The 144,179-nt window shown below is 38.9% G+C and overlaps 4 protein-coding genes across 11 annotated transcripts; 2 read left to right on the top strand and 2 right to left on the bottom strand.

Moving 5' to 3' along the window:
* The first annotated feature begins 27,523 nt into the window (after positions 1-27,523).
* Positions 27,524-34,219, top strand: ATP4B (ATPase H+/K+ transporting subunit beta). 2 transcript variants are annotated; one of them, XM_051772793.1, is made up of 7 exons: positions 27,524-27,635; positions 29,044-29,172; positions 30,400-30,513; positions 31,306-31,505; positions 32,825-32,881; positions 33,423-33,515; positions 33,684-34,219. In XM_051772793.1, the coding sequence occupies exons 1-7, from the start codon at positions 27,524-27,526 to the stop codon at positions 33,843-33,845; spliced, it is 867 nt and encodes a 288-aa protein (XP_051628753.1). In that variant the 3' UTR covers positions 33,846-34,219. The 2 variants fall into 2 exon arrangements, with proteins under 2 accessions (XP_051628753.1, XP_051628752.1); XM_051772792.1 differs by having other exon boundaries at positions 32,825-32,887.
* Positions 34,220-42,953: 8,734 nt separating this feature from the next.
* On the bottom strand, positions 42,954-82,401 carry TFDP1 (transcription factor Dp-1). 5 transcript variants are annotated; one of them, XM_051772775.1, is made up of 12 exons: positions 82,302-82,401; positions 80,835-80,919; positions 68,027-68,093; positions 56,937-57,043; positions 52,646-52,767; positions 50,920-51,085; positions 50,580-50,726; positions 48,281-48,349; positions 46,810-46,961; positions 46,083-46,249; positions 45,398-45,476; positions 42,954-44,290 (listed from the first exon to the last, which is right to left on the bottom strand). In XM_051772775.1, the coding sequence occupies exons 2-12, from the start codon at positions 80,844-80,846 to the stop codon at positions 44,143-44,145; spliced, it is 1,236 nt and encodes a 411-aa protein (XP_051628735.1). In that variant the 5' UTR covers positions 80,847-80,919; positions 82,302-82,401; the 3' UTR covers positions 42,954-44,142. The 5 variants fall into 5 exon arrangements, with proteins under 5 accessions (XP_051628735.1, XP_051628733.1, XP_051628734.1 ...); XM_051772773.1 differs by having other exon boundaries at positions 80,835-80,946; positions 82,302-82,395; XM_051772774.1 differs by lacking the exon at positions 82,302-82,401 and adding an exon at positions 81,686-81,823.
* Positions 82,402-83,764: 1,363 nt separating this feature from the next.
* Positions 83,765-119,722, bottom strand: TMCO3 (transmembrane and coiled-coil domains 3). Of its 3 annotated transcripts, none has more exons than XM_051772742.1 (13): positions 119,527-119,716; positions 116,412-116,954; positions 111,660-111,839; positions 109,850-110,041; positions 108,933-109,061; positions 106,229-106,321; positions 104,856-105,042; positions 103,802-103,919; positions 103,045-103,240; positions 97,066-97,216; positions 90,456-90,535; positions 89,791-89,940; positions 83,765-88,200 (listed from the first exon to the last, which is right to left on the bottom strand). In XM_051772742.1, exons 2-13 carry the CDS (start codon positions 116,856-116,858, stop codon positions 88,087-88,089), a joined length of 2,037 nt encoding a protein of 678 aa, XP_051628702.1. In that variant the 5' UTR covers positions 116,859-116,954; positions 119,527-119,716; the 3' UTR covers positions 83,765-88,086. The 3 variants fall into 3 exon arrangements, with proteins under 3 accessions (XP_051628702.1, XP_051628703.1, XP_051628705.1); XM_051772743.1 differs by having other exon boundaries at positions 88,062-88,200; positions 89,791-89,977; positions 119,527-119,718; XM_051772745.1 differs by lacking the exons at positions 83,765-88,200; positions 89,791-89,940; positions 90,456-90,535; positions 97,066-97,216 and adding an exon at positions 97,224-102,497 and having other exon boundaries at positions 119,527-119,722.
* A 137-nt stretch (positions 119,723-119,859) lies between these two features.
* DCUN1D2 (defective in cullin neddylation 1 domain containing 2) lies at positions 119,860-143,255 on the top strand. The gene is made up of 7 exons (XM_051772790.1): positions 119,860-120,012; positions 122,430-122,646; positions 125,374-125,542; positions 128,170-128,300; positions 137,898-137,980; positions 139,288-139,384; positions 140,034-143,255. The coding sequence occupies exons 1-7, from the start codon at positions 120,010-120,012 to the stop codon at positions 140,111-140,113; spliced, it is 780 nt and encodes a 259-aa protein (XP_051628750.1). The 5' UTR covers positions 119,860-120,009; the 3' UTR covers positions 140,114-143,255.
* The last annotated feature ends 924 nt before the right edge of the window (positions 143,256-144,179 follow it).

Raw genomic sequence — 144,179 nt, 5'->3', positions numbered from 1 at the left:
ATTCTTCAACTAAGAGTTAAAATGTCAGCACTCAGTCTTCCCAAAGCCTAACTTGGTTCATTATGGCAGCATAAAGGAAGGGCTACAGCCTAGTTTATTTCTTCTGCTTGATTTGAAAGTACCAGAATTAATGATGCATATGGTGACATGGGCTTCTTGTGGAGATAAAGCGGAAATGTAGGGTTGAAATTCAGAAAGGTGACAGGTTTTAAAATACATTCCCTATCCTCAGGGGCAAGACACTTTCAGTGGCAGCTGAGAGTCTTCCAGGCACTTTGTTTGGTAAAATACTAAGTTATCAATAAAGAAAAAGTAGTTAAAAGTAGCTGGTGGACCATGACTTGCGGCCAGGGAAGTTTAGTGGCCCAGGAGATGGACTATGGCTTGCTGCCATGGATATTTAGACATCCAAGTAGAGGACAAAAGATGCAGAGCCACTGCAGTCCAAAGTGTTTAACAAAGAAAAAAAATGCCTAAAAGAAAATTACATTTGGAGATTTTTAGTAGTGTTTTTCTTTCCTTCCCCTCCCTCTTTTTTCAGCTCTGAGGCCCTCATATCTGAATATGATTAAGGGGAACATGTTACGTCTTCCTCTATTTCCTTTCAACCTCATTGTCCAAACAAAGTGTTCTGTGAAATCATCATATTCTGATACTAATAATAGCAATAAACTCAGTCTAGAAAAAACCTATCACTTCTTGGGTTTTTTTTCCTTCAGGTGTGTCAGTCATAGACATTTCTCCTGACCTCAGAGCTGTCACTCAAGCAGCAGAGTCCCTATGCATTATGCAGTTAGATCACAAGAACGATATTTTCCACAGTGTAGGTCTGCACCCATGAGAACCCAAAAGAAACCTCTCTAGGCTGAAAGAAACTAAACCATGAATAAATATTGACACTGGATTAAACCAACCATGAGTCAGGCTGGTAATTCTCCTTTCCTGTCTGTGGAGCTCCACAGATGGAGCCCTTAAATTGCCAGATGCATTTTGTGCAGAGGTGAAGAGGGTGCTACTAAAGGAGTAGGACAAAATCAAAGCCTTTCAGTCTTGTTTGCTCTTCATGCAGAACTTCCTGCTACCCTGGAAGAAAGCCCTGCCAACGGTGGCAGTGGTACAGGATGGACAGTGACAGGCCAGCTCAAAATGTGACAAAATGCAATTGCTCAGGAGGAGTTGCGGACTCTCCAAGTGCAGCCACTGAATACAGCCCCCTTTTAATGAGCTACTGTATTCCTCCTCAGCAAACAAACTACAGCATTGGGTAGCAAAACAAGAGACATATTCCTTGCCCGTGCACAGAGAAAAGCAGATAGATAAGACAACTAGAACAAGAGCAGGAAACTAGTCTCCCTATTGTACTTTTTCAGTGCCAATAAAAATATTGTCACTGAAATGCAGGTGGGCAAAAATAGAGAGAAAGGTGAAATCCTTCAGCTCTCGTGTGGGCTGGATGTACCGAAACACCTGTGGAGTTAAACGCACAAATGGAGCCCAGCATTACGCTTGATTTCATAAACTTTTAAAGGAAAAAATAGATTGTGTTTGGAGCTGACTATGAGCTGACTGCTCATAGTAAACAGATACCACAATAAATGCAACCATCTTTTTGTCTCAGGCTATGTATGATGGTTTTCATCTGATATTACATTAACTTTGTCCTCTCACATTACTGTTCATTTGAACAAGTGTAAACTTAAGGTGGTAAGTAGCCATAACAGGTTTTCCTTCAAAGTCACTTCCAATTCCTTCCCAGATTTTGATCAAGACATCATTTCTCAGGTTGTTACTCTTAGCCACTGCATACGCTTTGTTTCAGCATAAATCCATCAGCAACAGATGGTTCACAGATTTCTGGCCCTTTTTCCTGAGGATCTACAAGACTATGATAATTTATCTGCTAATTGAGTTTCTGTTTATATTGATAAGGTAAAAAAAGCTGCAATAAACCTATTTTTTTTCCAAAGTTATCTTCAAATATCTTTTTTTTTTCCCCCAGTGGATCTCTTGTATAAATAATGCAAGGAACTTTTGGAAGAAGATGTTGGTCACTTACAACAAGAATATAATATTGAACACTTATTTATGCTATTAGTCACATCTCTTTCCCTTTCGAAGAACAACCTGGATATTATCCAGTTTTTATAAATATGTTATGCCATGTCAATGACATGTTTTTATTATTATGTTTTGCTGTATATTCCCGTCTCATGTGAAATTTGGAGTTGACTAAACAGAGAATATCTCTTATCACACAGTTCTGTAACACTTTGATTTCCTATATATATTTTTCAGGTCACATCTGAAAGGGTTATTTTTTAAATTATTTTTGTTACCAATGAAGCCATTGAAATAGATACTGAAAACCCTTGATTCAGCAACCTAATAGGCATCCTGCCCTACAATTCATCCCTTTGACTTTCATGGACACCACCCCCCCAGCAGCTCTACTGTAGCCCTACATGAAGAAGGCAGATCCTGCAAAACCAGAGCCAAATTCTTTTGACTCCCACCAGGCCGATGGGCTTCAGAGGGTGTCTAAAATATATAAATGCCCTTTACACACAACTCAGTGCAGGATTGGGTCCTCTAATCTTACAAGCTTTTATTTTTTAAATACATACAGAAAGAACTGATTGAAGCACAGTAATAAAGATTTATTAACGTGACTGGGCAAATGCCTGAGCTACTGGTATATGGGAAAGGCCTGAAGACATCCAGACGGGTCATCCAGAACATGTACTATCTCCAAGCAGTATCTAAATGGTATGGAATGTACACCAGGCGGTGGTAAAAAAACTGCTGGAGATAATTCTTTGCAAAGATACTTAAGAAACTGTGCTACTGTCAGTTTTCACTGCCTTATTGCAGAGCCATCTGCCTTGCTACAGAGGTACCAGGCTCAAGACACAGTGAGAAGCTAACCGGTAGGATTCTGAATCCTCTGACAGTTATTTATAACTGCCTTTCCATGGGCAGTAATACCTCATGTACCTCCTAATACTCAGTGTTAGGAGCTGGACCATCTGTCAGAAGATCAGCTTTAAAGGTGGAAATCTCTGTTTTCATTTGCACAAAGCCTTCAGTCCTGGCTTTGTTACGTGTTGTGATTTCAAGTGCTAAGCCTGACTATTTCAGAAAAGGATGCTTTGCAGCACTGCCTTGCTGCCGGAGTCACTGGGAGGGATGGGGAAGGGCGTGAGGACAGGCAGAAAAGCATTGTGGAGATGGAGTCAGTGAAAATCTGGTTTTGGAAAGGCAACATTTGCTGAGAGCTCACGCTAGTTGGAGGGCTTCACTTGTTCATCTTCTGTGGTAGCAGTAGTTTGAAAGTATCGGGAATTTATAATGTGCAAACTGGGTCCAGAGGACACCAATGATTTGGGACAGGGTGCAGATGAGGTTTTAAAAATGCCTGGTGAATGAAATGTAATTGTACAAAGATAAAACTCTCACTGCCACAACTCCTTTACATAGGCATATCTATTTCTATTTAAATATGTATACAGGCATGCTCATAGGTCCCATTAAAACATGTTGTTGGATTCATAAAAGTATGAGCCATACTGTAAGTCTTCAGCTGGGCTCAGAGCCAATACATTTTGGTTTTGCACCTAATTGTAAAACTTTGAATTTACTTCAACTTTTTCTTCATTAATTGATCCCAAGCTCTACACATGCATTGGTTACTATAATTAACCTAAAGGATACATATGACAAATAAGCCATTCACTTAATCTGTTTGTTGTTTTTCTCTTCTTGTTTGTGATCAGTCATCTACCCTCCAAGGTTTTCCTATGGTCACAGCATGCCCCAGAAGGAAAGAGTGAAAGATTTCCTCTCAGAATTCTCCCTTGGTGGTGTTGTACACCCTCAGCCTTCTGTTATGCCTGCCAAGGTACAAGGAGACACAAGACTTCCTTACCATGCTGGAGAGAGATCTGGTGGCTCCCCAACCCAAGGTTTCAGCATTCCACAAGCATACCTCTTCCTGCCCCTGTGCCTCTCCACCTTGCCTAAGAAAACAAAACTTTTAAGACAAACTCGAATAACAATTGGATATATCCCATATACTACTGTTTGCTCATCAATATATGAGTTTATACAGACAATAGCCATTTCTTCAGCATCTGTGCAAACAAAAAAAATCTCACCCACACAAAGGTTATGAACAACATGTAACAAAATTATACATTTAGCGATTACAAAGAACAAACCAGCAGACCTTGAAACTGGGACTTCGCAGTAATCCTGAACTAGAATCATAGAATCAGTTATGTTGGAAAAGACCCCTACAATCATCGAGTCCAACTGAATTGCATCAATAGTCACAAAAGAGAGCTGTGGCTTTGGGGAAGGGTGCAGTTTCGTGGTTCATTGTATCTGTTGGGCTGCATAAGATAGGAAGGGAACAGAGGACCTAGTTAAAAATAGCTGATTTCTGCATTTGAATAACCAGCTCTCCACATGCTTTTTTTGTCCTTCATTTTAAATAATACTTACACAAAGATCCAAATGAATCAGGAGATGTGATCACATCTGCTACTATATAGCAGCTTATTTCGAGTACTAAAGGTACTTACTGCTTTCTCCTTTCATAAACCTTTAAAATGGGTCTTTATTTGGCTGTTAGTTTTTGATTTAGGTCCTTTCAAGTAAAGGCATTCTTCTCTCAACATAAATCCTTTAGTAATAACTAAGTTTTCTGATCCACTTGGCTTTTGTCCCTGGAGGGCTTCCTGAGCATAGCTTGAAAATTCACGTTTCTAATGTCACTTTTTAGTGACTTAAGAGCCTTTACGTCCTAAACTAACTTTGCTTTTATTTTGTATTTCCTCTGCCTCCGAACTCCTGCTAAGCATGATGGCATGCACAAGGGAAGTGGCATCCGATCCAAGGGCTCTCTGCCCTGACAGTACCCTTAGGATAATTCAAGATTTAGATTCTGGCCCTTCCTTTAAATTGAAGCTTTTATACATGATGTCAGAATTTGGTATACTTCAGGTTAGTAAAGTGAAATGAGGTAAGCCTAAAGCTTTGGAAACCAGAACTTTGCACAGGTCAGAACAAAACAAGGGAGGTATTGATGGTGTTCAGGGTTCAAACTGAACACAGGTTTCCTGAACACATTCAGAGACAACCAAGCTGGAACACAAACAGAAGTCACTCAGAAATCGTGAAATTAATGTGAAAGTTATTTAATATCAGTACATAGGAAAACCGTTTCTCACAGATAAAATCGCCGTTCTGAGTCGATGGTCTGAACACTTTCAGACTCTTTTCAGTACTAGCCGTGGAGTTCAAGACTCAGCAATTCAGTACATTACACAACAAATGGTGAAGAACGAATTGGATATTGCCCCTACTATGGGAGAAACTCTTAAGGCCATACAGCAGGTGAAAACTGGCAACGGATCTGGGGTTGATGGAATTTCACCTGAAGTATGGAAGCATGGGGGCCATGCACTCCATGCTAAATTTCACGAGTTTGTGGTGCGCTGTTGGGAACAAGGTGTATCCCATCAGACCTTCGTGATGCAGTCATCATCACTTTGTATAAGAAGAAAGGAGATAAATCAGACTGTTCAAATTATCGAGGTATTACTCTGCTCTCCATTGCTGGCAAAATCCTGGCAAGAATACTTTTGAACAGACTAATATCCACTATAGCAGAGGAACTTCTACCTGAAAGCCAATGTGGTTTCAGAGCCAACAGGAGTACCACAGACATGGTATTTGTTCTCAGACAACTGCAAGAGAAGCGTAGGGAACAGAACAAAGATCTCTATGTAACCTTTGTTGACCTCACCAAGGCTTTCGATACTGTGAGCAGAAAAGGTCTGTGGCAGATTTTGGAACATTTAGGATGTCCTCCCAAGTTCCTTAAAATGATCATCTCACTTCATGAGGATCAACACGGCCAAGTCAGATATGGCAATGCACTTTCTGAACCCTTTCTAATAACCAGTGGTGTGAAACAAGGCTGCGTTCTCGCACCAACCCTATTCACAATCTTTTTCAGCATGATGCTCCAAAGGGCCACGGCAGGTCTTGATGATCAGGACGGTATCTACATTCGATACCATACTGATGGAAGCCTTTTCAACCTAAGGTGACTGAAGGCCCACACCAAGGACTTAAATCATCTTGTCTGGGAGTTGCTTTACACTGACGATGCTGCTCTCATCGCCTACACAGAAGCAGCTCTGCAGCGTTTAACATCCTGCTTTGCAGACGCTGCTGAGCTCTTTGGGCTGGAAGTCAGCTTAGAAGCTTAGAAGTCTTCTATCAACCTGCACCTCAGGAAGTCTTCCATCATCCCCATATCACCATTGGGGAATCAGAGCTCAAATCAGTCCAGCAGTTTAATTACCTAGGTAGCCTCATCTCCTCAGATGGTAAGATTGACAGAGAGATAGACAACAGGTTAGCAAAGGCATATAGTGCCTTTGGAAAGCTTCATAAAAGAGTTTGGCAAAATAAACACCTGAAGAAAAGTCCCAAGATCAGTGTTTACAGAGCCATAGTGCTGTCTACTCTTCTATATGGATCCGAATCATGGGTCATCTACCGCCACCACCTGCGTCTCCTAGAACGCTTCCATCAACGCTGCCTCCATACAATCCTAAACATCCACTGGTCAGATTATGTGACCAATACATCTGTTCTAGAACAAGCAGCAGTCACAAGTATTGAGGCCATGTTGCTGAGAACACAGCTACGCTGGGCAGGGCACATCTCAAGGAGGAAGGACCAACACCTCCCTAAGATCGTGCTCTATGGTGAACTTGCCACCGGCTGCCGCATGAGAGGAGTCCCGAAGAGGAGATACAAGGACTCCCTGAAACAACATCTCAGCCCTGGCCATATTGATCTTCATCACTGGTCTACTCTGGCCTCCAACTGGGAGGTCTGGAGACACACCATCTATAACGCTGCTGCTTCTTTTGAGAACGCACGCAGGATCACTCTTGAGGAGAAAGGACAATGCAGAAAGAATCGTGTCTTGTTGATATCACCTAAGGAGTCTTTCTGCTGTGCCTTTTGCAACTGGACTTGTCTATCTCGCATTGGCATTTTTAGGTACCAACGCACTTGCAGCAAATGTGGGTAGAGTCCTTCCTACATCTTCGTTCACGAAGCCATGATGATGATGATGATGATAGGAAAACCTCTCTGCAGGCTGCTGGCAATTATTCCCTCAATACTTACCTTGTTAGTAGCATATAGCTGTGTCACAGGGCAATGGTTTGTACTCACCACTGACAGTGAGTACACTATTAGTCCAGGTCCTCAGTAGCCCTTGACTGCAGTGGGATACAGAAATGCAAGAGCTTCTCTCTCCTGGGTGCCTTTGGAACATGTCTCTGGCCCAAGCAACTCTGGGAAGAAACTCAATCCCATTTTGGTTCATTTGTAGTACAAGAGAGGAGAAATATTAGAATGTGTCCAGAGGAAGATGACAGAGATGGTGAAAGGTCTTGAGTGCCAGACTTAGGAGAAGTGGCTGAGGTCATTTGGTTTGCTCAGCTTGGAGAAAACAAGGCTGAACATCACCCATCATCACTGTGATGAGGGGTGACCTCATCACAGTCTACAACTTCCTCAGGGTCATCAGTGGAGGAGGAGGTGCAGATCTCCTCCCTCTGGTGACCAGCGATAGAACATGAGGAAATAAAATGAAACTGTCAAGGGAAGTTCAGATTGGGCATTAGGAAAAGGTTCTTCACTGAGAGGGTAGTCAGACACTGGAAAAGGCTCCCCAGGACAGCAGTTACAGCACCAAGCCTATCAGAGTTCAAGCAACATCTGGATGATGCTCTTAGTCATATAGTTTATTTTTAAGTAGTTCTGTAAGGAGCAGGGAACTGCAGTCAAGGATCCTTAAGAGTCCCCTTCAGCTTGAGATATTCTATGATTCTACATTACATCTGAGATGGTGACTGCAAAATCCAACCTACAAAGCCAAATTCTTTCTGTTCCTTTGGCCATTTTAGATTGGTCTTGAGTATTTATACTCAGCATGAAATGCCATAATCTTTTAGGGTGAGAAGAACCAGCTTAAGGGTTGAAACTGAAACTACGTTGAGGCCAAAGTTGTGACCTTAAAAGTCCCCAGGCAGCTTCCAGATAATACTGGAGGAACCTCCCTGCTTGACTCCAGCAGCAACATGCTGCCTTTGCTCACCTCTGGGGCCATTCCCAGCTCAGCACTGCTCCTCAGCCCAAGTGCCTTTCAAAAACATGGTGGTGATCACATTTTATTTAATACTTTCATGACAACAGCGTCCTGCTGCAACATTCTCCACCCCCTCCACATGGTTTGCCAGGCCTTTACAGAAAAGCACTAGCTCCACCGATGCTTTAGAAGCAAAGGCAGGGAATTTTTGCCCTATAAAGGAGAATAAGACAGATACATCTGCCTGCAGCCTTTTGGGATATATCTAAATCTTAGAGTATAGAATTGCTATGAACCACTCTTTGTGGTCCCTCCTCAGTGTGCTCAGCATTTGGGATGCCAAGTGAGAAGGCCTAACTCCATATGCTCTGCATAAAAGTCCGTAGGCTGCCTCTGTTTCAGAGGTCTGAATTCAATTTGGGCAGAATCTGAGAGATCATCTTGTGGGCAGACACCCATGTTACTATGGTGTGAACTAGAGATTAAATTTTATATATATCAAATTCCTGCATTGCCCATGTGCATGTTTTTTATCTAAGATAAACACAAGGCCACTTTCCATCTCAATGAGAAAAAAATCATGTAATGTGAAAAATTATATTAAAGCAGTATGAACAATGGGAATAAAACAAGAGTTGAGACCAGGATTGCCACTACAATGCAAGCAACTTTTGAATGAAATCAAATAAAAATAAACAACATTCTACTTTCTTATTTATTTAGGTTAATCTTTCTTAATATAAACATTCAATAAATTAAATTACTACAGAATCCTCATAAATCTAGAGGACTTCCATACAGTTAAACAAAACTGTTTTATCAGTCTGGAAGATTATGGCACCTGTTGACAGCAAATCTTAATCTAACCCAGCCGTGAGAGACTTTTAATTATCAGAAAACTATTCACATGTATGCATGTGGATGTTCAGCTCTGCTTTGGACATTGCCGCCGACCATTTCTTTTCCTCTTTTGACTACAATCACATAAACAAACATGAAGCATTTAGCATGAAACATTTCCTTCCTAGAGCCCTTTGTTCAATTTTTTACTTCTTACTTAGGTTTTTGTTTTTTATGTAAAAGCTTCTCATTAATTTATAAGATGCAATTTTCTTGTGTTAAAAATGTTCTGCTACACAGCATACTACATTTTGCCTACCAAGCAAGGATGTAATCTCTTTAATCCTAATATTACCTCCTCATCTATTTAAATATGACAGCTGTTTGTGGAAACTTCCATTCTTTTCATATTGATGAAGGACCTTTAAGAGAACACGCAAAGTTAGTCTCATGCTTCATGCAGCACCCAACATGTACTGGCTTCTCATTCGAGCATAAAAGAAGGACCAGAGTCTGCTTTAGAAAGCCTAAACCTGAGGAGAAATACAAATGCAAAGAAAGGAAATGGGATATGAAAATCTTAACTGGGTTGGAGATTGGCTATGTGCTGCTTACTCGAGAAGCTTTTATGTTGATTTTCTACTCTGGAAATGTGGCTGAAGCAGTCCTGCTGCCTCCAAGTGTTTTCTGGGAGGTGTTTCACTAAAAAAATTTGAACCCCAGCAAAAGGGGCACACCTGTACTTCAGCTCAAAGCACACAACACAGGTGGCTGGACACTCTCTGAGATGTTTAGGGCGTATAAGCTCAGGGGCAGGCACAGAGGGACATGTCATGAGGGACCAAGGGACAAGAGGCCAAGGCAAGACCTTGGCAGAGGAAGGAGAATGCCAGAGGAATGATTTAGGGAGAGATAGGATGGAGACAGGTAATAAATAGTGACTGTGCTTTCAGCAAGATATAAATTGACTCCAACCTTATGGTGACTTTACAAACAGAAGATAATTTTTAATTAATTGCACAGTGAACAAGAGAGAAATGAACATTTCTTTTCTATAATGACGATGTGCATTTGGTAGTGCTCTTTCTCTGCCTAAATAAATGGAAGGCAGAGTGCTGTGGTGCTCTGGCAGTGCTTCTGGAATTGGATTATCTCCCCTTGTCCACTTGGCATCACAGAACAGTCATTCCTAATTGCACCTTCTATCTGATTATTAACCACTGCTTCTGATCATGCTTCATCTCTTTCCTTATCTGTTTTTCATCTTCTGCATTGCCTCTCTGTAATTGCAACAGACCTGCCTTGAGGCCCTAAATTATTTTCTATCATCTTTGGGTGCAACAGGTTGCTTTGGGGATTTTGATGGCTCCATTTGTCTTTGTGCTGTCCACCTCTTGTCTGAAGCTCTGACTTGTTTGCGATCTGAATCTGGCCAAGAGCAGAAGCAGTTCCTACAGGCACTGGTGATTTGAACTCTGCCTCAGGGGATGAGGTTCCTGAACCAGCATGGCCTGCATGTGGTGGCAATTTTCGAATAGCTGGGCAGGTCCAATAGTGAAGGTACTGTGACCTACAACATGGGAATCAGTTTTGGTACCACGGTGCCCTGCCTGTCTTCAACAGGGCAAATATAAAATGTATTGGTGTCTACCAGACTGTAGATGTTAGATGAAACAATGATTTTGCATCATGGTCTAGAGGCTCTGACAAAGCGTAAGCAGTGCATGCCACAGGTTATGAAAGGCACTCTTAAGAAGTGCTTCATATATGCAGTCATTGCCTTCTAAAATCCCTCACATCAGCCCTCCATGAAGTCACACAGAAATAGCCTTGGAGTCATTGAAGTAAATACATTTATTTTTTTAAAATCCTAGGAGCCTGCCCACCCTCCTTGCCAGGAAGATGATGAGGCCATCATTTGGAGGCTGGAGCAGAGGAAAGAAATAAATGAAAGAGATAATAAATCCGTCTATTCATATTACAGAATCATGAAAGAGGAAAAACTGGCAAGCACTTGCCACGTAAGAAACTGGTCTGGAAGTTGGGAAACAAGCAAGAAACACCTTGGCTGGAACCAGACTTCTCTGGAGGGCAAAAACATCCCAAATCCCTAAGTACTGCAAGTATCCTATCCAATTAGATAGCAAAAACTCAATGAAAAAAAAATTAATATTGGTTATTAGATTGCTGACTACCCAGTGGCAGACAGATCTGAGTTGCAATGCTGAGTACAGCAACACCAGAAATTTAAGACAGAGAAACTGAATACTGCTCTGTATTGCTGCTATCATTTACTTTGCTTTCATTTATAAATAATGTTGGGGTGCTTAAATTGCCAGTTAGGAGCTCTAAGATTATCTAGGATGATATCTCATTCCTTCAGAAAGACTTGGTTTAATACATTATACACTCTAAAGGGCATCGCTGCAGAAAGAGGCACTAAAGCCACAAAGCAAGAATCAGTTGCATGGAAAAAATTAGTTTTCATCAAGTATCAAGAGGATTTTGAAAAGTTCTCTCCTTTTTGCTGTGTGAAAAAGGAGACTACCTACCTCCCAAATAGTCAGTTACCAAAAAGTTGAGCTCACCTACAGAAATGCTCTGGTGTTTTAGACCCTGATTCGAGAGTCACAGTTACTGAACTGAGAAAACTTCCATCCTGAAGAGGCCTGAGATAGGATATCTTCCTGATAGGAGCTAGTACTTCACAGAAGTACACCTCTGTTGTAGGACTACACAGTACATCAGCATCTACACATGCATACCCACATATATGCAGAGTACAAGGACTGGTGAGCTTGGGTTAGGTGAGGTGAATAAAGTACAGGGGTTTGCTTGTGCAGTTACCAATGAAAATCCTCCATGCAACTGATCAGCCTGTTGAAACTTGGGAGAGATTTGGCCCCTTTGAAATTGAGGTCCCATTAAGTGAGGTGTCTACCATTCTTTCACACTCCAAAAATCGACATCAGAGGCACCAAATGCATGGTTTTTTAGAGCCTCTATGCAATGAATAATTGAAGCCCTTTTCTTTTGCACATTAATGTTAGATAGTATGTATATAACATAGTTGTTTATACAACATCTGTAGGTCCAGCCTTGTGTGATAACTGTCTTCAATGCAGGGATGTCCTTCCACTTCTTTACGTGGAGTTTGCCTGGGAAAGTTCTGCTCAAGCCATGTTTTAGCCAATGAATGCATGGAGATTTCTTAAATGAGGTTGTTTTTCTCCTTTTTGTTCTCTCTGGGACTTTTTTATCCTTGTTTCCCCTGAAGCTGAGACTTATGCAATTGTGCTGTCTACCAATGCCCTGTAATAAAATTTGAACCCAGTGGCCAAATGTAACCACACTTAGCAGAGGCCTAGACCTCTCAAGGATAACACACCTGGGGAAAGAGGCAACTAGATAACGAAGGGAGGAGTAAATACTTTCACTGCAGAAGGGTTTCGAGGAGAGATCAACCACATTGGGAGGCACCAAAGAAGTTATACAGAGGAGAGAGAAATGTGAAACAGTCTCTGCTGACTCTGCTTATTACAGGTCTGAGAAGTGTAAGCTTCAAAAATCCAGATGGGCCATTCACACAGACAACATCAACTACACATCTGCACATAGATGAACTTGTTGTTCACCTTTCATCTTCCCAATAGATTCATAAACAAATGGGTGTACTGGAGTAGTTCAGTCCAGCTCAGTTTTCTTTTATCTACAGAATCAGTTTTGTTCTTGTTCTGTGAACAACTTTAATAGTGTTCAGGAGGCATCCCTGGCACTGTTTCCCACAAGAATTAATTGCTCAGGTTTTATAACCAATCCCTTTTCTTTTATAGAAAGGGATATCTAGTAAAATGTAAGTCAACTTCCCTCCTCTCTTGTCATGAACTGTGCTTCTCAGTCTATCCCCTTATACAGAAGAACTTTACAATTTTTAATTAGAATATAGAACTTTTTTCTATTAATCGTACTTTCTGCAAGGTGACCGATAATTAAGGGTCGAACACACCAGTATCAAAAAGCTCTATGTTTTTGCTCCTTACTCTCTACTGAGGACACCCCTATGGGCAGGTCCTCACCCCCAGAAGCAGGTCTGATTTTGCCAGCACAGTAGCTGCTCCCACAGCAGCTATTACTCCTATGTAAAAAAAATGACCCAACAGGTTTCTCCATCTGCTGTTTTTTACAATAAACCTTTTCGCCCATGCTGCTGTTCTGGAACTACTGTACCAAATAACATGTGATCAGTAGATTACAACCTGCTATCTCATCCAATCTCACAGTCAAGGAGGAAGCTATATATTCACCAAATTAGCCTTAATCCTTCAGATCAGTGCAACTGCACATGTGTATCCTTAAAATGTGTAGCTTGAAAGGCAACTTTTAACAGCTACCCCACATACTCAGCTTTTACTCCCTACTGTGCAGGTATGAGTGGGATCAATGTATCACTCATTATAAGGAGTGATAGTGAATATTGATCCTCTTGATTGTCTGGTTGAAACTACATCGATTTATAAATGTATTTGTAGAAACGTTTAGGAGGGACCAGACACATGCACATGCCTTCCTCAGGGACATAGAGAAATGCTGTCAGCCTACATCCACGGTCCCTCTTCCATACCCCTAGCAACATAGGATCCAAACAACTAGACTTTTGGCATTTAAATGGAATGACACCACATAGGAATCAGCAATGAGGGTATACTTACACACACAGCTACCCTGCTTCTGTCCAGTATGTGTGGGGAGCACGGGAGCTCTGGATGAGTGTTGGTATCTGTTAGTGAGTCCTGCAATGCATCGCTGGAGATGTAAATAGATATTCAATCAGGAACACTCTGGACAATCAAAAAAATTTTTTTTACATTACTTTCTAAGACAGAGTTTTAGTGAGCCCATACTTTTCAGGCATTTAGTAGACAGCAAACATTTTTAGCATATGCATCACCTTCAAGCATTTGCTCACTTGCTGAGCACAGGAACATCCTCTAAACAGGGCTTTTGGCTGGCAGCTTATGGGGAATACTGCCTACTGAGCACTTTGCCCTGTAGTCTAAGCTCGAACAGCCCCTCAAGTAGTTAACATTATTGAGATGTAAATCTCCAAAATCACCAAATTTAGTAAAGCTTGTGACATGAAGATAGTTCCTGTGTCCAAGAACAATGCCCAGTGCCCCTACCAGAAGCACCCAGTAGGCAGCAGCACAAGACAAAGCTGAAGGGAGGCAAAGAGCAGTGGGATATGTCCTGGGACAGAAAACTGAGTGAGCAGTAGGATCTCTGAGCAGCTGGAAAAGCGGGGGGGGAGGCAAGTAGAAGGTGAAATGCAGGAGAGAAGAAGAGCAACACTCAGAGAAGGGAGAAAAAAGTATGTGCAACCTCAACAGGAGTGTTCTTTGCTATCTTCAAGGTGCATCAGAAGCTTTCTTTTCTCTCCCAAAGTTCATCTGCCTCATTCATGTCTCAATACCAGAACTCTGAGTCCCTGACCAAATGTGTGTTCCTGTGGAGGGACATGGTAGAATCAGAAATAAACTGCATTTGCCCATTTTTTTGGCTGTGTGGCTGTAGGTGTTCGTTGCAGCCAGTGTGCCTTTTGCTGTGAGGGGCCTGGGGAAGTGCCCCTGTGGCTCTGCACTGCCTGAAGGACAAGGTGGGATAGACAAGGTGATGTGAGGAAATACTGTCAGAGTCAAAGCAGGGGGATCCAGGGCAGCTGCAGTCCCCAGTACTGCCCCCAAAGCTTCAGTCAGGGCTGCAGGCCAGGTTGCTGCCCCAAAGGACAGGGGAACAGTGTCCCACCTACTCAGCAATGGCCAGATACTGCCTCCTCCAGTCCGCCAGCAGAAACACATCTATGGAAATGATCTAAGGTTAAAAAAAAAGGGTAAACTGGGTCACTGGAACATGAGAGTGCTTGGAAACAGTCTCAGGTGCAATTGTTCTGGGTGACAGGAGGGGAGCAGCAAAACATTGTGGAGCTTCAGACTCCAGAAAGGATCCTAGCCGTCCTTTCCAGGAGTAGTTGACAGCCTTTGCACACACTTGGCTGCAACCACACCCAGCTTTGTAGCCCAGCAGGTGACCACACAGACCACAGTGTTACATGCCCCCAAGAGTATCTTGGCCTCAGCTCAGGTCTTGTGACCTCTTACTGAAAGTCTCCATATCATGTTACCCATCCTCAGAGCCTCCCACTAATGATTCATTTATCGATAACTGCATTTTGCAGTATTGGCACTTACAGTGACTTTACTGAGTCAAGAAAAAGCAGTTGTTTACAGTTACAAAGCAGGCAGAAAGAAAAGATCATCAGGGAGCCCTTCTGACCTGTACACTCCCACCTAAGAGGGTGCTGCTGTCCTGGGGCCATGGGAAGGAAAAACCTGCTCAGCTCAGTTGCCCTGGTGCACTGAATGATGCTATTGTTGTCACAGCTGAAGAAGGGAGACTGGGATTGAATTTTAGAATATTATGAAAATCTGGCCAGGGAAGAAAATAAAAATACTAGATGAAGTTTATTTCTGAACATGTGTTTCAGGGCTGGAAAAAGTCTTTCTAGAATTATCAAACATGGTCATGTCCAAAATATGTTTTTGGTACATCTCGTGAATGGTCCCTGTCTCTGTGTCACCCTCTGTAAGCCTACCATAAGGGTTCTGCAGGCCTTATTTTGAGAATGCTTTAGGGTGCTGGGTCAGTAGATGTCTGTTGCTGTGATGAAGCAGTGCTGTTATTCATTAAGAGTGCACAGAGCACGAGGACTAGGAAGCATCATTAATCAAAGAGGTCAAACCGTGCGCCATTTGTGAGGGCAATGGGAGGCTTTGCCCTGGGACCAAAAGCAGATGGCTGACATGGTATGACCATGTCATACTTGTAAGCACAACACTTGTGAAATGCAGGCTCAGCCTCCCTCCCCTGAGCAGTGCATGTCCTCCCTTTGGGCAAAGAAAGCTGGGGGTGCCATGCAAGTGTTCCTGTGCAGGAAGGAAACCAGATCCCCGAGCTGCTCTCCTCAGGCCTCCAAAATGCCTGATTTGCAGGAGACCCCAGCAGGAGGACTCCAATGCAGGCTTCTCACCTTCGGGTGCTGTTGTGCTGCCAGTGCATGCCTGGCATCTCCACAGGTGGCAGCACAGCCCACGACGCTGAGATGGAGGGAGTCCAGCAGGAAAAGGGCAGCACAGAGCTCACCAGCCTTGCAGAAATATGTTGTGTGACCCTGGTATGGACCAGGGTCTTTGTGTGCCTCTGGTTGATCCACAGTTTGTATAACTTCACATGATTGCACAGTTCCTATAAATAAATAATTTTAGCTCCTTTATTTAAAAGATGCCAATGAACAACCCTGTGATCTCTCGCTTTCCCTCCTGAGTCTCTTCATTGCATTTTTTTTTCCTTGATAACAGCAGTTTTCTGAGGATTGTCATTATACAAACATCTCTCACTTCACTAAATACCCTCTGCAAGAACAGCCCTACCCTCTGGGAGTGGGGTTGAGTGGTGGGGGAGCAGGATTTTTACTGAACTCTACATCACGAGTTTCAAACAGGGCCTTTCAAGTCATTGTGGTAGATTGACAGCTGAATTAGACCAGTTGGTTTCTCTCTCTTCAGTTGATGTTCCAGGTTTACAAATTTGGCTTTCTGGTGATGCTGTATATGTGAGATGAGAAACAGGCGCACAGTTTTGTAAGGCGGTCAGCGATCTTTGCCATGGATCCTGACAAATACACTGATATTAATATTTATTTCTAGGAAGGAGTAAATCTAGCTACACATTCACAGCAATCACAGTGATTCATATCATTCACAGTGATAAATGCAACAAATACATCTTTTCACCAGTCTTATAGTTTAGAAACAGAACAAGTTCTGTATAACAACCGGGGTATATTTCAAGAGCCAGACCTGTCATTCACAAGTATCTCCATAACTTCAGCTTACAGCAGTAGTAAATTCTTAATAGTGGTATTTCCTAAGAGTGCCTTGGAATCACAAGCTTCACTATCCATTATGGATGCTGATCCCAGGCACTCAGATCAATATAAAGATGTACTGATACTGAAATTCTAATGCATAGCCATATTCTGAAATGTTATCACCTCAGCAGGATGACAGCTAAACATAAAAGTGCCATAAATACTCCTAACCTCTTTTATTGGAACACTCAGTTTTACAGTATTTTTTTCCCATTCTGGTCTTCCCTTGAAATGTTGATTCATTTGTAATAATGGTATCCTCATTAAAACTTTGTCTCTCTGAAGATTCACCTTGTCTCTACAAAGACTGAGTTTTCTAAGTCTTGTAGACAAATAGCCAAAACTAGAACTGTTTCATCTGTAGCCATGTACCTTTCTAATGCCGGGTTGCTGAACGTAAGATTTTCTCAGAAGATAGTGTAGCTTAGACTGGTGGTTTAATGGCTCCACAAGTAAGTACACAGAGATAATCTGATACTAAAACCTGCTTGTGCTCAGCCCTTGTCCTCAGATTTCTCTCACCTCCTCTTTTCCTGAGGACCCCTCCTCAACACTTACAGTCACACTATCAGGAAAAGTCTCATCATCTTTTCCCATTTACCAACATTCATTGAAACAGGAGGAATAGTTCTACCTCTGGACAAAGACCGAATGCATTATTTTTGCCATTTCCTGAATCATTTAGGCACCATTTTAAAATGCCTCTCAGCATGCATGTTTCAGGAGCTGTGCAAAGTGAGATTTGTCATGGTTTCTAGAGCTGTGCAATCACGTGCAGCTCACAGAGAGGACTCTGGGGCTGATCCCCCTGCACTGCATCCTCGTGGGCAGCCCTGGAGGGATGCTGTGGTGGCCACCTGTGTCAGCACCCTGCTGCCGCTGCGTGTATGAGTGCAGGAGGGCACCCAAACCCACCATCACCCCTACTGCAGTGAGAGGCAGTGAGACTTGAGTCTTCGAGAAAAAAACTGGCCTGAGTTTGGGGTCCCTTGAAGCATAGCACCGTTACATCATGCTTTTTGGTAGTTCAGAACACTTTACTCAATGCAACAGGAATTAATCTATTGTAACAAGGCCAGGAGGACAACTGAGCAGCTCCCGAGGGACAGAGAGTGTAAAAGGGCACCCGCATGCTAAATTAACTGCTGAACAGCCACTGTGGTTTTACTGGAAGATAATTCTACATTTTCTTGCTAGCCTCATTTCCTTGTATTAGCCTGGAAAAAAATACCTTATCTCTCTCTCTGTATATATTTATTATTTTAAAGAAATACTTATTTATAGGTATGTTTGATTGTCTTTAGTAGGGGAAATAAGGCCTAAGGGGACTTAGTTCTTAATGCTGTTACTCACTGACATCAAAGGAGGAACCAGCCATGCATATTTAAGGGAAAATTTCAATGAGAATGTGAGGCATCTGTAAAAGTGGATTTTAACACACACAGCTTGAGATGTCACTTTCCACTCGGTATTGGTTTTTCACGTGGTTGAATCTGACCTTTCCCTGTCCAATCCGTCACAGAGTTAAGGTCATAACCACCACAGCCAAAGGCTGTGTAAACCTGGTCTATGCAGACAAACCCTGATGGCTCCGGGCTTCCTTACCTTAGTTGGGCTCCCTGTGGTGCTGGGCTGGGCAGGAGCTTTCAGTGCCTGCTGAGGACTGGGTTCTGAAGATGTGACAAAGAAAACAATCAACTTGTCACCAAGGTCTGGCAAGGCCCCACCATGGCCAGTGTGTGTCTACCATAGCTGACACCAGGTTATAACCTTTGTGTCTTTTGAGTGGGAGGAAAGGGGAGATAATTCCTTGCTTCATCCACTACCCAGGGGAAAATTCATGTTGCAAATGGCAGACAGCTGTATCCCAGTATCAGACAAAGGTAAGATTGGGTGCAAGCCAGAAAATAAGGGTGCTCAGGTTAAAGAACACGTCGATAAACAAGTGTTTTCCAGCCAGCCAAGAGCAGAGGAATGCAGCAATGAGCCAAAATAATCCCTGAAAATCTTGCCAAGGACCAGCAAAGGTTCAGACTCAGAGGTTCAAAGACAGAGAAACACATGATCTTTACTTAGAAACAGAGAGAAAGGAAGCACCTGGTGAAAAATGTCAGTCCCACTCCAGTGCAAAGGAAGAGGCTAGAAAATGGATTATACCATCCCTTTACAAATTAGGGTGATTTAAGTTATGCTGAAAATGCTGAACCAACATAATTTCTCACTTTGCTTAGGAGAACAGGTGCTAAATTTGGCATATCTTGGTTTGGTGAGGTTTTAGATAGTTTCATGTAGTATTTCTCCAAGCAAACTTTGATAATGTGACTTAAGTGAAATAGCCATTAGGTGAGTTCACAACCATTTAAAAACTTGTTTACAAAGAGGAGTTGCAACAGTTATCTGAACTTATCCATGCTGTCCTGTACACTGTGAGGGTATACTTGAATGAAGAAATCTTTCTCCCTATGCTATAAGTTTAGTAAGGAACTGATACTTCATTACCTCCTTACCAATACATCACTGCCTGGGTTGGTGATGCCTTTATTGAGTAGTATCACTAATTATTTAGAAGAGGCTGAAGAATGTTTTTATGAATTGGAAGGATATCATCTGTAATAGAGACCTGCTGCACCAGAAGAAGGTAGTGATGCAGCAGCATGATGGCAGGTGTGTTGAGTGCTGTTGCATACAGTTTTCCCAATATCTTATCCCTAGTGTGTAAGAGAACTGTTGAGTCTTGGTAAGACATGCTTTGAAGCAGCTGGGTGCAGACTTCATTTCTGAAAACCAGGTCCAGGAATTGAGTTGGGTGTCCTTTAAAAATGAGGTCCTTTTAAAAATGAGCCAGATTCAGTCTGAATGTCTAAACTAAGCAAGGTACATTAAAATTAAGGCAAAGACTCTGCACTGTTACTTCTTCATCTTGGCTAAAAACTAATCTTGGAGTCAACACATATCTGCTATTGAGGCAAGAGAGATGGTCAGCCTGTCTGCAGCAGGTTTTGACAACAGAAACAGGGAGGTCTGACAAGATTAGAAAGCTGGGCAGAAAACAACGTGGATTGCAGTGAGGCAAAGTACAAGATAAAAAGCAAATATCTGAATGGCTAAAATCTGACAGGAGTAGAACTGTGAGAAGTGGCACTCAAAGCAATTTGCTTTGAGTATTTGCTAAATAGTAGATACATGCGAATTTGCAACTTAATAGGGCTGTGTTAAAAAATAAATCCCTATGTAATTTTGAGTGGCTCATGCTGAGATATCATGTTACTGAGCAGAAAAAAAGCAGTATTCTTCTCTTTAGGCCAGATATCAAAGTAAACTGAAGCCAGTGGGCACATTCTCATGGATTTCAGAGGATTTGTGGTTGGTGAGGCCACATCACTTTTGGACATCTTATTACCCCCAAGACACAGACAAGCTGGGAGGCAGTAACAGAGTGCAAGAGAACTGGCTCAGGAAGTACGACTGAAGAGTTATTAAAGTATTAATAGCTTGGTTAAGCAATATCTCAACAGTCTTTGGAGTAAAGAGGCATAAAGGAAGGAGTGAAAGGCGAGGGGGAGCAATATGTCACAAGGTGACAGTGCCACAACACCCATGGTGAGGTCCACAACACTTGGACAGGTTTGAAGGCTCAGCCCTATGTAGCTTAGGTATGGTGGGATTTCCCTCTATCTGAGGGATGCCTCCAGCTGTTCCACCACTCACAGTGCCCAACTAGTGAGACAACACCAACCTCAGGACATCAAGAAGCAGTGGAAGGCAGAATGTAACATCAAGAAAAAGTGTAGAGGCTAAAAAGTGTGTGTATGGTTTTAACTGCAATATTCTTTCCTGTAACAGCTAGATTTGGAGTAATACTGATTAGACTCATAAAATTTCAGTTATGTTATCAATACATTTTTGGCCTTACTTGATGAACATCCCTTTTGTCTGTGAACAAGATTTTGAGTCTAACAAGAGTTAGGATGCAGCTTTGCAGGTGGGCATTCAGCTGGGCATGTGGCTCATGATCTTGCAACACCACATGAAACTCTATGGCCTGCAATAGCCTGTGCAGATGGAGACATCCCTTCAGTGGAATTTGATGAAGCCAGAACTGCTGGAGATGTCTCATGTGATGTTTAATGTTCTCAAGGACCCCATTATTCACCATCATCTGAAAAGCAGTAGTATGTTGCCCCTGAAACAGTATGCTTTGGCATTCTGTCATGTCTGAAAGAAACACTGCTGGGTTTTGCTATGTTTGTTTTTGCATGCAATTTAGCAGTTTTTCATAAAAATAATCTCCTTTAGATTCTCAGGAGGCAGAGGGGAAGTAGAGGGATCTGAATGGGCTCATGGTGGTGTCAGCAGCCTTTGGACAAATGGGAGCAGAACAGAAAAGCGGAGACCAGCTAAGCCCTGAAGAGAGGCTGCTTTGCATTTTCCACAGCCCTGATCATAAACTCAGCACTGCACTTTTGCCAACACCCTCCCTTGCTCTTATCACTTTCTCTGAGGTTGGAAACAGTGGGACAGCAACAACTCCATGTTTTCAACTGTTTTCTTGCCCTGAATTGCTCAGGCTGCCGATTTGATGTCTTTATTTTCAAACACAGAATAACTGTGCTCCCCAAGGTGGAAAAAATTCTAACATGTTTTCTTTTATCAAACTGCAAAATACAGGGGAGAGGCAAATGAGAGGGATTGTTAGTGAAACACAATGCAGTAAAGAAAAAACAAAAATACAAGACCAAAAAAAAAAAATCACACTCCAAACCCTGAAACTACATAGAAAGTTGGACAGGAACAGTGTCACATGGAATCAGAGAATATGTCGAGTTGGAAGGGACCCATGAGGATCATCGAGTCCAGCTCCTGGCCTTGCACAGGATCATCCCTAAGAGTCACACCATGTGCCTGAGAGTATCATCAAAACACTTCTTGAACTTTCTCAGCCTTGGTGCTGTGACCACTTCCCTGGGGAGCCTGTTCCAGTGCCCAACCACCCTCTGGGTGAAGAACCTTATTCTACTATCCAACCTAAACCTCCCCTGACACAACTTTGGGCCATTCCCTCAGTCCTGACACTGGTCACCACAGAGATCAGTGCCTGCCCCTCCTCTTCCCCTCACAAGGAACTTGTATACTGCAATGAGGTCCCCCTTCAGTCTCCTCTTCTCCAGGCTGAACAGACCAAGTGCCCTCAGTCGCTCCTCATATGGTTTTCCCTCAAGGCCCTTCACCATCTTTGTCCCCTCACTGTGCTCCACCATCAGGATCTGATATTCTCTTACATTCTAAATTTTATATTTCAGACATTTTCTGAAAATTTTTTGCCGTCTCCATGAGAAAGGCAGAGCAAGCCTGGCACGTCCAGTCACCTGCTGACTTTTTAATACAGAAGACAGTCATAGGCCAAAGACAAAGGCATAAACCTCATTTCTATCACAGCAGGCGAACTTCAAATGCCAGCCCTAGCACATAACCCCATTGGCAAGCCCCAGGTACACCGGGGATGGAGGCCCATGGGACCCTCCCCCATGTCTTACTAGACCAGGATGGTTTCTCCTCCCAGCTGGCACAGTCCATGTTGTGCTCTGGAAAGTCACCCAGGCAGCACAAGATGAACACCTCCTTCAGGGAGACAGGCTGAAATCATGGTGCTTGGAGAGGCAGTGTCATGGAGCCATCTGAAGCCAGCAGGCTGACGCCCTGTAATGGCTCTGGCAGTGCTCCAATAAGTCAGCAGGCAGCAACCTGTCCCTCCTGGTATTCCCCACCACGACCACCTCTGCACAGCCTCAACAAGAGGATGGAATCAGTGCCCTTATCACGAGCAAACAAAGTTAATGTTTTATTAACATTGACACCAAGTTCCCAGTCAGTGCCAGGTGAACCTAACGCAGGTCAAGTTAGTATGGTGTTTAAGGAGCCTGGTGTAAAGCCAAGCCTGGCCTGCCAAGGTGTACTGGCACAAGGGTCTGCTAAGGGCATCATCTCCAAGGGATACCATCTTAGCCTGGATCTAACCTTTTAGGCATTGTGCTCCAAAAGTAGCCTTCAAGCTTTTTACTCAAGCTTGCTAACTGTGCAAACCACTGGGAGAGGAAGGGGCTTCATCTCCCTCTTTGTACATATAAATCAGCTGCGTCTAGTCTTGCAGGGTGGCTTCTTGTGCCACACCCCAGACTCCTGCACGACCTTCCCTCTTGGCTGTCCTTCCCTTCTGTGGCCAGCCCAAGGTCAGCAATGCAGCCATTAAATACCAGCCAAGGAAAGCAAACATCAGTCCCCCTTTGAGCAGCTCTGGGTAGATTAAATACAGCAAAAGGTTCTGGAAGAAGGGATTGGCACAGCAATGGGACCAGGGCTGGCTGCAATGGCCACAAGGCCAGGGCATCAGGGCAGTGATGGATGCTGATGGGCAGCCCTACATGTGTGGGTGAGGAAAGCAGGCATTGGATGAATCCTGATGGATTGTAAAGCAAGAGGGAGTTTAGACCAAACCCCCCCTGTGGAGCCATGAAGAGTTGTCCACTGGTCAGTAACAAGTGTCCTGACAAATTACTGTGCCGTCCAGGAACCCTTCAACAGAGCCCATAGAATAGCCATTGCTCCATCCTACCTTCAGCTCTGTGCTCCAACATTTTCCCCTCCTGCTCTTCTAGCAGGTTTCTCATCCCTTCTTGCCCCCCATGTTTGCTGCATAACACTCCCCCACCCCAACACACACCAGGCATCAGTGCCCTTTGCTCACAGCTTTTCATCTCCAGTATTTCATTCACCTCACCTTGCAGGAGATGAGCAAGATTCCTCTGGCATCCTGTGCAATTCAGTGAGTAAATAAAGGTGTTTTGTTAGCTCCATGCAGCCAGATTTCACTCTTTGTCCCAGAAGGAAAAAAAAAAAAGAAAAAAAAAGGAAGAAAATCCACCATTACAAATCATTGCTTTTTTTATCCCAAACTTCTCCTCCAGTCTTTCAGAGGAAACACCACGTTCTGAGTCAGTTTGTTTGAAAGGTGGTGGAAAATCCCCATGTTCCCAATGGGAAATTTCTACACTCAGAACTCATGCATATCAGAAGGTGCTGCTCTTGATGGCCCTTCTCTCCTCATGGTCTCTGCTGCTGTGAAGCTGAAGAGGAACAGGAGCCAAGTCCATGGTGACATGGCTGTGCCTGGCTTGGGAGCAGACTGCCCATATACATGGCATGCAGCATGTGTCCCTGTGTCCCCTCTGGGCCCCTTACATTGCCACTTTGGTCTCACCAAAGACATAAACAATATATTTGCATGCTTTTCCAGGCTTGCAGATAGCTTCCAAAAGTAGTTACATACTTACCAAGTAATTACTTATTTCTAACTAATCCCATTTCCTAAATTATATTTAGACATGATGTAAATGAAATTCAGTTTTTAACAAAAATATCCTCTGCAATTATCTGAATAGTGTTGAATAGGATGTGCCTGTTTACAAGCACCAAGCAACTGCCACACACAGTTGGCTGGTGGCAACAATGACACCGCTTCCACAAGTAAGCCTGGTCTTTAAGTTCAGTGCTGGCTCAAAAGTCCTGGTGAGTTCATCAATGAAATGCAAGTTTTTCAGCTCATATGTGCTGATGTATCACACTCTGTCCAAATGCAGAGAGTGATACATCTGACATTTTCATTAACAATTTGCAACACAGGAGGAGAAATCTAAGAGACAAACTATCTTAATATAACCACCCACTGTTATATGACTTTGTTTTTCTTACTTCTGTATTTGATGTAAATGCATTTTTGTAATTTATTTGTTTTAATATATAATAATGTATTTAATTTGTGTAGCAGTTGAAATAATGTATTATACAGTAAGAATATAATAAAGTTATATTATCCTATTTGCACTTTTATATTAATGTGGTTAATGCATTTATCTAATTTGTATTTTTGGAGCTTCTAGTCAGAACATATTTTCAGCTGTAATATTCTCCTGCTTTATTCTTATCTTAAATGTAGATACTGCTGTTAACTTGACATATTTGCATTTTCATTTTTCACTGATCTTTACTAACTCCAGTTTAGAAATAAAGCAAAATAATATAAATAACTCACTTAAATCATCTAGCTTCCCTACTCTTTGCCTAATATAGCTGGCAGGGTTGAATCTAGGTTAGCACATTATGTGCAGGTTACGGCAGCATTAAAAGCAGCCAGGTTCTTCCTCCTTCATTTGAAATCTGGCTTTCCTTTCCTTCATCCAACATTTTCCTGCCTGTTCTGTGATACACAAATCCAGAGATATTTCTTTGACCCTGTTGGGATGAAAGAACTTGTTGCTGCTCCTCTCCCACTGCCCATGTGGTCCCGTTGAGCTGCCCTGTGCCTTTCTCCCCCTCCCGCACATGACTCTGCCCTCCTGGTTTTATGGTCTCCTTCACGCTGTGCAGCCACACCTGGGCGAGTGCTGCTGAACTCAGCAGAGTTTTAGATTCCTCAGTCAATGATAGATGGGAACGAATGGGATATAACATAAGAGAGAAGAGCATGTGAAATCCTTAACCTCAGTTTCACCAGAGGACATTCTCCTATATTTCAAGAAGCTCCACCTCCTGTACAGACACTTGCACCCTGCTGATTTCTACATCATCTTCATTATGTGAAAGCAGAAGCAACAACATTTTCCTTTTGAACATAATTTGGGATTTAATTGCATTATTAATAACTAATTTGTTGTTTAGATTCAGTTGCCTGCTGAAATCTGTGTATGGTCAAATTATCGCCTTTCTGCAAGCTGTGCAGAAAGCACTCTTTCTTCAAAAAGCCTCTAACTTCCCATCTCACCAAGTCCAGTCACTCCCCTCCATCAGATTCACCCAAACAGCTCCTGCTCAGCACAGGAAAAGTTAAATCCTGTTCAAGACCTGCTACGGTCACCTCCCTGCTCTTCTCCCTAATCTTTTCACATCTCTGCATCTCTGTTCCCCTTTCCAAAACTGCTATGTGGGATCCTCCATAAACCTTTTAACCTGTGGGCATCTGTTTCATTTTCATAATTTTCAGGCCACTGCCCAATCTCCCTGTCTTATTTTAACTTTTAAGAAAAACCCCACATTTGTCTTGAATATCGATTAGCTCATGGTGTAATGACTGAAAGTACCTTTATGTTCATCCTCCTTTCTTTTCTGTGGGAAATACAAATTAGTCAACTGTCTGTAAATCTTATTTTTCTTTTACTTGGCCTGACTCCTAATTCATTATCTGAGAATAAATCACTCCAAATTGGTGGCTATCATGCTAAACTATCATGATGCCTAACCTGAGGCAAAAAGCCTACAAAAAAACTCTGTTCAGAAACTCTACATTATTTAGTTGACAGAATAATCTTGCCATATTACTCCAGCTGACAGTTCTATTACAGCTGTTTCAATGTCCAAATAATCCAAAGTTTCTCAGCTAACCTTATATGTGTGCCTATTTCAAAGACTTTGCCCTCATCAAGGGTCCTATGAAGCGAGTATAAGGCAGGGCACACCAATACACCTGGTTAAATAGGGTGAAACCCTGGCCCTGGGGAGTTCACCAGGCAATTTTTGAGGTTTGACATTTTTTGGGATTCAATAAGAAAGTAAGAGCATTAGCAAATGACTTTGACAAGCAGCAAGAACACCAGAGAGCCTGGAAGGGCTTTCTAACACCCAGGCTCCCCTTGCAGCTGTGGCATTTAAGAGTTCATCGCCTCTGTCACTTGCAGGGCACCCTTTGGTTTTCTGTGTATCTGGGGACCTGCTGGGTACACTTTTCAGTCTTGCTCCTCTGTACACAGAGTGAACTCAGGGTTGAGCATCTGCCTCTGAATGCCCCAGAGCCTTTGGTTTAAAGCAGACAGAAAAGGGGTTAAATGGCTCCTGTACATTCTCTGCTCCACCTCATCACATGTCTGTATGGCGATGGCAAAATTATACACCAAAGTTGAGTTAGCATTGTCAGAGATCACCTGAAAACATTCCCCACAGAAAACAGAAAAACATTGATCTTATTTCCCCAGCTGCACAACATGGCAAACACTGGGAAAACCTGGTGCTTTTTGCCCCCCACTAACTCCCACTAAAATACCTTATATCCCAATAAGGGTCTGCAGGTTGTAGTGGGAGAACTCTATCCAGCAATTCCATGTTAATTGGAAAAAAGAAAAAGAAAAGAAAACCCAGGGAGAAACAAGCTCTCATTTACTTTATCTGCTCCGATAACAGCTATCACAACTGACCTGCTAAGGCCATCAACAGAAAGGAGAAGGGCATTTGATTGGAACTAACTTTCCCCTGCTAGCCTCAATTGCAGCATTATCAACACCCTTTATAAAGAATTGTTTCTGCAGCAGGTTGATAGTAGTGAGCAGGGGCTTTCATTGGCACAGGAAACAAACTTGGTGACCTTCAGTGGAGAAGAAGGTATAAAACCCAAAGTTTCTTGGTTGGCTGTCTTCTGGGAACCGGTTGAATTTCTCAGTTTCAAAGGAGGACACATTTTTGGGAACTTCTGCGAGAAAATGGCAACTTTAAATGAAAAGAAGACCTGCAGTGAACGGATGGAAAATTTCCGTCGTTTTGTCTGGAATCCAGAAACAAAGCTCTTCATGGGAAGGTCCTTAATTAACTGGGGTAGGTTTTCACATATAAGGGTCTTCTCTTCCTTGTAGACTATTTAAAAACCATGTAGGGAAGTGTCATCCTAATGAGGGGGGCACAGTGTAGATAAGTTGAAGACATCAGTTGTCACATATAATTTTGAACCACTTTTTGGGTGACCCTATAAGCTGGATCAATTGATAATAATAATAAACTGATCAAAACATTGATCCAAGTAGTTCCTGCAAATATAAGATGACTTGAAAGTGGTTTTAAACCAAGTACTTTGAAAGGAGAAAAATTAACACATTAACAGGTAACTTATTGATAGTTAAGGGTGACGATTATAGTCGGATTCTGATCTGCTAACTAAAAGGGGTTCACATAGTAGTACATGGGGAATTTTGCTTAATTGGTGGAGTTTGTCCAATTCTTTGTAAACAAGCTTTGTTTTTCTAAAATTCCTTTCTGAATTATTGTCTGCTTAGTAGGTCTTGTTTCTTACCACTGTATCTTAGTGTGTATTTCAGATGAGCCTCTCTTCCCATAGCCAAACTCTTCCCATAGTCAAACTGGTATCTACAACGATGATGTATTTTATGATCTACATTCTGAGAAGGGCAGTCTGGACCATTGTAAGGAATATCCCTGCTCTTTCCACAAACTGTAAGAGTAGCTGCAAGTTTCCAGGTGATTTTTTTTCTGCCATGAAATCTGTGAGTGTGGCTTATTGGCCACTCCTAAAACCAGAATTTCACAGAAAATGCAACTGAAGTGTGAGCCCTTCCAGTTGGTAGAGAGGAATGTACTATGAGGCGCCAATGAATGCAGGGGCAGATTTCTAACAGCCCTCCCACAAAACAGCCACTAACTGCCTGTAGAGCATCAGCCATGTGTAAGACACTTCATGCACATACAGTCAGAAATACAACATTATTCTGCATCTCACACCAGAGTAAAATAGCAAGATGACACATTTTGCTGATGGTGATTTCAGCTGTAAAAGGCAGTGAAGTGATATGGGTCTAAAATCAGCACACCCAAAACACTGACATCTGTCATCCAAATAACACAAGGAGCAACTTGGTTTTGACACAGAAATACCTTGGCTGTGTCACCCAGTCCATGTGTAATAAGTAGATAAATGGTCTTAATATGTGAAGTTACTTCAAGAAGCCACATAATATTTTAAGTTTTAAACAATCTGAGCTCAGCACCAACTACTTCAAAAATCTCTTTAAAACTGAACAATTTTTTCCTAGAAAAATATTCTCTTGAGTGTAGAGAAAGTGATCCAAAACACCTGTCCCTTTACAGGGAAAACCTCCCTGAGGCCAAGGGTGGAAAGAAGACAGCTGCTGCTGCCAGGATGCTCCTGGCTGCAGAGGGATCATTGTGCCTTGCTCGAAAAATGAGATTTTGCTTTCATTTTTTAACACAGTCTGGATCAGCCTCTACTACCTGGCTTTCTACGTGGTGATGTCAGGGCTGTTCGCACTCTCCATTTATTCTCTAATGAGGACAATTAATCCATATGAACCGGATTACCAAGACCAGCTGAAATCCCCAGGTATGGCCAGGGTCCCACAATGGCTGGGTGGGGCTGGGCTGGGCTGAGAGGCATTGGCAGAGCCCAGGCATGAGGGGGGACCAATGTCGTATAAATCAGGTCAATTCTGCCCAAATGATTCCTGCAAAGTTTAACCTCTCCCTGAAAACACAATCAGGCTTTAAAAAATATTGGTACATTTATTTAATTTATTAAGTATTAATTTATATATGAATAAATAATATAATATAAATTAGATAATATATAAATATATACCATCAAATAATACAAAATTTCATATATACATTAATTTATTTAATCACACTACTGAGCTAATCAGTGCCTGCCTGTAGCAGTCACCTGCAAGAGGAGGAGTCTTTCATGGGCTGTGGGGCACCTCCTGTCCCCATGGGCAGGGATCAATCCCTGAAGAAAGCCTGGGTTCTGCTCCAACCCCACAAGCACCATGGAGGGTTGTGGGGTGCCTGCAAGATGGAGAGGCACTGGGGCAAGCAACCTGGGGTGGGTATTTCCATACTTGCTGGCACTACAGAAAGTCCCTAGAAGAGCAGGGATACCTTCCCAGCAGGATATGCTGTGCCAGCAGTCAAACAAGTAAAAATAAGACAAAGACTTGTGGCATTAGGAATAAAGATTTGTGGGACATGAAAAGAGACAGGGGAGATGATCAGCAAGAGATCATCAGTGCACACTGCTAAAACTTCACACCCCAATGACTTGTTTTCACAATGGGAGTGAAAAAATTACTTTTTAGAAGTTGTAGCCCTAAGAATTATTCTGTCAGATGATGTATTTTGAAGTTTCCTCTCCTAGTATACAGTAGGCTTGGTGTTTGCTAGCAAAATAATTCCTGTAAAATATTAAGTGAGGCTTTTTCAAAAGCTGTTCCTCATGCTGCCGTATGATCTGTTTCTTTAACCTGATGTGACTGTTATTGTTAAGAAGTCTTGAGGAAATCCAGTGCATTTGCTGGAATAATTTTACAAGCTGTTCTTATAACAGCACGGATATACGTGAAAATAGTTCAGCAGTACAAAGGCTTTAGAGTTTTGGTTGAAAAACTCACAGCTGAGGTGGTTTCTGTACATAGTTAAATCCTCCAACAAAGCCTGAGGATCTACTATACTGAGTCTTGATGTAGCATAATCACTACTGTCAATTTATTTATACAAATCTGTGCCTGGCAACTCTCTTCTGCTTTGTCTTCCCTTTTCTTCCCCCATGAAGGTGTAACATTACGACCTGACGTTTATGGGGATAGAGGACTACAAATTTATTATAATGTATCCGACAACAAAACCTGGGAAGGTTTAGTGACAACTCTTCACACTTTTCTGGCAGGTAAAAATGAGGTTTTCTGCATAATAACAAAGAAATGTGCTGACCCATCTCCCATATTAGGTCTGAGAACCTTATGTTAGTGTCTCCACTTTACATTTGTCCTTGTCAAATCAGAGATTTTGAGTGAAGGTGTATCTTCTAAAAGGGATGAGCAAATCACCTCATGAATCTATAAATGTATAGATATGTAAACATTTCTATTAAAATGAGAGTCCTGCTTCAGAGCTTTTACTTTGTTTCATCCTAAATGGCCTCTACAAAATAGGCCAATAGAAAGTTGGGGGAAGGGGGGGGACAAAAGTTCCTCAAAACTAGTCTCATCTAAATTAATTTAATTAATTCGTCTGTGACTACAAACATCAAAGTGCCATAATAAGTCAGTAAAGCCATTGTATGCTGCCACCAGAGAGAACAGTCAAAGTAGGTTAGGTGCCCCATTTGCCTGTTAATATCTTAGCACATTTATATTCTTTTTGAGTTAATATTAAGTATTGTAATTCTGCATGTTTCTCACGCACATACTGAAAAAAATTATATTTGAAACCGACTTTATATTGCCAGTCAACTCAATTTGATCTCCTTTTTTTTTCTTTTGCTTGGATATTCTAAAAAAAAACCAAACAAACCTGAACCAAACCCCCAAACAGTTTAAAGTTTCTTCATTCTGTCTAATCCCAACTTCACTTGAAGTACATTCTACCATGATAAAACCTCCAGCCTGATGTTGGAATCTCTAATTTGCATATGAAAAACTTCAGAGGGAAATTTTTCTTTCTTCCTTCACACATCTAGCGTACACGCCATCTGCTCAGCACCTGAACATCAACTGTACCAATAACACATACTTCATCCAGGACACCTTTGATGGCCCGAACAAAACAAAACTATCCTGCAAATTTACATCAGATATGCTTCAAAACTGCTCTGGCATCACTGATCCAACTTTTGGATTTCCAGAAGGGAAACCTTGTTTTATTATAAAAATGAACAGGGTAAGTACAAGCTCAGAGTGCCAAGCAGGAAAGAATTCAGAGGGTAACTGGTATCTCCACTGAGGAGCTGCTGTGTCATCTGCTGCCACGGGTTCTAAACTCTGCTTTGTACTGGGAATAAAAAATCATGTGCTTTTCCCTGACAGACCTCAGGAGTTTCCAGAGAAATCCTGAGACTTGTTCGCCACCCAGGAAAGTAACAGGGCAGTGATCTCTGAACTGACTCTCTACATCTTTGGCTTTCATTTTGTTAGTGCTTCTGTAGGGCTCTCCTCCCACAAACTAGCACACAAAACAGTTTCCTCCTGCAATATTACAGTCCTGTGCCTTCAGCTGAGACATTAGGATGTGATGGTAACTGAAGTGGGTTCAGAAAGGTGATACCTTATTTCTCCAGGCTGCAAAGAAAATCTTTAGCAGAACCTATAAAGACAAAATTTAAACCTGGTGGACATTGTTCTCAGGAAAAACCACCAACACATGTTTTTTGGAGAGGAAAAAGGGAATTTTCTATGCATCCTTTTTTCAGGACATAGACAAAGGCATTTGATATTTGTTTTGGGTTAAAATCCTGAACCTTCTAATTCAGTTTCAGTAGAAAGTGAAGAGCTCAGACTCCTCTCCACTTCCTGATAGACAAAATTACTTGATTTTTGGTTTGGCTTCCACCCTAGACATTTTCAAGAATCTGTGCAAGCCCTAACTGTGAGAGAAGAGCTTTGCCCCTGATTTCGGCAGATGAAACACAAGCTTTTGCCCAAAATGTCTCCTTCAGCAAGCCCAGGTGCCAGCCTCGGCAGGGAAAAGATGGATGGATAGTGACCGGGGGGATTTCACCTCCTTTTGCCTTTGTTGCTACAGGATGTGACCCCACTAGTTTTGTAGGATCAAACCAGCACAAGGTTTTTTTGCCAAAACCAAGTTTTTCTAAGAAGGTTAAGATTAAAAGCATGAAGATTCAGCCTTTCCTTTCTTGACACATAATCAGCTGTTTTAAGAGACCCCTGGCTGCCTGGACATCAGCAAGGGCAAGTGGGACCTGTGGGTAAACGAGCTGGACTTGGAGGAGGTGCAGCACTACCTGCCCCAGCCAGGTTGGAGCCCATCTTCAGTGCCCATCCTGAGCAGAACCAAGTCCTGCTTCCTAAGTATCCAACCACAGCAGTTTTTCACCCAGGCATACAAGATGAGATGATCTGTTTGACAGAACCTTATGCAGAAACACATTAAGCATCCTTTGAAGCTCAGTTCTCAATTGTTTGCTCAGTTTTATCTCAAAACAATTTCCAAGATGACCAAATGTGTGTTTTCTATTTCAGATTGTTAAGTTTTTCCCTGGCAATGGCACTGCACCAAGGGTGAACTGCACATATGTGGTAAGGGTATGAAGTTAGTCTCACATATTTCAAGCACTGCAGCTCTGAGAGCAAGAGAACTGCAGTTGTGACCAGAGAGATTACTCTTTCAGCTCTGAAAATCAGATGCCAAATACTGAGAATATTCTCAATTCTGTGCAGTTTCTTGCACCAGCAGACATGCTGGAAAAAAAAAAAGTTTGCTTTATTTTAAATTACCTGAAAAAGTTCTCCTGTGCTGCAGAGAACATGTGCTGTTTGCTTTCAGCTCCCCACAGTGAATTCACACCTCAGCACAGCTCCCTCAGGCTCTACCCCCATTTCAGCAGGTTCAACTTACTGAATTCCCAACTGCTATCAAAGAACACTTGTCTGCTTTTCTTGGCAATAGTAACAGCTGGAGATTCCCACTTTTATTTGAAAAATAAAAATAAGACCAGTGCTAAACAGACTGCTGAACTCAAGCTTTAATACACACTTAGCAGCAGTGAAACACTCACCCAGGGCTGGTTGACAATTTCCTCACCAATGAAGCATCTTCCTTTCTTATTTTACAAAACAGGGTGAGGAGTCTCACACGCTGGAGGTGGACTACTACCCCGTGAATGGTACCTTCAACCTGCACTACTTCCCCTACTATGGGAAAAAGGCTCAGGTGGGTGCTTTATGTATTTAAATATAATTCTCTTCTTTCTCTTTGTATAAGGTGAAACACATGGAACACCTCTGCAATCCTACAAGAACTCAAGAGAAGGTTATTTTTAAGACTTTGTTTTTAAACTGGTAGTGTAAAATTATTTTCTTTTCTTTCCCCCCCTCCTAGCCCAGCTACAGCAATCCTCTGGTAGCTGTGAAATTTCTCAACATCACACGGAATACAGAACTTAAAATAGTGTGCAAAATCATTGGAGCTGGAATTACCTTTGATAATGTTCATGATCCATATGAAGGAAAAGTGGAATTTAAATTGAAAATAGAAGACTGAGCAGCAAGAGAGACACTTCTGGAAAACGTGTTTAGGGCAAACTTAACTATTACCGCATTAATCCATATTTATTTTCTCGCTATGGTTCCCATACAAATTCCAGTGCAAAGAGACATTTTCTACTGCAAGATGACTGTACAGTTAAAAATCAAGATACCACTCTCAGTGTGTGAAGGAGATGAGGATTACCTCTATGTACATGGCTTAATATTCCATGGCTACAGTACGCTACTGCCTTCATGCAAGTATCTGTACAAAGCAAGTTTCCCCCAAAGTGTGCAGCTGTGCCTTCAATGAAAATAAGTACAGAATCAATCATTTTCAATCACTTTTCAAACCATAATAAATAACTGATGCATGATACTAAACCTTGGATACTGAGAAATAATTAAATAGCTAGAAAAAGAAATCAATACTTTGAAATACTAGCAAGTAATAAAATTCTCAATCTTTTATAGGATGTATAAATCATAAAAGTATATTAAAATTATCTGTATCCCAATGCATCGGCTTTTTGTACTGGTCAGCTGAGTCAGATTTTTTTAGTTGACAAATCAATCACTGCAAAAGAAGCAAACGTGAAATCTGTCCTCTAGCTTACAGATTTCATTGTATCACTTACCTCTACGTATATAACCTAATAAAAGTGACTGGTAAGACTCTAACACCTAGTTACATCCAGGAAACAGCTCATCTAACTGTTATAGGTTGTTATTTGTTTGGTGTTTCTGTTCCTTTGGTGTTTTGTTGTTGGTTTTGTGTTTATTGTTTTTGTGGTGGTTTTGTTTGTTTTCTCCAGTAGAACAGCTCCATATTGCATTGAGGAGTTTTGGGTTACTTGCAGTAACACGGAAGATGCTGAAGTAGCACTAAGTTTTTCAGTGAATCTAAAATTTGACAAATCTAACTCTATCACCTGTGATACAAAGACACAAGATTGCTGTGTCTGTGTACTATGTTTATGTTAACTAAGTCCAGGATGCTTCAGCCAGAGAAAAAACACTGTACAGAAAAAATAGATATTCAAGAAATCATTTTGCACTTTCACTGCTTGGACATTTTAGGAAGCAAGAAGGTGTAACAGATCAACCTTCTTTACTACAGCGACATTCAGGCAGTCAGCTTGCAGACAGAATCCGGATGGAGGGGAATATTTCCTCTTCAAAACCACAAATGGCATTTGAGCCTTTCTTAGAAAAATTCTGCATTTCAAAACCACTAGGAAAATCCATCCTCATATACGAACTTTTTTTTCCTCTAGTCTTTCCTGTTTCAATTTTTACTTTGAAGAACTTTGCCTTTCTTCTAAGAGACGATGAAAATCAATTTTATATCCTTGTTGGAATACAGGTCTCCCACTGTGCATCTTTCCAAAATAACATGGAAAACAATAAAACACTTTTGATAACAAAATAGTAACTCATGTTCAAGATTAATGCAAGATTGTCTACAAACAGACCATTTAAATATTATCCAGAAACCCAATCACTCTTCCCTTCATGTTCTAACAGGCAGATTCTCTGCTTGACTGTATTTAGCACCTACGGTTCGCACATCTGAGCCAGGCAATGCAGTGGCACAAGTTCACATTCCAGTTAGCCTTACAACCAGAGCACAGGAAGACACTGAACAACTTCCCATGAACTGTGTGCCTGCAAAGACAAAGCTTCAGAAGGACAGCCTAGACCAGCTTCACAAAAAGACCTTAGATGGGATAAATACCTAAAAAGACTGAAGCGTCCCTGTTTTGACTGAAGGACGATGTATTCTGAGGTTAAAAAAAAAGGGTATGCAGGTCCACCAGATCTGGTTCTCTACGTACAAAGACTGTCATCCTGAATTTAGATGTTTCTTGGACTTTTAACCATCTGAGATTATTCTCTTTCTTTATCAGAACAAGAAATAACAAAAAAGCGCAAGGTTTGAGCTAATGCAGCTGAAGTAGAAAAGCCCTAAGTGTGTTAATCTTTATGTAGTTAGTATGAGTTTGCCCCAACTGCAAATGTAAGCACATTTAAATAGCAGAATGACCATAATGCAAATATTTTGTAATACTGCATGGCACAGCCCAACACTATGTGCAAGCATGTCATGTAATAAGTAATGAAGCCATCAAAGCAGCAAAGACAGGCTTGCACAGTTGCACTTTGGAGACATCCAAGTGACAGAAGTTACAAGATAAAGACCAAAATAAGCCCAGGGGAAGGAAAATGGGCAAGGCATCCTGCCCAAGGCAAAAGAGGCATGACTGGCAAAGGCAAAAAACAAGCCAAAAAGCCGCTGAATCCAGGGGGAGGAGGTAAGAAGCAGAAAACACCAATGAGGAAGAAATGAAGACACTTCCTCTGGTCTAACCTCTCCAGCCTGATGACGTTCACCCTGGAGATTGACAAGGACTTGGCCATCAGTGCCAGCTGCACAGCAGCAGCTAAAAGTTAGAATTAATTTAACCGTTTTGTTTTCCAGTTTAAAACCGGTCACATTTATCAGTCTTTTAAGCGTTCTTATTGCAAGTCTCCAATTCCTTAAAGAGACAGATACACACGTATTGAAGAACATATATATATACACATTTGTATTAGATATATCAGATGTATTAATATACATAGTTTATACATAAATTCAGTTGCAACATTAGCAATAGATCAAATATTAGCAACTAAGACCAAACAATATAAATGGGAAAAAAGTTGGGCTACATGGAAAACTGAAGCAGCAGATTTAAGAATGAAATGCAAGTACAAACAAATTCCTGAGTTTAATGAGATGCTGATCAACTAGGACATCCAAAAGGAATGGGCAGTTAGTCGATGTTTCTGGAGCAGCAAAGGGGCCAGACAGGCATTATCAGGAGACAACAGGGTGTCTGTCGGTGCCAGACTCTACCCGTTGTTCCTATCAGCTGTGCAGCAGTGAGGTTAGCCAGAAGAGGCACAGGGAAGGCAGTAATATGGCATGAAACTAATATTATTAACGTCAGGGTTTTTTTGTATTCAATAAATTTTAGTTTCCAGACTTATCCATTGAAGGTATTAAAACTCTTGAAGATCAGTGCAGAGAGAACAGAAGCACAGCAGTTGCTTTGAGATGTACTCTCCTCTCCATACCTCCGCCTATTCCTATGAATAGTCATGGGACTGGTAAAGCCAATAACTGAAGTGTAAAGTCCTAATGTCTATTATTAAAAATTATGAATAAAAATTAACAGAGTGCAGAAAAACAAAGAATACAAGCTCCTTGAAGCTAAAAGGATTTTGTGCTATGAGGTTACAGCAAGTTCAAACCTTTGCCCTCTACCTTTCAGAATTGTAAAGTAGATATTAATAATTGAGTCTTTGCTTAATGGCCTCACATGATGTCACTGCTATTGCATTTGGGAATTCCTCTCATCATTTCATAGAGCTGTTTTTAATCTCTTACCTGTAATAAAAGTCAGGTAGAGATTGATTCTGCAACAAATAAAGCTGTCTAACCATGTGCTACTTTCAGTAATTGAATGTAGAGTAACAGCTGCATCGATAATGCTTGCAGAAAGTATTTATATATAAACTCCCTTCACGAGCTTTTTCCTTCAGACATAAAAGCTCAAGCTCAAACAGGATTATTTTGTTTAACGTAAAATAAATATGTGCATGACAGGTGTCCTTCAATTTAATTTGAAAAACTTTCTCACTAGGGACAGTGTTCACTCTTCTCCCAATTTTTTTTCCTCTATACCAGAATGGTAAGAATGGAACACAGAACTTCCCATTATATTAACAGCAGAAACTGGGCTGAAAATTCCCTTTTTAGGGAATACCCTCACTTGGTATAAAATGAGAAAGAACTGAATTCTGGAGAGACACTTGGGATAACACCTCCATTCATTAATGCATGCATTTATGTGTAGTCCTACTGTTACCAGTGTGGCAATTCCAGTATTCCAATAAAAATGTTCCAGGGGCTTACTGCTATCATCAATTACATAACCCATCTTAATTATTCTGATTTCAAGTTCTAGTTCTTAAACCTTGTGTCACTCTTCTCTCAGATACTGATGAGCCTGTTGAAATGGTATCTTTTTGCTTGACCTGACACAAATCCATTTATTTCTCCTTTTTTTTCCCCATTAAATAAACCAAAATAGAGTTCCTTAAGTTTCTTATTAATAGAGCTTGACCTTAGGTACCAAATAATAGGGGGAGGGGATTCTTCTGTGTCTTTCCCAATTTTTAGGATCCTACATTTTCAGCGTATAGTCTTTCCTTGCATAAGTGTACCTTGAATTCTTTGTTCTAAAGATGTGCAGTTTAACCATAACATTTTTTGAACACACCCTGCTTGCCAAGCAATCCACCTTAATCTGTCCTCTTCATTGTTTACTTCTTTTCTAAGCAGTATTACTTAAAAACATATTTTTTATTTTCTTCTGGGTTATTGAAGAAATCCTTAAACAAAAGTACAATCTTACTTGACACAGCTGGTGAGGCAGTGATAATGCCAAAATAATGTTTCAGCAGTAAACAGTTCATAACCCTTTAACATACAATCTGTTGGTATTGTAAAACACATATTTAAAATGAGAATGTAACGAAATAAAAAAGGTTTAAAGATGCTGAAACATAACCATCACTTCCTTAATCAGCTAAAAATATGCAACCTCCTCCCATATTCATTTGGTAAGACATGTTCTATACTTCGTCATTAATAATTAACCTTCCACACTTCTAATTTTCTTTTAGCTGTTTCCTTCAACAGCTTTTCTAATATAAGATTCAGGGCTGATCTCAAGCTGTCTAGACCACATTTGGACAGGACTTCCTCACATCTTTGACACTTTTTATTTTTTCACACTTTAAAAAGTGGCACTCTAGCATTATTTTAGTCTGTCAGAAGTAACTATTTCAAGGTTCATTAAAAATCAGCATCAGAAGTGTAGAGACCCACGCTGCGTTCCATAAATTATCATGGTTGCCTGGTTTAAGAGTTAAGTGTTAATTATGTGCTGAAATGTTCTGTTTTACTTTTAATGAATTCTCTCAAGTTTATGTGAATAAAGAACATGAACCTCACCTGAAGTCTGCAACTTTGCTGTCTTTTTAACATGCTACAATGCAGATGCTCTGACCAGCTATCCTGACGGGTTAGGGCTGATGAAACTGCACTATTTAAGATGACGTACCATGACGTGCACACAATGACATAATACAAAATGATCAAACCTTTAAGCCTAAGTTTGGATTTCAAACTGTTCAAACCATCCAAAAATTTAACAAGAAGGTCATAGCAGGACAAGGAAAAGCAGTTGTAATGATATTACATGGACATTACATGATTTTCAATTAACACCAGTCTCTTTTTTCTCTTCCATATCAGAACATTCTGTCTTTATCACAGTAAAGCTGTGCATCAATAATCATTGTGATTTTCTCTGATTGTTTCACTGGTTAGTGCTGATGTACTTTGAATGTCTCCTTGAGGAATGCAGCTACCCAGCTGAGCAAGGCAGACTCAGTTAGGTGACAACCATCATCATGCCAGATGAGACTTACCAGTGTAATCAAATGTTCAAAGCAGAAAACACCCACGCATGCCAGTTGTTGCCTTTCTTCATTCTGCTCTCAGCATCAGCTGAATTTCTGCTTCTTAGAAATCTCATCTTAAAGGAAGACAGTCTTCACTTCTACCTCCTCATCTAACTACCTTTTACATCACAAGAGTTTGGTACCTTCTGATAGCTTCTGAAGATGAGCTGAGCTTCCATTCATTTTCTGCTGAGTCTGGTAAGCCAAATGACCCACTTCTTAGTCTGTTCCTGACACTGGTTATTTTCTAACATATTTTTTGTTTTCTTTCCCTCTCATGAGATCCATATGGCAATCCATGCTGGAAGGCACTCCAGGTTGTTTCCAGTCTAGTCCCTGCTCAAAGTATGCTCAGCTGTGAGGTCAGACTCTACATTGCTCAGGGCTTTTATCACATCTGGTCTTGAAAATTCTAAAGACTGAGTAAGCACAACCTCTCTGGGCAGCCTGTTCCATAGCTTGACCGTTCCAAGTTATTCCTTATATCCATTTGGAAACTTTCTCTTTCAGCTTGTGTGTGTTGTCTCTCATCCTCCCACCATGCACCACTGTGGAGTGACTCCACCTTTGCAACAACCTTCTTGTAGTACTGGAAGTCTGCCATTAGGTCCCTTGAGGCTGCCTCTCTTCTTCAGGCTGAACAAGTCCTTCTCCCTCAGCCTCTCCTCATATGGTAACTGCTCCAGCCCGCTGAGCATCTTTGAATCCATGGAAGCTCAAGGAGAAACCAAAGACCAAGAAAAACCTTGGAAAAATCTTAAATCCCAAATTTAGAAAAAAATTATGTGAGAAGTTGCTGCTTTCAATGTGCTGGCTTGTCTTTTCTTTTCCTGATAAATGAATGACAATTAAGGCTTTAACAATAAAGTGTGTGTGATAATACTCACATATTTCTGGAAGCAAACAGGTCTGAAAAGTGGTGAAAAGTTATTAACTCAGTGGAGTAGTAAAGAAAAATAGCCTACTACTCCTCTCATAAGCAGACAAGAGAAAGGAAACCCCTACAATAAACAATTAACTATCTGGAAAAAAGTGTGTATGCTATCCTTTCTACTGATGATCATTCCAATAGTATTACATCATATTTTCTTTTTTTTCTTTACTTTTGCCCTTTCTGTATTAAAGCAGCATCCAATTTTCATATTTCTCATTAATATCAAGATTTCACAACCTGTGTATTCACTAATAAAAGAAATGCGATTTATCTTGTGACAGTTACCTCCTTGCATGAACAATGTAAAAAATGGTCATCTTCAAGAGTCAGCATCCTATAAGCCACAGTTTTTCTTCTCTTCAACTGTTGCCACCTCTCATTGAAGGAAGATTTTTAAAAAAAAGTTTCCAAGTAATAATTGCTTCTCTTTAGTTAAGAAAAAAAATTCCTAGGGAAAAACAAAACAGCTTATTTGTGAAATAGTTGAAGAAATCCTTGACTTGTTCCACGTGTCAAAACAGTCAGTCTTTCAAAACTCAGTAGCACTTTAGAAAAAAAATGCACATTTCTCCCAAGATTTATTTGCAGGACCATTTAGGAGGCATAAACACACACTTCACAACTTTTCCTCTTCTTCACATCACAAAAGCAATTAAAAGTACTTTCCTTCCCTGTCATGTTTTACCCCAAACTGAGCCCTTATTACCACTCATTACCTTTACCAAAATTTAATCTTTCAACTTAAACTGAATTCTAGTTTCTACCTCCTTACAGTATTTTCTACTTCCACAGATTTTCTCAACAGTTTCCTGTCCACAACTTCCTCTTGCTTTTGATCTTCCATTTTCCATCTGAACATGTGGAACCACCCTTTTGAGATTAGAACCATACAGTCATCTTCCACCTTCCAGTTCCCTTCATGCATGCATGCCTGACATTATTACATCTGTTCTATACACTTCTCTGCCTGTTTGTTTTTAATAACTTTTTTCATACTAGTCTTTTTTGTAGTCTTTGACTCGTCTCTTGTTTTCTCATTCTTTCCAATTTACACCTTCTCTTTTTATGCCCCTCTGTAAAGACCCTAAGTTCCAACCTGTTCTTTATTGGTTCCTTCCTCCTCCTACTTCTTCAAGTCTCCTTTCCTCATTTCAAGTTCCTCCTCCACCATTGGTCTCAATTTTATTAATTTTTTTCCTCTCCTCCTTCACCTGAACGCTATAATGAGGTAACTGCTTGAAATCAAGCAAGTAATTAAAAAGTCTACAGAATTTCTCATTATTGAGTGTTACCTTTACCAGAAAGCTCTCCTAAAACAAAGGTAATAAAGAAGCATAGAATCATTTAGAAAGAAAATCTTTAAGATCATCAAGTGCAACCAGGAATATAGTAAAAATTAATTTCCCCCAAACCATTCCAATGTTAAAACCATCAAATTCCATTTCACAGATTCATCAGCAACCAAAAGCGAGAAAAGTAACATCTTGAAAATGTATATTTTTTCACATTTTCACTCCCACCTTGACCCTTCCTCATCTGAGGACTATTCCACCGATAAAAACCAAAAGGAAACTGTTGGATGCTTTTAGCCTTCCTTACCTAACATCCCTCTACTCACTCTTTGCAGGTAAATCTTGAATCATACACTGGGGATTTAGAATGCAATGGAAAACTGGAATATTTGCCTTGGACTGAAGTTCCCTCTGCAGATAAAACTGCCATTCAACATCGAAGATAATTTGAATTGGCTGACTCAACCACAAGAATCTGTGTCTAGCACTAGCACTGCAGAGAACGACATCCTCAGTGAGAAGCCAAGCACTCAATTAGCCCCCCTCTCCCCAAAATTGTTTTCCCAGGCCCACAAAACTGATTGGCTTGGTTCACTCACCTTTACAAAGCCTGATACAATTAGAAAACCCTCAGTGCGTATCAACTGCTCTATGGTAAGCATCCATATCCTGCCTTTCCACAGGTTTGTCAATGCATAATCCCTTAGAGAAAAAACTATGTAACACACTTCACTTTTACCACAGGGTTGAAGTGCTTCCAGCAGCCCTGACCACAGACAGCACATGTATTAGACAGTGCAGCAACTCCCTGGAGTTTGTGGAAGCAACAAATCCTGACTCCGACAGTAGCCTGCAGTGACTGAGCCAGTTCAATACGCTCTTTCAGGTGGGAGGAGAGGATGTGATCTAACAAAAAGGTTTAAGGAAGAAGTATATGGAATGTAGATTAAAAAATCCGTTTTGAGGACGTAGGAATGTATGACAGAAAGCTAGGGTTGAGAAATATGGGATGAAAAGTTGGAACAGTAAGCATGGGATTTTAAACAGAGAAGCTGGATTGGAGTACTACAATTGACCTGGCATGCTGAGGAGCAACATGACTAAAACAAGGAGGTGTGAAAGGAGAGAGTATACCTGGTAAGTTATTGCTTTTTGCATCAGAAGTTACCAAGAGTTTTAAGGGCAAATTACTAAATCAAAGCAAAAAACTTGGGCCCTCTGTAGCATAGATGCAGTACCCCAGGACAGCTAATTCTATGTCTTGTGACAAGAAGTGAAATGTTCTAAAATAACCCTAGAATTAGAAAAACCACAGAGCTTGTTAAAAATGCCCATGCGCGTTTTATTAATAAAAACTAACAGTGCCAAGGTTAAACAAGTCAAACAATTATAGTCTCTTTATATTCCATAAAATATTACAGAAAAGTTTATTGTGTTTCAACAAAAAGACTACTGTCTTAGAATAGGCAGCTGACAGTATTTGTGCAGTTAATTGTTTGTGAATAAATTTACAAAGACTACCACCTGCCCTGACATTCCTTTTATAAAAATGAACTATTAAAAATGATTGACAAATTTTGAGTTAAAAAACTTAAAACATTCTCTATATTTAATTTCAACTTTATAATAGATTACAGGAAGATGCTTATGAAACAAATACAAACATTTGTTTCAGAACATGTCTTTATATGATAGACTTATAAGTATGTAAACAACTATATAATAAAAAGTCTCCAAAGAATGCCTGTAAGAAATCAGGCAAATTTTACCATAAGCAATAAATCATTCCAAACCTTCAAGACATTTTATATAGCTGCACCAACTGGCAGTAAACATTTGCCAAAAACTTTGTAATTCACATGTCCCAACATACAGTGAGAAGTATATAAACTTGATGGAATCATTATGTTAGATATCATTTAAGGGAAAATAAGTTCACAACAATATTCCTGGAATTTAACATGTAAAAAAGTAGGACGTTTCTTTCTTGTTTGGTTCTTTGGACACTGCATGATTAACAAAAAACACTACTACATTAGCTCACTATCCCTCAAAAAGTGGCATAATCAAAATACACTCCAAATAAATTGCCATTCGGTGTATTCATTTTACATAGAAGGATAGTATTTTATTTCTCAATGATGTGTCTACATTTTCTTTACCAAACTTCGCAAGAACATTTGGGGCAAAATCATTTTCCTTCAAGTAAAAAAGAAAACCCAAACAAAAAAACAGTCAACAAACCAAAAAACCCCTAAAACAAGAGTAAATAAAGGCTCTGCATTAACACACTGGTATCAAAAACACACATCCACACCACATTTAAAAATATCCTACATAAAACAATCCTTGTTTGCTTATCAGAGGTGCAATTTCTAAACTCAGAACTGCTTACCAATATTCTCCTTGGGGGATGGGGCAAAGTAATTTGAGACACTTCTCCCTAGAACAATTTATTCCTGAAGCCTGCTGAATTTTAACAAAAAATAGTCTACAAGCAAAGGGCATCAGTCGTCATCATCATTTTCATTAAAATCGTCATCATCATCATCGTCATCCCCAACATAAGAAACTGGTGTTTCAACTCTGGAGCCACTGTACTGAGATCCATTGGAACTTGTAGCCAACATCCCATCTCCACCATTGGAAAAGTCACTAAAAAAAAAAAATAGCCAGTTGTCACTGCTTAATGATTTCTCCCAGTTTACCGTGCTCTTAAATATAATCATATCTAGTCCATTTTTTTAATGAATCTGCCACTTCATAAACTGTCTTTAATATATGCACAAGCTGTCTCAGAAAAGCAGAAGCAGTTTAAAAGTAATTTTGAAATGGCTCTACCTTTAGGTTTAATATAAAGATTAAACCCTTTCACAGGCATCTTAGAAATATGCTTTTCAGGTTTCTTCTAAAGTACATTTAGTGTTAAGGCCACACAGCTATCTAAGCTCTACAGTATTTTTATGTAGCACTGGTTATTTGCATCACAAGTAATCATGTCTTTCAGAACCACTAATCTTGATTCAAAGACCTGGAAAATCAAGGAATTAATAGCTTCTCCTTAGTTCTGTGATATAACATGGCAAACTGTCATGCGCTGTATTTTTAATTTTAAACTGTTTTCTTCTCATTGTGGTTTTCTTTTTCAGTTTAAAATCAAAGAAAGTACAAACAAGCTCTTTGGCATCTCTTATCTTTCCCTCTATGAGAGTATCCCTGCACTGAAACTCCACCTCCTGGATCAGTGCTATTTTTTCACCAAAATACACACACTTGTTATAGATATGGTCTGAAATGTCTTGTTCCTACAGGAATTAACTGTATCCACAAGTATTTTATTTTAACAGAGCCCAAAAATTCCTGTCTCCACTACTAGTTGCTATTTTGCCAATCTATTTCATAGTTACTTTCTCAATAGTTTGATAAACTATTAAACTTGGACATAAATTTTTGATAAAGTATCTTTTAGTATCGCTACGGAAGTATCTGTTTCTTGTCCAAACTCAAAATTAGGAAAAAAATCCCAACCAAACGAAAAACACATCCAAGATTAACACCAGTCTAACACCTTTCCACTATACAGGAAAAGATTTCATGACACTGGTAAGAACCACTGTAAAAGCAACGCCTGAGAATACACTTAAAGCACATATCCATATCACATTTGATCAGAAAAGAACTTGTTTCATGGAGCATTTAATATCTAATTAAGTTCCTTTGATGATCACAGATTTTAAAAAATAATTGGTAATTTTATCCCACCTGGCTGAAAATCTTGTGCCATTTGATGCAGAACCTGATGATGTGACATATACACTGCTGATTGATCCCTGAGCCATTTCTGTAAAATGAACAATACACATTTCAAGAATACTTCAAAACGCAATCGTCTAATTCAGTGAAAATGCTTAATCCTTTTTAAGTCCAGAAAAGGAGTCTTGCAACCCAAACAACAAAACATATTGATATACTATATCCAAAACAGCATAATTTTAATAAGGGCTAGTGCAACAGCAAAATTTCAAAATACATTAAAAAACCCAAAACATTTATTTTTAAATGAGCAAGTCAGATGTCTTCAGTATTGTTATATAATGAAAACAAAACAATAAAAAATGAAGCTATGACCATATGTTGACACTTACTACCTTTTGCCTTTGCAGGTGAACCAACCATAAATACTGTCCTCTTTAAACAATAACACACTGCAAAGAACTAGCGTGGTATAATGCAAAATGTGGTTCTGTGAAGAGCAAGAGCCCATTCTCTCTCGGTCACTATGTTATCTGTTCCCTAAGGAACACTAAAAAGTACATATATTTGAGAACTTGATAGAAATCTTCACCACAAACCAGTGAAAATAAACTGGTCTAAGGTATTTGCATGCTTTTTCTTAGAGCCCTGTATTAAGGAGGAAAACAGAACAACTCTTCTTGGAGTAACTAACCTGTCACATAGGGTTCCAGAGCTTTAGGAACCAAACTCCTTGCAATTTTTAGGTCCTCTGCTGAACAGCTTCCAGATTCTAGCCCACAAGCCATTCCCATTCGTTTTAGTACTTCTATATCATCATGAATTTCAAAAGTATTGTCAAAATTAAATAGGTATTCAAACCTGGACAGGAAAAAATGTCTCAATTAGCTTCAGTGATTTTAACTACCTTTCCAGTTTCAAGAATTGCAGCATTTCAAAAGCTTAACACACAGTGTTATTGACACATCACATGATGCAACCAAATTTTTCAAGATTTATGTATTTGATCATGACTGCTTACATTCAGCTTTTATTCAGCAGATTAAAAACACAGCTTTTTGAATCAAAAGTAGAGAACAGCAGTCCTGAAAGCAAAATCCATTTTCAATTCTTCTGGTTGCATTTGATCGTGTTAAAGCCAAAGGAAAACACCATTTGGTTAAGTATAACACAAAACTTCAAGGGCTGCCTTACTTGGCTTCTAATATCTCTAGACACAGAGTCTTAAATAAATTACTAAATGTGAACCAACTATTCTATTTATTAAAAAGGTATACAAAATAGCTGTCTAAAATGTGTGTTCTCGATCTACAAAAGGCACCAGTGAATTAATCTGTATTTAATTTTTCATAGATCTTTATGAACATTTATATGAACACAGAGCTGTACCAAAAGCCAGACAGAAAACTTTGTTAACTTACTTGTCGTTTGAAATACTGCAGTCAATCACTGTCTTCTTGCTGGTGTTCACAATGATAAATGGCAAATGGATGACAGAATTGGAAGGTGGCGGTCGATTTGCCTGTTGTTCCGCTTGACGATTTCGCTGAACGAGGTTCTTAAAGGCAATTTGCTAGAAAAAGCAATAGTGATATGAAAGGACGAATTAAACTTCTAAGATCATGGTAACAAAAAAATCTCTCAGAATTCCAGCAATGGTTGCTGCAAGTAAATGCAGAAAAGGACAGAGAGCTTTTACCATAATCCTGCACGTTAAGTTGCAAGAAGAGACAAATCATAGTATTGAAAAATACCACACAGTAAAACTTAATTGAGAAAAGAATGCACATTTTTAATAACTACATCAGGACAGTTCCTTGGACAGATCTTTGACAGAATGAATAGATAATAATGACAGGAAAAATAAGTTTTCAGTTAGCATCCTACTTCCTTTCCCTTGACTCTTCCCTACTAGTTACTGCATTCCAAAAGAACACCTGAATGATTAATACAGTATTTTTGCTGAAATTATATGCTAAAAAAATTAATGTTTGGGATTTGAATGACATTAGGTTTCTGAATTACCCAGCAAAAATTAGTGACTTTTATATCTTACTAAAACTGTTTTTCACAATAGAAAGTTCCTATTTTAAAAATTAGCAATTTGAAGAATTAAAAACTCAAGTGAATCACTGACACTCAAGTTATAAATCTTACAGTAAGTCACCAAACAAAGAAAAAGTATTTTTCCGGTCATGAAACCGAATGAAATCAACAGGAATTAAAACCAAAATCCAAAGCCAACACAGAGACTGATAAAAATCAGATAGCTGTTTCACAGCTGTCTGTACTTTCTGCATCCCAGAGATTTCCATTCCTGTGGAAGGTAATGCAGCTACTAAGGGATATATTTCAGTGAACCAACAGCACAATGACTTAGCGGATTGACCACTGCTTCCCCCAGTGTACCAGGGGAAATCTGGGAAGGAGTTCAGCAACTGTTTCACAGTGCTTCAGCCACTTACAAAGCAGCGTCAGCGACTCCCCAGAAAGTAATGATGCAGAGCATTATGACAGATGACCTCTACAGTCACTTAATTTTATCTATGGAATCTGACACAGAGGAACATTCTAAGTACAAGAACTGAACTGGAAAATTCAGAGTGTACAGTATGAAGTACAACTCCTATCAGCATAAATCCTGCTTAAACATACCTGAAACTCCAAAAGAATTCATCCAAAGTCATGGAAGGCTGTTGGCTTCCCCAACAGCCATAGCCAACAGCATGGTCCCACCTCAACTACAGTGCTACATTACAACTTCATATACCTTATCCTGAAATTTACCTCTAGTTTCTAGAAGTTTCCCATCCCTCATATCCCTTGGGATAAAACAACAGGAATACAAATATAAGTTACCTTGCCCTATAGACAAGAGTACCTTGACTGTACCTGTAGAATGAGTTCTTGTAGTTGAGACTGTTTTTGCTTTATTCTTTCAATTCTTCTCTGTTTCTCCACCTTGAAATGGAAAAAAAGGGTTGAGTAGTTTGTTGGTTTCAAGTAGAACTTTATACTGACATTTTCTCCCTTTTAAAATCATTTCAATACCAGAGAACTGGAGGAAAGAGATATGATATCAATCATTTAGATTCTTCAGATAATTTAGAGAATGATCAAGACTTGCATCAGTACTACTGACAGAAATTGAAACAAAAAGCAGAGTTAGAACACTGGGGAATAAAGTACAACAGACTGGGAAGAAGCTAAAAACATATCTGCAAATAGAAGTTATGCCTCAAAGAATTGTTGGAATTCTCTCAAGGAGGCAAAGATAGACCAGAAGGATCCACTTGACATAGAGTCTAGAAATACTGGAGGTATTGGAGAAGATCCATCAAAGACGCTTAAAAAACTGAAGCTGCTATCACATACATGTAAACTACGCTGCCTTGCAGATTAAAGACACAGACCTTATTAACTGCCCCACACCCTCCCTCTTGCATTATCAGGACATATTTTACCCAATCTAATATTCTAATTTACATACAAAAGACAAGTTTAAAAATACTTAAAATAATAAATACTTGATGGGGAACCCCTCATATTTCTGTGTTACTTATAAACTATTTGGCTTGATATTCAACACTGTAAGGGTGAAGCTAAACAATATCAGACGCAATAGCAAAATAAACTTTATTAGCTGCGACAATTTCACAAATTAAACATTAGCCTCCACAAACTCATTAAAAATCTTACTGCAAAACTTGACAGGTAGTATTACTAACAATTTAAATGTCAAGAGAGCTTGAAGAAACAGGAGCTAGAATACGCATAATGAAGCAATAACAGGGAAGGAAGGAACCTTGCAATTTCCTCAAGCGCAACACATCTTAGGACTTCTGCTGTTTTCAAGACTGGTATTACACTTGTGGCTCAATTATTCAGGTTAACAGAACTCTTTCCTCCGCTTCTGACAGTCAATTAACAAGTTCTCACTTTCTTTTAATCAGAAGTTGTCACTGTTCCCATCTGAAATGCATGAACCTTCACTGTGCATTATTACATTCTAAGTTGCTTTTTTTGCTTCAGTATTAATATTATCCTACTCTTTAGGACATCATCAATCATGACATCACATCCACCTGAATGAGCCATGCTTCTTTTTCTTTTGCTCCAATTTGCTCCAAAGTATGGGCAATGCCATACTTTGTAAGACAGATCCAAGGAGATCTAGTTTTAAAATCCTTCCGGCTTGATGGTTCCCTGTTCAGCATACAGCATTGTTATCTTTGAACCAGTTCACCTTCCATACTCATCCTACTAATTATGCCCCAATTATCACTCTCTTAACAAATAATTTTCACTTGGGATGATATTTATATAAATATCAGGTTCATGATTGGATTCTCTGCATTTACTTCATCTAGACAGCAATTACAGTACTAAACGAAAAATCAAGTATTAGTACCAAACAACAATTAGAATTAGACCTTTGTAGATAAGACTTCAAAACATTTTTGTTCCACTTTCCCCCTCGCTTTGTCTGCTTCTACACTGACTTTTAGTCCTGCTGAAGAAAATTCAGACTTATTAAGAATAAATACAAGGTCTCATTCTATTCTGATAAAGTTAACTTACTTCAGTAAACCTCAGTAACTTTATTATCTGGAAAATCTCAAGATACTAAAAATATGCTGCCAGAACTTATGAACTGCCTCCAGTATAAAACATTTCATTTCTTCCCCAAGACATGCAATAATAAAGTCTGACACATTCATGGAAGACAACTGTCAGAAAAATGCAAGATTTGCAGCAATGGAGCTGCCTGTATGTACTGATCTATACACAACATCCACCATCAGAGATGGTATTATTTGTTTGGTATCTGAAGAAAACAAATCTTCCCAACTCTTGAGCACCACTATTGCAATGTTGGAAATACACATTAATCTCTAAGTTTTACTAACTTCCACTCAGAACCATTTCACATATACTGTAAAAGCTGTGACAAAGCTGTATTTTTGGCACAGAATCAAAAGAAGATACATTTGAACAACCTGGAAGTTGAAGAGTGTGTGTTCAGTATACACAAATAAAATAAAAAAAGAGTTAAATGGGACCACACTGTTCTATGTTGATATCTCAGAAGATTACGTGCACATTACATGCACATACTGTATCAGAACATATTAAAGCTGTAAACATTTACTCAAACACAAAGCCATTGTGAACTTCCTAATGCATATACCTCTAAATTCTGACATTCCTGAGCCGAGTTAGTAGGTAGACCGATCCATTTGATTTCCTTCTTCTCCTTAGAGATAATGTTCATGGCCATAAGGACATTTAAGGCATCATACACACGTCGTCTAATATTCTTCTGGTCGTAAGCCTGCTGTAGGCATAGAATATTAATCAAAAACATACCTGTGTCAAAAATATTGTATATTTTGTATATTACAGTACATGGGTAAACTCAAGTTAGGGTCTGAACTGTTTCATCTAGCAGTAGGAAACATACAAAAATCTCAAAAGAAATGTCTCTTCCCCCATTCAGTTCACATGTAATTGACCTCCCATATACTTACTGATTCATTTGGTGAAATGTGATTATCGGTGGTCGTGAATTCTGCAACCAACTCGTCTGCCACCTCATTGTATGAGGTGGTTCCTTTTCTTTGTACCTTCTCACAAACCTTCATAGAGAAATGACGTAAACCCTTGCCATTCTTCTCGCCCTTTTTGTTCCGCTTCCTAAATATACATATAACATGTATCTTAAGGAGATCTGAACTTCGGAATATTTAATGTCTCTTTTTCAAATACAAGCACACTGCTGTAAAAAAACAAGCCTTGTCTTTTGTTCTCCTGTTCACCCCTTCCCAGCATTCCCTCCTATATTTTTTTCCCCTACGGTTTCAATATTTAACAATTCTATTATCTTGATGCTGAAACACAATACAAATTCATTCTTTTGGCAACTTTGCTAGATCCAATAGAATCACAGAATCATAAAACAGTTTGGGCTGGAAAGGACCTTTAAGGTCATCTAGTCCAACCTCCCTGCAATGAGCAAGGGCATCTTCAACTTAATCAGACTGCTCAAAGCCCCATCCAACCTGGCCTGGAATGTCTCCAATAGCAGATAATGAGTTAAAAATAGAGATATTCTTTTAAGGAGTCAGTAAACAAAACCTTCCAAACTTCAAGACAAGAAGACATAAAGGGATAAACGCTAAAATGTGAAAACTGAATTATGTAAGAGAACTTTTTTGTCCATTTTTAAGATTTTTGTTTTTAATTTATAATAGCCCATCTAGTTTGACCACAAAAAAATTAGATACACTGAGCATTTTCTATGCAAGTCTGATACTGACTGAACAGACGAAGTCTGGTATTGGTTGAACTCACTAAACATTACACTATTACTATAACACAGATCTGAAGTTATACGTATATGAAGTTGCTATTAAAACTTCAAAGTTACAAGATACAAGCAGTATAACAAAGTTCTCTGCTTCTACAAAGTTTTTTAAATAAAATGTTCCTTGTAACTGGAAGAAAATTACAAATATTAACAAAATTAGTATTAGCAATGGAAAGTCACAATTCTCCATATCTCATTTCACTGTATAATTCCAAAGTGGTGGATTCTCTGTCTGTAGAGGTTTTTAAAAGATGAGACTGGATGTGGCACTCAGTGCCATGGTCTAGTAATCGCGGTGGTAGTGGATCAAGGGTTGGACTTGATGATCTCAGAGGTCACTTCCAACCCAGCTGATTCTATGATTCCATTTATGTGTAACAAGCCACTGTTGAGAAATTTAGTCCTAAAGCAACTACATTTAACAAGAGACCCTTAAAAACAAGCTTTCATTAAAAAAAACACACCAAAAGAATGCATTCCTTGTATCTAACACTTTTTCCCAAAAAGGACTACATTGTCATTTCGAATGATACTTTGAGATACCCTTGCTCAATCAAAAACATACTGTATTTTTCTGAAAATATATCAGCAAAAGAGAAATCATAGAATCAAGTCAGACGAATTCCTGTGTCCTTTTAGGAGTTAAATTCTCTAATGTCGGAATATCTACCAGAGCTTACAAAAAGTACTCTGGAATCTTTTACAACAAATGAGGACGTACTCATTCCTGTGTGACTAGACCTTAATGGTGAAGTGCTCTTGATAGTAAGGTAAACAGACTGTCTCTCTCACACTGCTAGCCTGAGGAGTACATACACTATCACAATTAATATTAAAACAAAAGTTCCAACAACTTGTTAATTCTTTGTAACTTTTATTATGCTCACCCAGCAGACCAAGGCGAAGAATCTCCCGTCTGGTTCTGTGACGCAAAATGTGTGTTAGGCGTATGTGGACTTCCTACCAGGATAGTATTTTGCGCTGAAGGTCTCTGAGGTGTACCGATTACCTACAGTAAAGATAAAATAATTTGGAAAATGGTAAGTACTGCAAGATACTTATCAGTGACACAATTCAAATGATGCATTATCCAAACACTAATACTTATTTCTCCATACTTCTATTAGGTGCATCGAATTTCTACACACCAGCATAAAAACCTTCAGACTATAGATTATATAGTGAGGGCACTCCCTAAGTAATACGCTTTTCTGTTTTATCCTTCCTAAATGGGCTGTTCGTGCTTGCTATATTTCTTAGCACTGTTCAACACTAATTTAGACAAGATCAAAACACACACACGCTCTTCTCCCTTCAAGGAAACGACAGAAAAAAATGAGGGAAAAAAACCCCCAACCCTACCAGACTATATGTATGAAGAAGCTGCAGTAAACTACAGTTAAAATACAAACACAGGAAACAAGAGGATCTGAAAATCAGTAAAAGCAGAGACAAACTGCAAGAAAGGCCAAATTCTCTCCTGCTGTCAGCCCCTATCACTAGTCAAAACTACCATGTTAGAGATGAGAGTAGAATAAGGGCGAACTTTCCTTATCACTCCAATGAGTGACGTCAATTCAGGCAAACCCATTCACGTGAACATGTAAAGAGCACACACTCAGCTAATCAGAGTCTTCCAGCTTATAGGTAAATGATCCTGAAGATGTGCTAATTTGCTGATCAGGCAAAGTACCATGCCCTCCTGTCTCTGAAACAAGCTGAAACAGGACTCCTGCTTTTGCAGATGAAGTTTTTTATCTCTGAAATGTTATAAACGTAACATTGTAGAGAATATGGATCTAGGAAAACAAAATGATACCATACAAACTTCTGTTTCATAGAAAGATATGCCTACTTTTTGAGGGCACATTTATCTCCCAGTGGAAACAGCAGATTGCATCCCTGACATCAGGTAAGTGAAGCAAGTACAGAATGAATCTAAACTCACAATCACCTGCTTGCCATAATATCCTACAGCTAAATTCTGTTTCAGCAGCAAAACTTTAGTTTCTTTCTTAGGTCAACTTCAATAATTTACCATCAGCAAGAGTCAAACAGAAAAACTGAAAATGAAACATTTTATGTGTGAAAGTTAAAATGAACAAAAAATTGAATAACCTTAAAATATACAATGCAAAAGGTAGTCTAGTGACTATGAGATGTTCATAATTTCAGCTGCCTGGAACATCAAACAGCTGTATGTTTTCCCAAATACTGTCTCCTTAGATTATGTCACCTCTCTGAGTAGCTGATGTACAAATTTGTCACATCCACGTGTGACAGCTAGAAAATCTTAGGTACTCCCTCCCCTTCCCAGTAGCTTTGATCCATACTTGAAATGTTTCTAATTTTTATGGAACGCCAAGTAATCTCCTCTACAACCTTTCATAACCAAAACTTTGATTGTGGGAAACAAGAGAGTGGGGACTACCAAACAGGCACAGGATACATCTGAACCTGCTCACTTTCTCCCCATGAAAAAAAATACTATCAGATCTGCTGTCGACTGGTCTGGCTCACCCAATATCTCAAAAGACTATGAAAACCACCTGTGTGCTATTAAAGTAATGCAGACTATACAGAGAACCAAGGAAAGCTGTAAGCCAGTTTTTATTGCCTCTGATGCAATGACACAAGACTCCAAGACAAGATTCAACAACACCTTGCTTGCAGAGGCTAAAATTAGAGGGTCCCACTCTATTCTCTAGCTTCCTAATTCCACAAGGAGCCCCACCATCACCCTGGTACCACATCTACAATTTATATCACTGTGCAGTAAGATGAGAGCCAAACGAGTACAGGGGAGGCTGGGAGGAATTACAGCTGGGAGAAAAACAAGCCATTTGGCAGCAGCAAGTCCTGGATCTCTACTGTGCTCAGTAGTGTCCTGAAATACTCAACAGTACAAAGGAAGAAATGAAGTGTGTACAAATTCACAGGCTCATTTTTAGAGTGGAACAGTGAAGTCTGGTTAACACATTCAAAACCTACTCTGCATTCCCATTCTAACTCACAAAAATCTGCAAACTAGCCAGAATTATATGCTTTAATGTATCTCTGTTAAGGAAGACTCTACAGTCCAGTGCTTCAGAATCTTCTAAGGAACTGCTCAGTATTATTGGCTCCTTAATAGAAATACTATTGTTGCTAACTTTTACTCCAAAGTTCATAAACAACAATGACTTTGAAAGAAGAGAGTTTTACAGTATTGAGTCACTGGGAATATCCTAAAATGAAATCTTTAGAGGATGGTTCTGGAGAAAACAGAGGGACTTTGAGAGGGAAGCAAAAGTTGAAAAAGAAATACATGCTGTTTCTCTTAAGTCTCCTTTTTTCAAGAGAACAAGATTACAGTTTAGCTCCTTAATAATTAATAAGATAGAACAACAGGAAAAAACATCAAGACAGACCAAAGACTCCATTGTACTCAAGAGAAAAAATTTATACAAGGACATATTAAGAAAAAGAAATCAGATTACCTGAACAAAGAACAAAAGCTCAAAAATTAAGTACTTTAATATTTAAAACCTGGTTTTGCCACTCAAAGTTAGAAAACTGAGTGGTCACAGGCCAACTCCTCAGCTCTGCTGCCCAAGAACATTTTGTCCATTAATGGAAAATTTATCTCCTCTTAATTTTCAGGGGTTTAGAGGTAATTGTTTTTATAGTTCTTGCTAACCCCTTCAGAACTGTTAAGTCAAGAGAAATGTATCCAAAATTTCTCTCTCTATATATACACAAACCCACCATCTCTTAACAGCATACAACTAAGTGTATGATTTTTCACTGATAACAGTTAATATACTGTTATGGGCCCATTCTTTTACCAAAAAAAAAAAAAAAGCTAGTATTTTCAAAATAAGACAAAGTGCTGAAAAAAAAAAGACTGCAAATGGAATTTCCCCACATTTTTAAAATAATGTTATGATGTGAAATTAATCATAGATAATATAGTTGAGAATTTGTCAATTTAAACTTGTAACAGAAGACACAAGAATGTATAACTTATATATATGTATATATATACACACACAAAAACATTGCAAACAATTTAGTCACTGCTGAAAATTTCAAAAAAGCATCAGATGCTTTCTAATCTCATTATTATCCCATGGTTTTGATACTTTTAAAATAAGATTTTTCTAATCTACCTGAAAGAACATTTCAATTTCAGCATTAAGTCAGCATGCACATAGTCTCACAATAATGCCCAGAAGGGATCCCCTCTTTGCCATTATGGCCTATGATTTATAATTAAAACATTCTCCTCCTACTGCTGATTACCGATTTTAAATGAGAAGAATGCCTGACTACTCTGAATTTATTTGTTTGGAAATTTATTGATAAAACACCTCCTACTGAAGGAGCAATTTCATTCAGATTTCACTCACTTCCAAGGGGCTATAAGAAGTAGTTAACTCACCACCACTGCTGGACATGCAGCACCAGTGAATGATCTGCACTACACCTGTACAGGTGAAGGGGTACAGTTTATATATTCAGGAAGCCTCAATTATAAAACACTCCTTAGAGCCAGCTTAAAGGAAAGGCAGACAAGAAACTGCCTTCCTATCAAGAAGAAAACCAAATATAAGACATTCCACTTCAGATATTTACAGGTTACAGTTGCTTCCCAGAAGACTGAGACCAACTCAGAGTTTTAATTTTGATCACTTCAAAAATGACTTATCATAACCTATGTATTACCTATTGCATTATAAGATTCTTTGAAACATCTAATTTTATGTACCTCATGCAAAGCTCACAATAGGTATTTAAGCAAAAGAATATCTAAATTAAACACTAAGAAATGTAGTTCTCTTTTCAATTTTGTTCCACCTAACTCCAATCTCCATAAAAAAGTGTTTATGGACTTCATTTACATTTTCCTGTGCCAGATTTCAAAGCAGAACCTGAAACAGCCACTGATTTTAAATGGCAGGACTAGCAAAACACAAACCCACCTGACTAGCCAGGTATCTGCATGTTGATTTGAGAGTCATGTTTGAATTTCTTTATGCAAAAGAACATTTGTTTTAACATAAGTCTATTAAAATTAGAAACAAGTTAGACTATCTGCCCATGACGAGTGGCTACCAAGCATATTTACAGCGTGTGTAAACAACAGTACAAGCAATAAAAAATAAAAATAGAAAACAAACCATAAAGTCTCCTTACCACTTGTTGTGCAATGTTGACATTAGACTGTCCGAATGTTTTTGGCAGGAGCTGTTTTCCAATCGTATTTACTGTAGAAGGATGAACAGCCAATAGAGAAACAACACCTAAAACAAATACAAGTAGATAGCTTCAGGTCAGCCACACTGTATATTTTAGCAATTCCAGACTCATCTATACTATACCAATGCATATTAATAGAAACTAGCCCTGAACCATGGAGAGTCTCAATATAAATGTAGCATTTACACGTTTGAAGAAAAAAAAAAGAAATCAAGATTCACAGTACGTTCTCTCAAACATTCTCCTACATAACCTCACAGGTTAGTGATCTAGTATGAACATGTTTTAATTCCTTGTATTCCAATTTTTCTCTCACAGCAGAGTACTAGAGGCAACAGGCATGTAACAAAAAGTATAATCCTCTCCTACCCTTATCCTTTGTGGCTACTGAAATATTTTCCAGCACCACCTGACAAACATGTCCAAAGCCCTAGAATATGGCATAGTCTTCTGAGGCATGCTGATCTACAAGAGATAAAATTTGGCTAGCACAGGCCTTTCCAAGAGAACATTCCCAACTTTTCTCTAAGTGTCCCCTCCCAGCTGAAGGCAGGGAATTAAAGAACATTTTCAGGAATCCATTATTTCAGAAAGATACATGCAACACAGCAGCCCAACCCTGCAGGAAAGGTTGCTCTCTTCCTGTTTGTAACCCATACACAATCAGCAAGTATAAAGCCATGTAAAAAGAAAAAATCAACTAAAAAAAATACCAAACCAGGTATCCTCTAGCAATTTGATGCTCCATGACATAGTTCAGGAAACATAACCAAAGCAACCCAAAACAAACAAACAACCTCCAAATGGAACAAACCCCCCAAACAACAACAAAACAAAGCAAAGCAAAAAGAAGTAACAAATACTACAGAAAAAGAATAATTAGACAAACAGTCTTGAAATACTGGAGACATTTATTTTGCTGAAACAACTATCATCTGATTGCCAGGTTTAGCAGTTGTTTCCCTCAGATCACTTTTAAAGGGGCCTGGGGGGTCAGAAAGACTTGGTACAATGCTCATTCCTCTTTTTCCCATTATCCAACACAGAAGCAATAAGTAAGTATTTTACAAGGGTTGCATCAGAAGGGCCCTAACTGGTCCTTGATGCCTACCATCCCTCTTTGGACATTCAGGAAATCTACAGGAAGTTGAGGACAATTCAAATCCTGTTAAAGCCCCTGCTTTTCAGAAGGCTCATATTTCCCAGCTGCTGTTACCAACCCATGTCTGACAGCTTCACACTAGAATCTACTCTCAGTCCCCCAAACAGGATGGAGCAGCATGTCCTTCTTCCATTATTAACCAATTTTCCATGGCTCTTTCAGAAAGTCAGCAGCTATCTAGTTTGTAACATAAGTCTGTTATGCCTTCCTGTCCTTTCAAGTACACTCATCAGTATCATGGCCTTAATTGTGTTTGTTCTTCCTCTCTGCAGAATACAATAAATCAGTATAAACTACCTTGGCTAGTAGTGCTCGTGTAGCTTCTTCTCAGCTTCCTAAAGTGGAGGTCCATGTGTCTTTTTTTTTAGCCTCCTCGTTGCTTTAAAAACAATAATGCAATCTGAAAATTACATTTCCAGTACAAAACAAGAGTTGTAAATGCTTTCCAAGGTTAAGACACCTCATCTATTTGATCACTTTTCCTTACCTTTGATGGTTCTTGTTGCCCATACTCTTTCTAGCTCTATCTACCCTTTCTTTTGCAGAGGACAGGGATGGATGCAATATTCATGACCAAGGAATGCCATATGCTATTGTATAACTCTATAGCATTTTCTACTTTATTCCCTGTTCCTCTCCAAGTAATTCTCAAAATTAAACGTGCTTGGTCTCCACTAAACACCAATACCACATTTCCATAATATAACCTACCACTAATTCAAAAGCTCTCTTGGGTGTGCATAGCTCACCTGGGGTACTCATTGTATCTCGTTTGGTTTTCACCAATCATTAACCCAATGGTTAATATGGGGGGAAGGGGACTGCCCCATTCTATCACACCTTAGTTTTTTTTAACAGGCTGATTAAGGACCTCGATAATTTTTTTTGTTATTTTTAAGAAATTCAAGGACATCACACTGATTAGATAATCCTTATCCATGTGGTTGTTGACTCTTCAGAGCATGACTTTGAAAAGACATAACTTCCTAACTTCCCTTTTCTCCTCCCTCTAGAAAACCCCTGTTAAAGCCTATTATCACATCTGTCCATATGTCTACTGCTTCTCTGGCATGCACTCAACCAATATGCCTAACAGCAGTCTAACTTAATCATCTGCAGTTATCTGAACCCTTCAGAAACCAGTGCAGGCTATGTGGCTTTTTTTCCTTCTGGTACCATAAGAATTATACACACTCAGGAGTCAGGATAGAAGCACCATTGCTAGGTCCATTAAGAATTCACAGGTAGACAATTCTCTCTACGCTAACAACATTCTGGGCTGCTTTTGGAACAGCAGTCAGTGATTGGTCCCTTTTCCTTCAGCACTCTTCAAGCTGTCCCTGTTCAGTTTTGGGGCCCACAGTGCAAGAGAGGCATTAACAAACAGGAGAGAGTGCAGCAGGAAGACACCAATATGGCTTAGGTACTGGAGCATATCCTGCACAAGGAGAAGCTGAGCGAGCCTGGAGCATGCAGCCTGTGCAAAAGGTTAAGGTGGATTTGTGGAAATCTAAACATTGCCTTCAACTATTAAATGGAGAGTTACAGAGATGACAGAAGACACAGCAAAAGGAAAAGAGGGGATGGTCACAAGGTGCTGCACAGCAAATTCCAACTAGGAAAAAAAATTCACAAAGGTAACGCGTGGTGACAGGCTAAATTGGAGGTTCCTCACAGATACACAGCAAAATTCAATGACTGAAGGGGTCTGTGCTTTCAAAGCTGATCCTGGTCTGAAGGTAGGGTTAGATTAGATGGCCTCCAGCCTCCCAATTAATTTAATTTTCTGAACAGAAATAGCTATCTTGCAACTAAAACATCTGTGTGAAGGGAAGAGTACACACTGTTTCTTTAAAGTTTTTAATTACATTAACATTTCCTGTGGTGCTGTGCCAGAGTTAATTCATGCAACTGAACCAACCTGGCTCTATACAGAAACTGCAAGGTACATCTGTCTGTTCAGCACAAACTGACTGGCAAGGAAATGTAAATGTAACTGGAAGAACAGTAACACATGCTTCACAGTTCAAAGCAAAGTTGAAGTCAATTTATAAAAGCTATCATATTAAATAGGAAGGAGTGTAACTGTTCAACTATACATAAAAAAAGAGAAAAACCTAATTTTTTTAAAAAAACATATTTTCAATTTGCCTCTGCTCGAGTGAATCCTACTATATATTCTCATTTGCCTCTCATGCAAACATTTTTCTCATACTCATCTGCATTTTCATTAAAGGCTCATAATGTGTGGTGGTTTTGTTTGTTAAGTATACAAGCAGAAATAATTTTATTAACTTAGCTTTGCAAGTGACTGACAGCTTAGTTTCTCAAAGGAATTTTTACTAATCATTTCTTAATTACTGTTACTCTTAACAGCAATCACTGCAATCCAAATAATCCTGTACTTTATGGACAACATACAGTATGCATATTACAAATTACAACCACAAGTTTGCAAACAGTGTTGCTGGCACCAACTCTTCTTCCTTTTCAAAACAAACAAATTACTAATACTGCTAGTTCTGACATCTTTTTTTCCCCCCCCTTAAAGACTTTGAAAACTGCACACAAAGGTCATGTAAAGCAGGAAAAAATGTATACAGAAGGATATAACTACTACTACTTTAATTCTCAGTGTCCCAAACGTTTGGAAAAAAGCTCTTAGTACTTACAAGCAATCACAAAACCTAAAGGTAATAGAACATACGATATTCCAGAATACCTCCAAACCCAAGATAATGATACAGACGGAATGAGGAGTAATGGCATATAAAACTTGCCCAACAAAAACAGCAGCACCCTTTAACAAAACCTGTTATTTATCTGTCTATAAACAAATAAGTGCTATCTTCGATTAGCTGTTGCATTCCAGGGAGAACTTTTGACCTGGAGCACTGTTTTACATAAAAGCAAATCAAAAGAGTTTTACCAAAAAGAAAGAATCCCTTGCAGACTTTCAGCAGTTTAAAGGACTGTTCAATTAAGAACATTTAAAATAACTTAAGATGCCACAGAAAAAAGACACGGTACATCTCAAATCAGAGAAAGGAGTGCCCTCTGCAGACCATGCTGTAGATCTCTCGAAAAGCTGACCGCTCCAGTTCCTGAAACAGTAGCGACTCTGAATTTGGTGCACAGGTCAAAAAGGATGGGCTGAGTTACTCCCTGTCCCAGGAGCACAAATCCCATTCATTCTAGGTGCCATACCATCTTCTGAAGTAAATCGGCCTTTATGTTTTCTTTACTTGTGAGAGCAAACAACTCCGTTTTCTGATAATGCAGTCTCTAACAAACTACATCTTCTTAGTCTCTCTTCTAGCAGAGAAGAGCTATTGTATACGTGAGAACTTGATTTGACAAGAAGGTAATTTTGCAAGCGCCTTCTGAGTTATTACAACCCCAAAAAAGAACATATAGAATAACAGTGGTTTATCAGAATGCAAAATAACTCCTGCCATCTCCTGCAACAGTCGCAACCAAACTCTGTCCAGTAGACCAGTTTGGGAAAAACAAACACAATCAGGAGTTAAGCAAAGGGTCATTTTAAGATAAGTCTAAAGAAAATTAACCTTTCAGGTGACGTTTTGGAGCTTATGAATTCAGCAAACTTATGTCTTAATTACATAATTGGCTTTGAAATTGATGGGTTTTAAGAGAGTAGTTAGAATCTAGCTTAAGGTCAGCTATACAACTCAAAGGTAGAAACATAAAGCCAGCCTCAATACAGGTCAAATAGGACATGCTCTCAAAAAGGTAACATTACTATGAATAACCTGATAAAAGTTGTATCAGAATACCAGATGAAGAGCCCAACAGTCTCTTCTGGGAGATCAAAAAGAAAGGACCAGTGATACATGAACAAGATTTACAGAAATTACACAGACACAAGATTCCATGGCTACTGTCACTTCTGAGAAGGCCAGGTGCCACCTGGAGCATTACATCTCTTATTTTGGGAATTTGAAAAAAGTTTATAGGAATAAAACTTACATAAAGCCAGCAAACCTGTACTTGCTAAAGATGCAAAAGATTGATATAAGATTACATGAAAACTATGAGAATATTCCTGAAAATGTTATAGATTCAGTTTTGGCAGTTTTATGTATGTGGATTTTTAATTCCTTTTGAGAAGAAGAGACAGAAGGAGGAGAAGAGGGAATTTGACTTCAACATCACAAACAAAATTCCTTACCATATGGAATTCCAGCTCCAAAAACCTGTCCATCAAAACAACTGCTCAGAACAAACAGAACACAAATAGCAAACTAGTCTTAAGGTCACTACCTGCCCCTCTCCTTCCAGCATGCCACCCTTCAATCCCAGGGTGGTGTCTAGAAAACTGTCTGAAAAAATTATCAAGTCTGGAATCCAAAATCAAACAGACTCTCTTATAGAAATGTGAAGTAGCTTGAGTACACCTAATCCTTTGCAAAGGTTCTTTTTTTCAACTGAAAAGCTCTGAGATTCCAGATACAGATTTCTCTAAGGGTCTCTGCAAGTCACAGGCCTTATTTCAAACACTGCTATAGCATTCTAGAAGACCTTACATTAGACTCACTGATCTTTAGTGATGGCCTCTACTTCTCTTCATACCATCTTCAGCTATTTCTTATTTGCCACTCAGGAAAGTTGCATTGGGCTATTTCAGCCATGAAATAGCTGACAGCTCAGTGTGCTTTCAGTAGTACCTTCCTCCTTTGTTAAGAGCAAAACATCTGTATTGCCTGCTAACAGAAATGAAAACCACAGTTTGATATCATTCAGAACTGCAGATTTAAAGAAGGTTTCTAACTATTTCTTTGGATTCTGTTCAAGGCAAAGGATTTATTTCCAACATGGAAAAAAAGTGAGAAAATGAACTACTTATGAAATAAGTTCCATTAATCAAAAGTACTGTTCTATTCAGTTGAGATACTGTCAATAAAAACTGACAAAAAAATTGCCTTAGAGCAATTTATCCCATACACCTGAAAGTTTCAGTTGCTCACTTTTATTTGGCTTCTTGCTGCTACAGAAACTTCCACAGCTGACTCCAATTCCAGGGCTTCAGCAAGACTGATTCCTCAGATGCCACTCCTGTGAAGTTGCAGTTTTTAATGGCTCTCTCACCAACATCATTCATATTTTACTAGTTAGTTATATGCCAATTCTCAGGAAACACTGAATTCTTTTTGACGGTATCAAACTACTGTAGGTTATGACAACACACAGATGACTATCTCTAGTTGTGTGCCAAGTCAAGTAAAAGCACCTCTACTTATTGAACAAGTCATACCATCCTGTTAAGACAACAAACATGCTTATGCAGCATTCTGAGCTTTTGTACAGACATCGACCTTCCCCAGTGTGTAGTACTTACTAATTTCTTACACCAACTCAGACTTCTTTGTGATTCTTATCATCCTTAGCTATGACTAGTAATAGTTCAAGTATTACAAACTGGTCTTTCCAAGTCTGTCTTGAAATATCCTGTGTCGTCTACTTTCAGACTTTTTAAGTCTTTTTAGATTTTCCAAAATACCATTTCTAATTCCAGCAACAGCTTTATTTCTTGAGCTTGACTTTAAACAACAATAATTGGACGTACCTCACTGCAATAATACACAGTTTGAACTTGCAAGTGAAAGTAACAGTAACATTACATTGCAGAAGTTTCTTATAAATATAAATAAAAAGAACAAAACAATCTTACAGGTAGGTAGCGTTGAAATATGAGTCTAATATACACCTCAAAATTTTACATGTTTGACTTCTATTTTTTCACAATTACCAAATCTGAAATGTGACTATCATTAGCCTGTAAGATGTGAAACTTTATATTTTAAAGTGTAAGAGGCAATAAGAGCTAGAGCCATACAAGTATTTTCCAGTTACATACCAATAATGCCACCTACTGGCATGAGAGGAGATCCAAATTTTCTATCCAAGTAATTTTTAAATCAAGAGCTTTAATTTCAATATAATATTAAATACAACTGGTTACCTTTCTCCTTGCACTCGTGTGAAGCAGATAATTTCTTTCACCCAAATTTCTTCACAAGCAAGGGACAGGATTAGAATTGAACAGTGTGCTATTTAATACCGAAATATCAACACTAATCTAAATATGGCAAGGATCAGAATACGGCAAGGACCAGAACGTAGCACTTTTCTTCAAAATGTAACCTCCAGGAACAGCAAAATGTCTCCTTCTCTAAAATTCATTGCCAAATAACAATAGAAAACACAAACTTGTGAAGGAGTTTTACTAGGTTAGCCCCTCTTAAAAATTCTTTCCTTCCCTTCCTTCCAACCCATATGTATTTGCTAACTCTCAAAATGAATTAGCCAGTTGGAAAACCACCTTCCTGGTCACCACGTAAAACAAACCTTTCACATTTATCCCTTTTTTTCAGGGATAAATGGAGTGTTACATTCCAGTAATGGAAATACACAGGAGTATCAGAAAACACAGTGAATTTACAGTCAATCTCTTCTGGAGGTTGCACAGGCATTGGAGGAAACACAAGCTGCCATCTCATTTCTACCACATATACTTTGGTTTCACACTAAAGATGCTTTTAAAGAAATAAATTTTTAGACCATTTTCTAGAATGGTATTTATATCCATGACTACTTTATTCAAAATTATGTGCATCATGCATCATAAACAAAATTTACTGAGGTTGTCATGTGAGGTTTTTGGGGGGTTTGGTGGTTTTTTTGGTTTGTTTTGTTTTGGGATTTTTTGTCGTTTTGTTTTGGTTTTTTTGTTTTGTTGGTTTTTTGTTTGTTTGTTGGGTTTTTTTTGCTTTTTGGGGTTTTTTTTAGCATACTATTTTCTTCTCTTAAAATAAATAAAGTTCATTTTCTGCTTTAAAACAAAAATCTTAATCTGGAGTTCATGGCTGAGACCAGTCTCTCCAAAATGAACTATTGGAAGCATGTCCCCACTTATTCAAGTAAAATGGTTGTCTACGTTGTACTTGTTTCTGACAGCGGATATTAATGAACAGTCAGGGAACGAATGTATGGATAGGACTTGCATACAGAGATTACTCCCTAACATATCCCCTCTCTCTGATTCTACAGCTTTAGGACTTTTTAAGCAAGCAGTTGTTCAGCATAACTGTTCAGCAAGATGAGTGATGTTCCCTCTTCATTATTTATCTAAGATACAACAGCAATTTATCCTAATAAAACTCAGTCTAAAAAGAACCTGTTCACAGTCACCAGATTTCTGCTGCTGCAGATTAAAAATTTACACAAGTCCATTCACAGCCTATTCTGAAAGCATTGCAACAAAGCTGTTTAGGCTGTAAGAATTTTTGCATCTTAACCAGTTTTGGTCAGAAAGGTCAACCGTTGCTTGTCTTTCATAGTTGATTCATACACCTACCAGTCACATACTCACTTAGAGCCCTTTGAAAAAGTCTTACAAGACCATTTCAGTAACAATATTTTGCTCTTTCTTTTTAACTGCTTTTGCAAGCATGTTCTTACGACCCAGCACACAAGTTGGTTTTTTGTCTTCTACCATCCCCCTAAAACCTTTATTCCTCTGACAGCTGAACTCCTCCTCCTTTCACATCTGTCTAGTAACAAGTGGAAACTGAAGCAAGTCATACATTTCTTGTTGAATTTTCATTCTTGATTCGCTGGGTCTTCAAAGTTGGACTTTTCCAAAAAGATAATGGAATGCACCCTCTGATACTATTGATACAAGGACCTTGAGTGCTGTGAGAGTACAAAAAGAATGACTTCAAAAAGTAGCCAGGCTCCTGCATTCTCCCTGAAGAGTCTGCCCAATTACTGCTGTTGGGGGCAGCAAACTGGGATAAGCACTCAAAAACCTAACCAATCAACCAACCAAAAAATAAACCACCACTTTTAATGATGACCACCAGAGAAAAACAGGAAGACTTTTTCCTGACCCCCTTCAGTTCATCCTAAGAATTAAGTTTACCAGACACACTTCTGCTACCCCATGGAAAGCTTACTCCACAATTGCTTTGGACTGAATTGTGAAATTAAGAGAAATTTTGCACAGATTTAAAGAAACAGCAGAGAACTGCACTCTTTTGATATAACGGCATATAATGCAGTCAGCTACTTACAGAAAGCTCTAGTACTTTTGTGTACAGTAGTTACATTTCAAGACAGTTAAAGACTAAACAAAAACCCTAAAAATTACAAAAAGTGGCACAGGAAGTACTAATTAAGTGAATGTATTCTAAAACGTATCTGAGTACTTGGTGACAACATATTTGCAATTTTAATCTCTGATTATGTGCAGAGCCTGCACATAAAACACAGACAAGTTAGAGGCAAAACCCATAATCTCATCAAGCCAAGAGAAACAGTTGTTTCTTCTCAATATTAAGAATTAGTTGCTGTCCATTAACTTTATAAAATCCCTCTAAAAGCAATGAGATGCAGAAATTAATGGAGGACAGCTTAGTTTGCTGTATTGTTCATAGTGGTATACATCAAGAGTAGAGCTCAACTCTCAAACCAGACAAGTTGCAGGTCTGTAATAAATTATTTAATTACCTGCATTTATTTTAAAAATTCCATAAGCAATAAAATGGTCTCTATTTTGCCCACTTTAAGAGTTATGTAATAATTAAAGAGTCAAATTTCCAATTCCTGCTATCTAGACTGCACTGTTTTGACTAGCTCTCCACTGACTGTAACAGGGTCTAGACACAGACACCTATGTGGGTGTAAAATGCACCCTGCTAAGTATCTGCCCTAACAAAACCACAAGTTTTACTGCCCATAGGGTTAGGGCACATGGTACAGGTGCCTACCTGCACACTTCTTCTGCTCAGGGGTGTGTGACTGTGTTTACACCTGGACCAGGTAAGACGTATCATTATTCAACGCTTAATGCCCTCACCACCAAAAGCAGAACAGGGAAGATCAGCTGGACACCTCCCTTTAGCAAATCAATGTATATTTTAGACAAAGGAATGTCAAAGAGAGAGTCTAGTGAGCTTCTAATAACATACCTGATGTACCTAGTAGTGGTGACAGAAATTAAATGGGTTTCTTGAAATGGTATATAAAATACTAGAGCAGTCATACTAACAGAGTTCACCTGAAACGGAGTACAGGTTAATCAGAGTGTACCAGCATAATCCAACAATGCATGAAGTTCACTAGATTTGTCAACAGTAAGGTTTATGAAAGCATCAGACAGCAAGTAGGTAAGTGTCCCAATGTAAATTTAACCCTACTTCATACAGCCTATCAAAGGACACCATCTGTCACACATAAGAATAAACCAGACTGTCATCATTTGGAAGCAACAACAAAAGAAAATGGCCATTACACTAAAATAAATTGTCAGATGACTGTGAAGCAAACCAAACTCTTATGTATCAAATTCAAGTTCCAATTTATAACCTGTGTTTTATTAAAATTGCTTGATTACATTACATTATCATACATGCACAGGCGTTATCTGCAAGTCCAAGAGAGTTCTGTTCACAATATAGGTTGAGATAAGCTTGCATTAGGATAAGGATGCACTATCATAAAAACCGTCATAGCCCATTTTAAACTTCTTCACCCCAGCATTTTTTTTTCCACTGGCTAAAACTCAGTGCCACAAAACACATTTTAGAACATCCTGGTCTTTATGCTTAAACACAAGCTACACTAATGAGAAGATCACACATGGGATGATGAACTACCACTGAACTTCACATTAAGTTTTAAGACAATTATAAACCACAGAAAATCTACAGTTTGCTTGCTGGTTATATAACCTAAGAAAAGTTTTACAAAAACTGTGCTAAGAAAACAGTTTAAAGCCAGCAATTTGCATAACTACTAAAAATCAAGAAATGGAAAATATTACTAAAAACTGTGTTCTTACCTTTTCCAGGACTTAGGTTTTGGTCTATAAACACCTTAAGCTCTCCATTGGCTTCAATTAGTCCAGCCTGTTAAAGAAAGTAACTTTGATTAAATTTACAACCACAGACAGGCTTTTATTGTTAAAGATGAAAGGCATCATACCAGAAGCCTCTACTGCAACCACTCGCATTTTGTCACTTTTTCAGTTGCTATGTAATGGCACTGTTTGTGGTACAGTATTTGTCAAATTTTAAAGCCTTGATTTTATAAATATTTCTTAAAAAGCAAGCAGAAAACCAGCTTACACCCATTTTGCTATTCTGTCTTAAGGAGTGTACATGCACTGTTTTAACAGATGGTTGAGTACCCTTCTAATCTGAACCACTGACACCTGCAACTACACCTTTCTCTGTGTACATACTATTTACCTGCCACAAAAGGTAATAACATTATAGCAAAAACAGCAGAGGGGGTAGAGACTGCCGTGGGCCTTTTTAATCATAAAAAAAGTCATTAAAAAGAAACATCTTGAGCTTTTCAGTTGTTATATTTTTAAAGATCAGAATATAAAGGTCTGAAGTGACAGAACTATATGGTGACCTGAAAGTGTAAAAAGTCATCACAATCCTTTGAGAAAGCTCACTGTACAAGTTGTTTTTTAAAATACTATTAATTTTTTGATAGAGAACACTTCATGCACAATTTCTTGGTATCTGTAGACAAAACAGTCCTGAAAACAAAATTAATTAACACAGGACAAACATTGTTGTTTCATTTAGAAACAACAGCGATAAAACCAACGCATGCACTTCACCAGAGTTAAGCACGTGGTGTTAAAGAGGCTGAAAAGTCCTGAGCTGCATTTTGTGCATAGCAGGTACGTGCAGGTTACTGACAATCTTCGAGAAAGAATCAAGTGGTTTGCTGCCAGTCAGCAGCAAAGCTTCTCGCCTAAAAGATTACCCGAAGAGCCCTACTTACGATATGCCAGAAGTTTGGCAAGCCAAGAAAGCCACTAGAGGATGCTGTGGTGCCGTTATTATCCAGGTGTATCACACCAAGGATTTCTTACAAGAGAAACGGAACTTTAGGAAACTTTAGGAAACAGGAAACTTTCCTCAGTGAACTGGGTGGGGAGGGAAGGGGCAAGATAAGATGACTGAGCACTGGGGACAGTCTGGGAAGTCAGCAGAAGAGAAATTTTGCTAAGGCAAGCATGAAGAGCAGTGGCCTGTAATGGCATGGCAGCAATGAGGGCCTGGTGGCACAAAGAAAACCTAAGTAAGGAGACAGTAGAAGTGAGAAGTAAAATGAAGAGCCTGTGACAGTTCTGTCCTCCATTTCCCTACTTTCCACCCTCAAAAGTAACACAACAGCATAGTTTTAGGGAGACTACAACAACTTTCCAGTACTCCCATTCTCCATCTTGCCCACAACAGGGATTTCAAAGGTCCGCTTGAGCAAATGACAGCTCCATCGCCCTATTCCCAGGCACCAGAACTTTTTATAAATCTAACTCCTTATCATACAACTACATAATTCAGAAGGGTAACAGTCTATATCAAGCACTTTCAAAGAAAAAGGTATACTCATCAATATGAAATCAGTATTGTGTACAGACATGTTTTTAGAGCCACCACTCTATGGCAACTTGACATTCCAGAACACTGAAACCTCATGTAACATATGAAGAATTTCTGGGTAAGAGTTACCTTATACTGCCATTCTACCTAAATTTCACAACAAGTGTTAAACCATGCAGGAAGTGCAGTCTCATTGTCATCATTTCTTTAAGAGCACTACTTCAGTTTCTATTCAACGGCAGAAAGAAGAGGTTTGTATCAGGACTCTTGCAAGTCCTCTTTTCCACGAGGATAAAAAAACATATCAATGAGACTAGAAAAGCATTTAATATATTGTGGTTTTGATCAGAAAACCACCAAGAAAATGGCTATTTTAATCTGTAATGTCTTTCTTTTAAGAAGCACACGAATTCAATAATTTTGAACTATTAAATTCATTCATTGGTTTAATATGCAAAAGCAAATCTGCACCAGGTTCGCATGTCAGTTACAGTGATACTGCAAAATCAAATATTTAAGCTGTGATATTCAGCAAATTCAAGTATTAATGCAAATCATTATTTTAGTAACCAGAAAATTAGGCAATTCAGTAATCAGTCTCTTCCATTTTCTACTTCTTTAAAATTAGAATGTCTCCAATATAACCATTTCTATTCAATTATTTTATCTTTAAGTACTCAACCAACCACCATCATAGTAACAAGTAATCTCATAAGCTCCAAGTTTTCTTTTACATAAGTAAAACATACAGTGAAAAAATATTATCCAAAACAATGTGCAACTCCAAAAACCATAATCTAACCTGGCATTACAAAGGGTCAGGTTAGTGCTACATGCCCTGGACTGTGCTTTTGTGTGACTGAAATGACGCAAGTCACTGACAAAACACAGAACATTTAGGAAAAACACAGCATTTAATCAACAAGAGAAGACAATTTTGGAAAAATCAGAGAATGGCAATCACCAAACAACAAGAAGAATCCCCTAATGGACCGCAATACTGATGAAGAGTACAGCCATTATAGTTCCACCACCTGTCCACACCAGTGTCTTACTAAAGGTTCAGCTCTATCAGTTAAAATGGCTGGTAAATATTCAACTAATTTGTAAGAGTATACCCAGGGAAGACTCCGAGAAAGCTATATGGAAACAATATTATGAATCCCACAGCAAATAGCACCCTCAGATGCTATTACTCACAGTAAAAACTGATTTCTAGTGAAAATTCTGTTATTCGAGCCTCAGTATGCTCTTCACACTTTTGGTTACGCTGCTTAATTCTAAGGTTATCAAAATTTAACACTGGATACAAGCTTTTGGTGAGAGAAAACTGAAGAGCAAAACTTCCATCCCATAAAAAATGTTGGTGTCTCTGTTCTAAAATGGAAATACTAGGCAAAAGACCTCTCAGTGTGTATTTCAAGGAAATGCCTCCTATTTTTAAAGCCAGGTTATTTTGGAGGAGGCACCAGGATTACTCCTCTGGAACCCACATAGCACAGTGCCCAAAAGAAAGAAAGAAAGAAAATAGAGGAAAATGTGACTATAGCTCTCATTAGCTACATTATAGTCACAGATTCACAATGAGCAAAAGAAACAACACCAAAAACCAACTAAACAAAACCCAACACCCCAAAAAACAAACCAGAACAAAAAAACCAAACCAAACCAAAAATTACCACCAAGAAAAACCCACTCAGTAGTAAGTACTGGATTTTCCCAATGGAAAGGTAATCTTCTGTCAAGAAGGGTCTAGACATTAAGGAAATTCTATTTTCTGATGAGAAAATGCAGAGTTTTCAGGCCCTATCAAGCTGCTTATAACAACATATTTTGATTTTTACTATTTTTCACTGCAATTTTTTTCATATTCCATATTTTCTTCTTATCTTCTCACGATTCTCAATTTCAAGATGTGTTACTTCCTTTGATGATGATGCCAGGGCTACTTGAAATAATTTCATGCTTTTAATATCTGATTCTGAAAGCTTATTAAGTGTTTGCAATTTCATAATTGAGCATAGCTTTCCTCATCAAAGAGACATGTTGGTTAAGTCTACTTCTCTGTGGAACGAAATCCCTGGTATGCTGAACAGGCTACAGATACAGACACAACCTTTATCCTTTACATATTACAACAAAATAAATAATTATTTAAAAAAATAGCTTTTGACATCCACCCTAGCATCTAAACTGTAATAACTACTTAAGATCTTTCCACAGATCACAGGAAAGGAGGTTAAAGTCCATTGGATAAATTAGTAAATCTGGTAATTTGAAGTGTAGAAGTTATGCTGGAGTAAAAATCCAAACCATCATCAAGGTTTTGTCTCAGCACATCATTCAAAGCTCCTAAGGAAAAGAAATCAACTGGCAAGCTAAACAAATCAAAAATTCAACTGAAGTTAGCTTTGGCCTGCTATGAGATCATCATCAGTCATAAGGACCAGAAAGTCTGTTTTTGTTTTGTTTACATATAAAAGTTGAAAAGCACAACTGCCCTCAGCATGAAAAGCTGGAAATTGGGGAAAAAACTTATTGTTGGGATTGAAGTTAATCTGAAACAAAATTTGCTAAAAATGCAGAGAATTTCAGTTATTAAAAAAATCCCTTAGGGCAGACTACCAGAGAATAATTTAGTATTTTACTAACAAGCTCATATTTGCAGTCTCTGAAGTTATGCACTAGAAAATCAACACCCTTACAACAAAAACATAATGTCTTCCACAGCTTTTAAGCCTTGCAACTTATTCCTTAGTAAAAACTGGCATGAAATTATTTACTAAACCTTTAAACTAAACAGAAAAGATGCAAGATGAACTTGGACTAAAGGACAAGCAACCTATAAGAGCAAGAAGCTTGAATGAGGAAAATCAAACTGAACAAGTACACGTGTTCTGTATATCAGATTTAACCTGAGAGGAACGTCTCTCCCACTGCTTTAAGTAAATATAGGGAAGAGAAGGATGATTTTCTGCCACAGAAATACCTTTTCTACCTTGCTTTTAGGTAATGAGTTCATTTTAAGTATACTCCCTGAAAAAGAGCTGAAAGAAGAGTAAAAAGGGTAAAGATTTGTGGAAACAGAGGTATCTGCTAAAAGGTTATTTCTCAGAACAGAAATTTTCAGTTGCTAAGCGCAGATTAAGCACATTAGATTGAGGCACAGAACTGGGTTTGACAACAAGAGATGTGGGTGCCAAATATACAACAATGGTTAAAGAATGGCAGTCAGAGTGGGACAGTCAGAAAAACAGTTTTGGGACTGGCAAGGAAAGATACAAAAAGTGAGCTACAAAATCAGATGGAAGATGGTAGAATTAAGAGCTGAGGTAGAGAAACTGAGTCACTGAAAAAGTGCAGGCAATACATCCGATGAGAAATTAAGAAAGAGCTTTAACAGAGCAAAGAGATCAAATCCTGTGACAAGAAGGGAAGAGCACGGGAAGTGGGAAAACAAATACAATCTATTCTAAACTATGACTGAAAAGGGAAATAAGCTGGGACTCAGACTGAAAAGTTCAAAATAAATTGGGAAAGAAGTACTGAAGACAGAATCAGAAAATGGAGAAATTGGGAAGGAAAAGTATTTCCAAACAGAACTTGTCAAAGGCATTTCATGGTCCTGGGTTGACAGTTGGACTTCATGATGTTAAAGGTCTTTTCCAACCTTAACCATTCCACAATTCTATGACCAGGAGCATGCCTCTGCTGTCTACAAACAACCACCAATCTTGTGCAAAAGTGCACCTAACTTGATCTACAGAAATGACAATCCCTAGTCATTTTAAAGGCAATAAATGTAAAGGTCTAGGCCATGCAATTTTACTATGGCCCACTTCATTGACAATATAGTTCTCTTTCTTGTTTGCTTCATTTCAGCATCAAGAAGCAACAGAATATTAGAACACCTACAAAGTGTAGAAAAGCTTAACCAGAAATAAGCAATCTTATTTTAAGGCTGCTTAAACAACCTTTATTCTTTTTTCACCCCTATCCATAAGCAAATGTCATTTTTAACAAGATGATAATTAACTGCTTTTCCCATTGGATTCTCCTCTCATACAGGGACCAGAACAAACATGCTCCAGGAATGAATTACTACACAACTGCAAAAGACTATTTTTATGGGACATCCAATTCATTTTTTGCAAAACTTAAAAGGTAATCAAAATATCAAGCGAAGGAGGATTGTAGGAAAGGAAAAAAAGTTTTAAAATTTAAAATATTTGAATTTCATTTTGCAAATTAAGTCAGTGAGAACTATTCTTTACTGTATAAACAACATACAAACTTTTTAAGGCAGACTATAGGAGTCCAATCCTTCAAAATTCTCAGACATGTTATTTTCCTGTGTCTCAGTAGCCTTTTTCTGAAACAGATTTCACCATACCACATCCTCAGTTCACGCAACATCTTCAAGATTAATGTGTCTGTCAACCACTCAGCAATGAGCTACACCATACAAATGAGCTTTCCAAAAAGTATCTTTGAATTTTTAGCACATTAACTCAGCAAGGTCAAAGCACCAGATAATAAAGATCTGGATATAAGAAGACTGTGAAGGTAAAAAGCTAAATACAGGTTAGTAGCTCAGTTAAGCCTTGTTGATCTTCATCTGAATATAGGCTCTGCTGACACTGCAGTTAAGTTGGACACTGAGTAATACACACAAAATGACACCTGAGGTCTCCTTTATTGCAGAGTACGTCGAGACCATTAGCTTTCTTGGTTGTTCTTTCTGAAAAGAGCAACACATCTCGAATTCAGTAAAAATTAAATTAAGAACTCATTTTGAAGATGAGTCAAACAGCAGTCCTGTCTAAGCAGTCAACAGATCAAAAATACCTCAAGAGTTAAAGTCATTACACGGTGTTGTTTCTTACAGTAATTCAATTGCTGAAGTGATACAATCTTTGCAAAATTTAAAGCTGATAGCCCCAAAACTAACTGTGAAGCTATAATAACAAAGCAAAATTGAATACAAGATTCCTACTGGAGAATATAGTACCACTTCTAGCACATAAACTAATCAGAAAATAAAAATCATTGTTCGTGTCCTCCTGGACTAAATACCCATGTGCAGAGGTACCAGCAGCAGCCATTTCCACAACCAGCTCCTGCAATCATTCTAGATTTGACCTTTACAGATTTTTGTTTTTTCAGCCAAACCAAATTTTAACAGCAGCTTGTTCAACAGCATCTGAACCACAGCTGAAATCAACCGGACCCCTTCTAAAACCATTTGCCTCACTGATCTCCTTATCAGCATATTGTGAGAACACAATGGCCCACAGCACAATTTTCAAGCAAGTCTGTGTGACCATTAATGCAATACTAGAACCCTTAGCAACTGTAATGTAACACAAGACAAGCAGCTAGAAGCATTTTTGGGGAATATGGACCACTGGCAATTTTTAATATCAAGTCTGCTATCTGAGAATCACTTCAACACAGAGAACACTTAGCAGAGACCAGCCCAGTCTTCCTCCCACTCCTAATTAGTTATAATAAATATCCATTAATAGATACCCAAGCAAGCAAATACAAACACTAAAACAAGTGATCCCTAGCATAACTTAACTTTTAAAAGATACCTTTTTGTTGAGCATGTTGTCAGTACAGTGTAGTTACTCAGTAAAATACTAGAATGTACCTACATAGAGCCACTATCATTAACCAACACATACAATTAATAAAGTTTAACCCTTAAAGGCTACAAGAAAACACTTTATTTAAACAAAAAAAAAATGTCGAGGTGACACGCAACTTCTGAGTTGCTGTTTCCTGAGTTTATAATACAAACCAATAAAGCAAAAAAAGGGGAGCTCTGATTGTGTACTTGGAATGTAAAAAGGAGAGCTTAAAGATCACTTTCCTTTTGCCTTCTTTGAAAAAGCACATTAAAAACAATTAACAACATTCAAAATCCCAAAGACGCCTTTTTAGATGACCTAATTTCATAATATTATTTTATCTTCAGTTTGCAAACTTCTGAACATGTTAGAACTAACTAAAGGCAGACAGATCAAGCTACTGAGAAGCCACTGAACTAAAATGATATCAAAGAAAGTGCATGACCACTTGACTTTCCTCAAAGACTTAACTTCTCTAGTCCGCCTCACTGAAATTCCCAGTACATTACCAAAAATAAACATGAAAGAAAAAATACACGCTGGTATTTTAAGAAAAATCTGAAAAATGTTTTGAAGACTATTCAATATTTTCTAGGGATTGAAAGTGCATCATGCAAAGAAGGTCCAAAATGCGTATTTTTCCTACTTCCATTAGGTTCTTTTTTGTTAATCCATCCCAAACATAACTTTTTCAGACGTGTTCAAGATTCATGCAGAAGTACCCCATGAAAGCTATTAAAAAGTACAACTTCGGTGGTATTCTGACCAAATTAGTAATACAGAAGCACTGATCTATTAGTTTCCACAAATATAGTAGACCTACTAACCTATCCAGTAAAGCTGTGCTAAGAAATCAGTTTGCTGTTTTTTAAAATATTCTTTGAGCAAAATATTTACTAATACTGTGAAATAATTCACTGAAATAATTACATGCCTGAATGTATTCTGAATTCTCAGTTAAAATAAACTCAACGTTAATCCCTGCATCTCTTAAAAAGTAATGTTAGATGAGGTGTTGAACTTTGTGCAGGCACAATTCCTCATATGCTGTCCTCATATTTACACATGTGCACACGGCTTCCTTTGCTAAGTTGGATACACGGGCCATAGCTACTCCTCAGTAAGATTCATAAAAGCACCATGAAAAACTAAAGAGATACAATAATTTTTATGCAAACTAGGGACCAAGAGAAAAATCCCTAATAAAGTAATTCAAGCAAAAGATGACAATATAATTTTTAAAAATAAATTAAACATTCTAATTTTAGAACAAGCAGTTCCAAAGCCAACACCACTGCCAGCAACCTATGAAACAGTAACTCAAGAACAGCTCTCAAGAAAGATATTTTAGTCTGTGAGAAACTCTGAAGGCTAACAGTGGTGCGTCAGTTTAAAAAGTTTCTTAAATTAGTTTTCAACTCCATGTTCTTTGTGCACAAATTATTTTTTAAAATAACTTGAAACAGCCCATGCAGTGGTGGTGAACAACTGAAACAATCACAAAAAATAGGTACTAGATAAGAATGTTTCATTTACATATACTTTTTGAGAGCAGAAGGAATCACGCTCATTCATTTTGTCTAGCCCCTTTCTTCTCAATACTCACTGGAACACATGCATTAGACTACTCCTCATAATAGATACAGTTCCTGCAACTTGTTGTGTTAAGAGTATGGAAGTGCAGCAGAAAATAAACCCCATTGCTCCTGCTTCTTCTTCCTATGCAACACTGGGTTTTCAAAACATCCACAAGCTTCTCTTATGGCCGCTCGAGCAGCCTCAACAGTGCAACAGAACTAACTGAGAGGAGAAACAGGGTCACCACAAGTTGGATCTTCAGCCATGCTACAGAAACTGTTAATTTAGTAGTGGAAGGTATATTAACCACTGATGCTAAAATTTATCATCTTAATTTACAGATAATTCTCAACATGTAACTGAATATAAAAGTGGCCAGCAAGTAGTCCTCAGTCTCATACTGGAAGCTGGAAAAAAAAAGTTATCAAATTCACTCTCTTGCAGTAATTCCTGCTCCTTCATTCCATGCTGCATCCTGCTTAATTTTAAGCATGCCAAGGATGGGCAGGTCATCATTTCACCTAGGGAGCTGCTCTTCCCACCCAACTATCAATCGCATGAATCCAGTGAGCAGCACAAGTCAGCTGAGGACCTCGGTGTGTACATTTGGCTCTTCCAGCTCCTGCCTGGAAGGTGCCACATTTCTTCTGGAAGGCACCAGCAGTGAAAGAGTTTACAGTAGATACAGCAAATTGTTAGAGACTGACACTGATTAACCACAAAGAGGAATTCTGGCTAAGCTAGAGTTTCTGGAGGTTACCTGTATGCGATGACCAAGGAATTTCCCACACAGTGCAAAGCTACAAGTCAAACTGCACCCAATCCTACTGACCTCACCTTGTCATTCAGACTCTTGGGAGGAAATTCAGTGATCCCACTCCCAAGAGACACAAGTCCTTCAGATGTGGCAACCAGTGTTCTCTTGTCCACGCACTTTTTTTTCATTGTTTCTTTAAATTGCACAAACAGTAGAGTCTTTCCAGGAACTAAGATCTCCTGAACTGAATGTGATATGCCTTATTTGCCCAATTCTGTTAGAATTGCTTCTCAGCTCCGCACAGTGTTCATTTACACAAACTCAAAAATGGCTGTGCTCAATGTTATTACCAGATCACACTGGAAAATGAGTGCTCCTCTCTTCCCCCGTTTACCTTTACTGCATTCCAGATCTCCTACCCAAAACATAAATTGACATATATGCACAGACACTTTAACATTCACAAGCAAGTATTTCTCTTTTTCCATTATTATTTTTCAACTTATCCAGCTATACCATTACTTACGATTTTAAAGTCCACCTGCAGCTTTTAATTAAGGAGCTACATATGAATATACCTCTTTTGCCCCCCTTCACAGCTTCCTGACTGCTGCCAAGGCAACTGAAGTAATTTGGGGGGGGGAAAAATAAAATTAAAACCTCAATGTTTTGTTGCTTATTTTCTCTTGATTGTACAGTGTGAAAAGCATTAGAGGGATACATATCAAAGCAATATTTTGTAGAATTTAGGCTTGCATCAAATAGCTCATAAGCATTATTCTGCCAGCTTACATGATCAGTACTTTGGTAAATATTTAATCCTTTATAAAACAAATTTTCTTGGGTTTGACAGTACTCTCCATCATGGTCCCCATTTGTTCAATTATCCAGCAAAGTCTCAGTCTGCAAACTTTTACAAGTATTTGACTTTTCTAACAGATCTTATAAAAATGCAGTATTTATAAAGAGGTATTGGAAGAACTGGAAAAGAGAAACAAAAGGGAAAGTGCTCTCCTGCAGCAGGTAGGAAGAAGGGTTAAGCAGGAGCATGTCCTGTCGTGGTGCCCTGTCTACACACCTTCCCTTTCTGTCGGGCTCCCTGCCCCACTGTCACCATGGCCCCGCTGGCCCCGGCAGCACAGAACAGCAGTGGGATGCACATCACGCCTCTGCTCCCAGGCTGGAGCACAGAGGCATCCTTGGCCATGTAAATGCCACCTGAAGCCCAGACTCAGGACTGTAGCAGCACAGCCCTTCTTCCCAGTTTAGCCATCTCAGCTATGCTGAGAAAAAGGGAAGGAAGGGGCGGGGGCATTCATCAACTATGCCATCTTCTTCACCACTACATCTCACAGACTGAGCACTTGATAAGTGACATGGCAGAACCACAAGACATTAATCACAGCAGTATTTTCATGTCAGAATGTTTAAATTTACAGCAACACAGGTTTTTAAAGACTCATTGCCCAGAAATTTAGTGATACTGTCTTGATCACACTTAATTCCATTATGAGGCTTGGAAAAGAACTTAGATTTTGAACAAAAAAATGGGGAAAATTCTCTTCCTCCTTGAAAATCAAAACAAGTGGTATACCAATTAGCACCTCTATTTTACAGTATTAAACCAAAACTAGATGGGTCTATAATCAGATCTGGAAATTTAAAATTTCCCAGCATACACTACACATTTTAGACATCATGTAATGGTGGGTATGCAATAGTCTGCAAAAAGGTAAGCAGTCTATCTTTCTTTCCTGAAGCACAATTCAAGTATGTGCAGAGGTTTTTAAGAACAGGTTAGACAATATTCAGTTAAGATTTCATAGCCTTTCTAGCTACCTCAGCTATTCAAGTGCTCAAGTGCACTTAAAATTTTACCTAAAACTTGACCTGATTTTAACTTTCTTCAAATTCAGCTTATTAATTCTTGTAATAAAGACACTAAAAGCAATTCCTTCTCCTATCTGTAGTATCTTCTTTAATTTCTGAAGTTTATTATAACGTATGTTATCCTGTTATTCCTTCCTTAACTACTCTCTTTTCTAGAATAAACTACATCTTTCAAAAATGAGGCTTGTTCTTAAATGTCTTATTCTCATTTTGCTCCCCTAGACCTTCTAGGATATTCACCTGTATTTCTAGGTGCTAGCACTTCTTCACTTAGTTGATATCTCTCCCAAAACTTAATATAAAAAAAATGTACTTTGGTATCTAAATTACTTTGAACTGTTTCAATTTCATCTCCTAGTCTAACACTCCTTTCATTTTCTTCCCGCTTATACAGCCTATCATTCCCTGAACTCTGCTATCTGTAATGTGCTCGGCCACCCTTATCTCTTCCAGGCAAGCTTTGAGTGACTACGTATTTTCTGGTTGCTTCTCCCCACATTAAGATATTTTTCAGTTGAGCTACTAAAATTTCCTACAAGATTAATTTTTTAAACCAATTCCTCTTTCATGGAAATTCTTGCTATTTCAAAGCTACAACAGCCCACATTAGATGGCAACCTGCTGTTTACAAAGTGAGTTGTATTAGTTCTCCTTAGCTTGCATGCTGTTGTTTTTGGGTTGGTTTCCTTTTGAAAACCGAGTAGTATCTTGTCTTATTTTCACTAAGAAAACATGAAAGCCCAATTATACTGGGTATTAACAATGGCTGACATCTTAAAGGCAGAATATGCTGTAACTTTTTTTTTAAGTATTGGAATGGGTAAAGAGCAAACATGCTCCACGACAGGCCACAGAATCAAAGCCACTAACCTTAACACCAATAGTAATGGAAGCCTATGCCAAAAGTTCCCAAAGCCTGTTTTTACAGACACTAACAAGCATCTTTTGGTAGACACAGATAAACAATGAACACATACGGAGACTGAACCATCTTCATTTCCTTGAATGTATGATGCCTCTGAACACAAGAAAGGCAATGCTAGTCGACAACAACCCTGTCATCTGAACAATATTTGCTGGGTTTTTCTAAATCCAATCCAAACCCAAGCTGGTTTAGTGTTTAATATGAATACACATAACGACAACAGTCCAAGTGCTGTTATAAGCATAGTGAATTCCTACGATTAAATACTCTGAAAAAATGGCTGCAGATCTGAAGCTGGTTTATGCTGTTACATCTACAGGAAAACATAACCTAGGTTTGATGTACAATATGGATAAAGTTCTATATATTCATTAATGCCAGCTACTATAAAGCATGACCCCATTTGCTTTTGTTAATAAAAGCATTCCCTGAGCTCCATGTGCTACAAATATACTTACATCTTTTGCCATGTTACCAAAGACTAGAAACCAGTCCTCTTAAAATCTTGACGGCTGCAGGACACAGGGACAATGATGCTATTTTCTACAAAACAAGCAAAGACAGCATCAGCTGTAAAAAAATAAAAGGAGGGAAAGTTTTTACAATTGAAATTAACGACTACTACCACGCACAATTTAGGTTTCTTTTTTAAAAAAAGCCACATTTTTAAAAAGGGAAAAGTTTCCCTTCATCACCTTTTCATCCCCTGAGCCCCACGCTCACGTGCGGGGGGCACTCCTTTCCCGACGGCGGGGGCGAGCTGTGCCGTGGCAGAGCCCTTCCCCCAGCCAGCACCCGATCCCACGGGGGGCCGGTCCCTGTCCAGCTGCGCCCCTTCCAGCACCGAGCGCTGGGCGCGGGCAGCGATCACGGCCTCCTCCTCCTCCTGCTCCCCACCCCCATTTCCAGCAGCAGGGACAAGTAGGCCCTAGGGGCAGCTCCCCCCGGGGCCTTCCAGCCCCGCTCTCCTCCTCCTCCTCGCAGGCGGACGGGCCGCGGCCGCACCGGGCGGCACAGCCCGGCGGCCGCCTCCGCTCCCCGGGCACCCCGCGCCCCCCGACCGGGGCCTCACCGCCCGGGCAGAGCCCTGAGCCCCGCGCCGCCTCCCCCCGGCAGCGAGGGGCCGCGCTAATCGCCTGGGCGGCGGGGGCGCGGGCAAGGGGGGACGCGCCTGGCGGCACCGCCGGCGGCGGCGGGGGAAGGGGCGGCGGGCGGGGTGCGGGTCCGCGCCGTCCCCATCCCCATCCCGCCCGACCCGCCGCCGTCCCACCCGCCGCCGCTCCCATCCTCGGGCGCGGGCTGCCTGCACCTGAGCGGCCGAAGGTAGAGAGAGCCGGCTCCATCCCCCGCCGCCGCCCCCAGATAGGGACCCGGAGCGCGGAGCGGGAGCACCCCCCGCCCGCCGCCGCCGCGCTGCTGCCGCCGCTTCTGCTGCTGCCGCTGCGGAGGCGCCCGACTGCACATGTGCGGCGGCGGCTGCGCGGGCCTGGCGGGAGGGGGCAGGGGCGGGGGGAGGCGGCGGGACACCGACATCGGCAGCCCGGGAACGGGGGAGGGAGGGAGGGAGGGAAGGGGGCCGGCAGGGACCGCCCCCCAACCCCCCTCTCTTCGGGGAAGGGGTGCGGGGGGAACAGGGTCTACCCCGGTGGGCTGTCACTTCCCAGCGCGCCTCTGCCCCTGCCGGCCGCCCGCCCGGCGGGCTCCCGACCGGCCACCCCCGCACGCCGCGGCCCCGCACACCTGCCCGCCGCCGCCGAGGGGCTGCCCGCGGGAACGGGGGGGGATGCGGCTGAACCAGTGGCGGCAGCGGCGGCCCCTCCACGGACCCCGCGCGCGCGACCTCCCGCCGCTCTTTCCTCTTCTCTTTTCTCTTTTTTTTTTTTTTAAATAAATTTAAAATAATTTAAAAAAAAATTGAAACTTACACTTTTGTGCGTCCCCCTGACGCTGCGCGCTGACGTCACGGGCGCGGCGCGCCTCGCACGGGCACACGCGGAGCGGCCAAGCCACAACCCGCCCGCCCGCCGCTCCACGGCGCGCAGCGAGCGCCGCACTGAGCATGCGCGGGATTTTCGCGCCTTCTCCCGAGCGCGCGCCCGCCCGCCCGCCTGCCGCGCGGTGCCCGCGGAGCGGGACGGGACGGGACGGGACGGGCTGGGCTGGGCTGGGCTGGGCAGGGCAGGGCAGGGCAGGGCAGGGCAGGGCGGTTGCCACAACATCCTGCTGCCGGTGCTTCCTCATCGCGCTTTGTCTGGCCGTTACTTGAGCGAAGTTTCGCTCTCAGCTATCGTTGCTAAAATTAGGCGTTTTGTGGTAATCCAAGCGAAAGTTTTCCCTTTGGGCGGCTGCACAGTCTCGACCTTGAATTAGGTCAGACCTGCGCCAAAAAAGTAAGGCACCTCCAGGCTGTGCAGCCTCTGTGTACATGACAGCCGCAGGAACAGGGCATGTTAGCAAGGGTTGTGTGATGTAATTACATCGTTCTCCAGTAAATTTTGGCAGAAAACCCTGCAGCATGCCCAGCGGGGGGCTGCAAAGGCAGGGCCATAATGGTGGAAAGTGCAGGAAAGCACAAAAAGCTCAAAAACTGTGTTGCTTATAGGGATAGATGCAAGGCTACTTGATGGGGAGGAAGGCATCTGAAGAAGACACTACTGCACTCATTACCGAGCCTGCATGGGATGACGTTCATAACGTGATGAGGGGAGCAGGAAGTAAGAGGCTTGTTCCTTCTCTAAAATTATGCTGATCCTGGGAAAGACAGCTAGTTGGGAATAGAAGACACAACCAGCAGAGCCACCACATAGAAACAGCAGGCCAATCTAGCACAAATGCTGGAGAAGATGCATTTCATCAGTCAACTAGAGCCACATTTATAGTTACTTTTATACCATACTCTTTCTTGTTTTTAGAAAACATTGAATAGTTGTGTTTTACAATGGTAATGAAATATTATCTTCGTTTTCTTGATAAATACCAATCTTCGAAGTTTTTCATTATCAATACCATCCAGTTGCTGCCATAAGGTTCATTATTACCCCATTTCTTCATTCCTCTTGACTAAGCTTGACAGCAGTGGACACCAAAGAAAGAAGGTGATAATGAAAATGTGCTTGTAACTGTTTATAACTTTTCAGAAAGCACCAAGAATCTTCACACACAAAAAGCCATGAAGCACCCTAAGCCAGCTGCAGAAAAAAAATGCTTCCTAAAAGACATCTCCAGTTGACAGTGCTGCTCTGCACCCCCCAGGTCATATATACTGTGCCAGTGGATTTAAACTTTCTATATATCTCCAGTTCCAAGCCCCCTCCCCCTTTTTTACATTAATTCTTGTAGGAAAGAAACTTGAAAGACAACTGCACAAGCATAAACAAGGGAGGGTGGGTGTTGTCCTGGTTTGCTAGCATTTATTTTGATACATTACTAAATGTCCAAGCATGCCCAACTCCTCGGTAGTGCTTTTTTCTTTAGCAGGGGGTTGTTCATAACTAATTTGAAGTATTTGTGCCAGTGGAAAAATTTTCAGCATATCTCTGAGCACACTCTTCTCAGGCATTTTGGAGCTTTAGGACTTTTTTTGTGTTTGTAGTGTGGAAGGCTATTCCAGTTCACAACTGTTTTCTAATGGGCTGCCTCCCCCTTTTCAGTATGGTTGAAGAGGAGAACAAATCATAACTTTAAACAGCATCAGTATGACAGACTGCATGACAGATACAAGGGAATTATTTCAAGAGGTCATCTAGTCCACAGACTAGACCTACAACAGATGCCAGAGGACACGCACATGAACATATTTTGACCTTCATGCCTCAGAACTGGAAGCCATGCAATCTGAACAGAGTGATCTGTGCAAGCTCTTAATTAAAGACCTAGTACCAGCTGACAAGTTTGTCAGCATCTGGCCTCCTTGGGACATAGCATCTCCCAATTCTCAAATTTCTGATCTATTTTAGGAAATAAAAAATACCGCTTGGTACCATAATTTTGAAAGTGTTACCACTCCTGGATCTTGGTTTTGCCCCAGAAGGTAGGATCAGTTGTCCCTGAGCCACTCTGGTCACACTATTGTCCAGTTTGTTTCCTCCAGCAATCAGGACATTTTCCTAGTCTCCACTATCCTTAAACTGTTAAGTCCCACCCAGCAGTGGTAGTTCCTCAACAGAGGAGGGGAGAAAACCCAAGGAGCACAACTCCTGGGCTACCAGGTAAAGGTGGTAGAGGTATACCTTTCCCTTTGGCCTTTTGTTTCCTTTGGGGTGGGGTGGGCCACATCTCCCAGCCCTTAGGACATCTTGCTGCTCTTCCTTCTTCACTAGTTTTGTTGGCTCCCTCACTGTCATCAACAGTGGATGTCTGGTACTTGCTGCTCCTTACAAGCTATTGGGTTTCCCACAAAGTAGTAATGCTCTTAGGGTAGCTTTGCCTCCTGTCACTCGGGGATCCCATTTCCTCCCCCTTTGGCACTAACCACCTACTGGAACACTGCCATGATTGGTTACAGAGCAGAACTACGGATTCCTTCCCTAGACAAATCCCATGAGTGCTTTTGTGGTTAGACTGTTCCTGGATTCATTCCAACAGGCAGCAAGACCATACTAGGCTTCTCACCCCCTCCATCAAGCATCACCATACAGCACTATTCTGTCATGCCAGGCACCCTCTACACTTCTTACCACAAAGCTGAGGATGTCCAACCCTAAAACAAGTGAACTACAAGGCATCGTGAGGATGCTTTCTCCTCATATTTGAAAATTAGAGGAAATATGAATTCTTATGGTTTTTGAAAGGCTACATAGCCCCATGGACTAGGCCACCATGACCGCATTCCTTGAACCATCCTAGACCCACATCAGTCACAGCTGCAAGAACTCACTTCACAGCTCCCATGAGATGCCTTCTCACTGAAGAATGGAAGCCACCTGCTCCATATGGGATAAGCCACAAATATCACAGAATCACAGAATATGCCAAGTTGGAAGGGACCCGCAAGGATCATCAAGTCCAACTCCTGGCCTTGCATGCCCAAGAGTCACACCATGTGCCTGAGAGTATCATCCAAACACTTCTTGAACTCTGTCAGGCTTGGTGCTGTGACCACTTCCCTGGGGAGCCTGTTCTAGTACCCAACCACCCTCTGTGTGAAGAACCTCCTTCTAATATCCAACCTAAACCTCCCTTGACACAATTTCAGGCCATTCCCTCATATCTTGTCCCTGGTCACCACAGAAAAGAGATCAGTGCCTGCCCCTCCTCTTCCCCTCATGAGGAAGTTGTAACTGCAATGAGGTCTCCCCTCAGTCTCCTCTTCTCCAGGCTGAACAGACCAAGTGCCCTCAGGTGCTCCTCATACGGCTTCCCCTCAAGGCCCTTCACATCATCGTTGCCTTCCTTTGGACACTCTCTAATACCTTAATATCTTTCTTATATTGCTGTGCCCCAAAACTGCACACAATATTCAAGGTGAGGCTGCACCAGTGTGGGTCCATATATACCAATCTGACCCCACGAAAGGAACAGGGAAAGGGCTGACAAACTATAAGCACAGCCCACACTTCCAGCTTTTAAACTGCTTTTGTTCCTTTATCTTCACAGGGAATAATGATCAAGGGTAGCAATGAAGTGATAACATGAAAGAACTCAAATTTTCAGAAAACCATGCAAAACAAGCAAACGGTTACATCCATGTCCAAAACAAATCAACAAAACAAAAAAGATAAGCTGAATGAGTTGCAAGTCAAGCACAAAGCAGACCCTTCCTTTTCATTCCCTTAAGCTCAGCTTTTCCATAGAAATAACCTCTCATCATTTATGAGTTTTCTGCTCTGTATCAGCTTTTCTGTATTCAAATGATGCTGATCATTAGCCAAATGAATGAGATAGAACCACTGATCAACAAGCTGAAACAAAAATTTCAAGAAAAGACCTCCTGTTCTTCGAGAAACCTTCAAGAAATCAGTTTCAAGTTTCTTTTCCGTTACTCATTCATTTTATTTAAAACCCCCCTATTTTATTTATAGGGCAGCTTTCTCCTCTGCATTTGTCAACTGTTTTGTGATAACTTTTGAAACCATTCAAGGGAAGGTGGAACTGACATACTTTGAAAAGCATCAGTGCCTGGAGAGAAAGCTCCGAATCCAGTGAGGAAGAACTCAAATATGGTGAACTCTACCCTGTCCTACTAGTTCGTACATGCTCCAGTCTAGTCCCACCTGCATTTATTAAGTCCAGCAGATGTCAAAGAAAACACAGGAGGAAACTGAGGCTGCTATAGGGTAGAGGAAAGAAGTGTAAAGCACACAAATCCATCTAAAGCTTTGTCTTGCTACTTGGAGGACAGTTTTCATTTTAATTGACAATTTAAACCTACCTAACATGCATTTTTCTAACCATTTTGTGGGTATCAAAGTTATTTCAGATGACACTACAATACTGACCTGAAGTGTTAATGTATTTTAAGTACTGGTTTTAGCAGATAAACCTCAAGATGATTCCTTAATGTTCCGTCTGAGTATACTATAGCTTATGAGTAAGCTCTCTCTATGACACTTAAAGAATGGACTTTTACAAGGTTTATCTGACTACATACAACATTTTAAAGAAAAGCACATTTAAGATCACATTGATTAAGATCACACTGTTTTCTAAAATATCATGATATTTTAAAAAGACTAAGAATTTATTCAATGTAAATGCAACTTATAAACTTGTGGAGTTGCAAATACACATTCAGCCTTCCATTTCTAGTTTTCTGCAAATTAATTTACTTAAAATAATTTCAAACCTAGTATAGTGTCAAATAACATTCAACCTCCAAAGTTAAAGAAGTGAGATTTTTCACATCTGCTTAAAATTAGACTTCCCAGTTTTTACCACATTTATTTTTGAAAAACAAAGGAAAAAAACCTGTAAACCATTACTTAACAGCAGTTAGCAACAAGAATGGGTGACAACTGTCAGTCTGCAAATGTAAGTTATGCCCTTTCTTACTGTCAACTTTTAGTTCAAGTATGTAAATAAATACAAGAGCTAACACAAAATTTACCACTGTAAGAAAATACATTATGTGCTGCATTTTGGAATAAAGTATCATACAGTACTGGCTGCATCATTTGGAATATGTAATTGACTGCTTGGAACTGACGCTAAACAGTTAAAACTTTTCTTTATGTAGATGACTACTCTTTTACTCACCATTAGAAATTTGTTTTGTAATTAATTTTATGCTGTTATATTAAACTCCTAAATGTGAAAATGACTCAAGTCATTTAATAAAAGATGATACCATAGGCACCATAATATATATATTTTTTTTTCTTTTTAAACAAAATCTGGTGATGAACCAGCATTAATAGGATGAAAATTAAAAGGCACATTCAGGCAAAAAATAATCAACACAGTTTGCATGATGTTATACTTTAAAAAAATAATTTATGATCTGAATAATAGATTGGATCGGAAACAAATATTCTGGCAGACTTCAATCTGCCAGAGAGAAATAAATTTTGTAAAAGGTGTGCAATTCAAATGACAAATATTTTTTAGTGTTGAATTTTGTTTTGTTTTAGATCAGTATAAGGCTCACGACCAAGTGCTTGCTAAGAGGACTGACTACTCAAAATGTCTTGTTTCCCGACTGCATAGAAATACAATGAGCAATGAAGATATTCCTTGCAAGAAGACATATTCTTCTATATGTGCAAATCCTAATCAAGTACTTGAGCGTCTTTCAGGTCTCGGAACACATTTCATAATTGCAGCTCTCCACAGGGCAGGGGCAAGTAGAAGGCTTAGAGTAGTTACACTCAGAATAAGCAGATAGACCTGCAAAAGGCAAATAAAAGCCATTATGTCTCTTGGTTACATGACAGTACTAAGAAGTGACTAGAAGTTTGAGGAGACCACACTCTTCTGGACAGTATTTTTAAGAGACTTCACCTGTGTTCATAACAAACTTTGTGTATTGCTACGAAAGCAAACAAAAGCATGCTCAAATTATCTTAATTACGCATTTACCTGGCTTGAAAATACAATTACAAAAACACCATTGTGAGCTTATAGAAAAACAATTGTTCATATATTTAGTTAAGAGATGAATTTTGAAAGCTCAGTATTTGCTAAGAAGTTGAAGGCCAAATATCACTTTATTTAAAACAGAACAAAACCCCCACCACCACCCCTCCAAACTATTCTGGCTTAATGATATAATGGCAAAGTTCACTACTATTCTACACTGAAAAGAGCAAACAAACATCCCTTTAAGTCATACTGCACATCTTCTGAAAAAAAAGATCTTAACTACATAGTCTGAATGAGTCTTAGAACACAGTGGCAGGAAGTAAGTTTTGAGGTCCCAAGCAGAAGAATGACTTTAGGAAATTTCAGAGCTATATAAACCTATACAGTAGATAATTATGTGAGAGCAGAAAAAAATGAAAGCCTAAAAGCCCTCAAGCTCAGTGGGTGGCCCCTAAACTGGTTCTGTGATCACGTACAGAGATCTTGAAACTCTATGCAAACATGCAATATTTGTAACTCCCAATCATATGCAGGAGTGAACATGAAAATGAATCACCTTTACCTAAAAGTGAACAGCATTGTGTAAGTTTTTCACACACGCTTTATTTGGAATTGGTTCCAGCATTATACAGCCCACTTGCTCACACAATGAAAAGCTCTGAGCACCAGCAGAGTATTTTTTGTAAGCAGGAGCACAGACAACAAAGCAGCGAGCACTAGAAAGTGAGGTCACTTGTTGTATCTCTGTAGCCATAATTTACTTAATTTCACAAAGCAGACTTCATCTTCAAAACAAAATAACATTCTCACAGCTTCAATATAAAACTAAGTTTAATCTTCTTTCCTGGGGATTCTTTTAATGACTACTGAAAACATTGGTTGTTTCTTCTGTAGAGGATCTAAAATGAATAAGCTTTGCAAGAAAAACTAATTACAAGTTTATTGCTTACGGCAATTTCCACATCACGATATCTGCTCTCTAGTTCTTATTTGCTGGTATTTCCTTCTTCAAATCCTATACTCTATACATATCCTATACCTTGTTCTGTATCAAGATTTTAAAAGCAAAGCCTTCTTATTCTTAGTGACTCAGATGCTATCTCCAACTCACTGCTTAGGTAAATAAAGAAGTTGTAAGTGAGAGCAATTAAGGTAAAGCATTTATAACTAAGCTATTTAAAATATTAAAAGTACAATATGAAATAAAAAAAAACAGCACTAAGAAACCTGTCAGGGACATACAAGTATCCACTTGTACGGGCTGATTCTATTTGTTAACAGTTGAGAGATGTCACAAAATTGGAGTCTATTGGTATTTCAAATACTGGGATTTTGTATTACAGTTTAAGTTATTCAGGTGCAAAAAATGAAGTTAATAAGTATAGAACACCTTACCTCCCGAGATATGATCCCTGCTCTGCGTGCTCTACTTCCCAGAACAAAAGAGAATTCGCTGACTTGTGCCAGTCCTGCTGAGACAATCCACTTGATATACTGGCTGGTCTTTGGAAGAATCAGAGAAAGGACAAGCACTGCCAAGACAAACTTTAAAAACAGGTTTTTTGGGGTTCTTGTGGGTTGTCTTGTTTTGTTTGTTTAAATAAAAAAAATGCAATAAATAAAATAGTACGAACTTTGTAAGATATATAGCATCAAATACAGTAATTCTGGACATAACATAAAATAATGGACTTCTAAGTGTGTCTTCTGTATTAATGTCAAAAGAGACAAATGTACACTGAACAGTAAAAAGTAGTATTGTGTTTACTATAATAAAAACACTTGATAACTGTCACAAATTCCAAGCTAGATAAACAGACACTTCACCATGTGTAACTTACTTTTAACATTACAGTACTTTTTTTTTTTAATACCCTAAGAATATTGTATCAAACTGTATTCTAATCAGTAAGATTCCTCCAAATACAGATTTACAGTAATACTCTCTGTTAAATCAGATTTTCAGTTCTTGCATAGAATTTTCTTTAGGGTATGAAGCACAAAGATTATTCAGATTATTAAAGATTAAAAAGATTTTAAAAAAGAGTAAAAGAAATTACCTTCATTATGACCACAGACAATGTAAGGAATAGCAAAACTGTGAGTTCATATATTACAAATGTGGGGAAAACATGAAGTCCTAGAAGGAAAGAAAACAATATTTCAAAGTTTGAGGCCAATATCTTATGATGGTAATTTTCTGGGTTAATAATATATGGAATTGCAAGACTGTATTCTCAAAACTAACCAAACAGAAAGCCTTAACAGCCTTAACATATCTACCAACTACTTGATCACTAAATCCCTAACTACCTACTTGATCATAAAAGCATTTCCTGCATTATCCAGCCATTTTTCCTTTGAAGGGGTTTAGCACAAGCCATATTCCCAATTGAGTTAAGTTGTATATGAGTGACCCACAAGCACTTTCATTTATAAAGTTTTTTGCCTTCCACACCAGTCAACAATACAGAATCTGAAATGAAACTCACCTCTAATGAAAGCTATAAAAATCCTGCAGGAAAACAATTCCATTGTTCTGCACAGTCATTGTAATGTTTTTCTAGTCATTTACCCTTTTTGTATGGTATGGTAACAGACTACTACCGTGGGAGGGACATGATATTCAGTATTTGCATAGACTATAGGTACAACAGAAATTGAAACTATTTTTGATTACGTGACCCTCACTTGCAAACACTAAAAGTCACCTGAACTGGAAAAGACACTTAGACTGAAATCAGGTAAAGCCATAAACCCCTGAGCATGGTTTAACAATTAAGGAATTACATACAAACCTATTGTTCTGATGTTGTTGTGTTTTTTTGTGGGGGTGGGGTGTCTTTTTGAGGTTTTCTGCTCTTTTTTTTTTAAATTTTAATTCGGTAATTATATGAAGCAAGATAACAAGAACCACAAAGAATACAGAAATTTAAAACTAAATCTTGCTAATACTAAACAACAACAACAACAAAAAGTATTTGTTAGAGAAGTCCTAGAGTCACTGAGCAATAATCTTACTCACAGCTGACTAAATCCATTTTTTCCTCAGAGAGTATGAGGAAGTTTTGCAGGCAAACATAACTGTGCATCTTTGGAAGCTCATTCCTTTTTCATAAAAGCTTCTAAAAACAGAAAGCAAAATAGTGGTGGTGTTCCTGATAAATCCATAAGAGTTGGCAGTTCTCCAACCCAATTATTTCTGGTGAAGGGCAAAAATTTAGCTTTCTAAAGCAAAAGGCACGTAAATCAATGCTGTAACTTCTTATTTTAATGCAAGACAAGGTTTCACTAATTTTCTCTGCCCTGTAGCAGTGCAGAGCTAGAACTATAGAGAACCAAGAGTTGTCATCTCTTGCAGACTGTGCAAGAAAGTTACTTATAGTAACGTCACAATGTTTTGTCCATACGCTCATTCTATCGTGGATGGAAATATTCTTCAAGTACATCAGAGATATTTATATGAGTATCACCCAGTCAGCATTTACCCACCCCGTTTTACTTCCTAATTGTCTTCCAACTACTGAAGCGCAAATGCAAAAGACTATCAAAGTAAGAGGAGAAATGGCAAAATAAGAGATGAACACCACACCAAAAAAAAATCTGCATGTATGCAGAGATGCACAAGGAGGGGCAAGTAGTTTCTCTGTTTTCACTGTGTATCACATGCACAGTGCTCATTCACCTTTAGGCTGACCTCAGAAAATACATGAAAAGCAATTAGAGAAATACAGCCCATAGCAATGGCATGTTAGATAAGAGGGCCAACTCTGACACATCTAGAACTGAAGGTTTCTGAGGGAGGATATAAATATAACCTAGTGCTCTCATCACTCCTGATGGAACTACCTGTTTACTTCTGGAGCAGGCTGAAGTCCATTTGAACTGCTGCCCGTGGAGATTTATTGCTATATTCCAAAGACCTAAAGCACAAACTACAGCAGATTTCTATACCAATCCTGTGGAAGTAACTGTCTGTGAGGTGAAGCAAGTCTAAACTTGTTGCATACACTATTCTGAGCAGACAAATCAAACAGACATATTTTCTTTTTGTAGGAAATAGATCCCATCATAGGAGATTTTTATGGTCATTACAGACCTTTGCCCCAGTCCCAGATGAAAACCTAGGATAAGGCCAGAACTCACATGAGGCTCCTGTATGAGCATGTGAAGCCTTCCTGACAACACAAACGTCAACAGAAAGACTAACTTCACAGGCATAAGGTGCACAAATATTAGCATTTATTGCAATGGTTTTGACCAGATTTTGTGACTAAAATGAAAGAAATGCTTCGAATAATTCAAAAACTTCAGCAGTGTTATCAGGTAGCACATGGCACATTGGCCGGCAGTCAATAGCTAGGATAACACTTAATCCACCTTTACAGAGCTGACCATAAGCGTCCAGACTTTAATTCTAAGCAGTGTTCTGAAAGAGCTGGAGCAGAGGCCTAGGGGTGATCTTGCAGCAGTGGCAGGCCAAAAAGCACAGTTCACTCATGTAAGTTGGTATGTGTTATTCTGTGGACAATTACAGGCAAGATTTTGCACATCCTTTTTATAAGTACTTTTTTCCTTAACAAGTAAACTCCCTCCTTCTCTGATTAGACAGATTCTACCAATCTGCTGGATGGCTGCCAAGCAGCATGTGAACATCCAAACGTCTTGACCACATCCTGGTAGATCCGACATAAAGAAAAGGAATCTTGGAGATCCTTGATGGTAAACATTATTACAATAACCAGAACTCTGTGGGTCAGACTGGAGCCAGCAGAATTAATTCTGACACATCCTCAAGACAGGACATCACTCAGAAAAATCATGTTAGCTGTGCATTGGGATGCTGTATCTACTAGGAGTCTTAATGAACATAAGATCATAGCTAGCAAATGCAATAAATGCTGCAGCCCTGGCTAGATCACTAAATAGCAGAGGGGAAAGCCAACATTCTTCATCTTTCTGCAAAAGGGAAAGTCCTTTTCATTCTAAAGTCAGTTTTGAAGGCCTGAAATCTCCAAGTTTCATTGTGCAGGAAAACAAAGCAGTAGAGCTGGATGGCTAAGGAAAGGCAATGCATGCCACCTAATGAATTCCAGTTGGGATCTTCCTTTGATTTTTCTCAAATTCAACAGAAATGTTAAGAGGCTTATCAGAGAATACTTGTGTGCAAATCTGTTCTGGACAGTGGTGGTGCTGACAGTGGCAGCAACACCTGTCTTCTGAAGAAAAAAACCATGTTGTGAAAGGGTTTTCAGCATCTTGCATTCGGGGTCCAATGCTGAGCACAAGATTTACCCAGAAGGGAAACATGGAGCCTGGCGAGTGAGTACATCTGCACAGCACACAGGGAATGCACAACTTCTGTCAGTCACTGGAAGTAATCTGCTTCCTCATCAGTGGCAGAGAGGGTCCCAATGCCCAATTTCAAACTCCATATGCCTTGCAGACTAACAAAGAAACGGGATGTTGGAGCTTTTTTAAAAAAAGTCAAACACTCTACTTTTCTAAAAAGCTATCAAAACAAAATCAAATTACATAGGGGAAAGATCTGAGTACCAGGTACCAAAACAGAAACAGAGTTAGAAAGTTCTCAAGATGTGGCTCTAAGGGATTGGTCCAAATTTTCTCTCAAAACTGTCAGTGAGGACAGAGAAGAACAGGAACTTTCTAAGCTCAGCAGAGGTTAGAGAGCCAGAAACCTTGAAGAACACACAGAGGCCTAAATGAATATACAGACAGCGAGTAACTCCAAGTGCAGCTGTTAATGCCTAACTGCAAAGGTGTGTTATTCCCACAAATGCACCCAAGCGCAAATTTGAGAGCAGTGCCATTACACAGGTCAAGCTAAGGGCAGGTCCACTGTTATAGGTACTACATGAACAAGTACTGTTCATCTCAGCTTTTAGGGACCAAAAAGATTTCTGTAGTGAGAACAGAAAACAGGCATTTAAGACAAGCAAAACAGGAATGACCTTTTCCAAATGACATGTTTACAGTCGCTTTTCAATTAAGTTAAAATATTTTATTTGTGTCTTTATTCTAGAAGGACCAAAAATTGTATTACTGCAGTGGTGTACCACCCTATCTCAAGTGTTTCCACTCTCTATAACAGGATGCTTGCTGCATATAGCAACAAATCTCCTCTTTAGCCAGGGGGGAAGAACCTTTCCCTGTGACCTTTACGTAATTTCATATAGTAAATCTCTACATCTTTATCATCATCATCATCATGGCTGGGCTTCGCGAACGAAGATTTGGGGAGGGCTCTACCCACGTTTGTTACAAGCACGCTGGTGGCTAAAAGGGCCAATGCGAGATAGACACACTCGGTTGCAAAAGGCACAGTAGAAAGACTCCTTAGGAGATATATTCTGCAAGGCACGATTCTTTCTGCTTTGTCTTTTCTCCTCAAGAGTGATCCTGCATTTGCATGGGTGCCTATATAAGTAGAGAGTAAGCAGGAAGTCCTTAAAATGAAATCCAGTAAGAAAGAAGTTTAAGGAATACTTTTTATTCTACTCAGGTTTTCTTCGCAACATCACATCACTCCTTTTAGAACCTAGCTCCTTGCCACTCCATAGAATTTCCTGTTCAGACAAAATTTAAAAGTAACTGAAAGTAAAGGGGAAAGGGCAGGCTAATTCTTTTGGGGGGGTGAAAGTGGATTTTGTTGGGTTTTTTTTTAGGATTTGGGGTTTTCTTTTTTTGTTTGGTTGATTTTTTTAACAAGGAAGCATTGACACATTTTGTCAGAAGCATATAACATTGCTCATTTTTCTCATTTTTTTCAGTGGATTTTCTTCTGAGGCAGGATTAACACCTATTTTCTGTAAAATCATAGAAACTTGTTAGGCAATTTTCTTTTCTTTCCCTTCTTGTAGTTAAAATGGTAACAACAGTTCAAAAGGGTTTTTTTTTAATTCTGTAACAGAATAACTGAATAATTTTCTTAGAGTACAATGCAGGCTATATGGAGTGCTGCTAGCATACCAACAGAGGTCTTGCTATTTTTTGTACTCTAACAAAGTCTTATCTCTAGTCCTAATTTATGCAGCCACAAGAGTGTAGGACAATATTTTTTTTTCAGTCCCTTGTAAAATTGACTTAGGGCTTATAACTACTTGTCATGCTTTGTATCCTTGATAACATTATCCACGTACCACCATCTTCAGTGAAACACATGAACAACTTACATCTGTGAGCATTTAGCAATTACTCATCCAACCTTGGCAGTTATATGGGCCCAAGAGTTTTACCTAAGCTCACCACTTTCCTCTCATTATTAAAAATAAGTTATTCAAATAAACATATCTATTACTAAGTAATCTGACTGATTATCAGAAGCTATTATCATGGGCTGGGTAAAAACAAAAACAAAAAAACCCAAGAACATCAAGACTGGCAAGCATAACTATTTCCTTTTTATTCTGCTAGACACCAACAGTTTTAGTTTCTGTTATGAAACAGTGCTTATCGAACAGGTATATAAGGAACTGCGTTAAAATTATGCCAATGACGGGATTTAACTGTAATCTGAATAAATACAAGGAGAGAAAAAGAACAATAGAAAACTTCAAATAAAACCAGAAGAAAACCCAAGGGTGGTCTTGGAAAAAAAAATAAACTAAACCCAAACCCCATGAATTTCTGAGTAAGCATGGGTTGAAGGAGGGTAGATTTGTGTAGTGGGCTACATCCAAACTCCTCTATCTCAGAGCGTGCAGAGCCCCCAACAGAGGACGTGCATCTCCTGTATAATCCACAGGGAGATGGAAGCGCTTTCACAGGACCTGTCTCCTCATTCACCATACTTGAGCACTCCAGTTTCTTTCAGAGAAAGCGTACTGGGACATGTATGGACAGCTAGGAATGGAGCAGTTCAAAATGAAGCTACTGATTGACTGTAAATACTCTTGAGAGTTAAATTAACCTGTTTTGGGTAACAAGCACAAGTTACTTTCCTGGTTTTAGGCACCAATGCTGCATTTCAGTTGGCTTTCGGGTGGTCTCTGAGATACATCTTGTTCAATTATTTTTCCCTGTGTTGAGAACACAGATCACATCTTCCTAACTAAAGGAACAAGAAGCTATAAAAAAGATTTGTTTCCATTATCATATCCTGCTTCTAGAGGAAACCAAGCCACAAGAACCTGAAAACTACTCTACCAATTGACTCAAAACAGTAATGCAATTTTAGTATAAATTACAAATATAGCTGCTGGGAAGACAGAAGAACATTCAAAAAACCAACACCCAAACCAAGACCTTCTTCCCTTAAAATTTTCAGTTACATATTTTAAATAGTATGAATTCAGAATTAACAATGAAAAACTGACATTAAAACATGACTTAAGAGTACAACATGGAAATGGCTTCTGAAACTGGATGTTACATTTAAAAGTAGTAACAAAGGCAAATCAATATTTTGGTCAGTTAGCAGTTTAGTATTTCAACAAAAGAAAATCTATCTCCTCCCCTCACATTGGAGACACCATTTTTTCTCCTCCCTCCCATTTTTGAGCTATGTTTTTATGTCTTATATATGTTATATTTTATATATTTTATATTATATATTTATATATTGTATATATTTTATATATTATAGATATAACATTATTTAATATTATAGATATTATTAGATATTTTAACATAAGTTGTCTTGGAAGTTACCTATAGATGCAAAGAAAATGATGGCAAGAAAGTCACGTATTGGTTCAATACAGCACATAATCTCCTCAGTAACCATGTGACCCTGAGAAGAGATCAGAGCTCCGGCTAAGAAGCATCCCAGCTCCATTGAAACATCCAGCAGCTCTGTGATCTGTCAAGGAATAACAGAGAATCTATTGCTGAGTGACTGAGTAACTTTATATACCATTTCACAGTGAAATTATAAAACTGGACATTATACTGAATGTAGGAAATTACTATGTCTTTATCCAAGTTCAACAACAAGTAGAATTCAGTGTATTTATTTCAATGTTCTGCAGTATTGTATTTACACAGAAGACTCACAAAATCAGTTTCCCTCTCCATGTTACCTCCTTCCCCACAAAAACAAAAATAAATTTCCTAATCTACACTAAGACTTTCTGTCACTCTTAAGGACACCATCTGATTTCACAACTGCAGGAGAGACTATAGCAGCTTTGGAGTCAGGATTACATAATACATTGAGACTGAGAACTAAAGCAGTAAGAATAGGGTATTTTCCAGCTGTCAAACAAGAGGGAAAAATGAAAATCAAAGCTTATATTTGAGAGAATAGTCTCAATTTAGAAGTCTCAGGCATAAATTACATTTTATTATCATAAATGGTTTAAATGTGTCTGTGTGCTTTACTGAATAGGGTTCCTTTAAGCGTGTGAAGTAAAGTGCTGAAATGAAGCACAATATCGCAATATCGGCTTGAAAGAATTCAGACTGTTTCATTCTTTTTTAATATTTTAATGCAGTACTAGAAGGAAGAGATGAAACACATGTTAAAAAGCTAAACTAAAAACAAAGCAATTGCTTAAGGCAATGCTTGGAACGATAAAAGAAAAAAAGCAAACAGCACTTCTGGTGGGTATAAAGTATGTTTTAAAATAAATACTTTAAAACCATGCTGCTGTACGTGGTCATCTTGCTGAGAAAGTACAATGCTATTAATACTAATAGAACATTTAAAACAGAAGACTTATTTTCATACTAATTTAGATTAAGCAACTATAGTACATTTGTGGACACCATTCATCGGATCTTTAACGGTGTTATACTGTAAGTTATGAAACTATAACTCAAGTGTCTTGAAAGTAATGAAGGAGAATAAAAGACAAAATAAATGAGTCTCCAAGCTGTGCATAAAATGCCACTGAAAAATAATCCCCAGACTTTTATGTATTGAAGTACTAATGTCTGAATGATCATCACATAACTACATTTTTGATAAGTCTGTAATTTATTGCAAGACATTTAAGGAAAAAAATTGGTTCTGTCAACTAATATCAATAGTTGCTGATCAGACAAAACCAACAAAATAATCTTATAATGTTATTCTCATTTTAAAACAAAAGAAATTTCAGTGCTTGTCACAACAATTTGAAATTGTAAGAGGGAAGAAGGCAATATATACATGAAAGGCTTTAAAATCACCAAGAGATGAGTAAAATAAAGGAAATAGTTATGAATAGGAAACACTTAAGTTGTTCTCAATCATACATTAGTTGTTTTAAAAGTCACACAGCTAATATTTTAAGGATTCCCATATACATGATTATGTTACCATATAAGAAGAGAGCTAGCATCTCTTGTACCAGAATTGCATGATACTGAACTATTATGAGAATCACTCTTCAAGCAAGGAACAATTTGAGTGTTGGACTTGATGATCTCAGAGGTCTTTTCCAACCCAATTGATTCTATGATTCTATGAAAGAAACATGTTTCTTCAGAAAGCATCAGACGTAACTAGAGCAAATCGTATATCTATCTGGAAGTTTGCTCCCACAGCATAAAATCTGAATTACATTCCTTCACTCTGTGGCAAATCAAGTATGAGCCCAAGGGCCTGGTAGAAAAATAGGCAAAATTTGCTATTTCTTGTTTAGTCTCTGGGTACTACACAGCTTCAGGTCTACAAAACCTACAGGTCACTCTACACACTGAAAAGTGTGAAGTTAGATGAGAGCGCAAGAAAAGAACCAACAATTACGTATTTTTCTTAACCCTATCTCCCCTCCTCCAGTCTGTTCTTCAGATTTATATGTATACAGAGACTCCTTTTACAATTCCCATCTTGGTCTCTAGTTGATCAGTAATATTACCAGTAAGTAGACACACTTCCTCAGCTAAAACTGTAGCATCAGGGTCTGTCATGTATAATGTATGGGCGCACATGCACAGACACACTGGAGAGGGTTTGTTTTACTGGCAGAAAGGCATTCTCAGCAGAATTTTTTAGATAAGCAAAATTTGGAAAGTATTTTGCATTTAGTATTCCCTCTGTGCTTGCATCACTTTTAAAGTTTTCCTTTTACCAAACACGGCTTTAACGATTGCTAATCTCTCTGGGCTTTGCACTGTCCTCTTCTCAACTCTGACATTACAGAAAGCTTTGACAGTCAAAATTACATGAAAAGTTTTGGCAATTTCCATGTTTTTTCCCCAGTACAACCTAGTTTTCACCTGTTTGCAAAGGTCCCATTTTATCCTAATTCAGAAAGGATTGCTTTGCTATCACTAGAATATTAGATTTTTATGTTCAAATGTTCTATCACAGCAATAAATAAAGAAATAAACATTACTGCTGTAACATGTTCCAGTTGAACCTCAACCATCTGTTCAGCAGTTGTTTTGCTCATATGCTCTAAGAGTGTCTATCTTATTGCTACTCTTTAATCATCATAGAAGCTTAATGAATATGGTAAGCCAGTAAAATTAAAGAAAATCTCGATGGAAATAAAGGTATTAGAATTTCAGGCTTTAGTAACTTAAACCTGCTCAAGAGTAAAGAGGTGAATTCTAAGCTTGGATTTTAAGGAAGTAAAGCTGTAATGGAGATGGAAACAATTCTTAGTGAACCTTGGAAAAACTCCATCTCAATTATATTCTAAGAAATAATTAACTAGAATATTTGAAATTAAAGTTCTTCCTTAATCTTCTCCTTCTAATTGATAGAAAAGAGTTCATAAGCAGGTCATGAGCCATTGAGAAGTACTCCAGGCAAGCAAAGAATGACATTCCCAATATTAGCAATGATATTCCTAAGACACTGCAGGAAAAAATATGTACATTTTCATACATAAAGTACTGTAATAACATAGCTATATTTTCTTTTTGTCCTTTTGGTACATAAAGTAAGCTGGCAATTTCCCTCCAGTTGCACAATTTTCATCATAATGTTTCTGTGCATAGAGAACATGAAAAAGCAACATTACACCAGGGAATGCTCTGGCTGCAATATTCTTCAGCTCATTGTGGTAAATATCTCGACCTAAAAGTACCAGTCGAGCCCTGGATCCTGAATGGTCGTATTGAAAACCATAAGCAAGATTTGCTCTTTACGTTGTGATTCAGAACAGTTCTCCAGTTAAAACAAACCACCAACCACTATCTGCACAACTTAAAAGCTTCAAAAGGAGATGCTGAAAGTGTAACAATGATCTACTAAACCTTCATTACTGATGGCAAAATTCAAAGATGGACAACTGTGTCTCTCAGCTATACTTTTATAGGACTGGCACTTGACACAAACTCCCCCCACACCTGATCTGCCTAACTAGTTGAGAGACAAAAGGGAGGGGAATTCCAATTATTTCTGAGAACACTGGGAATTTAAAGAGGTATCTTAAGCTCCAAGTCTTTGTAAAATATCTCATATTTGAGATGCACTGCTTTAACTTAGTTTACCCAGAGATGTATTTAAGACCCTGTTTCAGATGTAATGAGTTGCAATGTTATCCAAGTGAGCCAAGCAGTTCAGAAATGCTCAAAAGTCACTATCATACAAGAAGCTCCTCAATTCACAGGATAATCCTTACAGCAAAATTGCTTCCTCACACTGCAGTATAGGAACCTCTTCTGTCCTATCTTCCCTCTTGTTTTCCCATACAGAATTTGTCGTTATTGGTAGGGAAATGACAATTCTTGTTTAATTAGTCATGGGAGATTTTTCAAACACAGGAAACAAGTAAAATAAAATAAGTTTATATATAATGTGCATTACATGTGCTAGTGTTACAGATTAATCCAAATACAGAAGAAAATTAGGTGGCCCCAGAATTCCAGTCAACACTGAAGCACATAATAAGTAACTGTACGCATGAAGCAGGAATACTGTATCATTCCTACCCTCTTTGTCATGTATTGGAAAAGATTTGGCCTGCAGATTAACCTGCATGCTAGAGAGTGAGTTAAAATATCTTATTTATAATCATCTCTCAGATTTTCTAAATGGAGCTGTCTTTGGTCAAGGCCACCAAAATAGGCACTCTCTTCTACAAATTCAAAAGCTTTTTTTAGAATTACACCAGCATAGAAAATTCTGTGTTTGCAGATTAATTATACCAACTCCTTTAATACTTGGTTTTCCCAGGAAGAAGATCTTTGCAGGAACCACTACAGTTTAATTGTTTTTCTTCCTGGCACCTAAAAACTTTAATTTATCCTTTCCAAAGACATGCAGCAAATTAGATTTCCATCCCTCATCCTATGTTTTTATTCCTGACGTAGTAGGGGCACCTATACCAATAAAAAGATTTGTTTTCCAGAAGATTTGTTTGTTGATCTGTTCAACTAGACAACCAAATACTTTTTTTTTCAGTCTGTGTGTTTAAACCACAACTTGTAGCATTACTATAATGAATGTATCTGTGTCAGTGAATATCAAGCATCTCAACTGGTTTACTGAGGTTACCTGCAGTATCCTTTGTACTGTTCCCTTTGATACATTATTTATCAACTCTAACAGGAAAATTGTTGAAAATGCTGAAGAAGCGTTCTGGTTCTGCAGTATAAATCCAACACACTCAAACATATTCTCCCCCCAGGTTTGTGTTCCCACATGTATTATGTAAAGTCATATAGACAAGCTCCTTGTTCATTTGACAGGCAATTTTGGTACAATACACCCAATTCATCCACCAGACTATGTAGGTCACGTTTTTAATGAAAGTAAAACTGCTTCTAGATATCATCATATTTTATGCAACTTTGTGATTTGGTTGCTGGTTTTTATTGAAGTTCTACAAATGTAATGTCTGCTAGTTAGAAAGTAAAAAGGAAAAACTAGTTTTGTTCCTTCTCTTATTAGATGCTACACTTGGAATATGAATAGCTGTTTAGAGCAATGACATTTTTAACTGGTACAACAGAAGTCAACAACTGTAAAGCTATGCTCTCACTAACTTCTTTTTGACCTTCCTGAAGGAGGTCAGCTTTCCCTGTTGGACTGTAGTAACTAAGCTAACACCCCTAGAAAAAAAGGTGCAGGCACAGGAATACTTTGGCTTAATTATTCTCAGAGGACATAATCTGCACATTCAGGATAATGGAGTTTCAAACCCACAACATTATCAGCAACTGTCACATTCTGTTCTCCAGCAGTATAGTTTTTCAGAGGGCTGAAACATGAGAGAGAAACAAATAGAAGGAAAATTCAGGGGTAAATGAACCAAACCCAATAGGGTTATTAAAATCTATGATCCTTGAGGCATTTCTCTACTTTCTTAACTTCATCCCAAACTGTGTATCCCACACAAAAAGAAAATTATTTTATAATAAAAACCATGTTGAGAACTTGTTATGAAGATATTTGTGAGCAAATGTCACAATCAGGCATTATCAGTATCTCAAAACCCATCCTAAATTATTTTCAAATGCAAGAAGTAGCCCAAAATTAAAACTTGGATCATTATTCCTAAACTGGCTGTATTAAAAGCTAACAGCAGAAATTCAGCAGATTGACATTCAAATTTTATCTCTTCTTACTCATCTGTGCTGGAATGCATGAATCATCTGCACATTCGAGGGTTGTTTTAAAACATTTTAAACTCAAATAATTAATTACAGAGGTACATGTATATCCAGTAACAGTAAGTGCAATGGCTTTGATAGTGATGCAGTAAAGTATCGTGTGTATAAAAATGTTTTATTAATTGAAAAGATTACCGTTAACATAAGGAAGGTGAATGCAGTTATTCCTAGAATGAGGATTTCTTTATTCCCTTTGCTTTCTGCGTGCAGCTTGCGATAATACGGTCCTATGAGATAAGTCTTTATAACAAGACATAGAAGAAAAACAGCGGCCAAAGAAAAGAGAATTTGGCCAATCAGTATCAGTATTCTCAGTATTTCCTTGAAAATGCTGGAAGAGAAGGACAAACAAAAAGTTTCTTTCAAGTGCTCTCATATTTCCCAACCAGTTCCCCTTAACTGAAAAGATCTAATTTTGTAAATGTTCCAAACTGAGTAGCCACAGGAAGATATTTAAATACATTTGCAAACAAGATTAACACTAAATCTGCTGAGTGCCCAGTAACCTCTTTTACAACCTAGAATTTACTTCCATGTTGACTCAAAAAGATTTTTGTTGACTGATTCCAAGGTAAGCCATCAGACTCAATAATGCTATCACACAGTCTTTGACAAAAACATGCCCTGGGGGAATAAAGTAACTTTTTTTTTTTTTTAAATAACAAACTTTTCACTACAAATTATAATTACCACACAGGACTAAGGCTGCTAGAGCAAAAAGAATATTTTCATACAACATGTCAAGTAGAAACAGTAAAGGAAACTCCCAGGAATGGAGTGCCTATTTTTCATGGAACTGACATTAACTGTAGTGCTCTCAACGTTCATATTGGCAATCTACAGACTGATTGCAAGGGGGGAGGTGGAGATCCATACAATAATTTTTCTTTACCTGGAATGTGTGCTCACTCCTGCTTGAATAAGTGTTGGCATGACAGCTATAAATAAACCAAGCTGCACATCCTGCATCACCAACATGCCAAGCAGTACGCTGCTGTAGTCAATGTCCCCTGTACACCGGCAAAGCAGTCATGGAAACAGTCATTAGAGGCTATGAATGCTTGCAGTGCTCAGAAATCTAGAGAAGGCTTAATCAAATGGAAGCCAAGTATAGCTCTTAATGGGGTGAAGGCCATTCCAAGCAGTCTGGGTTTTTTTCCCCATTAGTAGGTAAATTAAAATATATATAAGACATTAAAATACAAATAAAATATTCATGAGACTCCTGTTACACAATAAAAACATAGACTTTGCTTAGCAGTTAAGCACTAGTCATGCATTTAGTGAAACTTCTTTACTGAGAGCATACAGTTTTTAGAATAACAGACATGTAAGAGCCAGCATGTGTAAAATATACACTTTGAATTCTGGCATTAGAGTGAATATTCTAGAGGGTGAAGAATACTTTAATGCAGTTTATATAAGGGAGGTTTAAATGGAAGAAAGCAGGATGTCAAAACTTTTGAAAGGAAACATGTAGAAGTACTTGAGAAGACAGCAATATGACCCTTGAAGGTAGTTATTTGAAGAGCTGTTAGCTATGAAAGACCACCTGAACTGGTCTCTGTTGAAGAAGGGTGTAAATTACTTAAATTAGCTTTTCTGCCCTGATGACAAACTGGTAGCAATGGTCTAATCTGGTAACCTCTTAAAAAGCTCAAGGATTACAGACCCTCAGTAAAGTCAGTTCTTAACATGGAGAGCACTGGTTGGGCTATACTGTCTTTCTCCAGAGAGGACTGGCTATGTAAAAAGCAAGAACACTTCCTAACAAGAATATACACAACACTGGTCAGTGTTAAACAAGGATGATCTCTTGTAAACCAGACTTAACAGTCACTTTTGTTTTGGTTTTTTAACTAGTTTCTCTCATAATATTACGAAGTCAACTTCTTTCAGACTTTATTGTAGATACTACAGTAGCCCATATTTAAAGTCATACCTACCTTCTTTATCTCCTCGAACACTACCTGCAAGGAATCTTGACACCAGTGGTGTGCTTGATAAAGATAAACAAGTGGAAATGAAGACACTCTGTGTTGGTCTAATTTGGAGCAAGTGCCCCCATAGTAAACCAAAGGCAATCATCAGAACTGTCATGTAGCAAGGTCCTTGCAAAGATATTTTCCATACCTGGGGACAAAAAAGTTTTTATGATAAAGGTTGATGACACTTTTCTTCTCACCGCTAAGTTACAATGATTTTCATCACAAATAAGCAGTTAAAAATGCATGATTTGAGGCTGCAGTGCTGGGCCACAGAAGTAATGGTCTGTCACCCTGTACAATCCAAAACTCTGAAGTTATTATGCCTAGTAGACATTCTATACCAGAAGACTCATTACCAGAAATTAGGTAAATTTTCCAGAGTTCATGGACAAATTAGGGGCCAAAGCTCCAGTATGGGTTGATATATATTAAAAATTATCACGTGGAAGACCAGTTATTTGATGTGATTCTAGGATGGGGAAAAAATGGGAGTGGCAAAGGTAGTCACCAATACCAGCAACCTGTTCCAAATTCATGCACACACAACTCTGAAGCAGCCATTTACCTACTACAGTTTAGGAACTCTTGAATTACTAGTTTTTACCTTTGACTTTAGATGGACAAGAAATAGCAGATTAAACTGAATGGTCATAAATTTCAACACATTTCAATTAAAGTTTTTATAGTACCATGAACTCACAACCATCAGTTTAGGAACAAATCACACCATGCAATTCTTTACATACAGTCTGCACATGTTTTGCAGCAGTATGTTCCACTATTAAAATTCTAGCTGGTTTATGAGATAACATTTTTTTTAAATTAAGACCAAAAAAACCTTGTAGCTTTTTGCTGAATCCTGATGGCCACATCATGTAATATTCCAGATTGTGTTAACATACTTGCTGAATCACTTTATTAGCCAGTAGAGCATGTACCATCAATTCAGTATGCAGTACTTAAACGGTTTGATTTTTTATAACAGGACTGGCAAACATCACTGGACACTTTGTAACAACAACTCCATGTTACTGCATGTCAAAATTAAGCAGAGATGGATTGTCATAAATTGTGAGAGATTAGTAATTAAACTGTTTTACTAAAATGAAGAGGAATAGCAAATGTAAGTTTTTTTTAAACACTGAATAAATAATGCATTCTGTTCTTTCCAATGAGGTAAAGTGCAGAAGCAAATGTCATATTTGTCTTTTTCAAAAATGTACAAAGTTACACCAATACATCATAGGGAGAGTATAAAAATCTCAAACATAACTGATAACTGGAACATTAGCAATTAAATACTTTAATGTAGAGGTATTATGCAAAAATACCTTTCTTAGTCTTTCAGGAGAAAATTCCAGACCAACTAGAAAGAGAGTGAAGAACACACCAAACTCTCCTAATGTCTCCACCTGTACAATAGACTTAAAATAAAAAAAAATTAAATAAATCAGTGCACAGCAGTCTACTTATAACACAAATTATAATTCCACTACAAAACAAATTGTTTCTCATTATGTTTCCATAGGTAGTTCACTTGCTGTACTATGACATCAGAAGTTCCTACAGCAACCTTAGGGTTCAAACATTTTTCCCATCACTTGGCTGATACTAGATGATAATTTGGTTGGATAGTGCTGGTCACACTAAATGCACATGTGCACTCATCTAAATAAGCTTGCTGGCTGGATGAAAATGAACAGGTTATGTTTTATGCATGTACTATTAAATCCCCAAAGCTTGCACTCCAGAAGTTACTTCTTGCTAGTTATTTTGTCTACTAGTATAATCTTTCTGCTAGACTGTAGTTGCTCTTCTGCTCACCACCCAATAGACTGCACACATCCATCTCTCAGGCCAGTGGAACTACCAGCCCTTTCTGCTTTCAGAGAGAAGGGTGGAAAAGCAGGAAAAGTGGTTGTCTTCCTCATCATAGCAGAAAAATGGGGATACTTCTGGCTGGCAACTGGTCACCAGTGGTGGATCCTCAGGGTTCAGTTGTAGGGCCAGTTCTATTTTATCTATATATAAAATATACATATATTTTATATATATATATATATATATATATATCAATAAATAATCTCAGTGCAGGAGCTGCATGCACCACTAGCAAGTTTGCTGATGATACCAGGCTGGGAGGTGCTGTTGACACTCTTGAGGGACAAGACACCTTGCAGAGAGATCTAGATACACCAGAGTATTGGGTAATGATTACTGGGAGATTTAACAATGCTGGATTCTGCACCTAGGATGGAGTAGGTCAAGCGCAAGAATAAATTAGGAGAGGAATGGCTGGAGAGCAACCTGCAGAAAGGTGTCTGGGGGTGCTGATGGACAGCAAGCTCAGTGTGAGTTGGCAGGGAGCCCTGGCAGCCCAGAGGGCAAATCCCATCCTGGGGTGCATCAAACACAGCGTCATCAGTCACTCAGGACAGGTGATTATCCTGCTGTATTCAGTGTTGGTGCAGCCTCACCCGGAGTTCTGTGTGCAGTTCTGGGCCCTACAATTTAAGAAGGATTTGAAGGTACTTGAATGCATCCAGAGGAGGGCTACAAAGCTGGTGGAAGGGTTAGAAAGAATGTCCTATGAGGAGCAGCTGAGGACAGTTTGTCTAGCTTGGAGAAAAGCAGGCTGCGGGGCAACCTCATTGCTGTCTAAAGCTTCCTGAGGAGGGGAAGTGGAGAGGGAGGTGATGATATCATCTCCTTGGGATTCAGTGACAGGATGCGTGGGAATGGTTCAAAAGCTGCATCAGGGAAGCACTAGGAACCATTTCTTTACTGAGAGGGTGGTCAAACCCTGGAACAGGCTTCCAGAAGAGTTGATTAATGCCCCCAGATGGTCAGTGTTCAAGAGGCATTTGGACAATGCCCTTAACAATATGCTTTAACTTTTGGTCAGCCCTGAAGTGGTCAGGCAATTCACTGAAATAGTCTATTCTAAAAACCTATCATTTCTTTTCTGTGCATTTACAGGCCAGAGCAGAAGAGAACAGGGTCTATAATCAATCACAGAGAAGTGTAGATGGAAACTATCCTTCCTGCCAGATTAGAATCTGCCTGCTTCCTCAGTTCCTCCAATATTCAACTTTTTTAAGAAATACAGAAAAAAGCATACAAAAGAGACCCAGTCAACATGAACATTATTCAGATGAGTAACATTTAATCACAGCTGCACAAGAAACTGGCAGGTCACTTTAACTGCCTTGAAGAAACATCTCTCATCTGTTCTGACCACATCATCTTTTTCAACTTAAATCCCTGAAAATCCGTTTTTGGATCTATTCCAAATGTCAAGCTTCCAGACTTGTTTCTCAGTCTAAGTGGTCAAACTTTCCAGACCTTCTCAACCCAGAAATTACATACAACACAAAGGTTATTATTTAATCTAAATTTTAGAATATAAAATTTTGAAAGTGTAGTACTTGGACCCTTCTCTTCCAATACAAGATTGCAGGATTTTGTCAATTTCTACCCATCTCTACTTACTTTTGAGCCCAACAGTCATTTTCAACAAAAGCCCAGGTAAGAGCAGATGTTGCTAAGACAGCAAGTTCCAAGCGGTTACATGGATATCATTCCAACAGACTTGTTGAACGTAGGTGGACATTATGGTGCAGCCTTAACGTGTGATCTGTTTTGCCTGCTGGCTAAACAATCTGTTAATGCACACCAGACCACTAATCAAAACATGTCCAGCCAACCACGGCCCATGGTTTCGCATGAGCTAGTAATCAGGGTACACGTGATGGAGCTAAAAAGGTTCAAGAGACTTCAGGAATGTGGGCCGGGTACAGGGAAAGAAACAGGGTGACTAGGATGGATGAATGAGCTACAGAGAAGCAAAATAACTCTCTAAAAAGCCAAGCTATGCTAGTCAGGGAACTACTTGTTTTAAACACTTCCTCCACTGTGAATTCTTTTTTTGTTTGTTTTTTAATACATTTGAAGTTGGCAATACCATATTATTTTAAAACTACTTTTAAAGACTTCGACGAATTAAATCAGTCAAGAAGTAACTTGCATGCTTACTTTGATACTGTTTAGTCCTGAGGGTCCTAAGAGTACTCCACAGATGATATATCCAAACATGGTTGGCAATCCTATTGTTGTGCACAGCCAGCCACATGGCAAAGACAACATTCCTATTGTCACAATATCCTAAATATATAAGATTTACAAATGCATTAATATAAAGGACACACAAATTTGGGATGAAATTAAAGACTATTATCTTTAAAAAGATAAACAGCACTGTAAAATTAAATGTATAATACTGCCTGTGAAAAGAAAACACAACTTCAACGCTGTTGCAGGTGTAAGCACAGCAGTTTTGCAGATGAAGCAATAGTACTGACCTTAAGTAACTGGGGGACTTCTGATCAATTTAATAAATATTTTAAATACATTACAGAAAGTAGGCAATTTCCTGGATGGAATGACACTTTGCATTAAAACAAGATGGTGAAACAGGTCTGTTTTGGGTTTCTATAATTAAAAAAGAATCCCAATCCAGTTATTCTATTGGAAACACAAATACAATAAAACCCTTGCCATGTCTACGTATTTTCCAGCATCCCTTCTTTCATCCCGAGACACAAACAAATAAATTCTCTCTACTGACAACATGCAAGTGGCTTATCAGGCACAGCAGTAGCTTGCTTTAACACTGTGTAGTCCAAGAGAAGGGGTGGTGCCCCAAAGGTGCAACAAGATAAATAAAAACAGAGAGGATTCACGTGGCATCATGATTAGTCTTGTGAAGACTATCCTAAGAGTAGGGAACATATGGCTAAATTACCATAGATAGGGGACTCATGAATGCTGGGGTAATTTTAGAGGAACATATGCTGATTTTACATTCAATCCAACCAAGGAGTACTGACCTACAAACTAGTGGGACTAAATCTGACCAAAAGCAATGACAAGAATGTCTCTAAAACGATTACCTTTATGAAATGATGATCAGCACGAGGAATGGTTGAATCTCTCGGTTTGGTAAGGATATACTGATTGTTCTGGGAATCAATAAGCATACTAAGACCTAAGTCATCCTCTACTTCTCTTTTTGAAGCATTTCTTTTGGAGTTTGTTTCATCTTCTTCCACCCTTAAAACTGCTTCAAAGTTTACACCTCTTACCTGTCAGAAAAAAAAGCAAATAATCAAACAAACAAAAAAGTGGGAGCCAGTTAAACATATAATAAAAACGGAAAGACTATTAGCTGTGCTTGAAGTTTTTACAGAACTTGTTGACAACAGCTGAAAATACTGCAGCTTTTTTCTCTAAGAAGTCTTTCATTTTCTTTATTAAAACTTGGGTGTCTTGAAATGTAACATGTTATTACCTTGAACAAAAACAACTGGAGATTACAAAGTGATATTCAGTTCTCAAAAATATGAATTAAAGACTGCATTACAAGTCAAGAAAAGGTAACTGTTCTGTAAATTTGAAGGAGAGGCTGTAAAAACTGTTTCTACCTAGTTATTTTCAGGATTTTATTTCCCAAAACAGCAATTCATGGAAGCAGGTTGTAGCTCATATTTTTTTTTCATTTTTACCAACTACACTTCTCTATTTGATTATATTTTAATAGAAGCCTGTATATCTTTATCAGAATACTGATAACTCTATTAGAGCCTCTCTGTTCTAAAATTCCAGTGTTTTTGCTTAAATGTTCCTTGCAAAGACAGAGATGCAAATAGTCCTCCAGGTTGCATTCCATGATTCCTTTTCTTTCATGGATGGAGACAGAAGCAGAAAAACAAAGAGATGCCCTGGAGGAGAAGGCCGCTTTGGCGTTTTTCCAGCTCTCACGTGCCGCAGGACGGACCTCGCTATTCCAGGGTGGAACAGGAGAGGGCGCTCCCGCGGCCCCGCTGCAGGCGCTGCCCGGTGGGACCCCGCGGGGTACAAACGCTCGTACCAGGTGTGCACGGAATCAAACAGCTGCTTTCGCTTTCTCTCCATACAACTACAACTACAGGAAATCCCACGGCTTGGCGCTCTGCTACACAGCAACTGTTTTTTTCCTCCTCGGCAGAATTCAAGAGCTATGCTCACCTCGGAAGTCAACCTGCAAATCAACTAAAACCCCTCGAGCAAAGGCCAAGTAAAGTTGCAATCCATGGCTATGCAAACAGGGCCAGTTTAGAGGGTCTGTCTCTGAGGATGGCAAAATGAGACACTACAATAAACTGACACATTCTCAGCTCCAGAAACACACAGCCTTATCCTGAGGAATACTGTCCGTCATGCAACATAAAAACAAAGAACAGTGCAAGTAGGCCAGGGTGCAAAAGGCAGAGGAAGTCAGAAGTGGAAGAAAGCAACACCACAAACACATTTCAGGTCCTTCCCTTAAACAATATCTTTTCCCAGACTGTGAAAACTAACTGCAAGGATTCTTGTTCTCCCGTAACTTTCTCAACAAAATTAAAATGCGGAGACTGCTTAACATGGTAACTCCATATCCTGAGAAGTCCAACCATCACAGTTCCCACCACCACTGAGATGTCGTATCTGTCATGGGCTGTATCAGGGAGATGGGCTACATTTGTCAAAGTGGCAGCTGCAAGGAGGACTTTCAAATCAAAAACACAGAAATCACTAGCAAAAAGGAGCAATTATTCCTGATGCTCACTCTTCTTCAATCCCATAACCCTAACAACTATATAACACATGAGAAACACACAGTGCAAATACTGATTATAAATAAATGCACATCAATGAAAGGACTGAGTCTAAAACACCACTTACAGATTTGTTGTCATCAAAGGCATGCTCTTCTATTTCCTCTTCCAATCTATCAGCTGCCTTCCTGACATCTTCCAGAATTTCATCAAGCATTGACAGGCTTTTGTTTTGATGCTGCATGTTCTTAAGGGCTTCAACTTGGTGTTTTTCTGCTGCTAAGAGTTCGACATATTCCATTTCTTCCTGTTGAATTTTACAACACACAGATAAAGTGCTGGCCAGGCCTCTGAGCAGAAAAACATCTGACATAAATGTATGCTTCTTTTGACACAAAACATCTTATTGGTGGAATTGAAAAAGCAACATAGAATTCATTATGGTATTTGAAGACTGCTTTCTCTTGTGCCAATTTTCATTGGGGTAAACGGACAAGAAAAACAACCACCAAACAAAATATCCACCAATTACCTTTTCTAATCCATTAAACAGTAGAGCTGACCCAAGAGTTCTAATCCATTAAACAGTAGAGCTGACCCAAGAAAATACAAGAAAGGACTTACTTTGATAAACTCTAGGAAACATTTCAGAGCCAAGTAGAGTTTAGCACGCAGTGCTTTAAGAGGGAAGCGTAATACCTTGAAAGCATAGCTATAATATCTACAGCAAACAAACTGTATGGAAAAAACAATGAATCTTAACTTTATAAAATGCTTTATTTTTCAAAAATTACAGTAACTGTGGAAACAGCCACAAGAAAAGAAAAGAAAAAAAGAAAAGAGATGGGAGAGAGATGAGCAGCCAATCGCTCTAGCCAAGTTTCCTGTTTATGTTTCCCAAGAAGTACTTTCCTATCAGAAGTAAAATACTTGACTTTTTCCCCCATTTCAGTTTAAGCCCCTTATAAACTTACACTGATAACTTCTGAAATTCATTTCTAGGCTTCAGAAGTAAGAGAAGAGAAAATGCTAATATGGTTTGATACGGTGTGAAAATACTCCCTGAAAAAGTTATGATGTTTCATTTCTCTTTGGATGTTTCAGGTTCAAAAAGACAACTAAAAGGCTTAATTTACTGATCAAGACTGGACTTAACACTGCACCTTCTACATAGTTACCATGACAGTAACCAAACTGAATATTTTGTGTGTTGACAGAGAACAATCTGAGGCTTTTGGAAAAAAAGATTCTTCCCTTTACATGCCTACATTCTTTTAAAGATGCACTGGTTGAGAGAACTCCTATGAGTAAGGAAACATCCACAATTACAGCACTTCTTCCTTAAGTTAGGTTCAGGATGCTGACAATACTTAGATGAGAGAGACCCTACTTCTGCTCTTTAAGAGAGCCAGTATTATTACCAAGGGCAAAAAATGGGTAAAAAATGCAAGTAATCTCTAGCTCTGAGACAATTCCCAGAAAACACAAGTTTTTGTCTCCAGATGCCCTGCCATACCCAGTTAGAAATCAGAGAATGTAGGTCTCCCTTAGGTTGTGTGTTTTACCTTGCCTACCCTCTGTAGACATCTTCAATAACCTGGACATATAAAGTGGTCCTAAACACCTATGCTTAAGTAAGTGGAGTGTCCCCTCCTCCACACATTTGCAGATGGACATTTTCCCCCTTAAAACCTGCAAGAACACGCATGTAATTTAATCAATTCCGTGATGCCAAGACAACAGTATGTTCAGTACAACTGATAACTGTAGCTTAATTCTTTTAAAATCCCGACAGTCAGATGAATGCCTCTGATTGTGATGAAACCACACAATTGCTGTCTGTTGGTGTTTAGAATTACCATAGTTACACAGGCATGATGAAAGTTACCCAGATCCCAAAATAAGTGAAGATGGGAAAAACATAACTATTAGCGTGTTTAGCCCAATGTCAACAATTAGTTCTTATGCAACACTTAAGTAGGAGACACAATCATACTGCCTCGAGGAAAAACATTTCCTATCTGGTGCTCTTTGCTAGCAGACATTGCCTGAAAGATGTAAAAAACAGCCGCCATATGAGCTGCAGATCTTCTGCTCATTCAGCAACAACTTGGAATGCAAGATGAATTGTTAGATTCTTTCCCCTCAAAAACTGAAGACACTTTGGGTGCAGGGAGCCAATTTCATCCCTTTCTGTCGGTGGAGACAAACAGGCTGAACAGAGCTAGAGGTAAACTGCAGAATAATAAATAATTCAGTAATTTCAAAGGAGTTAACTTTCCCTGAATAGCAACATAGAAAAGTTTTGAAAAATCAGTTTAACTGCAAGTTCCTTCAATTAATGGAGATGAAAGTTTTTGTAGTCTATTAAAGAGGCATCTCTGTTTCCACCTACAGACCACTGTGACAGCATTAAAGTGGAACAACCACAGAGAACGGTGTCCATAAAAAGGACAAGTTATCTCAAACAACTCTATGCTGAGCAGAAGTACATCACAGTACAAACACTGTTCTGCAGCTGCTGGGATTGGAGACACCCGATCACGAGGTACATACCGAACCACCTCTTAAGCAAAGTAATACAGATAAGGATTGTGCACTTAACAGGAACACCTAGAAACACATGAGCAAAATGTAAGACTTTGGGGCAATGCTGTTGCCCCAAAGGCAGTGTTGCTGTTGTTCTCTACTACTTAGTCAGAGATGACTAAAGCACATTCAGAAGAGGTTGCATCTCTGTACTACTTGCAAGGGTTTTTGTTTTTTTTCCATCGATGTCTGATTACTAGGCACCCAAGAAATCAGAAGCTGATAAAATGTAGGTAAGATTTTGTTGCTTTTTCCTGAACCTCCACACAGCCTCCTGGAGCAAAAGAAGGCAGAAACAGTCTTCAGTGCTTCTTCCTTACTTCCCCCTCACCCTGTGAATGATTCCACAACACCTTTTCCCAGCAGCAGAATCAGCAAGAAATGCATCACGCATACATACATATCCCAACACTAAAGACTTACAAGTACTTCAACTCAACAAAATTAAAATGAAGGGAAGAGTCCAGCCTCCATTTGTATTTTCCATTCACTCACTGTTTAAAAAATGGAAAGGATGATTTATGAGTGCACCAACAAAGTAATCATTACAGTAAAATGAAACTGGAACAAAAAGTAGACCTAATGTGTACCTTCTCAAGTAAGAAAAAGTCCAAAAAAATGTATCCCATGAAATTTTCATCTTTTTGGCATGCATTTCTCCACATTCTTTGTTTCCCTTTATAGAATAATTAAAAGGTTAGAACAACAAATAGTCTATTTAAAGAATCATGTGCATGGCATAAGAAGGAAGGGTGCAAAAAATTGCTCACTCAAGTAAATGTATTGATATGATAATACAAAAAGCCTTTACAATCCACCTCTGCAAAAGTAAAGTTTTGACAGGACCAATCTCTAAAACACATCATTATATACAAAGATCGCCTTTTAGGAGAAAAACAATGAAGCACCATTCTCAAATTCAAGGACAGATTACCTCAGTACTTTACAGTAACATTACCAAGAATTAGGTAAATGAGAAAGAAGATTCTGGACAGCTTTACTGCTGCTATTTTACAAGATCTGAGAAAGAAAAAAGGTGGAAAATCAAGTAATGCTCAGAATGCTCACGACAATTGCTACCATTTCTATACAGCAGAGGCTGCTACTACGATTAAGAATCAATATCCAAGTCATATCAGGCACTTCATTGGAACACACCTAGATCGAAACCACTCCCTATCCAAATTTTTTGTAATTCAGTCTTTGTTTCCACTGCACAGAACCACTCCAGTTTCCCAAGTTTGCATCCTAACTTCTACTCCCACCAGCCTTCCTTGCCTCAAATCACTGCACACCTTTCTTGTACGTAATCTTTCAGTCTTCACCTGTAAAGATCTGCAAACCTCTTAACACAAATGCCCTTTAGTCATTCTCCCAACTCAGACCCTAGACCCCAAATACATTTTTGTTCCTTCTCTCACTCCCTTGTGCAAAGGCAGACTCTTCTTTTAGAAGATGGAAAACAAAGAAAATTCTTAATATGTTCCTCCAGTGGTTGAGGGGTAGAGCAAGGAAAAGAGCAATTTAAATACCAAATAAAGTAAATGAAATTTTCTCTCAGTGGGAGCCTTTCAGAGCACTGCCAAGTCCAGAAGACAGTGGCAGACTGTGCACAACCTAATGGATCTGCATTGACATGGAAACTCAAATTTTCCATGAAATACTTGTGCTCAACTATTACTCATCTGTGTTTTTTCTTGGCAAAGTTATCTCAGCTGGCTCTTTCTTGAAAGCGCTGCTTTTCAAACCTGCATTTCTTAGGCTAAGAGTGCTATCCTGAGTTTAAAAATATAGTCACTTACTATTTTGCATGCCCATTTTACCCCATCTACACTAACATGGAAATGAAAGGCAGTACATCATGTTGTTTAAATTGTATACTTTGGTTGAGCAATTCTAAGGTAAAGTGGAAAAAGCACTTAGTATTTTGCCAATTTATGGCATTGTTTCCACTCTGATAACCCCACTGGCTTGTCTTGCCTAACTGTGCTATGTGCACTGACTCACTGCTTGTATTCTTTCCTCTTTAACATAATATTTGCCATTGGTCTTACGATTATGCTTAGCTTTGAGATAAGAACTATTGACTGCTAATAAGTTTTAAGCTCTACACCAGAATTACCTCTAAATTTACTAATGAGAACAAATAATTAATTCAAAATCCATTTTAAATATCGCAACTTCTATATAGATAGCCTTTTTTATTAAAACGGAATGAAACTGGGTCATAATAAAATTAAAATCACACGTAGAATATGAATACTGTAGTAATAAACATGGGGAAACTAACCTTAATTGCAGCTTCTCTCAAGGCTTCCAGCCTCTGTCTACTGCTTTCTTTCATATTTACAACATCTTTGTAATCCCCCTGTAGAGCTCTCTGGAGGCCATGGATTGCCTGAAAGACGGAGTTTTCACTTTCATTTAGCTCCTTTTGGAAAATTTCAAAGGTATGCACCTGAAAAAGTTTCTCTTCATCAGACAGTCCTACATCCTTCTCAACTGCTCTTATGGCATTTTTTAGTTTGTTGAGAACAACGTTCTTTTGGCGAAGAAGACCAGACAGTTTTCTGCAACTTTCCAACACCCACTGCTTCCTCTGAGTGATAACAGCTCCTTTTCCACGGTGCAGCTTTATTGCATGCTTTACTACATCTTCATGTTCTGCAGGATTTGCTAACTGGCCACAAGGCAATGAAACCAATGTCCACAGGGAAATAAATCCAGTCGCCTTCATTCTTCACTTTATATTGCTCTTGGGAGAAACTGAGAATTCACAGCTGCTCAAAGGATTCTGCTACATGATTTCCGCATCTCCAGTACGCACACCAGGCTGCAAGATAGTACCAATCAGTTATCAAATGTGGTAATGTTGGGCCATGAGGTCAAACAAATGTAGAAAATAAACCCAAGATTGCGTCCTACACCACGATCTTTAACGGAACATATGTGGTCTCCTTCAGTCAACATTTAACAAAACCAAGAAACAGCCCAAAGTTACTGATAGATTTTTGGTTTCCCCTTGACTATTTCCTAAATAGCATCTTGTTTTAAAAACAGTGACCAGAAAGCTTAGTCACTTCACGTGGTACTCATCGGCACTTCTTACATGAAAGGAAAACCTCTAAAAATATCAGGCCATGATGTCACAGGCTGCACTTCAACCTAGAACTCCTCGTTTTTTCCTGTCAATAAACCTCCTGTATTTCCTCAAACCTATCCTAAAAAAATTACATCATAATAATTTGTTATTTATAAGTCTCGGAAGCATTAACACGCTCAACAAAACATAATGAAGAAAAGCCTAACTGAAACAGATTACATTATAAATTGTAATTGTGGAAGGAAAAACAGCAAAACCTCCTGGACTTCTGGGTTCTACTAGTTTGGATCAAAGACTTTCTTCACCTGAAAGGCTGCAGGGCCTTGGGATACTTTACTTCAAAGCTTACTATTGATCCTCATGATTTTAAAATAGTTATAAAACCACTAAATCAGTTCATTTTTAAGTTCATTTCCCAGAAACTACTTGGAGATCCATATATAAACTTCTGTAATTGATTTTAACACCAAGTAGGATAGGATTTTAAAGCTAAAAGCTACCTTCTTTCCCTCAGAAGCTCCGGGAAAATGCTGACGCTATTGTAAAATAACAAAGTTACAGTGTCTTTTAAAAAAACCCAAACAAATACAAAAACCTTTAAACCCCTACCACCACCACAAAGTTTTACACAGCAATGTATAAATGTCTCTACAAAATATACATTTAACACTGAAGCATGGCATTGTAAAAATGCACAGCACACACAACATGTTAGTAGATCATCAATTCAGCAGGTATTTCCCTAAAACTTTAGCTACAGTCTTGATCCCAAAGCCAACAGCCTTAATCAGGAACCAACAAGTGGACATGGTCATCTGGGAGCAGCCTGCCTAAGAAAGAATCTTCTTTTCCTATAATGTACTACAATCTCAAGCATCCAAGCCAGCCATTCTCAATATACAGAATGAGATCTGAGCAATCTGGTCTAATGGAAGGTCTCCCTGCCCACAGCAGTGGGGTTGGAACTAGATGGTCTTTAAGGTCCCTTCCAACCCAGGCCATTCTGTGATTCTGTGGGAAGATGGCAAGCACAGCCATACACATACATTTTAAAATGCCCTTTGTTTCAGAGGGAACTGAGAAAACCTGTCTGCGGGTTTTCTTCAATGCAAGCCAAAGTATTTACCTGAAAATAGTTGACTGTGGGCTAGGGTTCAACAATATGAAGAGCTAAAACATTTAAAATTAAGAACTGAAAGTGTAACTGAAGTAACAAAAGCATATCACCTCAGTCTAATATCAACAGACTAGCAGAGTAGAAATATTTCAGCTGTGGGGTTTACTATTTTTAAGCAAGCAGAAAAATAACAATTTCCACCACCTGGCAAAGTTCTAGAGTGAAATTAAAGGAAATATTTCTTCATGTATACAAAATAATACTCTCCCTGTTTGGTAGGCTTGGGGTAGAGGTTTTGGTAAATATATTACAATCTATTTCTTCAAGAGAGAGGAAGAAGAAAACACCCACTGTATATCCAAGCTTCCGTCTTCAGGGAGTGGAGTAAAAGACTCTACTGCACATCTTACACGGTATGTCAAACCACATAACTAAATTTCGAGCACAGATTTATACTAGCAAAGTTCACTCGTTGTTGTGCTGCGCAAACTTAGCAATGTGGTTCAGACACAGGACAGTTTTGTTTCAGTGTTTTTTACTTGGTTAGCAAAAACTAGAAAACTAGCTTCTGGGGCAGTGCTCAAAAGCTCTCACGTACCAAAATAAATTATGTGATGCAGAATGCAAATAAAAAATAAATAAAACCCAACAAAAATAAACACTCCTCTCCGTGCATCAGTAAGTACCAAATCAGAGGGAACTACTATCGTTTAGAGTCCTTATTTAAGCACAGTTGCTTCCTGATGGATTGCAGCTCATCTTCCCCGTTTTTAATCCCTGCCCACGACACTGTAGCACCGGATTTCATCAAGTTGGCGATACTGGACCCTGCCTCCAATGCAAACCCCGTTCCCTCTCTTCCAAAACGCTTGCAGGTCCTTCCACACCTGCCAGTTCGCCGCCACCCACCACTTTTCCCCATCCCAGCTCCTCCCCGGGAGCCGCAGGGCAGCCGGGGCCGTGCCCGCCCGGCACCTCCGCCCGGCGCGGTCCCACCCGAGCGCCACGGCAGTTCCCGGCGCCGCTCCCTGGGGAAGAGCAGGGAGCACAGAAAAGGATGAGCAGAACGCGGGTGCGACCGGCCCGTCTCCTGCCCGCTCATGGCGGCGGAGGGACGGAGGGGGCGGCGGAGGGACGGGGGGAGCGGCGGCCGCCCCGCCCGGCACTCCCGGCAGCGACGCTCACCTGAGGGACGGAGAGGGCGGCAGCGGCCGCGGGGGAAGGGTGGGATCGCAGCGCGGTGAGCACGGGGGGGTGAGGGGGCGGCGGCCGCTGGCGAAGGGCGCTGAGGAGCCCCGTCCTTGCGGCCGCCCGTGGCCCGGCGCCGGTGCCCGAGCGCCGGGGCGGCGCCTTCGGGCGCAGCGCCGGGCGGGACCCGCGCTCCGAGCGCCGCCTCGCGGGCGGGAAACGTCACCGCGGCCTCTCGCCGCACGCCGGGAGTTGTAGTCGGAGCCGCAGCCCGGGAGCCGCCGCAACAGAAGAGCCACGGCCCGGGAGCCGCCGCCGCTGCCCGGGGCACCCCTGTGGGATCCGCACTGCGGCCCCGCATTCCTCCCCCGCGGCCCGTGCCCGGAGCGCTCGCCGCGAGAGGCGGCGCGGGCGGGCCGGTGCGCGCCTGCGCGGGAGGCGGCGCCGGGCGGTGAAGTTGGTGGGGGCGCCGGTAATAAAATGGTAGGTTGTGTGAGCGGGGGGAGGGGAGGCGGTGGGACCTGGGACGGGGGAGAGTCCCGAGTAACCCCCGGAACAGCCCCCGGGCACCCGCGCCTTCCCACCGCTCCGGCTCCCGCTGCCCTGCCCGGGGAGGGGGCACGACGCCAGGCGGGGAGGGTGGGGGACGCGGGGATGGACGGAGACACACACACCCCGTGCGGAGTCGCCCTCCCGCCGCCTCCTCTGCCGGGCCGGGAGCCGGGAAGGTCACCGGGGGCGGCGGGGGAAGGGAGAGGGCCGGGCACCGCCGCGGGTATTTCGAGCGCCGGCAGCCGGCGCGGCGCGTACCTTTCCCTTTTTTGGGATTCGGGTTGGCGGGGCAGGTCTCCGGAGTCCCGAGTCCCTCGCTCCCACTGCCCCCTTCCCCGCTGGGGGACGCGGCAGGTGCAGCTGGAGGAGGTGGAAAGGTGCGTTACAAATTCCCTTCCCGGGCCGGGATGGCGGGGAGCGGCCGGGGCTGCCCTGGGAAGGAGGGGTTCGCCTGGTGCAGCGGCTCCAGCGCTTCCCTGGGGTGCGGTGCGGTGTCATTGGCGCTCGGAGAGGTGACTGAGCTGTCTGTACCGGGACGAGAGGTGCGCATCCTTGTCCGGGTGCCATCAGCGAGAGGTGACGCTGGAGACAGGACTCCCCGAGCTTCCCCGGCCCCGCAGGGATTGTGGCGGGTCCCGTGTCCGCTGCCCAGGGCTCGGGGCGCAGAGGAGCAGCAGGAACCGAACGACGTGGCAGAGTAGTGGACTGGGGAGTCGGGTGTGTTTCTTATCGCTGATTCCTTCAAATAACCCAGTGTTTCATTTCGCAGCTAGAAAATATCCCTAAGCACCTTAACTAGGCTTGAAAGAGGACGTGGGGTTTGCTTTGGAGTTGTTGGCAGAGACCTGTGTTTTGAAGTGATCCTCGCTAAGTTCATTGCTCACATAAAGTTTATGTACCTAAGGAAGATCTTGGTGCAGAGACTCCCATAGCTAGACTTTATTAAAAATTTGGAGGCAGGATCATGGTTACATAGAGCTTGCAGTCAAAGGATTATTGATTATTTTCTTACCAAAATACGTTGTATTTTTGCAGCTTTTTCTTCCCCACTGTACACGTTTCTTGTATAAAAAGAAACTCTATATGTTTCTTATTATATTAAACTGAAAAATCTTGTAGGAAGGACCAAAGTCGTTATCTTGTTTACATGATGTATGTCTTGTCTCAGGACTGTCTGTAGTTGAGATGTCACCATCCATATGTGTACAACAGATAACACAGGACCATCTTTCAGTTTACTTGTTTGCTGCTTACTGCACACTGATTCAGGATTCAGTTGTCCTTGATATTTAAGAGACCAGTAAATTTTCCATTATATCTGATGATTTAGGCTGTATTGAAGAACTTAGATTCCTCAGCTTAGTTGTTGGCCCAGACCATGTGTTAAGTATGGTTTAGCAAAACTGGAAAGTACAGAATATAATAAAAAACAGAGTTTGATTTAAGGTATCTCCTTCTAACTTCATGTAAAGAATAATGTTGAACTATGTTACTAGCAAATTTGGTCTCTATAAATTACCTGTTTCTACTTCTTGGGTGTTCCAGGAGTTTGGGGATGTTATGTCAGTGTGGTTGCTGCAACTGAGAGAAACATCGTATTAGTTCCTGAATACTGCTATAATAGGCTGTTTTGTTGTTTAATGTATTAATAGTATAAATGTATTTTTCAGAGATTAATTAAAGTTTTAGATCACATTTACAGCAATTTTATAGTCTCGTTGTCACATTCAGCAGTCTCTGAGATGTCCGCTTCATCTATTTTCTTTTTGTCATATGTATTCTGTCGGAAATGTGTTCTAACATAATGATGTGAGAACTGCTTCTGCCTTTTTCAGCTGTTGACTTAAAATGATTAAACTTTGTATTGTTCATTGTTGCTAGGAAAATATTAGGAAAACTCTTTCAGTATTTTTTCTGCAGGTATGAAGGACTCATACAGAATCTGAGAATCTATAAGTTGTGTGTTTTTAATTTCTTGTTTTTATAACCACTAGGCATGTCTTTCAGAAGATAACCATATTGTTATATAATGAAACTTGTGTTTACTGCTGTTACAGAACAGAAAAACTTCTGCATGTGTGAGCAATAAAGCAGAAATACAAATTTGTTGCTGCCAGAATATGTGCTGCTAAAAATGTATATATAGATGCTGTCACTTCAATTTTCAGAAGAAAATGGTGTCTTTTTAACTGCAGAAGAACAAGGCTTTGTCTTCCTGTAATTTTGAAGTGAAAGTTGTCATCAACAAGACAACTAAAACCTTTTAAAGATAGGCATTAGTAGTAGAATGCTGAAACAAACTTTTGGATTAGCTTCATTGGCTTTCCTACTTCTTTTGCATCCCAAAGCATAAGCTTAAATCGTCTCAGAAGGACAAGGTCCGCCAGTTTATGGCCTTTACCCAGGCTGGTGAAAGGACTGCTATATACTGCTTAACGCAGAATGAATGGAAACTAGAAGTCGCAACAGACAACTACTTCCAGAATCCAGACTTATACTACAAAGAATCCATGAAAAATTCAGTAGACAGGAAGAAATTAGAACAACTGTATAATCGATACAAAGGTAAGGCTTGTGGGTTTTTCGTTGTGGGTTTTGGGGTATTTTTTCCTAATTATTTTGTTTGGGTGGTTTTCCTGTTTTTCCCTCTGCCCTTCTTAAATATTTCTAAGTAAAGCTTCCTAGCTTTTGCTTCTCTCTGTATGTGGTAATGAGATAAGAATGAAAAAGGTTTTAAATGCTCTTAGGGGTCAGTACACAACTTCTGTAGAGATTCCTGTAGAGCTTGAAAGTAGAAAATTAAATTCAATCGTGAGGAAAAAGTGTCAGCTATGTATGGTAGCAAAGTTTATTACACAACTTATTTGATTTATTGCCAGTAACTGCTCTTAAATATGTAAATGTTGTAACTTTCCATGACAAAATAATACATGTTGTTCTTACAGTAATGTTTGGGGGAGTTAATTATGTTCAAAGACAGTAGTATTTCTATATGAAGTAAAGGAAAGTAGATTAAAGGCAGAGTTACTCATTTTCCATATTTTACTTTACAGCATTTTTAAAAAAGAACAGAAAAAATGTAAGGAAAATATAACCATGTAAATATAAGAATGTACATGATCCAGATTATAGTTCCTGCTGAACTGTGGCCATCTGACATGTTGGAGCAGTGCAGGCTGGAATCATGCCAGCCCCTGCTAAGGTCCATACATCTTGTGTTTTAAAACATGGACTCATCCACTATTCAGCTATGATTTAATGTACTTGAAATATATGGCATGCTTCGTACATGCTTTATCCTGTTCTTAGGATATTGTTTGCACTTTTTTGTTCCTCTTTACATAATCTGTTCTATTTTAAGTATATGGGTTCTTTAATATTCCGTTATTTTGTGGTAATGAATTGTTTAGGGACAAAGAACCAACAAGGCTATAGCATTTTCTTTGTGAATTTAGAGAACCTTTTTTGGCTTTTAAATATATGTGTATATTTACATATATATAACACATACATGTATCTAAATCTTTGCTTGCTCCTTGCATGTCAGTCTTGGAGATTGCTGCGTCAAAAATATATATTCAAATTCTTAAATGCTGCTAAGAATATCTATAATGGAAAAATATTATCACAAATGTTATTCATCATTTTCTAGCAGTGGGAAACTGCACCATTTGACTTTTGTGGAAGTCAGTTTTATGTCAGTGTTTAAGTTTGCAGCACACCTTTGCAGTTCTGGCACTTCAACTCTTAAAGTTGTAAACTTGAAAAAAACTTCACAATATTTGACAGAAGACAATAAAAGTTTTGGTTAGGCACCTTTCCTTTTTTCATATCCGGCTTAAACCTGAGTCATTGGAATTCCTTTGTTCTACAGGGCCTATACAATATTGCACTATCCTTGAAATCTGAGATGAAATGTCTTTCATTTTCTGTGTTGTCTTTTTGTTAGTTTTCTTATCTGTTCAGCCAGCAACTCTGTTAAAACAACAATTTCATTTTTGTTTGTAGTTACCTGGATGACATGAAACATGATAGGGACAGTCTTTGTTGAAATCCTTCTGAATTTTTTCCACTGATTGCAACACAGTGCACTTCTCACCTTTGGTTCTTCAATTACTCCACAAATATACAAGAAATGTGTTTTACATGTCTTAGAACTAGTTGAACAGATACGTTTTCTTGTTATTTGGGATCAAAGGTCCCTGAATTATACCATGGGTGTAATTCTTTGTTTAATGGGTATAAGTCTTTGTCTTTGTTTGCTAAATTAACTTCCTCTCTGGAATTTACCATTTCTTTCACTGTAGTATTGGCTGAAAAAAATAGATCTTAACTTAAGAACTAAATTAAAAATTAAAAAAAAATTGGTTTAGACTTGATTTTTTTTTTTTAATCCACTTGTTGGATCAGGACTTGAAAATAGCATGGTTGAAAATCTTACCAGTTTAAGGAGTTAGTTTTAAATTTACTTGAGGGATGTTTTTCTATAAAGCCCAATTTATGATACTTAAATGTCTTCTTATCAAAAGCTGGGAGACACAGTTTTGTGGTTTGTAAACTGTCAAGCTTTAAAAACTAAAGGTGTAATTTTATTTTCTTTTTTGTAGTTTCATTTCCCCCCCCCCTCCAATTATTTAAGTTTACATGCAGGAGGAGTCGTTTGTTTGGGGTAGGGAGGGTTAAGAGAGAATTTTGTTACAGAATTATTAGAAGACATCTACCTTGACATAGGTAGTTAGGAAGTGCGGTTCCAACTTTCAGAAAGGTGCTGCTTAGTAGTACTGAAACATGGTATTTCCTAAGCTGTATGTTTAGCTAAAGTTTTTGTTGTGCTAAGGCATTGTTCAAACAATGACTTATAACTGAAAACCAAAAATGTTTAAATGTGGTCTTTAAACATAGTTATAGTGGATACTCATATGTCCCTATCAGGAAAAAGAATCTGTGGAGTCACATGATATGTGTGTTTTTGTTGGGCTTGATTTTGAGTTGCTTTTTTTTTTCCCCCAAATATTTTATAGAGCATTATGGAGAGAAAGCAAAACTGTTTTGTTGGCATTAGCTGATGAGTTTAGGAGAAAGTTGCAAACCAATTTCTAAGTAAGTTCACAGAATATTTATTGATTCTTTTTGAGGTACTTTTAAAATTAATTAGATTTCAAATGAAAACATTTGTGAATGTTATGAAAAAATGAAGACCTATGCTATGCAGCACATCAGAGTTGTCAGATGATTATTTGTAAATATTTTTGTAAGTAATTATAATTCTCCTCTTTGTATTTTGAACTGCAGACCCACAAGATGAAAATAAAATTGGCGTTGATGGGATTCAGCAGTTTTGTGATGATTTAAGCCTCGACCCAGCCAGTATCAGTGTCCTGGTTGTAGCATGGAAATTCAGGGCAGCTACTCAATGTGAATTCAGTAAAAAGGAATTTGTTGATGGTATGACAGAGTTGGGGTAAGTATCCGTTTCTGCCTAGCTCATAATGTAAGGCCTGAGTTTGGTTTCCATTTAAAACATTTTCAGTTAAATTGTGTAAAGCTTTAAAAAGCTGGTGAGGCTGGTGCCAAGCTTAACTGGTGTTAAATGCCTGTAGTGTCTTGTCTTCCTTAAATTGGTGCTTTACTGCAAAGCCTTAAGAATGACCACAGCAGGGGAAAGAGCTAAGCAATTTCTACCTGTACAGCAGGGGAGGGAGGCAGATACACGTATCTTTTTATGTAGTTCACAGTAAACACATGCATGGTTGTGTTAAGGATTTGAGTTGGACTGTGTGCTGCTAAAAACTGGAAGACACTGGAGGTGCATGAAGGGGAAAAAAAGTTTTGGTGTCAAAGCAGAAAAGAAATAGGAAAACAGAAAAGAACCTTCATTTCTTTCCCTTTACCTTGTCACCACTGAATAGACCTTTTATTCTTTTCACCTGTTTTACCACCCATGCTTTTCCCATATTGCCTTTTATACTAGATACTTCATTTGTACAAAATATATATGAGAAATTGAAATTAAAATGAGGGCATTGGTAGTAGAAAAAGTTATTTAGTCTGACTGTGATGTAACTGATTAAAAATATGTCCTTCCTGGATTGTGGAGCTGTTCTGAATAACAGACTTTGAGGTTAAACATTGCCTCTGTTTGGCAATAAAGTCAAGTATGTATCATCATAAAATAATACTTCGTGTATAACTTTTCCTTGCAAGAGGGGCAGTATTTCTAATATAGTATTTCTAATATATAGAAATGTCAAAATGATTTCTAACAGATTGCATTGAATAGGTCAGTAATTACAACTTATTACTAGTGGGTGTTTTTTGTAGCTAAATAATTTCGTTTGATCTTAGAATGGCACCTTTCTACAACAGACCAACTCCCAGCAAATGTGATGGTTGTTTCTTGAGCAGGGGTCCCAGCAGTCTGTTGTTACCAACCTCATCAGTTATTGACTTACTCTTAAACTTTCCTTTTTAGGTATTAATAAATTTTGATGAAATAATTTTTCATATTTTATGAAATCCACTGTTTTATTTTTTCCTGTTGGATAGCTTTGGGTAGAAATTACAAGAAAAATTATTTTCTAACCATGGACAGCAATCAAGTGCTCATGCCCTTATATTAAAGGTTGCCATATTATTTATTTTTTTTAATATAACTGATTAAAAAGGTTTTACTAAACCACTTGTGACTTCTGGATTGACTTTTGTTTTGTAATGTTATTGTCATATTGCTGCTATGTTCTTCTGACTGTCTCTGACACAGTTCATAGAGGTCTGTGATTTTTCTCTCTCAACACACAATAAACTGTTCTTGGGAGCCTAATATGATCATGTCTGCTTGCCACTGGTATAGCACTTATTGAGAATTTTGAATGATTTTTGTTACATACTTGGAGGTGCAGCGTCTGTGGTTTTTAGCCACGAACATAAGTGAACATTTGAATGAAAAGAAATTCCCTGAGGCGTAGATCATATAGCATTTTTAGGATGCATATGGGAAGGTATATTTGTTGACTAGATCAAGTCCCAGGGAAACTGAAATTCTCAGTTGAGTACTGTTAGCAGAATTCTTTATTTTTTTTCACCAGGTACTGGTGTAGGCCAGAAAGGTACTTATTTTTATCTGTACTGTGCAAGGCACTTAAAACTGCATTTGCATTTTATAGATTTTGTTAGTTACCCACCCTTTAATAGAATTTTTTTTCTTGAATCTTTAGAATAAATACAAACATTTAGCTACAGAAAACTTTCAGATGTACCATGTTAGTTATGATAGCTGTTTCTTTTGAAATCTGCTTGCTTCACTTTGAATTTCTGGGTACAATTCAAGATATTGCTAATGTCCTGTAAACCATGAATATTCATTTGATGCCTTGGCATGGGGAAAACTCTTTTTCTTTGGTGTCTTGTCAGGTCAGGTGCATTCACTGAAAATGCTTCAGTAGTGTTATTCAGGGATGTGTTTCTCTTAGAATCTCAGTCACTTGTTCTGTCTTAGCTTGCCTATGCCAGGCTGTTAAATGGTTTGTCGGCCTTCAGGCTATCATCAAAGCCTTGTTTTTTTCCTAGGTTTTATCCTCAAGTGTTCTATGGCTAGGAGAGAATGACTGCAAATAATAGTTCATTTTGGTGGAAAGTCCTCTAGTGCTAAGATTAACTCTAAACATGGTGTGCAGCTCTTTGTTTAGGAGAACAGGGAATAAGCAATATCTATTTAGAATAAAGCAAAACAGTTGTGTTACAAGAGCTGTCTGGGGGGAAAGGATAGCTGATTTCAGTGAGGCCTATATGTTCTTTAAGAACAGAATAGCATCTGTTCATAAATTCATGAAGGGACAGAAAGGAAGCTAAACCACTGAATCCTGTTTGTGTTGTGTGCTTAATGGGTGCAGGTATACAATGTTCTACTTAAAATTCCTTAGTAAAGGCATGTGAGTGTTTATATTTTTAAGAATGCTGTCCACAAAGATATTCTGTTTTTATCTGAACTACTGTTTTGTTTTACTCTGAAACTAAAACATAAAAAAAAAGGGAGGGGGGAGTAAAAAGAAATCCTCAGTATTTGGAAATAATGTAACCTCTTTTGAACAGGTGTGACACCACAGAAAAACTAAAAGCTCTATTGCCAAGACTTGAACAAGAGCTAAAGGATCCAACAAAGTTCAAAGATTTTTATCAGTTTACTTTTAACTTTGCTAAAAACCCTGGACAAAAAGGTCTAGGTAAGTAGAAAAAAATCAAGAAAATATCTACAGTCAGTGAAGTCAATTCCAAGTGCTTCCAGTACTACAGTATTCTCATTGGTGATAGTATATAGTAAATTCATTATTGATTTCTTTCACTGACTTTCCCTCTTTCCTATCTTGTTTCAATTAATCTCTTCTTTAATGTCCCCTTGGTACAGATAACCTAATGGTTTTTTCTGCTAGTATTGATGTTCTCTCACCTTCTGTCAAAAAAAAGTTCCTACACTTCTTAGAGACCTGTCAAATTTAATTTTTTTTTTTAATACTGAACTAATCAGCTCTTCATGTTTCCCATTTTGTTCAGAACTACTGAAACAAGATGTCATATCAGCTCAGGAAGAGGAAGAAAACTCTGGGCCAAAGTTACTGTTCTTCTAAGAATTTTTAGTTTTAGCTCACAATTTTCATATAAAGTTTAGAAAAATAATATTATGGAAGTGGTTCAAATAAAAATAGGCCTACAGTTAATAAAGCATTAAATTATTATTTTTATAAAGTTTGAGATTTGTCCCAGTCCATATCTTGTTTTGCTGGAGTAAAACTCATACGTATTATTTAAAATAAATTCAAATCTGTTACTCTCTTCAAGTTTAGTTTGTGAATAGATGAGAAAAAACAGTAAGATAAAATTCACTATCTCATCAAATTTATGTCCACTTTCAAAAGATGCTGCGTAGGAAGGAATTAAACTGCTTTGCATGTTGGATATAATAGCACTGGACCATCATCACTGTTCTTTTTGTGCTGTGGATGAGAGGAAGTTGTTTGTTGGGGGTTTTCTGTGAGTTTTGTTGTTTTGGTTTGGTTTTTAGCATAGTCACTTTAAATCTGTGTCTGTATTACTTGGCAAGTTTATAAATATGTTTTTCTCAAGAACTATTGGAAGAGTAGTGAAATGGAGGAGCAGAATATTGCTTTAGACACCAACCAGGGGTGCCTGTTCCACGTTCTTTCGTGGGAACTACTTTGAATAATCTCCCTTGTATTTTTTTCTTAGACTGTGGGCACCCACTTTATATTTTACCCACTTTATATTTTTATTCATTTTTTGCAGCAGTTTCATTTTTCATTACCTGTGTCACTCTGTCATGACTTATATGCCACTTTCTGTGACAGAAAAATGAAATAGTTTTATAGTGGTTCTGTGAGGCTGGTTGGAATTCTAGTCCCTTAGCTACTCTTCATTAACAAAGCTTAGTACTTCCCAACTGCAGAAAAGGTAAGTCAGTTACAGCTGAGGTTGGAATTTATGGGACATCTAAAGAACTGAATGTGCCCTTTATTTGACATGAGGAGGAAACTTACTTGTTTTCCATTACTTCTGTTTATTCAATATTGGAGGTCCTTTCATTTTTAAGGCTGTCTTCTCTGTTGTGTAAGAATGGCACTTTTTGTGCATAGAGCACCTAAGTTCCTTCTTACACTAGGAGTTATCAGCAGAAGAAAGTAAATGCTAGTGCATATTTTTTTTTTTTAACGGAAATAACTCTTGAGAATAAAGCTTACCAGAAATAGGTCTGTGATAGGCAGACTGACTTAAACAATTATTTTTCATGTTTATTATCTTAGCATATTGAAACCTTAAGAAATTATTGAAATATCTCTAAAATGTTCAAACAGCAATGCTTTGGATATGAGTCGTATTCATTGCTCCAGCAGTATTTTAATACATATCAGATTACTTTTTAAAAATCTATTTCTGCTGTTTTAAGAAGTGGTAAGCAGCAGTTACTTTATTTTTTTTCCTCATCTCCCTAGAAAAGCATCAGGAAATACAGTGATTCATGGGTTCTTTTTTAATATGCCAGGTGGTCTTTAAATTTAACAGACAGAGAAACACTTCTATAGTGTCTTCCCTTTTGCCAGACAGGACGGATATCTACCAAAACCATTCCTTGCAGATGTTTTTCTAACCAAATGCTCAGTGATATGCTAGCAGTATATGCTAACTTGCCTTTTCAGTTTCATTATTATCAGCAAAATTTGACATCTGATTGGTGGGGGTCCTCTGGCTGAAAAAGTTTGGGAGCCACTGCCTTGACATTATATAATTTTAAATTTTTGATGGCAGGTCTCACGCATCTATGTCCATGCTTGCTTGAACTTATTGTTAGATTTCTATTTTCTTTCTTTTTCTAGCATATAACTTAAATCTCTGTTCCTGAATTTTCCAATTCACTACTTACCTGACCAAAGTAAATATGCAGAATGCATGTTCCCTTACAGTGAGTAAGTATTTAGCAATTATGTATGTGCCTTCCCTTAGACTGAGTATAACCAAATAGTGTCGTTGCCTTTAGGCATCACCATGATAAATTTTATCTCGTAGCTCTCTGATACTGATATTTTGTCCTCCAACTCTCCTCCTTTGCAATCCGGTTGATCTTCCATCTTGTAGTAGCCAACCAAACCAGATATCTTCCACGTGCCTTAGATATTTTGCTCCTTGTTTTGCATCCCATTAAGTTTGCTTGTTTGATACTGTCTGCAGTTTGCAGTCTGTTTTACTTTGGGGGTTCTACAGCAGTGCAGTACTCCCAGTTAACTTTGATCTTTTCTTTCTGCAGTTGATTATTTCCACTAGCTATATGACTTCTCTTTAATGAAATATTTCTTATTTACTTCCAAGTGGTTTTTCAATTTGTCCAAATAATGTTGAATTCTAATCCTGTCTTCTATCATGCTACACTTTTTTCAGGTTTTGTGTAAGTTGCAAAGTTAGTAAAAGTTTCCTTTGTTGTATCGTCTGAGTTATTTAAGTATTGAGCAGTGTTAGATACTCCATGGATGAGTTACTTTCTCCCAGTTTGTCTGAGAATGACTGAGGTTCTTCTAGAACTTCTTTGACCTTTATGAAGTTTCAAAGATGGTAGGTAGCAGTTTGAGATTGCTCCAGCATACTGAGATGAATTTCAGCATATCTAGGTTCGCTTTGGGCAGCAGGGCTTTAAGACTGAATTTCTAAAAGTTGTTTCTGAAATAACTGTCAGTTTTCATTGAATCTTTTTGCCTGGAGCATATCTTGAAAAAAAATATCTCTTTCCCAGACTTTTTTCTTTCCAGGGTTATCAGCAGGACGCGTAGTATCTTTTATCATACCAGCTGCCATTTGTAAGGGAGTGGGAAGGCACAGAAGCCCTTCTTAGAGGGTTCTTTTTTTTGGTGATAGAAGAATTTTGGTGTTACCTGACACAGTTGTCTTCATAATGCAGTGTGGATTTTGCTCCAGGAAAGCAGTCTTCAGTGGGGGGGGGGGGGGGGGTGTAGTTTTATGTTTTATTTATTTATTTTTAGAACAGGCTGTCTTCTGTTGCTTTTTTATTTCTTCTTATTCTGCAGTTCCCCTCAATACCAATGTAAGAAATTCTGCCTTAATTTATTGGAGAGGATTCTAATTACATAAAGTTGCATCTGTTCTGTCATTCCCCAAAATAGTCACAGAGTTCGGTATACCAATACTCGTTCCTAGAAATAGGACAGCCTTTTATAGGAGTCTCTTTTCCACAGTTCATGTGGTGATAGTGGAGAATTTTTATTTCTTTTTATATCTATGGGACTTCTCTATAGTCTCATCCAACTTGAATGTTCCATTTACTTTTATTACCTTAATATTACCAAGTAGTGTATTTCAGTCTGGACACATGCTGTTTAAAGACATAAAAGTAGTAGCACTCCCCCAGTGTGATAGCTTGTGTAAGTAGTGAGATACAGGAGGCAAAAGCACGGTGCATAAGATCTACCATAATTTTCTTTAAGCAGAAAATGATGTTCTGATTCATGTTACTCAGCACCCAACTGTCAAGTGTGTTTCAGATAAATCTGAATAGATTTGATCATTATCGAAGAAGAAGATGGATGCTTATAACTGTTAAGACTGTGGCTCTCCAAGTGGTGGACAGAATTCAGGCAAAAAAACATAGTTAGGTTTCAACACAGCAATGCCACCTCAATGGCTGAACGTTGGATCTGGGATACATAATTTTTAGTTATATTAAACTTCATTTGCATGTTTCCTATATATTTTGAGTTTTAATAGGGGCAGTTTGTTAAGATCTGGTTTGCCAGGAGACTTTAAAAAGAATTATTATGGATAACTGATTCTGTCTGGTTAATCTGCTTTCTCATGTTCTCACTACTATATATAGTACAATAAATCTTTAAGTTTTGCATGGTGCAGGTGTGTAGAGGTTTATCTTGCCTTCCACTCCCAAGTTTTAGCTGTTCTACTGCAGTCAGAGTAAAATTTTGTATCCTAGCTCTTGGTTGATAAGTGTACTGAAGAACAGGATTATAGGTCTTTTTTCACGTTGCATACAGAGGCGTTCAGCTTCCTAAGGCCACTGTTCAAGCTCAAAACAAGGCCTTAGCTTCATCTTTTTTTTTTTTTCTTTTTTTGAACCTGATACTTGCTGTGATTCTCTTAATGGGTCTCCCTTTGACCCTCAACAAGACATGCTCAGGAGTTTATTACAGTTTGTTTCAGCACCAGGAGGAGCTTAATGCATTCTTTCATGGTCTTCATCTTTCAACATGGAAACAAAAAGCTAATTTGGTCCTTCATCACTTCTTTGTGATCCCTTCGCCTGCTTGCTGGCTCAAAAGGTTGTGCTTCCTTCTCTCTGCCAGTTGCCTGGGATCAAGCAAGAGATGAAAGATGAGGAGGGCATTCAGACTGAATCAAATATTACCTCAAGACCAGAAGAATGACTCTTTGCATCCGGTATGTGGACTTCAAGGAGGTTTCATCTTCTATGAGCAGATGAGTATAATGTGCTCTTTTTAATTGAAGCAACATCAGCTTTGGCTTTTGTCATAGCAGTATCTCAAGATGCTTTGAAGAGACCCTTGGACGTTAGGGAAGGATTTTTTTTTCTATTTTATTTTTCTTTCCCCACCTACCTAGTTACCAAAACTTCCTCTTCTTTCAGTGAAGTATTAGATTGATCCATTCATAGGCTATTTGTAGGAGTCAGTGGATGGAAGACATTGAACAAGTTCAACATGAATTTCATGTTTATTTTGAAAGAGGTCTATGAATGCTGTATTTTAGGTGTTCCAATGGCTTTGGTTTGTGTGTATGGTACTTGCTTTATTTTTGTTCACATTTTTCTTGCTGAAAGTGCCATCAGTTTAAGAGAAACTTGGTATAAAAGAGGTGCTCTGATCGAAAAAGGCCAACAGTAGCAGCAAAAATGTAGCATAACTGCCAGTTCTAGTAATGCTTTATTGATTCTTTTACTCATGTTTGGCCCTCATTTGGGATATACATATCCAGTCATCTTTTAGGCATCTGTTGTAGTTTATCTGAATTGTACATGCTGAGATTTGCAGAGGCAAAAGGATTTTGGAACTGGCTACAGTTAGGTTCATTAGGCCTCACTCAACTGATGTTTAGATAGCCATCTTCTAAGTCTAGCTTGCATTCCAAAGCAGTTCAGTTTCTGCTTTTGTGCAGTTGATGCTTAAGATAATAAACATGAAAGGTTCTGCATGTGGTCGGCCTGTTTCAGTGTGGCAGATGCTGAGATAGAGCTAATGAGCACAGTCAGACCCTGCTCAATTCCTGCAGCGCTCCTCTGAAATCCACATGCTGTGCTTTACTGTTCTTCCTTGTCCACTACAGGCACTTAATCTGACACTGTGCATTATACATCCCCTGAAGTAGAGCACTGAGAAACTCATTGCTGATGTCTTTGCAGGGATGAGTGGATCCAGCTCGGCAGGATCCTGAGTTTAGCTATGATCTGTATCAGTACTGTACCTTTTACTTGGGTTTTTTTTTTTTTTCCCTTCTCTCTTCCTTCTGTGGGGGAACTTCCAGTTGCAGATAAAGGCTATTTTTCTCTAAGCTTCTGGGAATTTGGTGGGACATTTTTGGGTTGAATCTTGATGGTACTTTCTTGTTATTTTGCTGATTAGGAAAGAAGAAACTAATTCTTGTGTCCATGTTCTTAATTTAGAGGCAAAAGAAGACTCTTAAAATCATTCAGAGATGAGGAAACAAGGAAATGAGTAACTCATTGAATCTTGCAAGTATTTCTTTGATGTTTATTGGTCAGGCAGTGGGATAGTCTGGCAGTGTGATAGTCCAGTTGTTGAGATAGACTGACACCAGTTTCCATTGTTCCCATATCTGCTTTCATTTTGACACAGTGTCGAAAAGTTAGATCAGTAATTTAGGTGAATTAATGATAACATTCTAACAGTTTCAAACATGATTGCATGAACAGCTCTTGTTGGTAGGGCAGGCTGAGAGCTGGAAAGGTCTGTTTGGCAGAGGATGATGAGTGAGTGCTGCAATCCCAGAGTGTGGTTTTGGCACAGCAGGTCTAAATGAACTGCATTTCATGTTCGTCACAAATCCTATTCTCCAACCAGTTCCTTGCTATCTGTTGATTTCTCTTTTGGTTTTCACTCTTCCTTGATTTCTTGCATGCAATGATTTCATTGCCCTTATCCAAAATCATATTAAAGGCATGAGGAACTTAATTTGATTCTTATTTTATTTATGCAGCGATCTAATAATGATTTTTTTTCTTTGTTAACAAAATAAGCATTTGATAAAATCTTGAAAGTAGACACAGGCTGTCTAACTGATAGTATATTTCTCCTTCTGCATTAATTATGCTATTTGTTATCACTTCCAGTTTTCTATTCAAGGTAGAAGAGGCTGAGGTTTTTTAAAAGCAATTTTAGAATGAGGCTTTAATGTTTCAGAATAGATCATACTGCATGCAAAATACTGTATTTCTGACTGAAAAGCTGATTGTTTAAGGGGCTGCATGACTTATAACTTGCTAGATGTTGACATTGAAAATATTTTGAAAGGAAAGGGTGAAAGGAAAGTTCAAACCACTGTATAATGTACAGTAGTGATGTGGTATTTTTGATGCTCTTGAAACATTAACCATTTAGCCATTTTCTGTTTTGGATATGAACATGGATGTCAGCAATGAAGTATCTTCTACACTGATCTTTGCCTGTGTGTTTTTAGAGATTCATGCATCTGTCTTTTGCTTTCCATTTATAAAACTTGAATTATTAGTCTATAATGTGGAAAGCACATTTTTTTTGTTACAAACCCAGCATATTTCATAATTGTAGTTTGATTTTTATTTGTAATAATGCCTTCATGTCTGTGCAGCATTGAAAATCGTATTCCTAAGACTGCCTGGGAAATTCTTGCCTTGCAAAAGTATCTTCCTGTGGGGATGCAGAAGTCAAATGGCATAAGGCCTTTTTTTTTAAAATCTTAGTGCAGCACTAATTGTAGCAGATACAGTCTCCACAGCATTGCTGTTTATTGATACTACTGTGAGCATCCTAATGTAGAATTGGAACTCTGTGACTAGGTCTTCCCTTTAAAGCAAAAAAAAAATCTTCTTTTTTTTGTCCTCCAGTGTGAAGTTTTTCAACCTAGGTAGGGAATTGTCTTCAAACAGAAGTGTAGCCACAGGCCCTGAGAATGTGGCACACCTGAAGGCCTAGTTCTGTCCTGTACTGTAAGACTGCACAAGCTGGCACCACTACCAAAAGTGATAGTCCCATCTAGTCCTTTTGTTCAAATAACTCGTGTTAGCTCATGGGTTTGTGGGATTACAGTGAACCAGATGTGGGAGATGGGCTTTCTTTATTTTTTCCCTTGGGCAAATTTTGCCAAGATCAGAACTTTCTTCCTTGTGCCTAATGGGGAGAGCAACTCCAGTGTGAACCAGTTTCAGCCACTGCAGAGCAACATCCCCAGTGGAATATGCATTTGTCATACATTATAGCAAATAATTCCTATATCTTTGTGCAGGAGAATACCTTGGCACACACATGTACTGTGCCCCTCAAGTATCAACTAAAGATAGTATTTCACATGTGTTTTCACAATTTTGCAATAATCAAGATCACCTTAACATAATACTGAATTTGACACAAACACCCAGATAAACCAAGGAAGTGTGGTCACTTCTGTCCCTTTCAACTCTTCTTTTTTGGCACCTTTAGCCATCTTTGTTTCCTTACCCGTACTTTCTTCATTTTTCCAAGGAATGTTTCCATCAGAAGTATAAAAACTCTTCAGCTATTAAGGTGTTATTTCTTCAAAGTGCATTTTGCTTAATGCTGTCATGTGATAGATTTGCAAGGTTTGCTTGGAAAGGTTAAGTCTTCATATAGAACCCTGAGTGAATGGGATCAAAGCCAGTCACTTCATAGTGAAGTTTAGAATCTCTTAAGATTATTCGAATTTCTCGCTTTTCATTTGGGATAGCAGGTAAGAATAATTAATCTGCGTATCTAAGAAGCAAGTAAATGCTATTAATTACTTGCTTCTACTTATTTTTTGTGAAAAGTGAGCATGGTGGCAAAGATAGGAAAAACTGAAAGAAGTTTATTAGGACATAATTAGGACATAATACAAATTCCATACTGAAGAGCACTCTGATCGTGGTAGGACAAACACTGGCAGCACTGTCTCTCTCTATATAGCCAGATAGAGGTGTATAGCATTTCTCTACATCCTAACTATTGAACTTTATCTGGGCTCCAGCTCTATATGATTCAGGGACTCTAGGGACATGGCTATGTTAAGATCTGGAACATCTCTCTCATTCTCGAAACTTGTTTTCAGGTGACAGAGTGTCCTTTGATTTGTAACATATGTATGGTGTCAAAATCTGTGCTGCTTTCTTGCAGGTGGAGGTCAAGCTTCTGTCTTAATCTGCTATGACAGTACTTTCTGTTAAGCTTTATATTCTGTTTATACTTCCTTTACCCTGAAAGCACAAGCTGAAATATTTTTGTGGTTTAAGAAAGGCTGTGCTTTACTTTGTGGTTGCACAGCAGTAAGCATAAGCCATTAGGTATTGTGAGTTGCTGAAGATGAAAACAGGCCTTCAAGGAAACATCCTTTCTACCCTTAAGCTGCATCTAATATTGCTCCTGCTTTTCTGCTGGAGTATGTGGCAGTGCTGTCTCCTCCCTCAAACTCTGCTCTCAGATCACTGGCCATGATGCAGAATAAGGGCCACTTTCTTGGACTTATATATTTTCAGTATTGTGTGTAGGTGTTTATCTATGAAATGATTCCAGGAGAATTATTACTGTAAGGGGTTCTCTAGAATCATAATGCCACAGACAAATGATTTTTATTTTTATCCCCTTGTGTCCTTAAATTCCCCTCACAGTCAAGTGTGTATAAAATGTGATAAATTAAGAGGAATTAACACCTGTGGATTTAAATGTTTGTGTTCCTATCAATATTTGCTACATTTGTGTGTGTGTATATATTTTTATTTTTTAATTTGCAGACAGAGTTATTGATAACTATCTTGTTCTATTTCTGTAGATTAAAAATATTTTAGTCTTAATGACTTTGATGTTCAATACACAATTTATACCGTTACTGTTTATCTCCTTTTGGTTCAGTGAGAGTAGAAAAAAATTCCTTATACTTTTTTTAGTGATTTTAAATGAATGTTATTCATTTGTATCATAATATACTGGATGTAGCATTAGTAGTTTAACCATAAGGGTTTTATTGCTTATAACGGGCTGTATATTCATGGGTTGCTTTATCTCTTGCAGATTTAGAAATGGCAATTGCATATTGGAATTTAGTCTTGTCAGGAAGGTTTAAATTTCTGGATCTTTGGAATAAATTTTTGTTGGTAAGTATGTACCGTATTCCTTACTGCTTGTCTTTAGTCTACAGTAGCCTGGCTGTTGTAGGTTGTGTGCTTCCAATAAGAAAAAGACAGGATATCTGAATATTTCCTTTGAACTTTTTCCTCTTTGAAAACTGATATAAAATAGTCTTCAATCAAGCCAAATTAAATCTTCTCTATATAATTTTCCAATTGAGAAGAATGCAAAATGATGTAGCAAAGCAATAGAGTATTCTGCTTGCTTGATTCTGTATCCTCCTACTTATGAAAGTTTCTGCGTAAAAGGAAGCCATGATTGTGGATTCCACTGATGCTGTCTTTATTCTCAAGACATCTGTGATTATTGTCAACCATGTATTTTACCATGCTATGACTTTTGTAGTGTTAATGAATAAACTCAAGTCTTTTTAGGTCAGTCATAACAGAATTGATATTTAACTTTAAAAACTTTTAATTTTAAGCAAAAAGTTTTGCCTGAGTAATTAGTTTGACTAATTTTTTAGCTACTAGTTGTGAACTCATCTTGGCAGTTTTCTTATTACTATTGTAATTCTGCGGGCAGTGGAGTAAAGATGCATAAATTAAACCTCTGAAATTGAAAAATGTTCATATAAAAGGTATGTTTCACTCATCTATATTTCTAAATTTGCATTTCTGTGTAATTACCAAAAAAATTATATAATGTATAATCTATCTTAAAAGACTAAATTGAAAAAAAATTATCTGTACTTTAGGAGAAATAAGAAGTCTTTCTGCATTTTGTCCCTCAATGCTTAGTAGGGGAAGCGTATACTTTTTGAAATATTTTCCTGAAGTTTTTTCTAAATTTCTAGGCAGTATATTTATTTGAATCACTGAATAATGTACCAGTTTCATCAAGATGACTTGTGAAAACATTTTATGTTTTAACTGCCTTAATAAAATTAACACATCCAAATTCAGATCTATAGATGTAACTGAAGAAAAATCTGCAGGTTTTTTGCCCACTTTGCTATGTGATCAAGTTTGTTACAACAGACAGTTCTGTGGGTCTCTACTTCAAGCAGTGGTCTAGATGACCTGGTATAAAGTGTGTTACTTCAGAAGAGCTGTTTAACCAGAATGTTTACTTCAGAAGAAAGGTTTAAATTAAAAGATTTAAACATAAGAAAGAAGCAAGCTAGGACTCTTTTGAGTATTCTTTTGATTATTTGTTAACATGATGAAGAAATGTTTGTAAAAAGTGTTTTTCTGTATATGTCAATGTAAAATGCTACTATGGAATTTGAAAGTAATTTGAATTGAACAGTACCATTTTTCTTCCATTATAGGAACATCATAAAAGATCAATTCCGAAAGATACTTGGAATCTTTTGTTAGACTTTGGAAATATGATTGCAGATGATATGTCCAACTATGATGAAGAAGGTAAGCAGTACCTGAATATCTTAAAAAATAAATACCTTTAAGAAATATTGCTACAAACAAGCAAGAGAATATGTTGGTGCCTCCTGTCTTAATTTGTTTATCCTTAGAGTTTTAGCTGCAAATAGTGTCATACTTGTTGCCAAAACAGTCATGATAAGAAGGTTAACTGTTTTTTGTTTGCTGTAATATGTAAATAGAAGTAAAGATACTGTCACACCATTATACAGTACGTTATTTGAGCATGTTATGCTACAAATCTCTCAATGAAGCTGAATGTTTTGTGCAGAATTTTTGCTAACCTAAAAACAGTTTACACTCTGTTACTAATTCTGTTTTGACATTTGTACAGAAATATGTCCTAATAAGAATGCCATGGTTTTGCTATCAACTAATGTTTATATTTGTGGTGTGGATTTTTCTACTTTAAATACATTTTGTTTGTCTTAAGAACTACTGCTGGAAGAAGAGATTCAAATGTTGAATTCGGTAGTTAGGTGCTTTTTTCAAGTGTTTTATCATCTCATGTGTGTTAAAGCTAGACTAGGCCAGAAATGTCAAGGTGAACTTCTGATCTTTTATATTTAAAGACTACACTGATTTATTGCTGGTAATAATAGAATAATTTCTGAATTGCTTGACTTCTCTTTAGGGGCGTGGCCTGTTCTAATAGATGATTTTGTGGAATATGCACGACCAATAGTCACAGGAGGAAAACATAAAACTTCCTAACCCCAGACATGTCAGTATGGACTAAACATGCTCTCTGAACTGCACTGGGTGATGAAGATTTGTTAACTGAAAACTATGCACATTTTTGCTGGTTTCAGTGGTCGTGATGACATTCTGCAGACAAAACTGAAATTCTTCCTTTCTACCTAAAGAATATGATGGCTGACTTGTGGACACTTCAAGAACAAACTCAGAAGATAGTTCAGGCTGTTTGTAGGCTATTGGCTTCAATTATTGTACTGGTTATATCATATAGGATGTAGATTTTGCATGATTTTATACTTTGGAGAAGTTTAACTAGAGGCCATTTTATTAAAGTTTTGACAGCACAGCATGCCATTCAGTTCATGATCCAAAGTGAACACCAGCAGTTACATAAACAAAACTGTATTATATTGTACTTATATTAAAAGCAGTATTTGTGGTATATAAATTAAATCCCTAAATAAAACTTATGCAGTATGTTGTATTTTTATAAAAGTTAGTTCCATGGATCTGTCCTAATATGGAATTGTAACAAAACAAAAACAAACAAACCCACTTATGCCTTTTTTTTTTTTTTCAACTTGTTGCCCAAACTTACAGTTTTTACTTTTAAGTCCTGGATGTATAGATTGATTATATCCAGCCTTTTGTTTTCTCCCAATGAGATTAACTTCCTCATTATTCTTCTTGAAGTGCTTGGACATGTAGGAGTAGCATTGCTGAGGACAGGCTGCTGCTCTATGCTGTGTTGCACCTCCAGTTTTTTTTAATTAACCATTTTAATGTAGACATTAAACAACCAAAGATGCTTTTATAATTCATGTTTGGCTATCTTAATTCAGTTAGTCTTTAGTTATGTGTTCTATTTATTTTTAATAAGGAACTGGTGGAATGTGGATTTTATTTATAGATTGAAACATACCATAAATTCTAACTAAATGCAACATAGTTATAAATGCAAATCCTGGCACTTCTCACGGAAAATATGTGTGAGTAAGCCCAAAGACTTAACTAGTTGGCTTCTATGTTGGAAAAAGCTAGGAGTAAGGAGACTTTATATTAATGATTATAAGTATTCATGCCTCTGGATGTATTGTGCATTCTATTTTATATATTTAAGAGGGGAGAGGAAGAGTAAATTGACGCAGTTTCAGTGATCTCAAGGCTGGTGAAATTGGACCAGTTTTCACCAAATCTGAATTTGTTCAGTCATTTGTTTCTCCCCTTACGCCAACGATTGATTATAAAGTGTACAGAGGTCAGTCTCCTCTTCCTCAAAAGTGTCTTCCACTGTCTAAGCACAAAAAAGTTTTACCAGAAACTATTCAGCATGTCTTCACACATGCTCTTTCAAATGCTACCTCATCAAAATGAGTTTGTCATAGCCACTGTAAAAGTTTGTTAAAATGAAGTGTTGCTAAAGAGCGTGTACAGCTATCATCAATATATTTTCTGTAATCAGAGCTGAATAAGTGCAAGAATTTTGGAGAAAATAGTGCATTAAGTTATTTAAATTATGCCTGTTTGGATCACATGAGATCACTTAAGCATTGCATGACAGCATACGATTTTATTTTGGGTTTGCAAGGGTATAAAAGTTTGCAGTATTCTCTTAAACTCTAATATTTAGAGTTTCATACAAGCAGTCAGCTTTCATTTATGTCAATGCAACCTGCAAGAACAAATGTACATGCTGCACACAGAGAGATTGCCTTCATTCTTCCACTTGAGAGAATTTCAGTTGTGCATGATGTTTAAAAAGCAGGATTAGGGCAATTTTGAACAAATCAGCAAGTTTTCTCTTAGTAAGAGTATAGCAAGCAAACTAAAAATGCCCTGAGAGTAATTTATTGTTAGTATATTTTTTTGCCCTTGCAGGGCAGCCGCCAGGTGTCAGCATCTCAGCCGGCAGCTGCCTCCTGCTTCCGTGTAAAGTTAGCCAGGAAGGTTAAGCCCAATTATTACTTTCTGCCTACAACTTTTTAGAAGGGCATTTTGTACATAACTTCTATAGAAGTCAATGGGGATTGAAAAGTAGTGTTATGCTCTTTTAAATAAATTTGATTTATCTACGTTTCCATCCCAAAACAAGCCACTTCTGTATCAGTCTCATAGACTTTGGCAAGATGTAACATCTTGTAGCATCAAGTGCATTTATCTAGCCAAAAGTGATAGAATGCTTGTTATTCACAATTGCCACTTAAAATGTATAGCTATAATATAACTGCACAGAAGTAGTTTAATCTATCAGTATGTGATGCAACTCAAGTTTCATAGTGCTAGAGCTCGTGAAACATTTGTTCATGCTGAGAATTCCTTCAAATCAATCTGATGAACCTTTTACCTTTTAAAATAAATAGAGCATAAAAAAGGCATGGGAATTGAGGTTTTTTTGCCTTGTTAATCTAAGCAAGAGGGAAGGTGCTTAGCACAATAATCAGTTTCTATATATATACTTTTACTCACTCTTAAGCCTCCTTCCTGTGAGGATCCTTCATGGGAAACAACCTTCCAACCCAGGAGGAGTGGGTAAAATATCTGAAGATAGGAGTTGCTTCTTATCAGCCAGCTTCTGAGGTGTAGTGTTCTTTTTCTTTTGTTCTTCCTGGTATTCTATCCCTTTAAAACCACATATGCTTTTTGCATTCCCATACATAATAGCATGGAGTAACACCTTCACACTTGATCATTAAAAATACAAATAAATTGCTTTGAAATTATGAGTTTCTTATGTATTTTAATAATTATCTGCTATCCACAGTTCCACTTTACAGGGCACTCTGACTTGCTTTTTAAGTAACCTGACACAGTGGTAACACCTAGGCTGTTCAATTTATAATCATAAATGGTACAGATGTCTTCAAGTTGTTCGGTGCATACAGTATTACTTCACAGATATGCTGTATGAATTTTTAAAGTTGGTGCCAAGTTGTTTGGTTTTACATCCTAGAGGGTTTGAAACTAAGCCATAGGATTTGTACTTGCCAATTCTAAATTTAAATGTAATTTATTATGTGTGTCATGCCAAGGAGAGCAAACCTGCAGGCATCTGCTCATTCAATGCACCTGGGAGATTTGCTGCTGAGTAAGCTGTACGTGTGTAAGTTTTGTGGCAATGGAAAAAGGAATAAATGGACTGTCAACATAAATGATTGAAGTCAGTCATGTGAGACGTCTGTATGGTTTTCATCAGCTTTCTGCTTTGGAAGTCTTGCAAAGGCTGGTGGGTTTTTTGTTATCTGGTTCATTTGTTACATTCTTCCGTTATTATACCATCAACCAGAAGAGGGCAAGAATGTAACTCATTAACTTTTGACTAGCTATAATGTTTGGTTTGCTCGTCTGTGCCATGTTTAAGCTTTTAAGAAGCTTGACATGCTTAGCTGCAGTGCTGTATTCACTACATGTAGTCGCTACATGCTAGTGCCCAAACTCTGCAATTTGTGTTATTAGTTTGTACTGGCAATGAGAGGTGTAATTGCAGGGAAAGTGTTGCTCAGTCCAGGTTCTGAGCTCTGTAGGAGCAGCACCATGCTCAGAAGTGTGTGCAAAGACCTTCAGAGGTATGTATTCACCTGTCATGAATTCCCTTCTGAAAGTTGAAATCAAAATAATTAAGTTGCCCTCTGTCCTCACCCAGCTGCTTTCACCAATCACTGGTTGCTTTGGTGTCACACGAGTCTTGTCTTCCTTTTCCTGTAACAGCAAAACTGCTGATGCTGATGCTTGAACCACAGCAAGCTCTTTTCCTTTCAGGTGTCAGCACCAGTAGCTTCCCTCAGCTGATGCCAACCAGCATCTGGCCCACCAAAAGGCACAGCCCTTCTGAATGAGAAAAAGTGTAATATTTTTACAACCATGAACCAGTTCAGCAAAACGTGTTTTCTGATCTTTTCTTTATATACAGTGTGCTGGGTAGAATTAGAGATGAGGATGACACACCTCTAAAATTAACTTTTTTGTTTTAACTGTTGACAGAGGGATCTGCAACTGCAGCTGCCTCTACAACCACATGCAGAAAATACCGTATTTCAGACAAATGGGTGCAATGTTCACCTCTTAATGAGAAGGGCTGGGGAAG

This window comes from Manacus candei, unplaced genomic scaffold (assembly GCF_025592945.1).
Source record: "Manacus candei isolate 608988 ecotype Guabito, Panama unplaced genomic scaffold, ASM2559294v1 h1tg000159l, whole genome shotgun sequence".
Classification (NCBI taxonomy): Eukaryota; Metazoa; Chordata; class Aves; order Passeriformes; family Pipridae; genus Manacus; species Manacus candei.
Note: the sequence above shows the minus strand (reverse complement) of the source record. Positions and strands in the feature narration are given on the sequence as shown.

Coding starts and splice junctions, on each gene's coding strand:
- ATP4B (XM_051772792.1), top strand. CDS start 27,524: ATGGCAACTTTAAATGAAAAGAAGACCTGCAGTGAACGGATGGAAAAT. Junction 29,173..30,399: donor AGACCAGCTGAAATCCCCAG/GTATGGCCAGGG, acceptor TCCCCCATGAAG/GTGTAACATTACGACCTGAC. Junction 32,888..33,422: donor ACTGCACATATGTGGTAAGG/GTATGAAGTTAG, acceptor TTTACAAAACAG/GGTGAGGAGTCTCACACGCT.
- TFDP1 (XM_051772775.1), bottom strand. Junction 48,350..50,579: donor AGGAATGTCAGAATTTAGAG/GTATATGCATTA, acceptor TTCCATTTCAAG/GTGGAGAAACAGAGAAGAAT. Junction 44,291..45,397: donor GGCACAAGATTTTCAGCCAG/GTGGGATAAAAT, acceptor TTTTTTTTTTAG/TGACTTTTCCAATGGTGGAG.
- TMCO3 (XM_051772742.1), bottom strand. CDS start 116,858: ATGAAGGCGACTGGATTTATTTCCCTGTGGACATTGGTTTCATTGCCT. Junction 103,920..104,855: donor TGTTCGAGGAGATAAAGAAG/GTAGGTATGACT, acceptor GCCGGTGTACAG/GGGACATTGACTACAGCAGC. Junction 88,201..89,790: donor CAGGGATCATATCTCGGGAG/GTAAGGTGTTCT, acceptor TGCCTTTTGCAG/GTCTATCTGCTTATTCTGAG.
- DCUN1D2 (XM_051772790.1), top strand. Junction 128,301..137,897: donor CCCTGGACAAAAAGGTCTAG/GTAAGTAGAAAA, acceptor TATCTCTTGCAG/ATTTAGAAATGGCAATTGCA. Junction 139,385..140,033: donor GTCCAACTATGATGAAGAAG/GTAAGCAGTACC, acceptor ACTTCTCTTTAG/GGGCGTGGCCTGTTCTAATA.